The sequence below is a fragment of the Podarcis raffonei genome, chromosome 1 (genome assembly GCF_027172205.1).
Source record: "Podarcis raffonei isolate rPodRaf1 chromosome 1, rPodRaf1.pri, whole genome shotgun sequence".
NCBI classification, from domain to species: domain Eukaryota; kingdom Metazoa; phylum Chordata; class Lepidosauria; order Squamata; family Lacertidae; genus Podarcis; species Podarcis raffonei.
Genome location: NC_070602.1, coordinates 35,958,229 through 36,102,407, shown reverse-complemented (window position 1 = coordinate 36,102,407; position 144,179 = coordinate 35,958,229). Strand labels below are relative to the sequence as shown.

Below are 144,179 nucleotides of genomic sequence, written 5' to 3'. Positions count from 1 at the left end.
GCAGACAACACCAAGCTAGTTGGACCAGTGGTCTGGCTTAGGGTAGTAGGGCAGGTTCCTCTGTTCCTACGATGGCAGGGTCATGCCTCTGGGAACACAACAGCAGAAGCAGCACCAAAGATGAATGATGGGGCTATAAAAAGGTAAAGGGACCCATGACCATTAGGTCCAGTTGTGGCCGACTCTGGGGCTGCGGTGCTCATCTCGCTTTATTGGCCGAGGGAGCCGGGTCATGTGGCCAGCATGACTAAGCCGCTTCTGGCGAACCAGAGTAGCACATGGAAACGCCATTTACCTTCCCTCCAGAGCGGTACCTATTTATCTACTTGCACTTTGATGTGCTTTCGAACTGCTAGGTTGGCAGGAGCTGGGACCGAACAACAGGAGCTCACCCTGCCATGGGAATTCGAACCGCCAACCTTCTGATCGGCGAACCCTAGGCTCAGTGGTTTAACCCACAGCGCCACCAGCATCCCTAAACACTCTGTGAGGTGAGTGGGGCTGAGAGACTTCAGAGAAGTGTGACTAGCCCAAGGTCACCCAGCAGCTGTATGTGGAGGAGCAGGGACACGAACCCGGTTCACCAGATTACGAGTCTACCACTCTTAACCACTACACCACACTGGCTCTCTGTGATGGGGCTATAGTGTGCAAGTAAAAGTGGTGGGGAACCTATGGCCCTCTGAATGTTCCTGAACTCCCATCAGTCCCCGACAGCATGGTCCAATGGTCAGGGGTGATGGGTACTGTAGTTCATGAACATCTGGAGGGCTTCAGTAAAACATTCAGCATTGTATCTCTGAAAATAGGTACACAGGTAAAGGTAAAGGACCCCTGGACGGTTAAGTCCAGTCAAAGACGATTATGGGACTGCAGCGCTCATCTCGCTTTCAGGCCAAGGGAGCCAGCATTTGCCCACAGACAGCTTTCCGGGTCATGTGGCCAGCATGACTAAACTGCTTCTGGCGCAACAGGACACCGTGACGGAAGCCAGAGCGCACGGAAACGCCGTTTACCTTCCTGCCACAGTGGTACCTATTTATCTACTAGCACTGGTGTGCTTTCGAACTGCTAGGTTGGCAGGAGCTGGGACAGAGCAAAGGGAGCTCACCCTGTCACGGGGATTTGAACCACTGACCTTCCGATCGGCAAGCCCAAGAGCCTCAGTGGTTTAGACCACAGCATCACCTGCATCCCTCTCTGAAAATAGATGGTGATAGAACAGAGGAAATTACAGAGAGGAGGAAAATATGTCAGAGAAACCCCTTTTTTGCTGCACTTGAGTAACCCTCTATGCTGTTAAAATGTCTTACATTCTTCGATTCATGTTCTACGACCTACATTCCGCATAAATGTTTGATTGTTGGCTTTTTCTTTCTATCTTTTCAAATTACCTTCTCCAGGTTCCACATCCCATTCTCTTATAAATTTGTTGACACCCCCCCCGCAACCTTGGATGAATCGCTCATGTGGACATGGAGACCCAGAGCAATTAAAAGGGAGCAGGATACCAGGAAGGATAGACATGTAGCATACTTGCGAATCCTTGCAGCGGTGAACTAATTGATGTGTGCTACTTAAAGGGGAGCACAAATGGATATTTGTTTCTGCTTGCGTGCTGCCCAGTATTTTGACAGGAGGCCAAGCCTCGTCCCGAGACGGAGCATCAGAACACGATTGTGCAGTTGCATCAGCAGCAGATGAGCTAAATAGTTCAAGAGAGACGGGAGATTTGCTTTGGGAGGATGCAGTTGGTCCATGGCTCGTGTGATTGGCCGACCATTTCATTCTGGAAGCTAATGACTGGAAACGGTCCAATCACCTACCCGCCCCCCTCAACTCTATCCCCACTTCACAGAGGTTGTTATTTAAGTCAACCAGATACACATTTCAATCTCTTGCAGATACAAGTTATTGTTCCCTGCCTTTAAAACCTTGCCTTTGTAGGATTAGACAGACAAATGTATTCCCAGTAAAGAAAAGATTTAAACTGAACACAACTCCAGGCAGTAATTTTATTTGATTAAACAAATAATAGACATTCGTTTTAAGCTGCTGCTAAAATAAATCTGCATTAATTATTTTTTTATTAATGAAACAAATAGTAAATGTAATCTAAAATAAATGCTACGAAGATTCAATTTTTTTGCCAGGAATTTGCTACCTGGGAGCATTGTTTGCTTTGTTGCCACAAAATTACATATCACCTTATTCATGGAGAGATAATCTTCTTCCCCTTCATCTTTTCCCTTTTGTTGCCCAGGGGTGAAAAAAATCTTTTGATCAGAGGAACGATCTCTGTTTTGGATCTGAAGCAAAAATAATGTCATATTTAGCTTTAAAATGCACTAGAAATCAATAGAAAGAACTGGAAGGATGCAAATGGTTTATACCAATGCATCGTGTTTCTGCATTTTTCTCCAGTTTCCTTTTGTTTTAAAGGGTATAATTTTGCCTTCAGATTCAAATGTGCTGAATGATAGGGTTAAAGAAACCTAGAGTCTATTTTTAAATTCAAAGACCTGGGTGATTTTATTGGTGGTTTGGCGACATCTAGTGGTACTAGCACATATAGCAGGCTTTATCTGGTTTTTATGTGCACAATAAAGAAAGCTGAACACCATATTTCTTCTTAATTATGGCAGCAGGCCCGATCTCAGTATTTAGGCAAGACGAAGAGGATCTGTTGCACCCCCCTTCTTCTTGCTTCCTTCCTAGTCATTCAGATCCCCCCCCCATATCTCTTCACCTGGGGCTCATCCAAATTTACTTTTGTGTTGTGTTTCTAGGCACAGGGCCACGCTTTAAAGCGCCATATCTGAGTGTTTCTTTTATTATTTTATTTTATTTTATTTATTACTTTACCTGATGCTTTCCCCATAGAAACCCACTTTTTGCCGCTGAATCAGAGCAAATGGCAAGCCACAGAAAACCCAAATTGCCATTTGTTCCCATTCAGCGTTAAAAAAGTGGGTTTTCCTGGGGAAAACAAGGGAAGAGAGGACTCAGACCTTGAGCTTCAAAGTGTGCGCCTCTACCTGGAAAGTATGGGGCACATACTTAACTGCCCTAGTGCCTTCCCTTCTCTTTCATTTTTCAAAGGTGAGCCTCAGCCCTGATGTACTTGAGGAGACATTGGTTGATAGATACGGACAAAAAAAACCCCAGCTTTTGTCATGCTTCCTCCCTCCCACCATTTCCTAGTTCTTTTTTGAAAGATTTGGTCTGCCCTGCGCTCATATTTGCATGCTTACCTTCCAGCATTTCACAGGTGAAAACACATATTTGCATGTTTTTGTAACAGCCTTATTCTCACACTGACAACACAATCCTATATATATCTGCTAAAAAGTAAGGCCAAATGAGTTCAATGGAACTTATCCTCAGGTAACCGGGGATGGGATTGTGGCCTAACGACAACTGCCTGACCCAGACACATACTACTCCTTACAACAGCAAATTCAGGGGGTGAGTGCCAAGGTTGGGGGAAAGAGTCAAAATTGGGCCACTAAGAAGCAAACGAAGGCCCCATACTCCAGGATACCCCGAAGATTTCGTAAGCAAACTAAAAGAAATTTAAAAAGGGGCTATATCATGGAAGGCAATTGTTATCTCAAGGAGGAAGAAGAAGAAGAAGAAGAAGAAGAAGAAGAAGAAGAAGAAGAAGAAGAAGAAGAAGAATAGTAGTAGTAGCAGTAGTAGTTTGGATTTGATATCCCGCTTTATCACTACCCTAAGGAGTCTCAAAGCGGCTCACATTCTCCTTTCCCTTCCTCCCCCACAACAAACACTCTGTGAGGTGAGTGGGGCTGAGAGACTTCAGAGAAGTGTGACTGGCCCAAGGTCACCCAGCAGCTGCATGTGGAGGAGCGGAGACGCGAACCCGGTTCACCAGAATACGAGTCTACCGCTTTTAACCACTAAACAAGCTGCTACTGCCGGGTTATAATTTTTGCTGAAAGCTCTTACCACTTTGCAGTCACATTCTAAAGTTGAGGTAATTATGCACACTAGTCATCCATGGCAAAGAAGGAATCTCACAGTTCTTACTAGCATAAATTTATGCCATAAGCTAAGCACTGGTTGTACCACAAGTACCATAGTGTACTATTGCTTTAATGAGAGTTATTTATTTACGTTGCTTAATGTAATGGACCCAGCAACGGTAAGGAGGGGGGAGAGGAAATAGAACTGTTTTATTCATAAACCACATATATTTTCATTTCCAGTTTGGAAAACAGCAGGGGTGGGGGAAGGGAAAGGGTTAAGGAGGCCCTCTGTTTAAAAAAATGTTCTAATATTCCTAATTACATCAACTCCTTTTCAGTTTGATTGGGGGAGTTTTTAAGTCCAGTATCCCCCTATAAAATATCTAATGTTGGTTTGATTGTCTTTGCTTGAATAGCCTTTATTTTCATGGCTCAGCACAGGATTTTTATTTTAAAATTAAGTGCAGATATTTAGTCAGGTGGCAGAGGTAATATCTTGCAATTCAGTAAAATAAGGTTTATGTACTTTTCATTCAGTGCAGTGTGTGTGTGTGTGAGAGAGAGAGAGAGAGAGAGAGAGAGAGAGAGAGAGGTGGCAATGAGGTTGCTATGGCAATTACTTGTCACTAATGATAGGAGGGTAATTAATGCAGTAGATTCCCACATAGCTGTTCAGCACGCAACTTAGACATCTCCCTGCTGTATATTTCTAAGTTTACCAGATTTGGCTCATTTTTACACTGTTACATATGTAGAATAATCCTTTGATCTTAACATATTAGAAAAATCAATTATCCATGCTTCTAGTAAACATATTTAGTCAGCTGCCGAGGCCTGCTCTTTACAGGATATTGACCAAGCAAAGTATTGCTGGGTGAGCCACAAATTAAGGGCTCAATCTGCCATGGTCTGCTGATCTCAAAGAAGCTGAACCCAGAGCTGGAAGATTAAACCTAGGAACCCAGGAAGCTGGCTTCTACTGAGTCAAACCATTGGTCCATCTAACTCAGTACTGTCAACACTGACTGGTAGCTGCTCTCCAGAATTCCAGGCAGGGGGGTTTCAGGCAGCCCTACCTGCAGATGCTAAACATTGACCTTGAGACCAAATGTTTTCCCACTGATTCCCTCAGAGGGCATTGTGCTGGCTTGTGAGAAAGGGGTTGGTGAAGAAGGTTTAGTGGCTCCGCAGGCACCCGCCTTCAGCAGGGGTCAGGCATCAGGCCATTGGGTTATGGGACCCCGAGGAAACTGGCTGTGGGCTTAAAGCAGGTGAGCGGTCCAAAACAGACAAGGGTTGAGCTGTAGAGCAACAAGCAAGTCTCAGGAGGAGCTAGCAGTGGTTCCCAAACGTTTTTGGCCATCTCTAAAATCCTGCGACATATCATTCTTATTATTCAAAAAGTGAACTCCAATTCATGTGGAGGAAGCCTAAAAGGCCATTAACTGTTAATAACTCATTCTCGAAAATGCCCTCCTTAAAAATCAAATTGCCCCCCTGCGGAGCGTGTGCCCCAAGATGGGAACCACGGGGCTAGAGGGAGGTGTACAGTCAAAACCAGGCAGGGCTCAAACTCTGAAGCATCAACAGGCAGTGGTGGAGCTTCACGCACCAGAGGGTGGAGAGCAGGCAGGGCAGGGCTGGCGTGCATCCTGGGGGCGTGGCGCCCAGTGCGGGCAGGGGGGCAGCCATGATGGCACCCCACCGGGATCATGCTGCCGGGGGCGGTGCGCTCCCCCTGCACTCCTCTTCCTTCGCCAGTGTCAACAGAAGATCAGGAGCACTGAGAAATTAGCATCCTCACACCAGAGACCTGTTGATTAGACTTGAGGACCAAGCGCTGTGGCTTTGTAGAACATGGTGTCAGCTGATTAAATGCTCTGGTGGGCTGGTACTTCAAGCCTAGATGGCGCTCTCGAGCAAAGAGTTCAATCTCCCAGACCTGGCATAGAAACAGAGTGCTGGTGATGCAGGACTGGGCACTTGGTGTGGAAAAGTCACACTTGGCTCCTCCATATTTCTGATAGCATCTGCATAGCATGCTTAAGGACCGCTGAACCAACCTGGATCCTGCAATCATCAGCTGAGGCCCTTTTTCACGTGCCTCCTCCACAAGAGGTCCAGAGGGTGGAAACATGAGAGTGAGCCATTTCTGCAGTAGCTTCCCGTTTGTGGAAAGCTCTCCATAAGGAGGCTCGCTTGGCGCCTTCATTACATATCTTTAGGCACCACGTGAAAACATTCCTTTGTTTGTTTGTTTGTTTGTTTGTTTGTTTGTTTGTTTGTTTGTTTGTTTGTTATCCATCCCCACCCAACAGCCTGGTACTTGTAAAAGATTCTGATTTGTTCCTGCAATGTCCCACTTTTCCTTAGGACGTCCCTATTTTCATCGGAGATATGTTGGAGGGTATGGAGTTATGAGACCCCTGAGCCAAGGAGATAAGTAATTATACAACCTTTAGATGATGTCTGAAGGCAGCCCTGTATAGGGACATTTTTTATGTTCAGTGTTTTATTATGTTTTGACATATGTTTTAAGCTGCCCAGAGTGGCTGGGGCAACACAGTCAGATGGGTGGCATATAAATAATACAGTTATTATGCCACCATGTGTAGGGGGTGGAGGGCTATATCCAGGTGTTGATTGAACCCAAAGGGATCTTTTTGCCTGCAATGAACATGCCCCAAGGCAAGAAAAACAACCCCAAACTAATGTATTGGCCTGTCTACTAGGCACTCACGCAAAAAGCACAAATCCATTTCCTCCCCTTCCCCCTGCAACAAAAGGGAGAGCTCAAAACCATCTTGCGGTGATAGCATTTCAAGAGTGAAAAACTGAGCCAAAACAAATGCTCACAAAACACAATTATTATTTATTTAGTTGCTGCAATTCAGTTCCTCCAAGAGTGGCCCTTGACATTTTACTGAATTTAGTTATGTCATTTAGATTTCATAGCAGCTGAATACTGCGAATAAGAAGAGAGCTCTATCCATTTGTTTACTGATGACCTTCCATGCGACTTTAAAAATAAAACAAATGTGCTATAGCAACATGAATAATTGGCTCTTTTCATGAATTAAGCAGTTTCACAGTCTTATTTTTGCTTGCCTTGTTTATGCCTCGAGTGAGGCGTTCATAAATGTGGAGGATATCAGCTTTCCATGTGCAAAACTGCTGTGTTATTTGCTCCTCCCCACACACCCCTGGGAGGTCTGTGGCCACTGCCTGTTCCCTTCCGTGGGCCTGTTGAGTTTGGGTCCCACGCGGAGGCTGGAGCCACAGGATGGATGACTGCAGAGCAAAGAGAGAAGGGGCATGTGCAAACTTCGCAAAGTACACCACAAGCGCCAGCTTGTAAAGCTCACAAGCGGAGACTGCAGTCCATCCCGCTTCCACGCTGTCACATAATACGAGATGCTGGAAGTTGTGAAGCAATGTGTTTAAGTATAAATAGTCACCACTGGCTTGAAGAAGTAAAACTGTTCTCTCAGTTCAGTCAACACATTGCTTGCTGGGGAAGCTGAGAAGCCAATGGCCTCGACTCACCAGTGATTTCTCCCTGCAAAATGAAAGCAGGCAATAATTTGGTGTGTAATATTGTCTATTAGGTGGCGCATAAAGGCCTGCATTGTATGTTCATACTGTAGCTGTATAGAAAACATTACAGAATGAGCCTGCTTTTAGCCTGATGCCTCATACAGCGGTAATTAAGGAGAACAGCCTTTTGATTTGCTACTATTTGCAGTTCTGCAGGAAAAACAGAGTTTAGGCCATCTTGTGCTGTGCATTGTTGCTATGCTTAATCTCCTGATTTGCCTGCAACAATTACGAGCAGCACCTATGGAGCATTTAATTGCTTGCCTTCCTATTCGGCGACAATTGTAATTACTGTGCAGCGGTTTGGTGTTTTGCTGTGGGGTGTTCTTTGTTGTTTTTTCGCAACTAGGGTGGCTTATTTTCTTTTAGGACATGGAACTGAAGAGCACCCAAAGAACGGTTTATAAACGCTTGTCCCTCCCCCCTAAAAATATGAGGGATAGGGGTTGGCTCTTCCTCACTGGAGGTCTTAAGCAGTAAGTAGACAGTGATCTCTTGAAGATCCTCTACTTTGGATCTCCTGCACTGAGCAGGGTGTTAGATAGACCTGTGTTTCCCAAGCTTGGGCCTCCAGCTGTTTTTGAACTACAATTCCCATCATCCCTGGCCACTGGTCTGGCTAGCTAGGGATGATGGGAGTTGTAGTCCAAAAAGAGCTGGCAATCCAAGGTTGGGAAACACTGAGTTAGACTGCCGTGTCTATATGACCCCCTCTGTAGTGTCTCCTTCTCTATTGACATGGTTGTGGAGAAACACACTCAACTTCCTTCCAGCTTGCCTGCCTAGATGGCTGTAAAAGAGGATTAAATTCATAGAGAGGGCTATTAACAGCCACAATGGCTATGCTTAGCTTCCATAGTTTGAGGCAGCAATGCTTCTGAAAACCTGTTGCTGGAAAGCACAGGAGGGGAGGCTACTGATGTGCTTGAATTCTGCTTGCTGGTTTCCCACAAGCATCCGCTTGGCCACTGTGAGAGTAGGATGCTGGACTTATTTAAAGCAACAGCAGAAGTCAAGAGCCTTCTTTATTCAGGAACAATATTTACAAGAGGCAGAAATCTAGCAGCTTAGACGATATCAACTTCCCAGACCTGGTACCCTCAGATGTTTGGGACATCTGTGCTGGCTGCAGCTGGTTAGAGTTGAAGTCCAACACATCTGCAGAACACCAGTCTGGGCAAAGCTGGTTTACAGAATACCATCTCTGAACATGGAGATTCCATTTTGCCATCGTGGCAAACAGTCAATGGCAGAGCTCTCCTCCATGCATTTGTCTGTTTCCTCTCTCCTGTGTGTGGGTTGTGCAGTTTTGACTCCAGGTTTGCGAGGGGGAGAGCAAGGCTACCCCATCCCTTCAACTGCCCTACACTGCGCCCCCCCTCCACATATTGGGGAAGCCAACAGGGAAACACACTAAATGTGCATAAGCTCTCCTTACACTGATTTTATGGGGCTTATTCAACTTTGGTTGTAGTTCAGTGGTAGAACATCTGCTTTGCACACAGAAGGTCCAAGTCTCAATTCTCAGAATGTCCAGGTCGAGATGGGAAATCCTGGACAGCTGCTGCCAGTCAAGGTAGACAAGTGTGAGCTAGATGAACCAGTGGTCTGACCATTTCCAGTGTTCCTGTGGCATTAAAAAACCATCTGTTTCATTTTGGAGTGTCATTCTGAATGGATTCTGCTCCAGCCGTGCTACATCCACAGTTCCAAACAAATAGTGGGTCTCTGCATCCCAGCATTGGATTGGAGTTCTGGTAGCACCAATTGCCTCTTTTAGTAGGGTAGGGGACTGAGCTCACTCCCTCTGTCCCTCCTAAACAAGTTTTTGGCAGTGTCCCAGCTTACACCATGGAACCATCACTTGGATTAAAGGCCATTCTCAGGAGCCCATGGGCACTGGGCAGCCCACTGAAGCATGTACATATTTCTGAACTTGGATTCAAAGATGAGATGAAACAAAATAAGGTGGGGGGTGAATCTTGTTCACTAAGTTTTTAACAGGTCTTGTTTTTATCTGTAAGGTGTCTTGAAGGGAAAAGGTGGAGTACAAATAAATGAAAAAGAAGTGGTGGCTGTCTAATCCTGGAGGCATTTCATCACCCTGAAGTATTTTCATTCACCTTTAATGACATCATCACATATTTAAATAATCTCATTGGTACGTTGTGCCACAATGTCATCCTGTTTACCTCATGATGCCCAATTGGCTGGGATCACCCATGTGACTCATCCAAGAAGAAGAAAGACAGCAGCAGCCAGGGGGAAATGGCTTCAAAGCAGCAGCAGATATGGGAAACGAGAAGGATCAAAAAGGTGAATATTTGCGCTACATGTTTCCCAGGAATTGTTTTTACCCCACCAGACTCACTGCTTTCAACCTGAAAATTGCAACTGGATAATATTTAGCCAAGATTGGAGAATATGGTTTCTGGGTTCCTGAGAATCCCCTGTGAGAGTTTCTGGACATTGTTTTGCAAATTGCATTGTAAAGTGGACTCCTTATCTGAACAAACCTGGCAACGGAGCCCTGTAGAAGTAAGCCTTATGTTCATCCAAACTTCTGACCAGCCACCACTTTAGATATTAGGTATTTGAGGTTTCACTGTGTATGGATGCTTCCCCCTCCCTTGCAACACACCTTGTGATGCCAACAGCTCATATGATTTACAGTCTACCAAAACAGTAATTCACAATAACAGCAGCATGATGAGATTAAAAAATGTTCCTCGGCTGATGGTGAGAACTCACTGTTTGGCAGCACTGCCTGGAACATGAGATGAGACAATGAGCTGGAAATTGCCAAACAAGCAAGAAGAAGCTCATCTATAATCATGTCTTTGGAAGAGTCAAGCATGCTGACTAAAAAGAGGTCTTTCTTCACATGGTGGGTTCTGTCCTTTCTCAAACAGGGACTAAGTGAAAAGCAATATGACAAATGGTATGATCCAGTGGAAGGAATATTGGACTTCAATCAATCAATCAATCAATCAATCATGTTTATTGTTACAAACCAAAGATATACAGTGACAGCCAAAACAGAAACAATCACCCTGGTACACAGTTTTTATTTCGTTTTTTTTAACCACAAATTGCTGTTCTGTAGGTTACAGTTCCTGTCCAGAAGTGTTCAAGGTATTACATTCTAGTAAATAATGTGGAAGATCCTAGACAGCCTTGTTAGTGCAAATGCATAATTTGGATTCACAAGAGTTTCTTATAACAACTTGGCAATTCTGCAGTGACCGCAGATTGATGCCGGAATACAGTGGTACCTCAAGTTACATACGCTTCAGGTTACAGACTCCGCTAACCCAGAAATAGTGCTTCAGGTTAAGAACTTTGCTTCAGGACGAGAACAGAAATCGTGCTCGGGTGGCGCGGCAGCAAAAGGAGGCCCATTAGCTAAAGTGGTGCTTCAGGTTAAGAACAGTTTCAAGTTAAGTACGGACCTCCGGAACGAATTAAGTACTTAACCTGAGGTACCACTGTATAGTAAATGTTCTTACTTGAGGAAAAGTTGAGACAAAGGCGTCCTATCTTTAAACTGCAGCCATAGATTTCCTGAGTGACCTCATTCAGGTCACTATTTTCACTTTGACTGCCACACCAGTAACAAAATAAAAGAGAAAGATTTGGAGAGAACGTTGCCATGATTCTGGAGATATTATTTTTATTTACCATATTTTTCTGTCTATAAGATGACCCCATGTATAAGACGCCCCCTATTTTTGGGGACTCAGATTTAAGAAAATGGGGGGAGGTGGTCCCATGTATAAGATGTTCGGGGTCAATTTCGTCCGGGGGGTCCGGCACACTTCTCTTGCGCAGCTCTGGTCTTCCCCCCGGGACCTTTGACTCAGCAGAGCGTAAAACACAGCGGAAGTAGAAGCTTGAACGTTCTTCGTGTGGTGGCAATAACTCAGGCTGACACTTAGCAGTCTCCTTATCTTTAAAGTCTTTATTCCTTAGCAAAACACAACAGCTATAAATCTCCTGCCTGGAGACAGAGCGGACATCTCGCTTGCTCAACGGAGCAAACACGCAGACTGAAAGCACACAGAGAAACCACTCCCTTTCCGTGTTCTATGCCCGCCCTCAGAATGTGAGGCGTCATCACTCAGAACTCTTAACCCTGTAAGTTCTGAGCCTCTCCTATCACCCCCTCTCGAATCACGTTCTGAGAGGACTTCTGAGTGTTCAACACCTTCCCCATTGCCTTCCGCCCCTTCCTGGCATCGTTGTTAGGCACCTGTTGAACCTCACAAACCTCAGGTTCGCACTGTGCGAAACCAACCCATGCATTTGTGACCTGAAACCTCTCAGGTGGAATTCCCTTTGTAGCCCGCGATGACCGCCTGGGCACAAACTGGGGTTCTCCTCCTGACCCACTGGGGCCAGCGTGTGCGTCTTCCTCATCAGAAGACTCCCCCTCTGACTTGACACGTCTGTGAGCTTTCTCCATTATGCGCACAGGAGATGAGGGCTCACTCTTGGACACTCCTTTCACAACCTGTGGAGACGCCCTACTCTGTTCAGGGACCTGGTCTCCACCAGCAGGTTCAGGCTCTGGCTCTCTTTCCTCCTCAGAGTCGTACAGACAATCTGAGTGAACGTCAGAGCGCGCTTTGCGCCTTGCCCAACCATCCTGCTCAAAGAACTCAGCCTGTTTACTGACCAGAAGCTTGGTCTGATCACCTTCTGGGTATGCGAATCTCCACCCTTTTGTCGCGGGTTCATACCCACAGAAGATCATTTCCTGGTACTTTGGACCACCTTCCTGCTGCAGAAACTTTGGTACAGGCACCATGGCCCTGCAACCAAACGAACGGAAGAAATGCACCTGTGGCTTCTGTCCGTTGAGCAAGAAATATGGGGTGTCACCTACCACTGCATTGTAGCACCTGTTCATCGAGAAATTGGCCGTTTTTACCGCCTCCCCCCAAAAACTGTGAGGCAAACCAGAGTCATCCAGTAGAATTTCGGATGCTCGAACCAGAGCTTTACTCCTCAGCTCTGCCACGCCATTCTTCTGAGGCGAAGTCACCTTGTGACGTATCCCCCTCTGGCGAAAGAAACCCTTTAGAGCAGACCCAGTGACCTCTGAACCACGGTCAAACTGGAAACCTTGCACCTTGGTGGAGAACCTCTGTTCCACCTCTGCAACCCAATCTTTGATCAGTTGCGCTGCTACCTCCTTAGCTTTCAGCGTGAAAGCCCATGCGTTCCTAGTATAATCATCTGTCAGCACCATCAGCCACTTGGCCTTGCCCAGACTTGGCTGAGGCATAGGCCCAAACAGGTCTGCATGCACAAGCTCAAAAGGCCTTGTGGTCACTCTCTCCACCCTGGGATGGCTAAATCCCTTGTTTCTGGCTTTTCTGCAAGCCTTGCAATTCAAAGGTTTACCACATTCTTTTACCTTGCAACCTTTGGTGCACTCTGATAACATCTGAACGTCCTCACAGGACCCATGTGACATCCTCTTGTGCCACACGCAAGCACACGACACATGAGTGTGATCAGTGGCTTTCCCAGCATTCCCCTCACCCTCGAGAGGTGATTCCAGAACAAAGAGGTTGTTCTGATTTTTTTCAACACATACCAGTTGCTTTCCACCTCTGGAAATTGTGCAAACATTGTTTTCAAAACTCACAGAATATCCCTCCTGTAAAAGGCATGGTACAGATAGCAGGCAATGTTTTATCTCAGGGAGAACATAAACCTTCAATTCAGCCTGTAAAAAAGAGACAAACATGTTAGAAACATGGGTTACACGTCCCTGTGAACCTGTAGCAAATCTAACTGTTTTCTCAGTTGAAACAGCCTTGCAGTTCCACATTTGTCCATCAGGTGGCGCTGTTACCAAATGGGCATTCGCAGCCGAGTCAACAACCCAACGTAGCACTCTCCCCCCTCCGGAGTTGTCCTTCTTTGTTGCCTTTGCAACTGACTTCCTGCCGCCCCCGACCTTGGAGCTTTCGCTGCAGGTGTTGTTGCTGTCCAAAACCGCCATCGAAGCAGTCAGCTGATAAGCCTTCTCACGCCTGCTCCCTCTGTTGCCATGGAAACCCGGCTGGTTCCCATGGGAAGTGACCTTGGAAACATCCTGCCCTAGCTCTCTCGCTCTCTGTGGGCAGCTCCATCGCAGGTGTTCAGCCGAGGCACAAACAAAACATCGACGAACGGAAAACTTTTCAAACGTGCCTTTGGTCTTCTCTGCCCCCCCAACCTCTCCAGCAGCCCTCCTCCTCGAGGCTTTTCTGCTGTTGGGAAAATGGCTTTTGGCTTCTGCTGTGGTTTCTCTGCAAACCCCCTCCAGCTCATGCCAAACAGCCTGGGCACTCTCAAGACCCTTGGACTGGCCTCTCTGGCCTGCACCCCCAAACTTGGGTGCACAGCCTCCAGAGGAACAGCTAGCCACTGCTTTCCTCTTCCCAGCTTCCAGCAGCTTTCCAGCACACGGCTGCCTGTCTCTCTGGCGTGTCAAAGCATCGCAGCAGCTTTTAGACACGGCTCCAGCCCACTTTGGGCTTCCAGGGCGTCCCACAGCCCCTCCTTGACTCTCTGGGCGTTCCCCAGCTTCTGTGCAGCTCTTGGCCCCCTCTGGGCGTCCCTCAGGCTGGCGTCTAGCCCCCTCTGGTGTGGCTCCCACTCTCTTCAGTGCCTGCCAACCGACCCAGGGCTCCTTCCCGTCTGCCTCTTCAAAAGGGACTGCACGCGATTCATGGCTGTCTGCCATCTCTCCCCCGGGGGCCCAGCCTACTCACGAGTACCTCCCGGTCCAGCAGACCTCAGCTCCTCCCGGCTGACTCCAGCTACTCCTTAGCTGGCCTTTGGCTGCTCCTCAGCTGATTCTGCCTGCAGATTCACTTCCCAGCGTCTCATCAGCTGGCCTCTGGCTGCAGCCTCCTCACACGCACGAACGTTGCTTATCTTTATTGCTGATCCCCATAACCTGTTCTGGGTCAATTTCGTCCGGGGGGTCCGGCACACTTCTCTTGCGCAGCTCTGGTCTTCCCCCCGGGACCTTTGACTCAGCAGAGCGTAAAACACAGCGGAAGTAGAAGCTTGAACGTTCTTCGTGTGGTGGCAATAACTCAGGCTGACACTTAGCAGTCTCCTTATCTTTAAAGTCTTTATTCCTTAGCAAAACACAACAGCTATAAATCTCCTGCCTGGAGACAGAGCGGACATCTCGCTTGCTCAACGGAGCAAACACGCAGACTGAAAGCACACAGAGAAACCACTCCCTTTCCGTGTTCTATGCCCGCCCTCAGAATGTGAGGCGTCATCACTCAGAACTCTTAACCCTGTAAGTTCTGAGCCTCTCCTATCATAAGACGCCCCTTAATTTTTGAACATTATTTTTTAGGGAAAAAACCTAGTCGTACACACTGAAAAATATGGTAATTTCTATCCAAACTTAATTATTCGCATTTTTAAGCAGTGTACATAAAAAAAATCTGCAGAAAATGGACAATAAAACAAAACCCTACCTTAAAATGCCTGCTGGAACAAAACAAAAAAAGAGTTATGCACCTGAGGCAAGGAGGGTGCCTTTCTAATCTCATGGAGGGGGGGGAGTTCCACAGGATTAGGCCCACTACAAAGAACGCATGTTTTCTAGTAGTTATGACCCATGCATCAGAGCCTTGAAGGTTCTCCAACATGGAGATTCAACTAAACCGTTCTGCTAGCAGAATCCTATAAAAGGATTTCTGCTGGTACATTGGGGCTTACCTCTCCTCCTCCAGTAAATCCCTGTGACACCCAAATTGGCTTGGACTGAAAGTTAGCCACCTCTGATATGTGGATTTGAATGAACATAGGGGGGAAGCATGCACAAGTGCGTTTATTCTGCCACACTGTGTCCATACCCACTGCCCTCCACAAGTTTAAAGATGACTGCAGCAGAAGAGCCTGCTGTACTCATGGAAGCTCCCATACATTTTGGAACCTTGATTTTTCCAGGGTTCCAGAACACACCGAAAGCTCCCCAAATCCAGGGATCTTCCTGCTTCAGGGAAGCCTGATTTCCCAAGGCCAGCTGGTGCTGATGAGAGTTGTAGTCTGGAGGGCTCCGAAGGCTAACCTAGAGAATCATCAGAGGATGCACCTGAATATGTTCTAGAATTAAGGAGGCAATGTGAGTAGTGATATTGTACTTTACTAGCCACAATATTTTAGAAAAATTTGATTACAGCATTATGGGAAACCCTACACTCTGGACATAGAATAGGCTACTCCTTCTAAAGAAAACAAAGAAAACCATCAAAGCTTAAATATGGTGCTTCAGGCTGATTTAGCCCCATTGACTAATAGCAGTAAATCCAGATTAACATTGTCTTGTCTGGGCTGTGGATTATGATTGCAAATGGAAATGGAGTTAATGAGTGTGTATCATGAGCTAGCTGCATCCTTTCTTAGTCAGCTGACACAAGGATAAACCATTGACCATTGCGTTGTGGAAAATAAGCACATAATTAATGCACAGTGTAAAATTGAACCGCTAACAGATGGATTAATTACAGACTGATTGTATGTCTGTATATGTGTGTGTGTGTGTGTCACTGCTAACAAGAGACTATGACAAAGTTATTTTGAGATACGGATTTGATTTTGCAAAGAACTCAGGATATTTGCGAGGTTACTGAAAACTGTGCTTCCCCAATGAAAGTGTTAGCAAGCAGTGAATGATTTAGAGTGTGCCTAATTAAAAACAGATACCCATACATAAAGACACAATGAGGGTAAACAAGTAGCAGAGACCAGATTTGTTTCTAATAAATGTGGAGGCAATCACAACACAATGCAAAGACTCCCAGCACAAGGGGCAAAGTATCAGACATGCAATAAAAGCAAACTCTTTGAGAGAAATGTGTTTTCCTCAGCACAAATTGAGAATAGAGACAAAAGCAAAATACATTAATGAACATGCAGCTGTAAGATAAAGGCCTGATGATGGTGATGGTGGTGGTGGCGATGGTGGTGATGATGATCACGCAGAAACAAACTTCTTGCTTGATTCTTCCCCGTGAATGTACAAAACAGGACTTGACAACAGATTGCTTTGTGACACTGGGAATAAATGAACAAAAATTGAATTTCAAAACAGATCTCAACGCTGAATGCAGCATAATCACACAGCCAGCAGAGACAAAAAGATTAGTGATTGCCCACTGTTAGCACTGCAAATTAGGCTTGTTTCACAAAACAAGTCCGTGCTACAAAGCTATGCTGGCATGACAGGGTAAGGACAGATGCCACTCATAGTCTGAAAAGCAGCAAGGCAGGGAATTTCATGTGCAGTTGGGTTAAAGAGGAGTTTGCAAACACAGATAATCCAATCGGTCTGAAACCTTTCTAGCAGTAAGAACAGAAGAGACACTCTTCTTGATAGCACACTATACGGAACAATAACTCATTGGCTTCTTCATGATCCCCCACATTGCATGGATGTATCTGCATTCAGAGTGTCGCATTATGGTTTATAGTTCTGTACTTACGCCATAGTCATTAGGACCCATGCAAAGCATTAGTTTTCAGATGCAATAAGTAGTAGATAGAAGAGAGCTTCAAGGATTTAATGGTTCACAATGACCTAAAAACACAAATGTCATTGTACATAAATATATTCACGCACACGCCCCCCCCCACCCTTATTTTCTAACCCATTAACTAAATTTGGTATCCTTCTCAAAGTTATGGCAAAAACAACAGCCTAAACTCAGGTAATGCAAGTTCTCTTCTTAAAATGATGTTTGTATTTTGATCGCATTTACACTGATGAAAAACTCAAGCAGCAGGAATCTCAAATTCCAAATCTTGGACCTACATTTGTTGTTGATTATACCATAAAACAGTGAAGCATTATAGGATACAAGTTGATTTGAAAGTTTGCTTGCTAACAAGATCCAGGGATATTATACACATATGTTCTATAGGACAGACGTCTTTAAAGTTTTTAGACCTGAACTCTCCTTTAACCCCAACCTGTGACAAGGGACCCACTTTTAATATTATGTATATCAGTTTCTCTGTCTGTCTGTCTATCTGTATGTCTCTTTTTCCTTCTTTCTGTCTCTCTCCATCATTCTCCTTGTATTAAACAGCACAATCATAGACATCTACTTGGAAGTCTTACTGAAGTAGTACATACAGGAATGCTATTGGTGTAGCCCACCTTTATATCCACCTTTATATTACAGTGGTACCTCGGGTTAAGTACTTAATTCGTTCCAGAGGTCCGTTCTTAACCTGAAACTGTTCTTAACCTGAAGCACCACTTTAGCTAATGGGGCCTCCCGCTGCCGCCGTGCCGCCAGAGCACAATTTCTGTTCTCATCCTGAAGCAAAGTTCTTAACCCGAGGTACTATTTCTGGGTTAGTGGAGTCTGTAAGCTGAAGCGTATGTAACCTGAAGCATATGTAACCTGAGGTACCACTGTATTTATTGGTCATTATTACATCCCACCCTTTCTCCCAAAAAGGAACACAGAGAAGCTAGCAATCTAAAACAATGCATTAATCATAATCATAATCGCACCCAAAAGGGCTGGGCAAACAGGTGAGTTTTCAAAATGTGCCTGAACACAGCTGAAGTATAACCTGATTTAACTTGGGGCAGATTTCCACAGACATGGTGCTACCACTAAGAATGCCCTGCCTTGTGTGACAATCCTCATGCGACCTTAGATCAGGATGCTAGCACCTTCTGCAACTTCACTCACCACTTGAAAACTAACGTTGTAAATCAGAATCTTTCTTTTGTGTTCATATGTTTCATTCAGCTGCATCATGGCTAGTAATGTCTCCAGCATTCAGGGCAGGAGCACTAGGCTGTTATCAAATGAAAAATTACACTGGCTATCCTGGCTGGAAATCAGACTAGATAGATGAGAGAGAGAGAGAGAGAGAGAGAGAGAGAGAGAGAGAGAGAGGTGATAAAAATTAATAACCCACATTTCTCACTTGAAGTGAGGTCATTCAAAGCAGCTAGTAAAGCAAAGAAAACAATTATAAAATCATGAAAAATGCAGAAAATAAATAAATAAAAATAGCATCACATCAAGACCAAAAAAAGTTGCTATAAGACCAAAGAGAGCTAGAACAGAACTAAAGAACATAGTTGTCAAAGTAAAATTAAAAACTGGTCGGGAAGAAATGTCTTCAGGTGTTGGCAGAACACAGGCTGAAATGCTACGCAAACAGGAACGCAAACTCTGAATCCTTTTGGCATCATTCAGACATTGTCCTAATAGCAAAAAAAGAAAATGAGGAATGAAACTTGAGAGTAGGTTCACTTTATATGGAAGGCTGGTGTATTTGAAGGCTTGCATATTTGTAAATAAGTTAAATATTATCAAGGGTGGTCCACAGCGCAGTGAAGAGCATCTGTTGGACATGCAGAAGGTCCCAGGATTAATTCTGGGTAGGACTCTGGGAGATCCTTGACTAAAATCCTGGAGACACATTGCCAGCCATGGACCAATTCTCTGATTCAGTATAAGGCAGCAGCTTCTTTTGCTACTACAAAATGCCAGAAGCTTACAGTGATCTCTCCTCCCAAAGGAAATCAAACACAGAAGAGTGCTGTCCCAGAAACATCCCATCACTTAGGGTGCTGGGAACAAGGAACAAGTTTTTAAACATTCTGGGAAATGTCATGTGAACAGAAATTTCTTATGCAGTTGAATTTCTTCTGCCTGCAGCCCACTGTGACATCAGATCTATTCAGCAGGGTCCTCCAACCCCCCAGAGCAAATTTTGGGTGCATGGGATAGGGCAGGATCAGGAAAGGAAGAGGAATTTCTGTGTGTAGAAGTCCAGTTTGCTCACTGACATACAAAACCAGATGTCACCCTGTTATTTTACAGTTCCAGTAAAAATCACCAATAGTGGCTTCAATTGACTGTACAGTGGTACCTCTGCTTACGAACTTAATTTGTTCCGGAGGTCCGTTCTTAACCTGAAACCATTCTTGACCTGAGGTACCACTTTAGCTAATGGGGCCTCCCACTGCCACTGCACCACCGCTGTACGATTTCTGTTCTTATCCTGAGGTAAAGTTCTTAACCTGAGGTACTACTTCCGGGTTAGTGGAGTCTGTAACCCAAAGTGTTTGTAACCCGAGGTACCACTGTTTTTATTCATAAGCCTCCCTACAATCTCTGGTGTGTGTGTGTGTGTGTGTGTGTGTGTGTGTGTGTGTGTGTGTACTCATAAATAAATTGATAAGTAGAATGGTGAATAGATAGCACTCAAGTCAGTGAAAACTGACCCAGGATTTATGTCAGTGGAATTAATTTTTGCCAACCTTTGACCTGAATGAAGTTTTTAAAAGAGGGGATTTAGGAGAGAATCCATTATCCTTATTGCCCATTCTCTAGTCCTGTGTATCAGTAACTCTACAATGTGCATATATTTCAAGAAAGAAAATGGTAAAAAAGAAACCTTCCCTTTTCCATTTTATTTTTGTTCCACTAACCCTGCAAGCTAAACATGTTCCATTTATTTTTAAATTAAGTGAAAATTAGCCAGGTGTGTTAGATAAGCTTTCTATACACAGGTCTAAATATTGACAAAGGGAGATGTGTCACTGGAAAAATCATCAGTCTAGCAATTATCACGTTAGCATGTTAAGTAGGATAAGATGTGAAACTTCCAAATGTGTCAATACAGATTATTTCATTTCCACCAGTTATCAGCTATACTGTGAACATCAGTGCCTTGATGTATACTCAGCGGCAGGTCACCTCCTGCAAGCAAATGCTCTCCACGCAGGAGGTGGAATTGCTGGGGTCAGACTGAAAAATGTTCTGCAGCCCCAAACACAATGTCAAGCAGAGAATTATTGCAGAACATACCATCAAGCAGGAATGAAGTAATCTTCATCCAATCAGCCTGCCTACCACTGTTTTCTTTAATGAATTCTCACCATTTCCGTATTGTGTTTTAAAATGTACATCCTCATTGCCCAGTTGTCAGTCACGTCATGTTTGTTAGTTATATCATCCTTTGTGTTTTTTCTTTCCCTAGAGTCGCTCGTAAGTCTGTGTAGAGCAGATAAACAGTGAAGAAATGAAATGGTGTGAACAGTTTGCTGTAGTTTTCTCCCTACTTCTCGGGAGAGGACATTCCACAACACTGCTTCTTTTTGGGAGAACGGGCTGCCCTGCCCTGCTATAAGTGAGGGACTCCTTTTGCACTGGCATGATTCACCAGCTGCGTACACCACATGCATTTAAAGCACATTACTTCCTACAAAGAATCCTGGGAACAATAGGCACCAACTCTATGGTGCCAAAGTATGCAGGGATGGGGCTGAGCCCCCAAAAACTTGAGGGGCCGGGCTTCCCCACGGCAGTTGAGGGCCTCACCGAGCCTCACAGTCTCAAACCGATGAGCATGAAGCAGGCCCAAGAGGGATCCCTCAGACCTGGAGGCAGTCCTACCAGAGGCAGCTTATAGCTACCATTTAGCCTGTATAGTGGTACCTCAGTTTTCAAATGTCTCAGAAGTCAAACGTTTTGGTTTTCGAACGCCAAAAACCTGGAAGTAACTGCTTCGGCTTTCAAACGCTTTTCGGAAGTTGAACATGCCACACTGCTTCCGTATTGAGTTTTCCGTAAGTAAATGATTCCGTAAGTAAATGCTTCAGTTTTCGAATGTTTCAGAAGTCGAACAGTCTTCCGGAATGGATTACATTCAAAAACCAAGGTACCACTGTAGCATGTAGCCAGCTTCAAAGACAAGATGGATACTTGCTGATTAAATGCCCCCAAATGCCACATCTAAAATGTGTTTATTGGGATGAGGACATGTGCAGAATTCCCAATGCTTCTCTCATTTAAACACACACACACACCAGGGCATGGAGAATAATGAAAGCACACAGCCAAGTTTGGGAATAAATGATCGTTAAATTAAATCCTGCAACGATAACATTTGAGCTCTCCATGCACAAGTTCCAAAAAAACACAGGCAACTCTGTTCTTTTATAATTACTAATTGTGTGGCCCATTACTTTTTCACACATCCTTTGAAAGAATATAATTGAGCCAAAAACGAGAGGATGGTTTAGTTGTTCAGATTCCCTAATATTGCGAAATCAAACTGATGTGCTTTCAGAACTCCCCAGAGTTTTTGCCCATCTATTTTCCATCCCAAAAAGCAAATTTGGGAGCAGGTAATGCACCTGTCCAGAATCAGGGGTAGGCAGATGTGGCCACATTCTGAGGCTTGGTGTGTATTTGGCCCATCCTCAGCCACAGACCCTCACAAATGCACCAACATTTAGGAGATTAAAATCCCGTTTGGATGGTTGGATAGAAATCTTTAATATATAGAAAAAGCACCTGCAGTGTACAGTGGTACCTCGGGTTACATACGCTTCAGGGTACATGCGCTTCAGGTTACAGACTCCACTAACCCAGAAATAGTACCTCGGGTTAAGAACTTTGCTTCAGGATGAGAACAGAAATCGTGCTCCAGCAGCACGGTGGCATCAGGAGGCTCCATTAGCTAAAGTGGTGCTTCAGGTTAAGAACAGTTTCAGGTTAAGAACGGACCTCCAGAACGAATTAAGTACTTAACCTGAGGTACCACTGTAGTATTGTCCACTGTGGAGGCTACTACTTATTACCAGGTTTTTAACATCCCTGTGGAAAGGAAGAAGAGAACAAGAGAGGCAGGCAAAGACAACATCAGGGCCTGCTCCTGTCAGACTGTCCCCTCACAGGGAGAACGGATACCAACTGCCATGTGCGAAGGAAGAAGAGTGTGCATGCAAACTCAGCAGCCACATTTACACCAAACATTTTAAAAACAGTCGTACCTCGGAAGTCAAACGGAATCCGTTCCCGAAGTCTGTTCGACTTCCAAAATATTCAAGGCGCGGCTTCCGATTGGCTCAATCAGAAGCCGCGGAACCCGCATCGGACGTTCAGGTTCCAAATAACGTTTGCAAACCAGAACACTCACTTCCAGGGTTGCGACGTTCGGGAACCAAAACGTTTGACTTACAAGGTGTTCGACTTCCGAGGTATGACTGTACTATGAAATCACTCAGGGAATTGTGGCTCTGGGAAGGGAATAAGGGTCTCCTAGCAACTCTCAGCAGCCTCTACAAACCACAGCTCCCAGGATCCTTTGGGGGAAGCCATGATCATTTAATGTAGTATCATAGTTTTTTAAATTTATGGTGTGAATACGGCCAACATCAGGGCCCACTCAAGTCAAACTGTTCCTCCCCAACCCCCAGGGCCAACTTTATATTTTGCACCATCTATTTGTTTTGGCTTTTGAAAATTGCAAACCACCTTAGGTGACTTCACAGAAAGATGGCATATAAATGCAATCAGTCAGTCAGTCAGTCATTCAGTCAGTCCATGATCTGGTAACTGCTTACTCAAATATTGATAATTTCTTGTGGTGATTCTTGTGGCACATGTGACCATCTGGGTTAATTGTTATTTTTACCACAACTAACTCAAATTCAGAGGCACACTTGAGGGGAATAAGGGTCTCCTAAAAACTCTCATCGGCCTTAATAAATTGCAGTTCCCCGGGTTCTTTGTAGGAAGCCATGACTGTTTAAAGTGGTATGATGATGCTTCAGACGTGTATTGCAGATGGAGCCACTGCTTGATATTTTAAAGTGATGTTGCAGTGAAGATTATACATGGGCAATTGACTACATCAACATAGCATTTAGAATGGAGGAGATCATGTTCGCATTTTAATATGAATGTCTTTTCATACTTCGCAAAACAGTATGTGAAGCGAAACACAGGTCTCCTTTGCCATTTGTGCTTCTCCAGATTTTGTGGTGCTGTTCTCCAACCAAAGGATGCGTACAAAACTGCCTAGATTAGTGGAAAGTGTATGCAAAACTTGGTGCATGAATGAAAATAAAAAATGCATTCTGTTATTCATATACTAGACAAAATTGTGTATTATACTGTGCATATTAGCAGCAATGCAGATGAAAATATATGCGAATTTTCGTGTGGCTGTTTAATGAAAAATTCAGGAAAGTATGGGGAAATGAGGTGAACCAAACATAAAACCTGAAAAGGGAGAAATAGAGAGAAACCAAAACTGACAGATTCATCCATCCCTACACAGTATAACCCTTGTGTGTTTCTGTGACCCTATGAATGCCATTATATGTATCTTGTATCACTGTTTAAAAATATAGGTGTTTTTGCAGCTAACTCTATCAACACTTGCCTGCTGTTAGTCCCCCAGGGTATTCAGAGGCATGCTGACTCTGATCCTGGAGCTAGCAGCACTACTAGAAGCAGCAATTAATAGTCTTATCCTCCTTGACTTAGTCTAATGCCCCCTTTTAAAGCCATCTAAGTTGGCTTTACACTTCACCTTGTGGTAGTGAGTAGCCATACTTCATCCTGTGGTGGTGATTTCCATTGTCTGCTTTTTGGGAAGAAGCCCTTCTTTTTCTCTATCCTGAGAATAGCTTTGGCAGATGACCTCAGGTTCTAGTACAGGAGAGAGAGAGAGAGAGAGAGAGAGAGAGAGAGAGAGAGATTATCTATGTACAGTGGTACCTCGGGTTAAGTACTTAATTCGTTCCAGAGGTCCGTTCTTAACCTGAAACTGTTCTTAACCTGAAGCACCACTTTAGCTAATGGGGCCTCCTGCTGCCGCTGCACCACCGGAGCACGATTTCTGTTCTTATCCTGAAGCAAAGTTCTTAACCTGAAGCACTATTTCTGGGTTAGCGGAGTGTGTAACCTGAAGCGTATGTAACCTGAAGCGTAATTATGTAACCATGCATAATTTTACAAATGTCTAGAATTCCCTCCTTTCATTACTTGTCCCCCCCCCAAAAAAAAACTAAAATTCCACAAACATTTTAAGCTTTCCTCACAGAGGAGGTATTTTGACCCCTTGGCCCCTTTGGTTTTGGCCTTGTTCTGCACACCCTTTTTCCTTCTGTGAAAACTACCGGTATTTTTTATTCTCCTAAAACTGGGTACTCCTGTTTTGTGAGGAAAGAAAGCAGCCATCAAATTCTGAGTTAGGGAACGTTTTTAGGGAGCTCATTTTAGAGAATATATTATAAAGATAACCCTACTCTTTCCCTTTGGAAAACCCCAATATTCCAAAACAGCCACTTCACCCCTCCACCAGCTAATTTAGCTAAGGGCCTGCTCTTGCTTCTCATAATGTTTTTTTTCAAGGTGTTATTGAGAAAATGTAGATAGGACTGGCATTAATGTTGTATACTGAACTCGTCTACTTGTATATAAAAAATGCTGTGAATTTTTTTAAAAAAAACATTTTAAAATAGATGTAGAATTTGCCATCAGCTCACTGGCCCCATCTAGTGTCTCATTCGCATAATGCACTTAAAACACACTTAAAACCTTATATTTGCAGCTGTACAGCTGAGTCTATTGTGGTTTGTTTCGCTCCCGTGGGAAAATGTGTGCTGTGCAATAGCCAGGTGAAGACCACTTGAAACAGCCTCTGCATAATAATAAAATGGTGGTGATAAGAGTGACTTGCAATATTGGCCAAGCCCATCTCACTACTATAGCTTCCTGGATGTAGTGTGCCACTTTTAGAATAGCTGGGTGATGACACAGAGACTGTCCATGACTGGGGCAATCAATACATGCGTATAAGATACACTGCGCTGCACACCTCAGATCCCATATTAAGGAGCCACAACACAAATAAGGTTTCAGGCAGGTTTAGTATCACAACTGTAATGTGTGAACCTACCTAAAACCAGAAGTATCAAATACTACCATATCCCACAATTATGATGCAATTTAAATACATTTTTTTAAAATGGAACTCTAAATCTGCATTAAGATTCTTAATGAAACTCAGGGCATTAACCATCAAGCAGAATATGGCCTCCCAAGCGATGGAGATTTTAGGCAACCGTTTCTCCTGTGTTAAAATTTTAAGAGTAGTTACCATAGCAACTGCTAGACACGGCATATGGTATGTCTGCTACCTCTGAGATAACAGAGCAATTTCTAAAGAATTTACTTTACAATATGGTGTGAACACTTGTACTTTTTACCATTTTTCCAGAGTGTTGTATAAGGTACTGTTGTTCCTTGACATACTCCTCATGCTGAATGCTCATTTTGTGGCTTTCTTTCATACTAAGCAAAACAGTTTCTTCCTTCTCTTTGTCTTTCTTAAACTTACTATAAATACAAAGTGATATATGAAAAGATTATGGGCACAATCCACTGGAATCTTCTCTTGTGCCAAATCAGTAATATTCTTGCATATCTTCCATGCATTTCAGTGGGGGTAGATTGTGGTCTATGTTGTGGGGGGGGAGTTACTGGGCAAAATAGATATCTGTTTCAGTGTAGGAGAGGAACTGAGAAGGACAAGCAAACAGTCTTTCTTGTATTGTGGATTTTGAGGGGGTATTGACTGAGACCTTTCATGAGCTACATGGGAGATACTGGCTGGGATGTTTACTGCTATAAGGTTTAAGTGCTCTTTTAGCAGGCTTTCCACCTATATCCCTTTGAAACATAGCTAGAAAGGGGCAGGGAACAGTTGCTTTCAATATTCAAAGTTCAATTATAATATATTATATGTGTCGACTCAGCAACATGACAGCACAGCATACAGTGGTACCTTAGGTTACAGACGCTTCAGGACGCTTCAGGTTACAGATTCCGCTAACCCAGAAATAGTACCTTGGGTTAAGAACTTTGCTTCAGGATGAGAACAGAAATCGCGGGGCAGCAGTGGGAGGCCCCATTAGCTAAAGTGGTACCTCAGGTTAAGAACAGTTTCAGGTTAAGAACGGACCTCCGGAACGAGGTAAGTCCTTAACTCAAGGTGCCACTGAATTTTCATTGCAAAGGTAGGGAAGACAAAGGGCATTTTATCTTGGGCATTTCTTTTTCAAGCCCCACCCACTCCACCCCCTTTAAAAAAAAAAAAGACTATCACAACTTTCTATGATATGTTCCATCCAGTATGTTGATGCATCCTTTTCATTGTCCCAGATTTGCTGCTTCCCAGCTTCACTGAATGATCCTCTTGATGTTTGGGGAGATTTAGTCCTTATCTTGATCCACTTTCCCTGTATCCATCCCACCATCATATGTTCCTGTCATGCCCCTTGTTCTCCCCCTTCCTCAGGTAAAGAAGAAAAAGGAAATAGCCCCAATTTCTCCATAAGAGGATGATTCATGACACTGATCATTTCAACTGATCGTCTTCCTACACTCTCCAGTTCTATCCGTCAGAAACCCATGCAAAATTCTCAATGTGGAAACCCCACTGAGGAGCTAAATTATTTTTCATTTCTTTCGTAGTAAAACCCAGCATTGCTGCACACCTAGACTTAATTTTGAAATAGCTAACTCTTCGGTTCCTATCTTTAATACAGATATGGTATCTGAATCTAACAATGCACACCTGAATTGTGATGTTTTATATAAGTAAACCCAGCCTGCGACAAAGGGAAGAGATGTTTATTTATGTATGCCACTACCATGTCCTGTGTTTTGTTAGCCCAAAAATGGAAAACAAGCTAAGTCCCAACTAAACAAGATGGGCAACTTAAATTGATTGAATATGTGCAGCTTGCAATCTTAAAATATAGAAAAAGAGAACAAGAAGAACATATGTTTAAAGAAGATTTGAAAATATTTATTGAATATATGGAGGAAATTTGTGTTTATTTGAAAATGTGGGCCACATTAAGATAAATTCAACAGTGTAAATAAGTTTTGATGGATGTAATAATGGGGTACTGAATGGTTTAGTTTATATGCAGGGATTTATGTTGTGCAAAATGAACCATGGAAAGAGAGGAGGGGAAGTCATTGACAATTTAAGGTTGTTTAAGTGGATATTCTAAAATGTAAAACAGAAATTGAATTTTAAAAATTACACTCAAAGGGAAGAGATACAGGTTTTCAAAAACACTGAGGCTACTGCCAAAAATGGCAATCCCATGTTGAATACCCTCTACTGGTCCATAATATGTAATACAACTTAAACATTCCTTTGCATTTTCCTTCACCGGTTCCACTGTCAGTTCTTGAGAGGTGGAAACATCGGGAACTCAGTGTGGTACAGACATAACAGGAGTGTTGGATTGGCTCCACCTCAGCAGCCACACCGCACTGAGTTTCTCATGCCTCACCCCGATATCTCACAGGAGCTAGCAGTCAGGTCATACTTTGGTAATATGGCCCTGAGCAAGGACAAAATTTGGCACCCCCTCAATATTTCTTACTCGCATGCCCTCCTCCCTCTCACCTTCTGTTTATCATCATCATCATTCATCATCATTATTATTTTGATCAGTGGCCTGTGGCTCAGCCCCCTGTGGGGGGATTGTAAAGGTAAAGGACCCCTGACCATTAGGTCCAGTCATGACCGACTCTGGGGTTGGGGCGCTCATCTCACTTTCTTGGCCGAGGGAGCCGGCATTTGTCCGCAGACAGCTTCCAGGTCATGTGGCCAGCATGACTAAGCTGCTTCTGGCGAACCAGAGCAGCGCATAGAAACGCCGTTTACCTTCCCGCCAGAGCAGTACCTATTTATCTACTTGCACTTTGATGTGCTTTCGAACTGCTAGGTTGGCAAGAGCAGGGACCGAGCAACGGGAGCTCACCCCGTGGCGGGGATTTGAACTGCTGACCTTCTGATCAGCAAGTCCTAGGCTTTGTGGTTTAACCCACAGCGCCACCCGCATCCCTTTGGGGGGATTGTCCTCGCCACCATAAATCCGGTTCTGCCGTAGTTATGCTGAAGACTGTGAAGGCAGGTGAGTGATGACCTCCTGCCTGTGCTACACTGCCATCCATTGATATAGGCTTTCAGAATAATGATGTTAAGACTCAAGACACAGGTTAAGCGGCATTGGACGTTCCAGAGAGGAAGGAGAAACTCAATATAGGCCTTATTTTATGGCAGCCGACATATGTTTCTTATGTGGTACCGCTCTAAGTCAGTTTAAACTAAATCATTTGCCTTGGACCTGTGCCTCACAGCCTTCATGCAATGCATTAATTTAAAACCCTCTTCCAGTTTTGAATTGTGTTCATACTCTGCAGCTGACAGCACATGAGTGAAGGATGCGCACGCAAAAAGTAGCAAAATGCAAGCCCAATTGCTGTAACTTGTCTTAAAATATGAGCTGAGCACGTCATGTTTGCTCTCAGTGTCAATGTTCCTTCCCAAGGGAATCCGAGGAAGCTTGAAGCCGATGATCTGCAGCCGGTATTTTTTTTTATTTTTTATTTTTTAGAAAAGAAAATAGGTAATCTGAAAGAATCGAGACTCTAATGACTTTGAACTATGACACATCTAAAAAACCGAAAGTCTTATCCAAACACTTCCATTTCCCCCGAATGCTTTTAACGCCTACATACATCATTTGGACAACTCTGAAGCGAGGCACTGAGCATTAGAATAAATGCAAATACAGCTACATTTACCGTAGAAACGCAAAGGCTGTGACAAGCTAAAAATGCAATAAAATGTGACGTTGTGTCTATTCGCTTTTTTCAGCTCTGATTCCTCTAATACTGTGAGTCACCATACCTACCACAATCTTCGTTCTTGGTGCACTGCAGAGCTATAAATTGTTTCCCATTTTTTATTATGAAAGCAGCCTAGACACTAAATTCTGCACCCAAATAATCACTTGACTGAAAGATGTAGTTCTTAATAACAACAATAAATGTGGTGCTGGTCAGGGATCGGAAACCTACAGCCCTCCAGAAGTTGTTTTATTATTATTTAATAAATTTCTATTCTATCCTTCCTCCCAATAGAGCTCAGGTATCAGGATGCTGTCAGCGGCTCCCAGCTGGTTGCCCAGGATAATATAAAGACAAGGAAAAGATTCTTACCATCCTTTTTTATTTCAAACGTTACAGAGAGAAGCTCTAGAACCCAGCCTCTTGGATAATGGCATCCTGAGTGAATCTCCACCCCCTTCTCTCCCACTTTCTCATTCGTCATTCACATTGTCTCCCCTATGGGTGCTGCTATGTGCCCTCTGTCTTTGAGCTTTTTGCTCTCCTACTTTTAAGGCTTGCCAGGTTCTGGGAGAAGGTGGGTCTGGAATGCTTTCTAATGACAACCAGCCAGCTGCTGCTCCGGCTCTGCCTGCTCCTCCTCTTCCATTATTTCCCAACTTTTCCCCTCATCTGCCTCTGAGCTGTGACCTCCCGCAAACCACTGTTGTAATTCTAAACTGTCATCCTCTTCCTCCTCCCTGGAAGGGTTAGGATGCGGAGGCAGTCTCCACCATTCCTCCTCCTCTGCCCAGTCCTTGACACCAGGGCAACAAACAACAATGCAGTAAAACAATCTGCTTTAAAATAACATAAAATAATATTTCAAAACATTTTAGGGAAGTTTTTAATGTTTGGTGCTTTATCACTTTATTATTATTATTATTATTATTATTATTATTATTATTATTATATGTTGGAAGCTGCCCAGATGGGTGGGGTATAAATAAATTAACAACAACAACAACAGGATGATGATGACAGTAATAATAATAATAATAATAATAATAATAATAATAATAATAATAATGTGATTTGTTGTTGTTGTTGTCATGTGCAGGTTAGTAGAACATAAAATACAGCCAATGAACTTTCATTCAAGCTGATAGGATGACAGCAAAGCGAGTATGTTTAAAGCTGCAGTCCTAAAAACACACATTGGGAGTCAGTTCCTTTGAATAAAGCAGGGGTTTGCTTCTGAAGAAACATGCATAAAATTGCACTTTAAGGGAAGTTTATAACAAGCTCTTTTTTCCTCACCGCATAATGAAATCTGCAGTTCAAAGGGACATTGTAAGCTGCATCACTCCAAGTCAGACCATTGATCCAACTAACACACTACTGCCAACACAGACTGGCAATGGGTTTCTGAGGTTCCAGATTAAGGCTTTTCCCCTGGAGACGATGGGGAGCTTTTTGCACGGCAAGTAAGTGCTCTACCACTGATAAGCAGCCCCTTAGTACACTCATAGTCACCAGAGATTTTTGCTACACAGTTTGTCTTAACGTTTGTAAGCCGCCTTGATTATATTCTAGAAAGTCCAGCTAGAAATTCCAGAATTGATTACCAAACAAATACATCTGAAGGATTCTTTTAATGATCACATCTGAATGCTGTGATAAGAGGACACGAGAGCTACAGAGTCCATTTGCAATTTGCCCTTTGCACATTGACAAACAGCACAATTCCACTTCTTCCCTGTGGTTGTATGTATCACCAAAAAGTGGCAATAAAAAAATAAAAATACCCTGGTCAAGTGACTAATATTCAGCATTCTGGTTTCCTGCAACCAGAAGAGCTACTTCACACATTGCCCAGAAGTGGCAAGAGAGAATACAAAAATGACAAGCATGCATTTTATTTTGCCATGCTTCTGGGGCTAGATCTATACTGATTGTAAAAATGCTTTTTTAAAAAAGTCAATGCAATTTTACACTGACGATTTTCCATTGCTCTACAGCGCCCTCTGGTGTCACTCATTTATAACGCATTTATAACATTTTAACTGGTCGGTATAGATTAGTCCTGGGTCTCATATAATTCCTGTGTGCAGCTGTAGCCACCTAAGGGGCACACAAATCCAGCTGTGGAAAAGTGACTTCATCCCAGATCAGCAATGCATGGAAATGTTATTTCCACTGAATAGTGTGGTGGCACTATGGGTGCTTCAAGTAAAGCGTCTTCTGTGTGACATGTGCATGCAAGTTTTTTTGCAACGACCACAGTAAGTTGTTGACATCCAAATACCAGTCCATAATTCTACCCCACCCCACCCCTTTTTTTTGGATCAAGGATCAACTTTCCAGGAAAGATATAGATAGATAGATAGATGATAGATAGATAGATAGATGATAGAATAATATCAATATTTTATTATTATTATTATTATTATTATTATTATTATTATTATTATTATTTATTTGTACCCCGCTCATCTGGCTGGGTTTCCCCAGCCACTCTGTGCGGCTTCCAACAAAGACCCAAAATACACTAAAATGTCACACATTAAAAACTTCCCTGAACAGGGCTGCCTTCAGATGTCTTCTGAATGTCAGTTAGTCGTTTATCTCTTTGACATCTGATGGGAGGGCGTTCCACAGGGTGGGCACCACTACCAAGAAGGCCCTTTGCCTGGTTCCCTGTAGCTTTGCTTCTCGCAATGAGGGAACCGCCAGAAGGCCCTCGGCGCCGGACCTCATGATAGATGACAGATAGATAGGTTGCCGATGAGCATTTACAAATCTAAAATCTTAAAAGAACAGAAGCCCTTTTCCCTTTGAAATACAGTCACACTGTATAAGTATTCTGACTATAGAACAAAACCATAGTTTAGATATAGGATATGTGGTGGTAGTTTTAACTAGTCAGCTAGTTTACAGATTATGCTACTTTATCAGAATGCTATCCACAACTGCCTAGGAAAAAGCTCCACTGTACACACCCTGGGCCTTTCATCCGAGTAAACTCTCACACGACTGTGCTACAAGAGAACGAAGAGAAACTTCTAAAACATTGTGTGTTTTCAAAGGTAGACTAGAACAGAATACTAATAACACTACATACTTGTATATGCATGAATTAATCTCATTTCTATCCCTTTCCGTATTCTTTTCTTCCCAAACCTGTAATATGTCACTACCCTTCGAACAGGTTAATCCCAGGAGGTCCCGTAACTGCAATTACTGCATTTAAATATTCCACATATCTGTCAAGATTCAAAAGTATTCTGTGGTGTCAGTTTAAATATAAATATCTATAATTCTAGTTAATCACCATCACTTTTAGTCAGTTTTGAAAACTCGTTTGATGTCTATTTTGTGCTTGTGGCCGCCTGCCGCTTAAGGTTGCAGCTCCTGCCATTGATTTATTGGTTAAGAAGTTACCCAAAGCAATTCGGCAAAACAACAGTGTTCCTGTACAGACAGTCCAGAGCTTTTCACAGAAGTAAAACTTGTCAATGTAATTTGTCCGCCTAATCGTTGGAGAAATTGCTCTGCTTTTTAGATATATATAAAAAGCTGTAAGTGAGGCTGGAGTTGTTATACAAATACCGTATACCAGACTCTCCTTACAGAAACACAAGCTTTCCATTCAGCTTGCCTTTTTGCTTCTAAAGGACCCCCTTTATATTTACCAGCAACGCAGAGCCTGTCGATACCTCTCCGTCGCCTTTGGCTTTTGAAGCAAGTGCCGATTTTATACAGCTTGTAATGACACCTTGTAAATGGCCTGAACGGCCGTGCAACAGAAAACAAGCATTTGAGTGGTTTGTGGGAGCTGCAGCCACATCATTTTGACCAGAGACGTGTCACAAGGGCACCGTGTTTACCTTTAAACTTAGATGTGTTCATGTGTCTACATTTATTTATCCTACTTCAATAGCCCTTGCAGCGCAGATGAAAGTGCAATTATTTTTGCAACAATGAAAGATTCAGGGTGCCAGAACTAATATCCTTGTGCCCAGCAACCATAACTAGCACCAATGAAAAGCACTTCAAAGCTTTTAATCTCCATGACAACCTACATCACATTCTTCAATAAAATACCACTTTACACAAACATACTCTTTATGCACACCTACTATGTGTTCATAAATATCACTTGCATTGCACACCGAACAACCTGTTCTTTAGTGCCCTTGACTTCTTTTTCCTCGCAAAATTAATCAATCAGTTGCACAGTTCAAATGGAGCTTAATTTTATGCTCTTATGTCTGTGGTTCACCTCAGAATAAATCAAAGAAACAGATAGTGAAATTGGACAGGCCTATAGGTTTCCAATGCAAGACAGGGGCAAATCAGGCCTAGGATGTGGGCTCAGCTAAGAAACCGGACAGCGATGTGACCTTCCCCTCTCATTCGAGTGACAAGGCAGCATAACTAGTAGCAAATTGTTATTTAACAGAACATCCAGCATATGGCGGCACAAATCCATTGAGATTAACTTTTGATTTAAGAATAATGAGACTCAATCTAATTTCTATCATTAAGTAGTAAAAGAACCTCCCTGTCTGTAAGTCTGCCTGCCATATCTAAATCAAGTTTTTTCCCCTGGTTCTAGTTCTAGAGTCAATTCCCCCATCTCTCCTTCCACTGCTTTATTCCTGCCCTAAATTCAATTCCTACCCAGGTATTCTGGAAACCTACACAACCTATTCTAGAATTGCTACAACAATTCCTTTTTCTACATACTGTACCTGTTAAAAGATACGGGGGCTCTCTCTTCTTTTGCATATGTTCAATTTATCACTTACCTTGGCTACTTTTTTAGTTTCTCATAGTTTATTAGGGGAACTGGGAATTTTAGTGAAACTACAATTGCCATGAATCTTTAGGGGACGTTATGTGCTTTAAATGTGTGCTGAATGTGCTTTAAATGTATGGTGTGGTCAAAATCTCTTCAGCAAGGAAGATCCAGGAAGTGCATCACATTCCTTCCAATTGCTCAGCAGTGATTAAGTGACTAAGTGAGCAGCTTTAGCAACAGCAGTGTCTCTGTATCTGCCTAATAAACCTTAGGATGGTGCCTCCACATTTTGCTTTCTAACTTTTGTTTGTGTGACTCTTTTTAAATGAAAGCTATGAGGCTGGGATGAACCAAGAGGATGAATTATAAAAGTTGTACCCGAAAATGTACTTAATTCACTTTTAGTTCACCTAGGAATTACAGAAACCACTTTCAGAGATTTTTGAACTAGTTCAGTGAACTTTGTCTAGGAGAAGCAGTCTAAAAGTATAGACCATCAAAAAAATCCTAGATCAGTGATGGTGACCTTTTAAAGACTGAGTGCCAAAACTGCAACCCAAAACCCACTTATTTATCGCAAAGTGCCAACATGGCAATTTAACTTGAATATCTCATTTTTTTCTGTGTGTTTCACGTTTCTTCTTTATGACTGCTGTTGTATTAATAATCCTTCATAAAATTTATTGCATTACATTCTTCATTAAATTATCTTTCCAATGATATATAATTTTATGGTATAACTCAGTGCTTTTTTTCTAAAAAAAAATGTTTAGAGGGTACTCTCATTTTGACTCAAGAAAATCACCACCAGGGAAAAATAAATACAGTTCAAATCAGGAAAAATAAATACTTCTCCCGTTAAATTCACAAAATTTTAAGGGGTATGCGTCCCCCTGCGTCCCCACAAAGAAAACACACTGGTATTACTCCAAAACAAAGTGATGTTATGAGCCATCAAACATTGGAAATACATTTTTTCCAGAAGGTTCCACAATTTTGGCCACTAGTGTACATTGGAGGGCTGTACTAAGAGCCACCCTCTCCCAATTTTTAATATGAAATAATAATGATTATCCGCGTGCGCACATACAAATAAATATAAATAAATAAACCCAGCCCAGATGGGCAAGGTATAAATAATTTGTTGTTGCTGCTGTTATTTGCCGTTTCTTCGGCTGCCATTTGATCACAGCCTCCACGGAATTAATTTCTCTGTAGGCTTCCGCGGGAAAGTGCAACGAACATGTAAACCCAGCAGCCCCTTCTTAGGCTGCAGGCTTTATATGCTTAGTGACCTAGGAGTTAAGCCCTGCTAAACTCAAGGCGGCTTACTCTCGAGTAGGAAAAACAGACTGGCGGGAGGCCCTGGTGCATCAAAAGTCAATGTCTGCTCAGTCTCTCGCTCGCCCAGCAGGCCCTGGTGCCGCAGGCTTTGGATGGCGCACGCAAGCTCTCCTCTCCTCCTCCTCCCCCAACCCCGGCACGGAAGCTACAGCCCTGCTGGGGCAATGGCGTGCATGCCCACAGAGAGGGCTCTGAGTGCCCTCTCTGGCACACGTGCCATAGGTTCGCCACCACTGTCCTAGACCATAAGAGAGGGACCTTGTAAAAGAAGTCTAGAAATCTACCATCTGCAATTCAAGCAAAGACTTGACTTTGCTCTGGATATAGCAGTTCCAGCATGGGAGTTTTGCTTAAGCATGAGTCTCTCCTAGCCATATATCAGGCCAAATCAAGCATCCCTCTATTATCTGCCAGGAGTTAGGAACATCAGGTGTAAACCTGAGTGAATGCATTCCTGCAATTTGCTCCCAGCCTATAATAGGAAAGAAACTCAAGGCCTACAGAGAGTCACTCAGAACCCCTCCAGACTGGCATTTTGTTGTGGATGTATTCTGCAACATTTTCTTAGGACTTGACACAATAATAGTGCATTAGTAGTGGATTTATTCTGCTTTATTACAGTATATGTTCTGCAATGTTTCCCTAGTGTTACCACATTATTGCTGCAACAAAATAGTGCAGTCTGGAGTGTTCCCTTTTCAGGATTTGAACTATTCCATTTCGTTATCCTACTCCCTGCCCTACCCCACCCCCAATCCATTTCACATACACACAAAACAGCCAATCAGCATTCTGCATCTACTGGGCATACTCTCTTCTTCTCACTGGTCTCCACCCCTTTTGTTTTGTCCCCCCCCCCCTCAATAGGTTTCTACCCTTGTCAAATGCAGGGTTCCCCCAAGCCTTCTGATAACTGCCTCTTGTGAGTTGATAAGAGATTTCTCTACACAAGTCATGGCAGTCACAGCCTGAATGTTCGAAACAGAGGAAATGGTGACAGCATCCATTTATGCTCAAGGTATGCAAAAGAATGATCTTGACACATGTGACTGGTTCTAGCAGAATGGGAATGACCATTAAAGAACTCCTCTGCTGAAAACTATAAAACCTTTTGATAGGCAACATGCATACTTGCTTGCATGTCCGAATGCGCACACACAGTTCCTTATCCATCAAGTAATCAAAGTCTGCTTCCATATTTGCATCTCTTCTGGATTGAAGCATCTAAATCATTTGCCTAAGTCTGATTTTTAGAACATTTAAAAAAAAATATTTACAGGGAAGGATTGTACAAAGCTCAGTGGTCAAGCATTTGCTTTATATGCAGGAGATGCTAGGTTCAGTCCTCAGCAGCTCTTGGTAACACTGAGAGAGACCCCATCTGAAACCTTCAGAAACTGCTCCTCTACAGTGTAGACAATAATGAGCTGAATGGACCATTGATCTGATTCAGTATAAGGCAGCTTCCTATGTTCCTGTCTTAAAACTTTTTAAAAGCCAGCATAATGTACAGATACATTCAACACATTGCATTGACCTTCTAGCCTAATTTTAATTACCATACTGCACTGTAATTTAGAAAACAGTAATAATGACATGAAACCCACGGTTGGGGGGGAAACTCCTAACAAATGAGGGGGGGTGAAAGGCAGAACTTCAAACTCCCACATTCTGCAACAGAGGCACCCTATTCACTGAGGACAAAGCCTCCAGCAACCTCTTCAGCAACTGCCTCTCAAACACTAGCAAGGACTCATGGGATAGAATTCTTCAAAGTCCCTAATGGGAAAAGAAGCCCTGTGACAGCACCACCGCAGAACTGGGTTGTTGTTGTTTTTTCAAAGTACCACACAACATAGCCAAACATCTACAACTGACTGTAAAAGGCAAACAATCAACACTATCCAAAATCACTTTCCAAACTAACGCTTGGTAAAGTGTAACATCTAGATCAGACCCCAACGATAAGCATTTTTTGTGGAATATTTTTACAGGAACCTGACCCTTTGCTTGGGGAAAAGTCATATATAGGAGAGAGGTTTTATACACACACAAACACACTTAATGTTTAACTATGGCTTGCATTGCGGAAGTGGCCCCTAAATCAAAAGATCCAGTTTTCAGGAACCCACTGCTGACATTTACAGGACCTTCAATTAACTAATCAAGCCCTTTCTTACCTCCTTTTTTCCTGCCTTATTATAGTGCCATGGGGGGGAAAATTATATACTTTGCCTCTTCAGAAATGGGCTCATTCTTTTTTCAGCACTACCTATGGAGAACAAAAAGTTTTAGGTATGGGGTGAAGATAATGCTTGAAACTATAGTTTCTAGCTATATATAATTACTTTCAATGGAGCAAAATCATAATGAGAATAGCTTTATTGTCATATTTTTCACTAGTGGGTGTGAAGAGTGATTTAACTTACAGGTACTGATTATGTAATTGTATTGATATAGGGCACACAGCCTACTCTGCCTCATGAATCATCTAGACTGACAAGAGGAGGTGTAGGAAACCCCACATGCTTTTGGCTTCACAAAGGGAGAGAACAGCTTTCACAGCGAGCGATTAAAGTTCTTGGTCACAGATAGGCATGGAAGAAAGAGAACATGTCGGTTGCGATTGGTGCAATTTTAGAATTTAACCAGAGGAAGCAAACCAGCACATGTACAGTGTGGCTATCAGAAGTTGCCAATGGTCTGAACAGAAAGATACACATTCAGCTAAATTGAACTGACAGGTACACCTCAGTCAAGTGCATGGATTGAAGGCTCATAATGCCTTGCTCCAGAAAAGGACTGTTTGTGGTCAGTGCCTGGATGGGAGGTGATAGCTGTGTGTATATTACTGCTTACTCTGACTCCAGTTCACTCCCACCACTGGTGTTTGAAGCCAAGAACTACAAGATGTTAACCACTCTCCATAGGTATCTTCTCGAGAAATAATCCTGTTTGATGTGCCTTACTAGTTTCCATCTGATTTGAAAATGGATGCTGCGCTTAAATGCTGTGCGCATTTCATGCAGCCATTGCACATGCACAGATTATCACACGTGCGCAGGTGACAGTTTCAGTGAACTGGCGTTTGGCACAGGAAAACAAATTAGGTTATGAGCATAAGGTCAAAACTTTCCGGTGTAGTGGTTAAGAGCGGTGGACTCATAATCTGGGGAACTGGGTTCGCTTCCCCGCTCCTCCACATGCAGCTGCTGGGTGACCTTGGGCTAGTCACACTTCTTTGAAGTCTCTCAGCCTCACTCACCTCACAGAGTGTTTGTTGTAGGGGAGGAAGGGAAAGGAGAATGTTAGCAGCTTTGAGACTCCTTTGGGTAGTAAAAAAGCGAGATATCAAATCCAAAGTCTTCTTCTTCTTCTTTGGTCTGTACAGCAGCACAAGACTGCAACTTAAAACACAGCTGAAGAGAAAAGCCTCACCATATTTTGAGCTGCCAATGTGTACGTAGCTTACTTGGGATCTGTATGTAAACCACTTCATGGAAAAAAGAGGACTATAAATGCACTTTATAATTTTTTCATACTTTACATATGCCATGTCATAAACCGAAAAGGAAAGTCCAGCACATGAGTGAAAAATGGTACAAGAATTTCAGCCGGCTGAATGTGAAAAGGGAAACAGAACCAAATACGCTCAGGTTGTCCATTGGTGCCCATCGCCAAAAATAGAATAATATACAAGACTCAAAAAGAGGTCAGACAGCTTCCACACAATCTGGATATTTTGCAATCAAATTTTCAGCTTCATTACAAAATACTATATGAAAATGGAAGCCCTGAGGCCATTAACCTAAACTGAGAACCTAAAGACCGAAATGAGAAGAGGTGAAAAAGTTCTGATCTAAAAAAAACCCCTATTTTATTAACTGTAACTTTTGGCTCCATGGGAACACTTATGAAAGTATGGGAATCAGACATTGGTAAAAACAATTCAGGTTAATGACTTGAACAAATTTTAGGAAACTTGCCCACTGAAATCAGTATCCAGCTTTTTTCAAGAAAACGCACTCAAATTACTCCACAGGTGGTATTGCATGCCAAGGCAACTATCTCAAATGTTCTCATCAATACCACCATTATGTTGGAGAGGCTTCAGGTAACGTGGCACAATGGCACATGCCACTACCGATGGTGATTGTACCATTGTTAAAAAGTTCTGGAAGTTGGTTCACGCAGAAATGACTAATATTTCTAAGGAACAGATTATATGTTGGCCTAAACAGATGCTGTTAAATATTTTTGATGGGGGGAAAGCTAACATATTATCAAAGGAAATAATGGTTCATATGATTGTAGCAGCCCGTCTTGTTCTTACAACTCAACTGATAACAGCTCAAGATCTCATGCTGGACAGGTGGCATCATTCTTTATGGAACATGGCAGTAACAGAAAAAATCATACATCAATTAAAATTTAGACAAGGACAAGAATCACTTTTAAATTATATAACATTCCTTTATTTATTTTACAGAAAACAATATATTGTTACACACTATCCCAATCTCCCAATGATGCGCGATTCCAGGGGTCCAGGATTTGTGTTTCTTTTGGAAATGAGGCACAATGGAGACTGTGGTATCTTTATGACATATGGTTTATTTACACATATATACAACCTGAACTTATGACGGAGGGGTTCAAAGCATTGCACTCCCATTGTTTCTCCCATTGCTCCAGTGTCCAATTAAAATTGTCAGCCCACATTATTCTCTGACCACCTACTCTCCAACTTGCCGCAGCTTGCAAGCTGCAGCTGTTCCCCTCCAGTTTGCATCATCCTCAACTGCAATCCTGAATCTCCCTCCTCAGTACTCTAGTATTGTGTTCTGCTAAATACCCAGAGCTCAGAGAAGGGCTGCAGCCATTTGCTGGCACAGAGTCTTTGCTCTGCTGGTAACCCATCTGCCTGCCCTTGTTCCCTGCTAATGGCCCATCTTTAGCAGCACAATACAAAGCTGGCTCCTGGCTTGCATTTTAACATGCTAAATCCAGAGTTTGGCAGCCAGGAATGAGAAGGGGAGCCCGGGCACTCTATAAGCTGATAACACTATTTTCTAGACAACTGTCATCACAAGCTTGGCATATGTGGAAATATACTTGACTGGATCATGCAATGTTTTGGTGCTGTCTTTTTCTTGAGTTTAATCCTGATGATCTTCTTTTGTAAGCGAACTTTTACATTTGTCCATTATGACTTTTGTATGCCATACATGCCTAGAACTATGTTTGCTTTCTCATGCCTTTTTATGTTCCCTTTCTTGTTTGTAACTGAGATGTTGCTTTTCCTGTTCTATACCTATTAAAAATACAATGATGATGATGATGATGATAATAATAATAATAATAATAATAATAATAATAATAATAATAATAATAATGTCAATTCCAGAAGGGCAACCCAGGCAATTGAGGCAGATGCAGGAAGTGGTGGAGGAAGGGGGGTGCAGAGGGTGTGGTCCACCTCAGGTATCATCACTGGGGGGGGGGTGTGACAAAATGAATTTAAAATAAATAATAAATAAAAAATTGGGCTCATGAAACTTTTTAGGAGTGATGTGGTGGCTTAGGCACCTACAGGTTCCGCACTGCCTGAAAAAGCAGCGTGAGACTTGCGTCTGCGTACTGCCTCCCCCTCAGCCGCCCTACAGCTGAGGGGGAGGCAGCGGAGAGGCTCCAAGCGTCAGAGAGGTTTGCCCCGCCCCCATGGGCGGATCACCCCACCCCCACGGGCAGTTCGCTTCCCCCACGGATGGATCGTCCCACCCCCATGGGTGGATCACCCCATCCCCGGCTGCAGGGCACGGTCCCGCACCAGGCACCAGAGCGGCTAGCTAAGCCACTGGATGGAGGGAGAGAAGCAAGTAGTGGGATTGATAAGAACAGCGCTTGCAGAGCCAGGGATCAAAGTAGGAGCAGGCTTGAGCAAGCAAGGCAAGGAATGCTTTTTCAAAACACAAAGGTTTATAATCCTATGCACACCGACCTGCAAGTAAGTCTAATTGAGCATAATAGGGACTGCTTCTGAGACAGTTGTGTTCTACATTTGTTAGCAGAAAGGGAGGTTTACCTAGCAACTAAAGAAAAAGTAGAAATTAAGCCCAGCTCTCAAAAAGCCTGAAGTCTGAGCCTGACTGTGGGCCAAAAAAGTAGTCTCTCTCTCTTTTTTCCTTCTTCTTCTTCTTCTTCTTCTTCTTCTTCTTCTTCTTCTTCTTTTTGCATGGAAGGTATTTACTGTCTTTTAAGGCTCAGTGCAAGAGGAACATCACATCAGCAGGCTATCTGCTCTCCATACTTTCATCTTTAAATCATGCCTTCAAGAATAAGAGCGTAAGTTGAGTCCTGGCTCATCTAGTCCAGCATTTAATTCTCACTCTAGCCAACCAGGCAACTATGAGAAGCCCACGAGCAGAGTGTGTGCACAACAGCATTCTACCCTCTTCTGATTCCCAGCAACTGGTACTCAGGGGCAAACTGCCTCTGACAGTGGATGTAAAGCAAAACCATTATGGCAAGTAGACACTTATGGCCTTCCCCTCCATTGATTTGTCAATCTAATTCTCTTTTATAATTGTTCAAGTTGGTGGCATCTGTATTCCAGAGTTTAATGGAATTCGGCAGATGAATCCTTATACCTTCACTTAAATTATCACATTTCACTTATCAGCAGTGCTTTTTTTTTAAAAAAAAAAAGTTTAGGGGTACTTTCATTTTCCTACTCATATTGAAATACCGCCCCTCAATGAAGCCAAACTTAGATTCACAAAATGTTTAGGGGTATGCATACCCCTGCGTACCCCCCATAAAAAGCACTGCTTATTAGTATAGATCACTTATTTTACTGAAACAAATCATTTTGTAATTCATGATTTTCTTGGTCTCTTCTGCTATGGATAACTAAGAAATTCTTTGATGCCATCTAGTGGTGACTCGTTATTCTACAAAGATGCTTTATGGAGGGGTAAAACAACCATCAGTATCACTTCTTCCGAGTAGAAAATCATATGTGTCCATATGTACACTGTCAACTGTAATGAACACACACGTCTATTTTCACTCATGCTGCAACATATTCATGCATCTGTCACAAATGGCATTAAGATGGAGGTAGGGATATTATGTGTGAATAAGTGCTCTGAGAAAACAGTTTCCTATTATAGTATACCCTGGTCCATATGCAGATATAAGGATCTATGTGTTATATAAAATAAAAGGATGGTAGAATAGACTTTCCTACAAAGGTGAAGTTTCAATACTGTTGTAAACAAGGATGGACTACTCGTATGAAATGGCTTTTGTGTAATCAAGCAGTCACAAGCTAATGATCCATGCACACAGAACATTGTGGAAGAACTTCAGGGCAGAGAAGAAGAAGAGGAGGAGGAGGAGGAAGAAGAAGGTGAACTCCCTGCATCAAACCATATGTGCCATCAGAGTGGTCTCATTACCAAAGTCTCTGTGAAACTCTGTGCTGGCAAAAATACAGAAATAAGGGGAGTGTTCTATAATGTACCATATTTTTCAATGTATAGCATGACCCCATGTATGATATGTCCCCTATTATGGGGGAATTGGGGAAAAAAACCTCACCACACCCTGTTGTTGAAGTTTGCTGAGCTGTTGAGCTGTTTTCCAACGATCCCCCGCTCTGACACCGTATTAGCCTGTGTTTAAGACGACCCCCAATTTATCACTAAAAAAAATCATTAGAAAAGGGCTTCCTATACATGCGGTAACTAGGCCAGGCCTGAGTGGGAAATAATAGCATGACAATTGTGAGAACGGACAGAGAGTGAAACAACAGAGTTGCAGGAAACTACTACTCAAGTAGACTCACTGAAATTAATGGGAATGAACTTGGGTCAATTTATGTCAAAGTGTGCACTATAAGTAAAAATTAGCTGAATACAACTCATAATGTAAAGCCTCCAGATGAATGTGTATCCTCTGACACTGTGAAATCACAAGCCCTTCTTATCTATACTGCAAGTCCCAAGGCAATGACAAGAGGAAGCAAAGCTATCACAGATACTTTGCTCTTTCTTGTTCACAGATAAGATCTCATCTTTACCGAAACACATGCAATGGACAAATTTTATGAATCTTTCTCCTGTAAGTTTTGATTGGAGGAGAAAAGCAGGTACATGAGGTTGAAACTGGAAGTTGACAGGGTTGGGGCAATTTAACCTGTTGGTAGCAGGGACTATTTGTCAATGGCAATCATCAAAGACTTGTGATAGCTCTTACCAATGCACTGGAACTAAGTATCCACACCTCTGACTGCCATGTATTATTTAATACTTAAAATGAGAATCCTAAGTGGGAGAAAGGAAAAACGGGATAAAGAAAATACACAAACGCTTCCCAGCTACTAGGCTACTACTTCCAGATAAGTGACTGCTAGGGCTACCAAATCATGACCCATCAAGTGGAATTGCAATTGACTAGTGCGGGTTCTATCCTTTTTCTGAATGTACATCCAGTTACATCCAATATACTAAAACCAGTAGGGATAACGTAGTTGCCATAGTGGGGGAGGTTCAATTTACCTGAATGGCTGTTTAAAACTAAGCACACATTCACTATAACTTTGCAATGGGAGCAGTTTAGTCATCCCATGCCTTTCTAACGTTTTAATCTTTTAATTAGTACAGGAATGCTTTTTCAGCTACATTTTCAAAATATGAAAATAGTGAAATACAACGTAAAAACAAAAGTCTTATAGTGCTATAACACTGTAAAGCTGATTTTAGAAAAGTGGTTAATGAGACTGGAAAGGATATCCAAAAGGATCTGTAGTAAGACAAACTGTGCTTGCTGTCTCTCAAAATGAAATCTGGCAATTACTGGTCTCATCTTAGCAATCACGGCCAACATCGCCTAGGTGAGATGCAGTGCTGCAGATGCCAAGGAAGTCTGGCAGCCATATTTTTAAGCTGAGTCTCATGGTTGGTTGGCTGAAAGTTGAGGAGATATGGGACATTTGCTAGCATTCATCTCTACACTGTAGTTACCAATGGGAATCTTGTGACTCATCTGATGGATGAATTAATGAAACTGGAAATTATATTAATCATTATCACAATTTTGCATACCTAAAATTAGACTGTCCCCTCAGCCCAAATATCTTTTAGTTTGCAGCTAAACCTGAATGACTAGTTTCAAAGCACAAGTGCAAGAAACAAAAATTGTATCAGTTGGATGCCGCACCAAGCCAAATCCTACCTGTGTTCAGTTGACTCACATTTAATTGGGCTTCTGCTCAATCTGAAATTCACATTCAAATGCATCTGAAAAGACAAACCATTAAAAGTGTGAAACAAGGAAGAGGGAAATGAAGAGCAATTGAGCCTGTGCCGTGCTTCAAAGACCAAGGAATGTGGCAGAATGATCTTGCATTCGTATAAACACATTATACTTGTGACCCACATTAGAGCAAAGTAACGCAAACGTACAGGCAACATCTGAGCTCTCCCCAGTGAAGCCGCACGGTCACACAGCAGGGGAAATATCATTCCCAGGCACTGCTGCTCACGTAGCTACTTATTATCCGAGCAACCCTGTAACAAGAGACCTGAAATTGCTGTTTTGTGAAAAAATTCCTGCTGCTAAGAAGGTGGCATGTTTGAATTTAAAAGGCACCCAGCACAGCCAGAGGTTATTTCTGGATCAAAACACTCACACAAGGATGTAAGAATATAATAGAAGAGGGCTGTATTTTTAAAAAGTTATATTTTATGGCAAACATCAAAGTGATACACCTAAGAAGTGGTAAGTTGGAAGTTTGAATATGTGACACTTAATTACCACAGAACTATTAGGTGAGCCAGTTTAATATTGATCTCCGGTCTAAAGCATTACATACCAGGAATTATCTTTTAATTTTGTAATTAAGGCTACAAGGCTTTCCTTGCCCACTTATTTGAAAGTAAGCCCCATTAGATTCACTGGAAAACAATCTACAGTGGTACCTCGGGTTGAGAACTTAATTCATTCTGGAGGTCTGTTCTTAACCTGAAACTGTTCTTAACCTGAGGTACCACTTTAGCTAATGGTGCCTGCTGCTGCTGCCGTGCCGCCTCTGCACGATTTCTGTTCTCATCCTGAAGCAAAGTTCTTAACCCGAGGTACTATTTCTGGGTTAGAAGAGTATGTAACCTGAAGCGTCTTTAACCTGAAGCGTCTGTAACCCGAGGTAGCACTGTATGGTTCTCTGTACAAACATATATTTAAATGTTTTGGGCAAAGCTGCACAGGTAGCATTTTATCTGAACGTTGTGCTTGCTATTTTGGAGACGAATTAGATTATCTTGTAGTATCTGTTGTGTCAAGAAGGAACTCTTGAAAACACAGTGTGCAGCTGTTATGAATATATCAAACAACTATGTGGTAGCACATTTCCTGAATGTCTAGTTATGCATCATGTTTCCAGTCAACCTAACAAGGCTCAGTGCAGCTGTAACACTAGTGATCAGCTAACCATGGCCAGATTGGAAGCGCACCAATAGCTGCATGGGCCTAATGCTCTTAGATGCAGAAGAAAAAATGGAAGAGATGCGGGAGGTGAGGGGTCACAACTGCTATAGGGGCCGGAAAAACAAAAAAAACACACAAAGTAAACTATGAGGAGTTTATATGTGGTAGAGAAATAGAGGCAGAGTATTTACAGTTCATTAGAAAGACAAAAAGAAAACCCTTTTATTGCCTCAGTAGGGGTGCTAACAAATTGCTTTGCAAATGAAGATATCTCATCATTAAAGGAGCAGATCTCTGGAAAATAGTATCCCTGGAGCAAACAGCTGCAGGATGCTTTAGCTGCCCAGAGTGACTGGGGCAACTCAGTCAAATGGGTAGGGTACAAATAAAAAATTATTAAGCTGAGATTCCTGCATTGCACAGTCTCTTCCAGTTCTATAATTCTATAACGCTATCAAGTTAAATTACTGTGCACTGAATTTTCACCCTACCTCTCACAATCAGTTTCCGAGATTTTAAAATGAAACAGTAGTGTTCTCACAAATCACATCCCATTTTTAGAAAACAGCACATGGGAACAGCACACTTCAGGGAATCAATATTTAATTTACGACATATACAACTTTTAATATAACGGGGAAAGAGCCTGCTGCTGGGTCAGGTCAATGACGCGTCTAGCCCAGCATCCTGTTCACACAGTAGCCAACATGAAGGTTTGGAAGCGTTACCCTTTTGAGTTAAGACTTCATAATTCAGCTTGCCTTATAGGAAGCCAACACACTGGAGTTTATTTGTCAGTAAAGGGGTGCGCGCGTGTGTGTCAGCTCTTGTTTATGCTGCAAAGCTTGGGGCGCAAACTGACAAGCTGTAAAATGCGTGCACCCTGCCCCTCTGTTGCGATCCTCCCCTGGGCTTGCAAGCAGTTAGGACTGCGATCCTGCACCCATCTTCTTAGGGAAAAGCAATGGGGTTTTACTAGCAGGAACGCAAGTATAGCGGAGCGAGGCGCCTCCCGTTTCGGTGGCTGATATTTCGCTCCCCCCCCCCAGCCCCGCGCAACCTTCCCCGGCTGTGCTTCGGTAACTTGGGGCGAAAATGCACGTCCCCCGGTGAACAAGCCAGGCTCAAACTGAAGCCAGTCCCCGGCGAGCGAGAGGTTTCGCCGCTACGACCCCGCGTCGCCCCGATGGCTTCGGACCGCGGGAGGTGAAGGGGAGCGAAGGCGCTGCAACCGCCTCCCTCCTACGGCTAAGAGACTGAATGAGTGAGAAGAGGAGCACCAAGACAGCAGCAGCCGAGCGTCCGATTAAGAGATGTCCCTCGGAGATCCGGGAATTCTGCTTAATTAAGGCAAGAGCAGCCGAGCGTCCGACCAAGCGATCGGAAGGACCAGGGGCGGGGCGGAGCTTCCTCCTCGCGTCCTTGGCCGCCTTTGTGACGCAAGCGGATGCTGGAGTTTGAATGCTCGGGCGGTTATTTTGGAGTGGACGTGCGAGCGGGAGGGTGCGGGTCCGCCCGCTTTACGGATCGCGCAGGTGAGCCTGACGTGCGCGGGGCAGGAATGGTGGCCGCGGGGGTTGGGAGAAGGGCGCGCGCAGGGAGGGCGTTTTTCCCACCTTTCACGCGGCGCTCCGGGAGATGCCGAAGCATCGGCCCGTCCAGCTCAGTATTGCCTGCACGGGCTGGTAGCTGCTCTCCGGGATTTCAGGCAGGGAGCTGCCAACCCTGAGAACGTGGGACATTTTGCATGCAAGGCAGCTGCTTTGGCATTTAACTGCGGTTCTGCAGCATCCTTACACGAGAGTAAACTGCTGTGGGGTTTACTTTGGAATGCCAGTTGCTCTTGTGCTCGGGTCCCGTTTGCGGGTTTCCCACAGGCATCTGGTTGGCCACTGTGAGAATAGGATGCTGGACTAGGTGAGCCATTGGCCTCATCCCGAGGGCCCTTGTTTTCTTTCTCCCCGTGGGTTTCCTTCGGAGTAAATATTCACTAGGATCCGGGTGCAAATCATGGTTGATATAGGAGGGTGATGCTGATGTTCCTGGGCGCATCCTACGGTCTGAGTGGTGAGAAGCACTTACCTGACTTCAGTTTCCTTTGGTATTATTATTATTACAGTGGTACCTCGGGTTACATACGCTTCAGGTTACATACCCTTCAGGTTACAGGCTCCGCCAACCCAGAAATATTACCTTGGGTTAAGAACTTTGCTTCAGGATGAGAACAGAAATTGCGCTCCGGCAGCGGGAGGCCCCATTAGCTAAAGTGGTGCTTCAGGTTAAGAAGAGTTTCAGGTTAAGAGCAGACCTCCAGAACGAATTAAGTACTTAACCCAAGGTACCACTGTATTGCTGTCAATTAATTTTGTATACAACCCTGAGATCTACAGATGAAGGGTGGTACAACATAAAAATACAATATAAAAAAGACAACATGCACAATAAATATAGGAACAAAGGCAAACCAAAATATCTCCCCTCCTACTACAAATTTAATTGAATGTGAATCAGCAAAGGCTGGTTGAAGAGGAATGTTCTGTGCCTGCTGCCTAAAGGTATATACTGTAATTAAAGTGCCAGACACTGGATGTTTTACTGCTGTTCTGTAATATTGGAGTATATAAGTATTCCACATCCTATATGTAGAGAGAGAAACCACACACTAATGCCCACAGAGCCCAAAATTCAGTACTCAGTTCTCTGTGTACTTCAAAACTGGAGTCTTTTCTTTCCAGAGCAATACCTTATTCCATCTTCCTGGCTGGATGGGGGAAGAGAAGAAAGATATACTGTACAGCCCCCTCCCAGCTTTTCTTTCAGATGGCAACATACTGTTGTCTAGTAACAGTTTTTCGAGTGGTTGACAGAGTTACTTTTGCTCAAAGAAATACAGTAGGAGAATCTGTAATATGCTTAAAAGAATAATTTTTTTTTGAGGGACAGCCATGCTACAGAAAATTCCATTAAGACTGATTAATTACAGTGTAATCCTCTGCATATCAGACTTGCTGTGTTTTGTGTAAGACTTACTCCCTAGTCATGCACTCTTACTTGAAAGTAAGTCCCATTGAATTCAGTTGGGCGTGCTTTTAAGTAAACATGCATAGTATTGTGAAGTTGGTTCTAAGTAGATTATGCTAAAGTAAGTTTATTAGCTTTAAGGTAGGATAAAACTCTTATTTGTTTGCTTTAAAGGGCTGTTTACTGAGGATTTTATTTTATACAGCCCCTCTTTCTTCCCACTGATGCCTGTTTTCTATATGTTTGAAATCTCCAGGAATATGATTTTCCACATACATTTTTTTATTGTGACAGAGCTCCTCTTTCTACATTTAACAGCTAGCATTTTATATTCAAAAACATTCGTAAATTCAATACTTGACGTTACAATTAAAACAAAATAAATTTGAGGGGAAAACAAGGAAACAATAGGGTTTTCATTCAGAGCTCTAAATAATAAAATTTTCACCTGTCAAAAAGTTAAAATCATTAATTTAATCATTTTATACTGTGGCGTATGAAGGTAAAATTGTAAATTAAAACAATTTAAAGCAGAAAAACAAAATCACAGATAATGGGGAAAAAGAATGCCTACCATCAACTACAATTGTGCTACACTATGTCCTTTCCCGGATGGGGATAGCTTGATCACTAATTCACACACACTGGGAACCTCCCCTATGCATTAGTGTAATGCACTAAAGTGGGGCTATTTCACAACTGGGACATCATCACTGAAGAGTCCCTAAATCCCAGTTACCCACCTCAGCTTTGAAAATGACATCTAGGAGTAGAGCCTGAAATGCAGAACTTAAAGAGCAGGCAGGTTCATAGTCTGGAAACATGTCATACAGGAATTCAGCTGGTGCAAACAAACCATTTCCCATCATTTCCTTTATGTTAGGAAAAGCTTTACCTGTTGAATTTCTGTATGCCACACAGTTGTCGATGCCAGAAATAAAAAAACAACTCAACCCAGGGAAGCACTTACAAAAAGAGAATATCATTTGTTCCCCTTTGTGCCATTATTTTGCAAGGCTGGAAGGTGACAAGGAGCCATTTTTCAGTTCATTTCTCATTTGTCTCTTCCTTCCCAACCACTGTGGTGATGCTCTCAGTCATTCACTGCCCTAAGCAGATAACATCCCGTTACTGACTCTTCCCCACTGGGCCTTTAAAGCCCTAAACAGCCTCAGCCCAGTATACCTGAAGGAATGTCTCCACCCCCATTGTTTAGCCCGGACACTGAGGTCCTCCTCCAAGGGTCTTCCGCTGGTTCCCTCACTGCAAGAAGTGAAGTTACAGCGAACCAGGCAAAGGGCCTTCTTGGTAGTGGCACCCTCCCTGTGGAACACCTCCCCCCCCCCTTTCAGATGTCAAGGAGATAGAGAATACATAACTTTTAGAAGACATCTGAAGGTAGCCCTGTATTGGGAAGTTTTGTTTGATGTTTTATTATGCTTTGATATATGCTGTGGGCTGCCTAGAGTGGCTAGGGAAACCCAGCCAAATGGGCGGTGTATAAATAATATTATTATTACTCTCAAGTTGATCACTGTGACTTAGTGGTTGGAGCACTCTTTTCTATAAGTAGTGAAAGGGCTGAAGCAGTTGACATATTTCAGCATCCATATATTACACATGTGCTTCTGTTTCATAGGGTTATCTTCCCTGTTTCCACTGAACACCCTAGAACTTTAGGCTAAAATATCTTCCTTTTTCTAGTGAGATTTCTTAAGTTACTGTTTGGGTTCCAGTCTAAGTAGGTTTGTAAGTTGTAAGTCCAAAGTACTAGGAAGCAAGTCCTATTGAATTCAGTGGACAGTTCTGAGTAAACTGAGCTAAAAGACTCTAAGATACTTCCTAAGTTCAGGAATGTTAAGTCATTTCAGATTTGCAGTGTATAATACATGCAGGCTGGTTATTATTGCTTGGAGCTGTCCTTCAATTTAGAGAGCATTTCCGCTAAAAACGGAATATGATTTGCTAAACAAATAGCCCAGTGGTTTCCTTTCAAGTGGTAGCATTAGGCTGTCACAAACCACAATGTGAACTTAAGACCATTTCATATTTAAATTCAGGACACATACAGTGAACTGAAATGGCATCTGTGAAAGCTCCTGAAGTGCAAAGCTTGTCTTTGTTGCCTGTTAACAGAAGGGAAAACATGCATTTGAAATTCTGTCTCCTTTCCTTGTTTTGTTTGTTTAGAACATTTTATTTAAAACTGACTGTGGCAGTATAGATTTGACTTTGAAATCAGAGGCTGCTCCAAAATAAGTTTGGTGTTTTTTTAATACACACAACATTTTTTCCATAGTTCTCAAAAGTGACTTTTAGCTGCAGGTGTTCTATTGTTTTATCTCAGCAGTGGGGAACCTTTGGCCCAGCAGGGGTCCAAATTTTACCCACAAAGCCGTTTTCTCCAAGCCATGCCCCAAGTCATTTTTCTATTTATTTTTTATTTCATAAAATTTTTGTACCACTTGATTTGGGAAAATCTTCAGAGTGGTTTATATGACATCAGGTGTGGGGCAGGTAAAAACATGGCTGCAAATGAACAATTGGGAGCTGTAAAGCAGGCTTCTTCAAACTCAGCACTCCAGATGTTTTGAGACTACAATTCCCATCATCCCTGACCACTAGTCCTACTAGCTAGGGATCATGGGAGTTGTAGGCCAAAAACACCTGAGGGCCAAGTTTGAGGAAGCCTGCTGTAAAGTGTACCGTTGCCTGTTTCTTGGTAAGCAGGGCTTCCAAGACCTGCTAGGGTTGGAAGGAGTACTCAATCAGAGCTCCCAAGTGGAGTGCATCCCTGACAAAATTGGGATTTGAAGTCAGCACCAATCAGCTGTTTAGTGTGACTTCAAGCTCCAGTGAGAACAGGGAACTCCAGAATGTAGCTTGTCCCTGCTTGAAAGCAGGGTGTGAAGAAAATGGTGTTCGGCAATGACTTCAAGCGCAACTTGGACTTGAAGAGGGGCAGCAAAAGGGGCAGATAGGTTCTCTGAAATCATGGTGACATCAGGTGATTGACAGGTGGACAAAGTGGCTTGCCAGACGTGAGGAAGCTCAGGATACAGCCCCCCAGCTGGATCCTTTTCTTTGCCATTGTTTTATCTGAAGTCATGACACCATCTCAAGTTTGAAATAAAACCGGCCTTGTTACGTTTATTCATTTTTTATAAAAAGTATCAGCCTTGACTTATGAAATGTATTTTTGTAGCCCATATTGTACTTGTCTGGAAATAGAAAAATAAAGCTTTTAAAACAGAGTTTTGATTACTTAGCATGATCCAGATAACCCAAGTTCCACCCCACAAAAAAGCCTGCAGAGGAAATAAAAGTTTGCAAAAGATCATTAAGACTCTATGCACATGCATACCTTTCTGTATCCATCTGCTGAATTTAGGAACCTTCTGCTGTGATCCTCAAGATGCTTACTCAGGAGTATTTTGTTTATTTCTGGGTAGACAAATGTTTAGGACAATAGAATATTCCCAGTTTCTTTTTCTGTAAGAGGAATGATCGAAGATAGTGAAGGTTGTAACTTTTCCCATCTCCTTCTGTCCATGTTACACAGGAAACCCTACCTGTACAGATGATATCACTGTTGAAATACTTAGAGCTTGTGGATCTTGAATGCATTTGGACATTACTGAGAAAAGAATATTTTTTCATGAGAGGTAATCTAAAAACAATTATCAACAAAAACAAAAAAGATTTGGTTTTTTTGTATAGTCAGCTAAATACTGTTGCCAAAGCACAGGCCTTTTGCCAATTTCAAACCAATGTCCCTCTTGGAAGCCATCCTCTGAAATGGTTGTGGGCAGAGAGTTATCGCTTGTTGGAGCTCTGTTTGTGGAATAAAATCCCTGCAAGCTGTCTTTTGAGCAGCAGGCAAAAGCCTTATTTTTGCAGACCTGTTTTCTCCCAAATGGATGATCCTGCATGGAGCTTATAACTAGGATTTCTATGTAGTATCTGTTTCAGAACTTTTTATTGGTGCATACTGTATTCCTAAAACAAATAAAATTAGCTTTTCATTCAAAACTTAACATATGGTCAGTGTAATGCAGCGATAGTGGTGCAAATTCATTAGTCTCCTTTCCAGCTAGCCAAGCTAAACTGTTGTGATATCTTTGCTTGTTGGAGAAGTGGGACGTTGGAGGCTAACCTAAACTGACATATTGTGTTTGGGAAGATTTTAAGCAAAGTATTAACCTTACACTAGGCATGGAAGATACTTGCATCTTGGGGTTTGCTGTATTGCAAAGTGGCTTATTTTGCAGGCTTAGAAATTCAACTTACCACAGAGATTTTTATTGGGTATCTACTAGATTGGTACCCAAGGGAACATTCCAAGTCATTCCAAGGGAGCAAGAGGCATTTATAATGGCAAAATACCCTTTTGTATAAGCTTACTGGCTCATGAGGTACCTTTCTGGAGTGTTGGATAACAACTATACTGTCCCAGAGCAAGAGCCTTTATGACCTAATTGCTCCAAAGTAATACCTTTGTGACCTGTTATCTCATCTCACTGCTTGCCTCTTCAGTTGACACAAAAACTCAACTCCCCTCTCATCCCCTCCCCTACCCCTCCTTCCCTCTTTTTTTCTTTTTCTTCACTTGTTCCTTATCATCTTATTTTTCTGGATGAAGACTGAAGGCAGGACTCTCAGCTGACTCACAGAGACAAAATAGCTAACTGCAAGGACGCTAGGAGCTTATTTTCTTCCAGATAATTTTGTACCACCGAAAAGATAATGTATTTGCTTTTCTGAATTTCAAGTTTATTCTAAAAATGTTGTTGTAGCTACTTTTAAAAACAATGGCAAATGTCAATGAACTACTGATTAATACAAAACTGAAGCCAGATTTGTCATGACAGCAGAAAAGTATACTGAGTAGTTAAACCAATAATTCTGTTTCCTGTACTTTGTTTTTAATTTGAAACAGAGAATACTGGGTATGGTACTAGACTAAAAAGACTAAAATCAGGTATGCTGCAACTGATTTTTCCCCCCTTCCATATTTAACAGTTGGAAGGAGAACGCTAGGATGAGTGATAACATTGTTGGCTGCCTTCAGAAATTGAGTAAGTACCGTGCATGTTTACTTAAATAATGCAGGCTTCCTCAATCTTGGCCCTCCAGGTGTTTTGAGACTACAATTCCCATCATCCCTGACCACTGGTCCTGCTAGCTAGGGATCATGGGAGTCTTAGACCAAAAGCATCTGGAGGGCCAAGGTTGAGGAAGCCTGAATTAATGTAACCAAATGCCAATCATGGATTTGTACAAAAAAACCCCTCTGTTTTTAATGCTAGTGCAATTTGCCACTTCAAATTCATGTAACAGTTGTTTCAGGGACTGGATATTTAACTATTCTTGGACATTGTCACTCTGCCCCATTCTTGATAAGCCTAGCTGTACCAAGGAGCTAAAGGTTCCATACATTGTTCTCCTCCCAATTTTATCCTCCCAAAGGTACTCTGAAGTAGGTTAGGCTGAGAGAGGGTCAAGGTCAACCAGTAAGCTTTCTAGCTGATGGAATTTGAACCTTGTTCTCCCAGGTCCTAATCTAACCTCTGTACCACACTAACCTGCTACAAACAAAAACTGCAGTAATTACTGGCAGACGGAATTTGAAAGATTTACTTAAACTGATACCTAACCTTGCAGTTAGATTTGTCCTTCCCTTGCAGTCCCTTCCCCAAATCTTCAGACATAGAACGCTTCATCCTCTATGTATCATGTTCTTGGCTTTGTTATCCGTACTGGATAGTCACTAAAACCCCCATGTTGGACAATCTACAGTGTTCTAGCAATTTTGTTTTAGTTCTGATTTTTCCTATTGAACTCAACAACTGGATGCAATGTTTCCGTATTTTTCAAGAGGGAGTGTATGTGGTTGTGAATTGCCTCTGTTCCAGAAATATGGGTGACCTCTGTGCCAAAACATAGTTCAGCACAGAGAAATGCACCACAGGGAGCTTCAGGGTCATGCTCCCCTCATTCAGTGCTTCCAAACACCCTCCCCAGCTGTGCAAGGGAGGGGCACTCACTGCAGCTCATTCCTGTATCTGAACATCATGCCACACAATGCCTTCCCCCTTCCCCACTTTCCTCTAGCAGGAGCATCTGCTAGATCTCAGTCCCTTCTTTGAATGGAAGGGATACTGGATGCAACCCATTGTGTCCAGATATTGTTGCTTTGTGTCGGAAGGGTATATCTTACAACTTGAAACATCTGTTAAACATCTAAAGTGCCATTTCAGAGAACTAACACGCTATATAAAATTGCTTCTTAATATTTTAGCCTGTGAATTTTGTCAACGGGCTGATGACCGTCCTGAAAAGTATGGGGAAAGGAGGACTTACGAGGACTACAATCTCACTGTTCATTATTACTGTGTGGTAAGTATTTTCTTTTGAACCTGCAAAGTTCTAAGTACTTTGCTATAGTGAAAACCAACACCTTCTTGGGTGGTATTATGATCAGCTGGAGCAGAGCATGTGTACGTGGGTGTCTGCAGTAATGTTTTTTCTCAATAACTTACCAGTAATCCATTCCTTTATTGTAGTTAATGTCAAGTGGGATTTGGCAGAGAGGTGAAGACGAAGAAGGTTTTTATGGGTTTTTACCTGAGGACATCCAAAAAGAAATTAATCGAGCTGCAAGACTGGTAAGAATATATCTTGAATGTTGAGTCTGTTCCAAAGACTTGTCTGACCAGAAGGACATAGCATCATGTATACCAGTACAATATGCTAAAATATGATATAGTTGAGTTTCACTAAGGCGACAGTCTTCCTTTGGCATTATAGGCAGATATTGATGCAACTGCTTTGGTTAAAAAAATCTGTATAGCATTAAGCAGTCATTTCTAGTTAATGGTTAGGATAGCTGTAGATAAAACCCAGGGAATTAAAAAAAATAGTTGTAGTAAACGATGCTGCTTTTTTTTCTTTTTTTGAAGATGAGAAAGCCAAATCACTTCTCAGATAACCTGTAGAATTAACTGTATAAAAACAGTTAACTTCTATGATTGGTGTTAAGCAAAATTAATCAAATCTCTAAACTAAAGGTTCTAGAAATTCCAAAAGCATGTTGGAAATTTCTGCCACAAATAGAAGTACTGAAGATGTAGAGTGGCAGTTGGGAGTAAGATACTTACATATATTTTTAAGACAGAGTTATTAATGCTGTTCTGTTGTTATATAAAGTTATTTGCAAATATGAAAGATCGAAAACCAGCATTTTAAATGTTCACATTAGCTGGAGTTCTGTATACAAAATACTAGTGATAGTGGACAATTCTGAATGAGTGGCTATGCAGATGACAGGATTATTGCTTGGTTTTGTAGTAAACCAAAAGAGAAAAGAAAGCTAGTTACATTTTCATTTACATAATAGAAAAATGAACTACAGTGGAACCTCTACTTATAACCATAATCTATTCTGGAGGTCCGGTCATAACTAGAAATGTACATAAGTAGGCACTTTTCCATAGAAAGTAGTGGAAAAGTGAATTCATCCGTCCTAGACGATGAAAAACATCCCCTAAAACAGCAACTTAACATGGATTTTACTGTCTAACAAGACTATAGATCCATAAAATGAAGGCAATAATCAATGTACTGTACTGTAAAATAAATAAGACAGTATTGTAGATGAAAAAAAATAACATTTTTTTTCCTTACGTGCACTGAGGGTGGGTGGGCTTACCTGGCTACAAGCTGGGGATGGGGCAAGGGTCAGTAAAGAGCTGGTTCCCATCAGCCAGGGTCACTTTTTTTCTTGCCAGGCCAGGTTCTTTTCTGGACTTCCTCAGGTTAGTTCCTCGGCGGGGTTTGGGGCTACAGTGCGCCCTGCTGTGCCTCTTGCAGGCGGCACCTCTTCCACAGCTTTGGGGGTGGGATGGGGGCCCTCTCCCCAGCAGCAGAGACCTCAGCGCTGCTCTGCAGCCGGCCGGGCAAGCTCCAGGCTGCTGGCAAGGTCTCTGTTCATATCTAGAGAAAAGTTCATAAGTAGAAGCACCTACTGAAGGTCATAACTGGAATGGTACATAAGTAGAGCCGTACGTAAGTCGAGGTTCCACTGTATAGTAAATCATGGACATTTGATAAAAGGCTCATTATTGTTTTGACTAGTAGTGATGACTTATTCAACAGCGCATTTCTCTTAATATACATTTTATACAGTTATATGTTGCTTCTTATTTTTAAACAGAGGTTAAAATAAGTTTTAGAATAACTACTAAAACAAAAAAATTAAACAACTGGTGGTATTTGTTTTTAGAAATGTGCTATCTGTAAGAAAAGAGGTGCTTCAATTGGTTGTGTGGCATCCAGATGCAAACGAAGTTACCACTTTCCTTGTGGGGTAGAGAGAGGATGCATTTTCCAATTCAGGGAAAATTTTCCGTAAGTTATGTTCATTAACTTTTAGTAAAATTAACTAGAGTCAAAAAGCTGCAAGTTCCAAAGTTCTTGTTAATGTGGAGTTATTTAAATACAATACATAAATTGGATGATATCTAGTTGTGGTGTCCCACTTGCATGACAGATTTCCTCTCACATAAAAATAGGAATCCCTCTTGCTCTTCTCTCATCTTGCAACCACATATACACCTCGCAAATCCTGAGAGACCAGATATCACCATTGGCTAGAGCTTTTGTGCTGTGCATAGTAATGCAACACCTCTACTGCTGTTTCATTCATTGCTTGCTTATTTGGCTTACTTTGGTTCTTAAAAACACCATTCTCTCTGTACACATTGTTTATATATGCATATCCACCTAGGTGACCACTTTACATATCTGATGTTGATTCCAGCCCACAAAAGCTTATACCAAGAGAAATTTGTTGGTCTTAAGTTGCCCCATGTTTCTTTGTTGCTTGGAATGTCAGTAAGCGTTTACAGGTAATAACCTTGCAGTGGCTCTGTATTTTTCAGGTCATACTGTTGGAAACACCGACCCACACAAAAACGTTCCCCAACCTCTAAAGGATCATCACAGTGTACCATATGTTTAGAGTTGGTTGAACATGCACCATCGTATAACATTTTGGCAAGTCCGTGCTGCAAAAACGCTTGGTTTCATAGAGACTGTTTGCAGGTATGTCCAGAACACCGCAATAATAGTACTTCCTTTTACTACTAAAAAGAAGTATGCTGTACAATGATGGAAAGCACTTGTATAATTTAATTCAAGTAGGACCTGCAATAACAATGTTGCAGAATTGAATGTTCCTGTTCAGGGAGCCAACCAGCTTTGCCCTCTTCCAAGAGACTTCATTACAGGTTGGGGACCAATTCAGCTTCAAACAAAGAACTTTAAAGTGAGTTCCTTACTATTCCTTTGCTGAAGCAAGATGAACACCTACCCACCCATCAGTTGATCCTGATCAGCTGATGAGCAGTGGGAGTGTACCTTGCTTCAGAATCAAGAAGGGGTTTGCATTGAAACCCCTGCTAAAACTGAAGAAAGACCTTCGTATTTAGCAACATTTTCCATGCAAACTGCTTCATGAACCTGAGAAGCCTCTATAAAGCAGGCATGGCCAAACTTGGCCCTCCAGCAGTTTTGGGACTACAACTCCCATCATCCCTAGCTAACAGGACCAGTGGTCAGGAATGATGGGAATTGTAGTCCTAAAACAGTTGGAGAGCCAAGTTTGGCCATGCGTGCTATAGAGGCACACTCAGAACATTCCTAGAGAGGCTTGTTACCTGATATCGCTGCTACATCAGATGATTGGTAGGTGATGGCTCCACCCACCTGGCAAATCTTACCCATGGTGGTAGGGCAAAGACAGATGTGGCCTACCAGGGAGAAATGGTTTCCCACCCCTGCACTAAAAGCTAACTGGAATAAGAGTCACAAATTCTATAATAACAGGCATGGGAGCAAACTATAAGGTTTTATAATGCATCGGTGGTGTTTCCTAGAGTAGCATAAGCATGCATGCACACAAACAAATTTCCATATCCCTACTTCAAAGAAGTTTACAATCTCAATGTCATCAGTAAGATTGGGGAGGACGATAAAAGGAATGAATATGAGCAAATGCAGTAACATGTACTTGGGAAAATCAGTTTTCTGTTGGAAAGCAGGATAGAACTGCCAAACTCATCCTGTACTCTTTAGCCATAACTACTGATAATGTGGAGTAAATGTGCTTTTTGCATTGGAAGCTTTACAAGCTCAGAACTAGTAAGCACTTGCAAAAGTAACAGGATATAGCAGGCAATGTTACAACTGCTCCACTGGCTACCAGTCTGTTTCCGAGCACAAGTCAACGTGCTGGTTATGACCTATAAAGTCCTACACAGCTTAGGTCCAGGCTATCTGAAAGTTTTTCTTTCTCATATGAACCTGCGTGGGCTCTGGGATCTTCACTTGCACAGGCATCCTGGGGTGGGGGGGATCCAGAATATAAATAAATATAGCAATGGTAATAAGCATTAAAGAAATTGTCATTAGTATAGCCTACTACAGATACTGTGTTGTACCCTCATCTTCAAAAGCATCCAGAATCTTGTCTGATTTCCTGATCATTTTTCTCTCTTTTGGATCCAGTGTCAAGCGCTAAGTGCAGGGGTATTTTTCTTTAGATGCCCAGTATGTAATAATAAAGAAAAATTTCAGAATGAAATGTTGAGAATGGGCTTACATATTCCAGAAAAGTAAGTACCTCCCAAAATATTGTTTTATTTTTAAGAATATATTGTACAGGTTTATAGTTAAAGCTGTATACCACTAGGTATATTTAACAGGAGAGTGAGATATACATGGTTAATTCTCTTGAAATTTATGGTGTATTATTTTGTATCATTTTTCTATTTAGCTGCTTTTTTCATGGGTTTATATTAAGAGCATGAGGCATGTTTTTCATTAGTTTTAATAGTAAAGGTTGAAATTAAGATGCAAGATGGAAAGAACTGAACATTTTAGCTACTGCAAAGTATTTTTACAACTCATTTCTTAAGAGACGAAGGCACAGAGACTTAGATTAGGAGACAAATGATTTTCGTCAAGACACACACAATGCAAAGCCACATTTAACCCTAGAAAGGGATGTGGGAAATCTTTTTTTGAAGTTTTCCAAATTTTGTAAATGCTGGTTGTTCAGGAACCCAGGGGTTAATCAGCTTGCTCTGATAGATGAGAGATCTGAATTACAAAAACATAGTCTATCCAACAGCTACTGATTTTCTGTAGATTCCATCTTCTCTTGATAATAGTAAAATCATATATTACTATTTAAACAAGGAAAGCTGCAGTGTTGGCCTGAAATGTTCAAATAAGTTTTAATGTTTCCAGAGATGCCTCCTGGGAACTGGAAGAGAATGCATACCAGGACCTTCTTCAGTGCTACCAACACTGTGACATCAATATCTGCCTCTGTGAAAATGGAAGAAACTACAATGAGCCTGATAGGTATTAATAAAGATGCTCATAGTTTATAGGAATGTCATCTTGTCCTGCTTCTATCCATAATTAAATTAATTTAATTCAAAGTTAGTTGGACATGATGATGACCACATAAGTGCCTGGTGGATCAGGCCCATCTAGTCCACCATCCTGTTCTTGCAATGACCTTCCCCAGATGTCTGTAGGAAGCCCCACTATAGGGCCAGCTGTGGAGGTAGAACATAACTGTTATAGTTAGTAGCTGTTGATCACCTTATTCTATATACGGAATTATACTAAGACAACAAAACTAGTGATCCTTATCTTAAATTGCCTGGTGAGTTTTTGTTTCCTTGTAATAAGAAGATATTGGCATGTTGATATTATGCTGCCAGTCATTAGGTCTTCATGTTTAGAAATCTGAAACTCTGAAGAAACAGGAAAGCATGCACCCTATGTGTGTGTCAACATTAGAGGACCTGGTCCATGTCCCATGCCATCACTAGGAAGGTTTTATCATTATTTTTATTCCTTCAGTGAAGTGGTGGCTTTTCTAGAAGGCATTGGGGGATGGCATACTTTGACTGTCTGTAGAGCTGAGTTACCATTAGGTTGAACTGAATGGCTAGTTCTGTGAGCAGAATAGAACATTTGAGTCCTGCCCAGTGTGCTTTTGCAGCTGTGGAGTTATGTTTGATTCTTTTTAAAAGTGTATTATTTATTATTGCTAGGTATCTTGTATCCGTTGCTAAAGAGAGCCAGGGTAAATATATTAAATATAAAATAATATTGGTAATCTTTGACCTGCACCTCCCATTTTACCACATATATGTTGCAACTGAAATTTATGTCCCATCTTGGGAAATATACTGATGCAAAGTGAAGCCATAACTAGTTACATTGAGTTAACTCTTCTCTTTTTTAAGTTTAACGGTCTTAATTTTTAAAATGCATTTTTGTTTTATTTTAGCAAATGGGAAATAAAGCGCTGTCAATATTGTGGTTCGAGTGGAACTCACTTGGCATGTTCCTCACTAACAAGTTGGGAGCAAAATTGGGAATGCATAGAATGTAGAACTATCCTTGCCAAATCAACTGGTATGAAACTGTTCACCATTATACTTGAATTAATTTAATTTTTAAAAAAGATTTTGGATGAGAAATTGTGTTAATTTCATTACACAGGGAACTGTCAGAAATGGCGAAAGCGTTCTCGGAGTATGCCAGAAAAAACAGATATTGGCGATAGCTTGCTGGAAGAGCCATCACCCAAATGTCCCAGACAGTCTCCTGGATCCCATCTTGGCTTCCTTGTCAGGCATGTGATGTTCTTTCATTTGCAGCCGCGTGGAAACAAACAGGCGGTGTTCACACATCATGCTAAACCACGGTTGAGCGCAATGTGAATGAACAGGAATGAGCTGCAGTGAACCTCATGTTTATGCTCGCTCTTCCCACATGGCTGGGAGATGTTGAGAGTTCTCACTTTTGGTTGTTCAGTCTGTAACATTGGTCAGTTGTCTGTCCTAGATGAGGTCCACCCCCATGCCCAAAGGAGCAGATGCGCAGTCTGGGGGTTCTTGTGGATCCAGCTTTGCCGCTGGAGGCCCAGGTAGCCCCAGTAGCTAAAAGTGTCTTTTACCAGCTGCATTTGGTATGACGGTTTCAGCTGTTCCTGGGCTGGGAAAGCACTGGTGACTTCAAGATTAGATTAACTCAGTATACTCTATGTGGGGCTTCCCTTGCACTTTGCCTGGAAACTGCAGTTAATGCAGAATGCTGCAGCATAGTTGCTGACAGGAGTAAGCACCTGTCGGCACATAATGCCTCTGCCCAGAGATCTGTACTAGTTGCCGATTTGTTCAAGCCAAGTTTAAGGTTTAACTTATATAAAGCCCATAATGGCTTGGGAATGTCTTCCTTGCAGCATCACCTTACTCCATATATGTCACTTGACCGAAACTGGCACTGTTAAAGGTGCCACGTAATATTCATTCCACAGTTGTGAGAAATTGATATTTTAGTGTGGCAGCACCTATACTATGGAACTCCTTGACTTTTAGCACCAAGCAGCCACCTTCCCTGTACTTTCTTTCAGTGCCAGCTTCAAACCATAGCTACTGAAGCTGACATGTTTAACTGTGGTTAAGACTAACCCCAATTCCAGATCCAGAGGATGTGGCAAATGGTGGGTAATCAAAAGCAAAAACTTCCGCTCCTGAACTCCAGCCTGCACTGGGATTGGACAGTGGGGATGTGCTATCAAATTTAAGGCTTGCTGCAGCTCATTCTTGTTCATTCATGTGGCAAAGCTTGGGTGAACATCGGCACTATCAAATTATAGTTAGAGCCTAAAAATAACTGATCAAAGGGCTAAATCATGAATTCAACCTAATGTTCCAGAGTTTTTTTGTAGCAGCTCTTCATTCCATCCAACAAGCTGTTCTGAAACTTGGGGATTTCAGAAGCAGCCTGCAATGTATTCTTTGAATGGGGAGTAGCATAAAGCATGTAATTTGTTTAAGGACATGGTGCAAATCTTATTTTGTTTGCATCTAGAAGCAATCCTTCATGCCTGAAGTACTCATTTACAAAAAAACAAATGTAATTTACTGACTGTACACTTGTCATGGACAATATTGTATCCTGGAGATACCTGTATCCTGACTCAGCTGTTTCTGAGTCAGGGTGTGGCCAACTCAACTAACAAGGTGGTTGGGCTTCTTCCCTTCTAGGTCCCCAAAGATATGCCCCAATGCCTTTACTCAGTGTTCACAACTAGATCTCCCCTCTTCGAATAATAGACTGATATCCCCTTCCTCCGTGATTAGTCCTTCCGTGAGGAATCTGACACTAAGAAAAACGTAAGTAAATGTTGAACTGTCAGCCAATTTTTTTTATTTTATACTGGATGATTGAATTTGGGGGCAGGGATTGACCTTGAGCTTGCAACCCAGTGGAATTTTTACCTCCCACTGGGGACTGCTATGGGCAGGAGTACAAGTATAAAACAACTTTGAGCAAGACCCAGTGTCATGTCAGCATACACAATGCGGCTTTCCCTTCTACTCCTGCCCACACACCTTCTGACTTGGCCTCCAAATCGGCTCCAAATGTTTCTTTGACCTTCCAGAGCAGACTCTTTGGCTGGAGGCAGGAAGAAAGGACAGAAAAATAACATTTGCACAAATAGTAGTTCATTGCAGTATCAAGATATCACAATTAGATATTGCCCATTAGGCTCGTGGAAATAGTTTAATGATTCTTTTGATCCAGACCATTGTTTTAAGGTTAGATAGAGACTGGGGGTTATATGCAACTGCTCCTTCCTCTCCTGCATCTGAAGCCCCCATAAACCTTCAAAAATATGCTCCAGGTTGGGACACCTTTTGGAGCATATTTTTGAGATGCACAGGGGGCTGCAGAGGAGGAGGAGAAGTCCCATCACACTAGTAGAAGTCTGCTTGTATAGTATTAGATACAATCCACTACACTGATTTTATTGAGATACATAACTGAGTGGGGAACATAGTATTTAAAGAGATGGTGCACAGCTGTTTATCAGCATTTTGTCTGACCCTGTTCTCAACTAGAAACTTTGTGCTTCCTTATTTAAATGTTATTGAATTGTTTTGAGTAGTAAGTATGCTGATTCTAAAGAGAGAGCGAGAGAGATATCATGCTGTTAGCAGTTTCAGCGAGCTACTTATTAGGATGCCATTAGTAATTTATTCTGGAAAAAAATAGAGCAACTTGAGGTTACATGGTTATATATACCCAGAACTATTGCTGTACATACCTAAGTAGATGCTGTGCTAATAAAACAGTCCTTTTATTTTGTGCAGGCAACTTGTAGTGCAGCAAAGAAAAGTTTCCAATATTCTGAGGGAATTAAGATCACAAATTAATACCAAACGAACAAGACTGAATATCAATAGACGAAACATCTGGGATAGCGCCTTAAAGGGATTTCAAAAGCGGAGCTTCAATCCTGCCAATACTATTGAAGTAAAGTACATAAACTGCAGGACAAAAACACATATGGATTCATCAAAGGGAGATTTTTTTCTATTACTGATTCGTCACCTTCAGAACTCCTCGCTCTTTGAAGGCGATTCCTCAAAAATATTGTCTTTTGATTCTCAAGGTAAGCCTAAATTATAAACATTTGAAATGTTTTTGGAGGAAAGTGGGTACAGTCGTACCTTGGAAGTTGAACGGAATCTGTTCCGGAAGTTTGTTCAACTTCCAAAATGTCCAGGAAGCTCCTGCAGCCAATCGGAAGCCGCAGAAGCTCTGTTGGACATTCGGCTTCCAAAAGAACATTTGAAAACCAGAACACTCACTTCCAAGTTTCGACCATTTAGGAGCTGATTTGTTCAGGAGCCAAGGCTTTTGAAATCCAAGGTACAACTGTATGCTTCTTTCTCCCTTCTCCATTGGGTTCTGAGCACTCTTGATGTGGTTGGTGTGCAGCAAGCCTGTGAGGTGCATTAGGTGATCTTAAGCAAGTGTCTTCCTACCTAACAAACTGCATGGGTTGAGCAGAAATTTCAACCTAAATCTTACCACAATCTAAATTCAAAAACTCTGCACCACACTGGCTGTGTACTGCAAGTTCAGTAATATGAATACTCCTATTTAATATTAATAGAAATATTCACTTAGTTATATAGGAGTCTCCTTACTGTCTTTGCTGTTTAGGCTGCTCAGAAATAGCAAAACTGGTAGTAGTGGATGGAGCAACTCCAATTAGAGGGGTGCTGGTAATTGTATTTTTGAGTTTTTATTGACTGTCCAGGTAACAAAAACCAATACAAGTAGAGGAGACACCTTCTGCTCTAGTCTTTTACTATGTATCAAGGGACAGGAGAACTATTAAATAGTTCTAAGTCATGGTTTTTGGGGTAATGAAAATTGTCTTTGTTAAGCTCTGGTGAGCATATTTGCTGGCATACAAAAAAAAACCCTGAGCATTTGCCCCAGTTGTTTCTTGAAGTAGAGTTGATGGCTCAGTTTCCTTTCTGACTAAAACTCCAGGGCAGCTTTTTGTGACCACAGGGGTTGGGTATGCAGTGGGGAAAGGAAACAGACAAGTCCTAGTAGTTTAGCATAAATGTCCAGCCCATTTCTTTTGTATCCCATAAGTACAGTTGGCTTACATAGTTTTAGATAAATTCATGGAAGATGGGCACTTGTTCAGATGCATGGTGCCTCTGAACACTAAGTGCTGGCAACAAATGGGGGAAGAGAGCTGTGGCCTCTGTGCACTTTTTCTGGGCTTCCAGGGGCATTTTATTGGATGGGAAACAGAATATTGAAGAAGGTGTGCAGTTGGTTAGATTGATTGGGGCTCATCCCAGCTGCATTTAGTAAGCACATTAGTTATTTTACATATGTTGTACTTTCAGCTCTTAAAGATAATTTATACTATGAAGCTGGAAAAATGATAGCAGTTTCTCTGGTTCATGGAGGGCCATCTCCTAGCTTCTTTTCCAAGACCTTGTTTGACTGCCTTGTTTATGGCACAGAGAATGTGAAACCAACTATTGAAGATGTTGCTGATGTGACTGTTCTGCAGACAATAGAGAAGGTAGGTTGTTCTATAACTGCATAGCACTATAGGGATGGGTCTTGGTATTTTTTTTCTCTTTTAACAACTTAATTTTAAATCAATTTGGTATTGAGGGCATTTCTTTTCTCAGCAATAGTTGGCATAATATATGTACCACTTATTTGTCAGCCAAAAGTGATCAGACATAAGATCTGAAACAAAGAGGAAGTTGCATCCATCCATTTGAATTTATTCATCAAATTAACTAGTTGATGTTTGATTTCTTACTGTAGATAAAATCTGCAAGAACTCTGAACAGCTTAGAATCAGCAATAAGTGATTGCTCTGAATATCTCGCCATTGCTGGATGTTTGAAACCTGTAACAGCTCTACATGATAAGAATGTGTTGGTGAATGAGATATTGAATTACCATGTCATAAAGAGAACACTTTTACCTTTTGAAAGGTTTGTTTTGCACATAGAACCCATTACTATACTTTTGCAGTTTATACTCCAGGGTTCTGTAGCCACACTCTTTCCATGTGAATTAACTCATGTTTTGCATTTATAAATTAAAATTTTACAAGTCAAGTTTCACGTGTTATGAAGAATTTATTGTTCTAGTGGTGGCTTCCCCTCTCATTTACTAGTACTGAAAATATAAAATTTTATTATGACACCAAGTGAAAGATGTATTGCTGGTAATTGCAGGTAGGCAGAGTGCTGTTGCGCTCATGTCCAGTTTGCAGGCTTCTCTCACACATTTGGTCGGCCACTGTGAGAATATGATCCTAGGTGAGCCACGGGCCTGTTCTTAATGTTGTTCATCTTATGTTGTTACTCAAAAATGCTTAAAGATATTTGGTATTTCAACTTTGAAAAACTGAGTTGTTGGATGAATACTTAAATATACTTAATAGTGTCCCAAGGGAGGAAGCTCTGCAGCTTTCTTTCACTGGGGCGAGATCCATCATTTTACCTGTGGATGTGACAGGATTTCCCTTTTTGGCTGCCTCTATAGCCTCCCTGCCCCCTCATCTGTCCTTCAGGATCCCCCAACTTTCCAGAACAGTTTCAGGGAGTGTACTGGGGCTGCCTGGGAGAAGGGAAAAGAGGGAAATTCCTGTAAGCTGGATGCCACACTTGGACACCATCCATTGTTGTGAGTAGCTTTCAGAAAAATTTAGAAGCTCTAAAATAAATTACTGATTAGAATCTGTAGCTGGTACCAGCTCCAGCAAGGGTATTCTGACTAGTACATGTACAGAAATATATCAGTAAATTGGTTTTGTTTTGTTTTTAATAATTCCAGCAAAGCCCTAAGGAATTACTGCTTCTAGAAATTTAAAGTGGTGTTTGTAATATGCAAATGAATTTGGCAGTTTTTTTCCTATCTTTTTAAAAACAAAAAAACCTCATAGTACTTTCTTGGTTCAATGCATTGTCTCTTTCCCCCTTAGCTTTAGACAAGGTTTGAAAACACTTGGTGTTTTGGAAAAAATGCAGATGAATCCTGATGCATTCTGTAGCATATTATGTCACAAGCCTGAGAAACTTACAGCAAAACTTCTTGGTGATCTCTTTGCTATCCACTGTGTACCAGGAGCAGACAAAGCCAGAAGTCTAGATTTCTGGATGGGTTACTTACAGGAAACAGAAGGTAAGAAAAAATGGACCCACCTAAATGAATCTGAACTAGGAATCTGGAATGTGTTGGGGGCTTTAAAAAAGACTTCAGTTCCTATTTATCAAACTCTTAAGACAAGCCTTGCCTATGAATTTTAGTTTCACTTTACATTTGCAGTAATGATTAACTATGGTCAATTTATCATTAGCTTGAGTCACTCTTACCTTCTAATGTGAAAATCTTGTAAAAGCTGTTTTCAGCTAATCAAATTCCTCGTTCTTGGTCTAGGTGGTGAGTCAGCAGTAACTCTAGAGGACATCTTAGTGTTTGCAACTGGCATTCGTGATATCCCACCCATTGGCTTTGATCCTGAGCCTGCAGTTAAGTTTCTGCATATAAAATACCCTGTTGGAAAGAGACACCTTAATTGTTTAGAGCTTCCAATAACAAAGTCTTACGAGAAGTTTAAAAGAATTATGGATTGCACCATCAGAAGTACTCTAAGGTTAGAATCAGAAGTGCATTAGTCACTACCATGGATGCTGAAAATTGAATGATGAAGCATTTAAGAAGCTTGCTAGCTGCTACTGGATAACACACACGTTCATCCTCACAGACTTGCAACTTGATCGTGGAAATGGCTTAATCTCAGTCTTTACATTTTGAACATTGATTCAAAATGATGAACAAACAAAGCTTTCCAAACCATTTTGCATTATTTGGTTTCTTTTTAACACTGTGCCCCAATCTCATCCTTAGCACAGCCCCACTTCATACCATAAGGCAACTGGTGACATAATTGTCTGCTGATGTACTGTACCATCCATCCATTTATATTATAATCAAATATACACTAGCAGACAACTAGATTCACAAATCCCTTTTACATTGGTTTGTAATATAGCCAGAAAATCATGTTTTTGTGTAAGTTTTGACTTGTTGGTTTGTTGAGATGAGAAAATATTTTACATTCTAAGTGAATTTCAAGTATCCTAGCTATTACTTATGAACTATAATAAGGAATCTAAACATAATACCTCATTTTAACTTTTGTCAGATATATATTAAAAGAATAACAGAGCTTTATGACACTGAATACAGCTGTGGTGCAGTATCCCAGCTGCTTTAAAATTAAATTTCCGTTCTACAGTCATTCCAAATATTTTCCTTGGTATTAGAAAAATGTGCTGGTGTGTAAAGGTGTTGCAATTCATAGAAGTGTAAGCATATTCTTATGTGCTAGTTATAAGTGACTTAAGACAGAACATGGACACTTAGATGTCAATCATTTGAGAGAAAAGGTGAGGTTGACTTCAAGAGAAGGGCCATGTCAAAAGGACATGCAGAAGAAGAATAAGAAGAAGAGTTTGGATTTGATATCCCGCTTTATCACTACCCTAAGGCATCTCAAAGCGGCTAACGTTCTCCTTTCCCTTCCTCCCCCACAATAAACACTCCGTGGGGTGAGTGAGGCTGAGAGACTTCAGAAAAGTGTGACTAGCCCAAGGTCACCCAGCAGCTGCATGTGGAGGAGCAGGGAAGCGAACCCGGTTCCCCAGATTACAAGTCCACCGCTCTTAACCACTACACCATGCAGGAGTATCTCCAAACTCATATCAAAGTTCAAATGAAAGCAAGCAGAAATTCACACACATTGAAGGCCCTATATGTGCCTGTTATGAGAATGGCAACAAACTATATGTAGAAATACATCTTGAATTGCAGTGTTGCAGGAATTATTATTCTCTGTGTAGCATAGATCCTTACATTTAAACATTCCATACTACACTGTGAGTCCTGTAGAACCTTAGTATAGAACCTTAGAATAGACTCATAGAGTTGGAAGGGATCCAGAGGATCATCTAGTTCAACCCCCTGGCAATGCAGGAATATGCAACTGTATCTTATGGGGATTGAACCTGTAACCTTAGTGTTATCAGCACCACGCTCTAACCAACTGAGCTATCCACCTTATTGTAAAGTATTTCACTTACTCAAAAAGATAATTTTCCAGTGTTTTCTGTTGGATTGTATATGGCTTTTCTTTATGTCCTGCTCCCTCCCCATTTTTTGCAGGCCTAAATATTTGCAGTTGCACTGTGCTTTGAAAATCCTCCAGGTACATCATGAGCATCATATAAACATGCTTCAGTCTTTTCCTTGAGCTTAAGAACAGGGAGGAGAATTGCTTAGAAGACCTCTCAGACATGCTGAGCATTAAAAGACCTCCCGTGTCATGCTAATCATTGGAAATGAGCTCCCTCCCGTACTGGGGAATGCAGAGATTTTGCTGGCTACCCAATCTAGCAAAAAATTGTAGGCTACAAGAAGAAAGGATTTTGGGCTGCTATGGGTTGTATTCAATTAAGCTTTTCCATTTGCACAATGGAATTTCCTCCCTCTTCTTCCCTGCATTCTCCCCCCTCCCTCAAAATCTGCTTCAGAAGGTTGGGAAACCCTCTGGAGATGTTTGGGGGCAGACAAACTCTATTCATACAGCATGGAATAGAACCCTCTAAGTTTATAAACATGTTGGTCTACTGCAGGCATGTCCAAAGTCCGCTTCAGGGCCCTAATCTGGCCCTAAAAAAAGCTCAACAACTTCAGTCTTAAAAAACAAGGTCAACAACTTTGGTCAGCCCTCAAATCTGGCCCTCTCTGAAAAAAGTTTGGACACCACTGGTGTACTGTATAAACTGTGTTCTCTACACAAGTCTTGATCGTTCTATTTTATATTGCAGTATCTGTGGATTTAATTTACTTCCCATGATTGGTGCATCCTGGCAATCTATTCTTTGCACTTTGTGATTTTATGACCTTGTTAGCTTAGCCGTTTGTTGGGTTAAAGTACTAGAAGTAAAGAAAATGCTCTGTTGTGCTATTTCTGCCTTAAAACCTCTGTGCACAGGATGTGAACCTCTTAGGAACGCGGATGGTGCTTTAAGTTCTCCTAATTGTGATTATTTGAATATGTACTACTTTGTTAGATTCATAATGCTACATCTATACTAGCATAAGCAGGATAAACTGCAAATGAATGGAATCCGCAAATAGATGTCAATTCAGGGCAACAGTATTCCTTATGGCAGCTCAGGTACCTTTAACACTTCACTGAATGCTTTTATCACAGCATTCTTAAATTCATTGATTTTTTTGTTCTATAATTTGGATTAAAGGAAGGCACAATTTCTGTATGATTGAACTCTTTCATGGGTGGGGGGGGATTAAACCATTAGCATTATGTAGAAATAGTGTAGAATACAAATTTGCATGTACAATTATAAGTTTGTAAATATTAGTTTTTGTTAAAAACTGTAATATCTATTTCCTGGGGCTTTCTATGGCTTCCAGTGTCTGTTTGCTCTTCTATTACTTGCAGCAATGTATTATGGGAGAACCGTCATTTACATGTACTGTATATAAAGTGCAATAAATCAACGATATGTCAGTTAACAGTATTAAATATATATGCATTCAAATGTAGTTGGACTTGATTCTTTTGAGGATGTTCATGTGCAACAATGGTGTTGCTTCATCTGGGATTCATGATAACCCTGTTACCATACAATGTTAATAGTGCAAACAGGAATATATTGTATCATAGTCCAGTGTTACTTACCTAGCTTCATTTTACAAATAAAATTGGTATACTATAGCTCTGAAGATTCACAAATGACACTGCTTTATTTCTTCCTAAAGTGTGATAGGTGAATCCCATTCTTATATATTTTATATGACTCCTGTTCAGGTACTTATGGAAAAGATTATAAACTAAACTTAGTGTTTCCACTGAGGGGTTGAAGGATGAGACAGAAAAATTCCCAAATTTAGACTACCCCCTTCCACCAAAAACATGCCTCTGAAAATGCTTCTATACACTTCACAAAGGCTACACTATTGATGTAGTGGATAAACCTGGAAGACCAGGGTTGAAATCCCTACCCTGCAAATGGGGAGGAGCAAAACTCTTTGTCCCTTTGAGCTCCTTGCAAGGTAGGACATAATTGCAATGTTTGGCCTGCTGGTCCTTGAGAATGGGCAGCAGCATGAAGAAGCAAATGTGCTGAATCCTAACACCCTGAAATCCCAGTGACACAAACATGCTGGAAATTATGCCACATAATGAGCCGGAACATGCCATCCCCATGCCATTTGCTCCAATGGGAAGAAGACTATTCCTTCTGGCACACTTTTCCTCCTCCCCTGCCATGAAGATGGTTTGGAAGCTGTAGGGCTCTGGACCTACACATTTCTGGTGGTAATATTGCTCAGTAAGAATAATTATCCCATAAAGCAACCTTTAAATTATATTTTTTTTAAATACTGTTATTTGACTTGACAGTCATTTGTTACCCAAAGGTCTTCAAGTGACTTAAAGGTAAAAGGTAAAGGGACCCCTGACCATTAGGTCCAGTCATGACCGACTCTGGGGTTGCGGTGCTCATCTCGCTTTATTGGCCGGGGGAGCCAGTGTACAGCTTCCAGGTCATGTGGCCAGCATGACTAAGCCACTTCTGGCGAACCAGAGCAGCGCACGGAACCGCCATTTACCTTCCCGCCAGAGCGGTACCTAATTATCTACTTGAACTTTGACGTGCTTTTGAACTGCTAGGTTGGCAGGAGCAGGGACAGAGCAACGGCAGCTCACCCCGTCGCGGGGATTCGAACCGCCAACCTTCTGATCAGCAAGTCCGAGGCTCTGTGGTTTAACCCACAGTGCCACCCACATCCAGTCAAGTGACTTATCACACATTAAAAACAAATAGTAATACTTTATGCCACAAAAATGTAACAATCCCTATAACAGCTACAGGAAATCGCCGGCACAGCAGTAGCAAAACATCCATTTGTAATCCATCAAAAGCTGGGTGGAGGAGATAAGTCTGGTGCTGAAACAAAGATGCCAGGTCGACTTCACTGCAAAAGGCATTAAACCAATGAAACCACAACTGAAAAGCTCCTCTTCCTTGTTACCACCCTCCAAGCATCCCCAAAGAGGGGGATGGGCTCTGGAGAAGGATGCAGGTATGTTTGGGATAGACATGCCAGAATATACTGGGGTTCTGAGCCATAGAGTTTTATAGGTCAAAAGCAGCACATTGAATTGGATCTAGAACCACACTGGCTGCCTGTATGCTTCCAACACAATTGGTATTCTAGGATACCATGGTGGATGGTACTGAAAGCTGCTGAGAGATCAAGAAGAATCAACAGAGTCACATTCCTCCATCTGTCTCCCAACAGTGGCCAATTAATGGGGCGGGGGACACACCAAAGCAGTTCTTTTTGTGGGTTTGTGTATGAATTGCTGTGGTAGACTAAATTATTATTATTATTACTTTATTTTGTACCCTGACCATCTGACTGGGCTGCCCCAGCAACTCTGGGTGGCTTCCATCATATATAAAAAACAGTAAAACATTCAACATTAAAAAGCTTCCCTAAATAACAACAGTGCTTGTGTACAGGACCAAATGTCAACTTCTAGCACTTTGTAAACCTCTCTGACTAGCTAACCTGGAGAACTGTGACTTTAGGCCAAACTTGGACTATCCAGTTAGGAATACAAGCCCTGAATAAGATAAAGAGTATATGGCAAAATAATATAAATACAATGCCATATCCAATTAAGCCATACTCAAACCCACTGAAATCATGTTTCCATTCATTTCAGTGGGTCTACTCTGCATATGGCTTAATGTCAGCCAGATTCTTACTCCTACAATGGCTTTCTTCTCTTTCCGCTAATATTTGGTACTTCTGAAGACAGAGGTTCTGTGTGACTATTGGGTTTAGCAACAACAAAAGCCATCACAAAAGAATAATAAAACCAGTGGTAGCTGGAGGTAAATCATAATTTAGGAAGCAAGGCTACCCACGTCTACTGAGAAGTAAATCCAGCAGAATCTAAGGAGGTTTTACTAGCAGGTAAGTGGGGCTAGGATTGCAGCCTTGAGAATATTATTATGATCTTATGCGAGTCTTTTACTAGAGAGACAGAAAAGGGGGTTTTTGGGGGGGGTACATGGTGGTCAGATCTAGGATGCTGCCCAGCCCTTCCCCATGAAACCCTGTATATTTTCTAACAGCTGTTTCAAGCGTAGGAAGCTACCGGCCCCTAGGCAGCAACTTTTGTGCGTGGCGTTTTCTCCCTCTTCCCTATATTTTGGCTCCTCACTGCCAATTCACCTCAGAACCGCCCCATCCGGCACCGCCAACCCCGTCCCGCGCGAGGGCCGCGAGCGCCTCAGTGGGAGAAGAGCCGGCGGTGGGAAGAAGCAGAAGGGGGAAACCGCCGCCCTCTCCTCTTCCAACCATCCCCGAAGATAACCGAGAAGCCCCAGTTGCGGCGCCGGCGGCTGGGATATACGAGGAGCCAGAGGAGACGCCGGGCAAGGAGGCTCCGCCCGCCGCGCCTCAGGTCGCTCGCAGCAGCAGCAGTAGGGGCCGCCTCGCCGGGGCGCCACGTCTGCCGGCTGCTGTAGCGGCGACGGGGGCGGAGCCGGCCTGAGTGGCAGAAAAGATGGCGGCCAGCATCCGGGAGAAGCAGACGGGTGAGTTCCCCGCTTTTCTCTCGGGGACAGGCTCGAAGGGGCGCCGGCCCTCTGCTGCACGGGAGCCCGCGGGGTGCGGCAGGGCCGCCGCTGCCTCGGCGGGAGGGTTTCGCGGCGTCTTTGTTACCTCACGGAGGATACGCGCGGCCTGCTCCTTCCTGCATCCTCTGCGGGGCCTCTTCCTTTAAAACCCACGCGAAGAGGGCTCTCTTTGGCTGGCCGACCCGCTTCTGGAGGAGCGGAGCCCTGCCCTACTTTGGGGGGGAGGGTTGCCCTGTGGCGGCCAAGGCGCCGAGAGGGTTCCCTGTATTGACCCCGCATCCTGCTCTTAGTTTCCTGGCGCGGCTGTGTTTCTTCTTTCGCTGCCTCCAACCCTCGGGTTTTATAAGAACAGCAACAACACTTTGGGATTCTAGGGCAGTAGGTACTTCATAGACCACTACGGAGTTTTAAGTTGGTACAAAAAGGGGGGGGGGGAATCTACCCCACCCCGTCATGTCCACAAAGAGACTGCTGTCACAGTTTCATAGACATTACAGTTATTCCAAAGGAGCCCTTAAACTTAAAGTGGAGTCATGCTATTAGTTGTTAAAAGCAGCCTTTGCATCATCCGCCTACCCGCGTTAAGCAATTTGCAAGGCATTGTTAGAAGATACAAGAACAAATGATCCCCAAGAAATGCCCCTTTAGTACCTTACACGCATCATCCTCAAAGGAAAATACAAGGTTTATCAGAGTCAGCATTGTTTTCATCTTTTCAAGCTGTGCTCCGAGGAGTTCTGAACATGTCATCTATGCGATCGTGATGGTTTTAGGCTGGGTGTTTTTCTGTGTATGTAATGTAATGTAAGGGACGCGGGTGGCGCTGTGGGTAAAACCTCAGTGCCTAGAACTTGCTGATCGCATGGTCGGCGGTTCAAATCCACGCGGCGGGGTGCGCTCCCGTTGTTCGGTCCCAGCGCCTGCCAACCTAGCAGTTCGAAAGCACCCCCGGGTGCAAGTAGATAAATAGGGACCGCTTACCAGCGGGAAGGTAAACGGCGTTCCGTGTGCTGCGCTGGCTCGCCAGATGCAGCTTTGTCACGCTAGCCACGTGACCCAGAAGTGTCTGCGGACAGCGCTGGCTCCCGGCCTATAGGGTGAGATGAGCGCACAACCCTAGAATCTGGCAAGACTGGCCCGTACGGGCAGGGGTACCTTTACCTTTAATGTAATGTAATGGCTGTGTATGTAATGGCTGGTGTTACTACTCCAAACTGAAGCACAGCCCTTCAAGTCAGAGTTTCTCCACCTGGTGTCCTCCAGTTGTTTTTGGACTAGTTCCCATTAGCCGCAATCAGCACTGGTTGAACTTGTGGTCCAGAACATCTTCTTATGTCGGAGATATTGAGAAGTCACTACCAGTTTGGACTTGACAGCATATATGTAAATTCAGTGCCCTTGTGTGCAACACTTTACACTTTCTGCTGAATCTCCTTTGCCATTTTGTTCCCATTCATGCGTTTGTTCATGGATCATTTTAAAAGTTTTAGTCTCAGGGCAGAGCCTTGGGAATATCTAATATGACTTTCACATCAATTTTCATCATACTTATGTCTCTGAGTATAAGAAGGCTTTGGTACATAGGAAGTACAATAGAAACACACTGTTATTTTACAATACCAGGTTTCTGCTCTTAGGTTCTTGTCTCTTCAGTTGCTACAATATCCACACATCTTGACAAATGTTGTTATTAATTTAAATAAGACAGTAGCCATGGCCTCTTTATTTATTTTATTTTAACAATTTATATACTGCTTGACTACAATAATCTCAAATAAATAAACTCTAACATTGTTTATTTCTAAATAACATATAGTCAGATTGCAATATTTTGAAAAGGTTCTCAATAGATTTTATGTGGTTAGTCATACGTTTTCAAAACTATTCAAAATCCTCTTTTCTCTCATTTTCAGTGGCTCTAAAACGTATGTTGAATTTCAATGTGCCACCTGTTAAAAACAGTACGGGTGAACCAGTATGGAAAGTAAGTCAAACTATATGCCAATTTTACATCCATGGTAATCATTTCTAGTTTCAAATTAACTTATTTGCCTTGTTCTTGAAAATGACATTTTATAGCTTTACGAAATAGGTTGTTGACTTGGACCAATTGCTGATAATGAAAATGAAAGTGTTTTAATTATATTGTTGTTTAGTCGTGTCCGACTCTTCAGCTGCATAAAGAAGAGCTCTGAAAGTAAACATAGCTGAGTAGATAGAAGTAATTACTTTGGTAGTGTATTTGACACTGGTGATGGATTTTATTGAGGAAACTGTACTAATGGTTTAAGAAACATTGTTTGTGACTGTGTTTTAATGTTGCATGATAGAACCATTTCAGCCTTTATTGTGCATGTTACCTTTTCCAGTTGGTTTTTAAGTCCAGATGTTATCATAAAACACTTTTTTAATTCTGACAGGAACTAGCTAGGTGAGCATCAGATGCACACTGCCCCATTCCCTCCTTCTCTGGCATGGCTGCAATGAGGAGCTCTGAAGCTTTTCCTTTCTTTCATTTGTTTGAGGCTTGCTGTGTTGTGTGACCCTGAGAAACTCCAGTTAATCTTAACTCTGATTAGCTTGAAACAAGCCATATATTATGAAGCTGCCTGGTTTTGACAAACAACATTAAATACAGTGGTACCTCCTGTTACAAACGCTTCAGGTTACAAACTCCGCTAACATGGAAGAGTTACCTCGAGTTGAGAACTTTGCCCCAGGATAACAATGGAAATTGGGTGCCCGGCAGTGCAGCGGCAGCAAGAGGCCCCATTAGTGAAAGCACTCCTCTAGTTAAGAACAGTTTCAGGTTAAGAATGGACCTCCGGAATGAATTAAGTTTGTATCTAGAGGTACCACTGTACAGTTGAAGCTTGAGACATAACATTGAGATTGATTGATTGATTTAGAAACTAAACTGTGTTTAATAAAAAACATGGAAAAACCTTAATTCAACTGCACTGGAGGGAGCAGGAAAAGTATTTTAGCCAATGGTTCATCTACAATTATTCCCTTCGCAATAAATCATGGTTAGTTATTATGTCCAAATATTCTCTCTTGGTTTTGTATGACAGGCTGCCCTTATTTTTTTTTAAAAAAATTGCAATGTCAAACAAAATTGTTTAATGCTTTCCTGTTGTTTTCATATTTTTTAAATAATAATTTGTTTTAAAGGAAATTACAGTGGTACCTCTGGTTACATACCTAATTCGTTCCGGAGGTCCGTTCTTAACCTGAAACTGTTCTTAACCTGAAGCACCACTTTAGCTAATGGGGGCTCCCGCTGCCACTGCGCCGCCGGAGCACGATTTCTGTTCTCATCCTGAATCAAAGATCTTAACCCGAGGTACTATTTCTGGGTTAGCGGAACCTGAAGCGTATGTAACCTGAAGCGTATTTAACCCGAGGTACCACTGTATTTACTTCAAAGCATATGAGAATGTGACTGACTCCTTCAAATATGAAATGTTGCTTAAGACCCCTTTATCTGTTAAATAATTACAAGCTCATGGACATAAAGCTGCTGCACAACCTCTGCTCAGGCCCCACTGAAGTGAATGGTGATCCATGCACTGACATTGCTTTCTAGTTTGCTTAGTGTGTATGCAACTAATAAAACCTGACCATAGCATTCTTCTTCCTCTCTGATTGGTTGACCTCAAAAGAGTCCTATCCTCTCCCCTAAATATGTCAAGTTCCTTACTGGAATTATGCTAATAGGTATTTTTGTGTTGCAGGTTCTCATTTATGACAGATTTGGCCAAGATATAATATCTCCATTATTGTCAGTGAAAGAATTAAGAGACATGGGCATTACTTTACATCTGTATGTATCTATATGTATACGTTTTGCGGTTGTGTTACTTTATACGTTGTTTGAAAAAACGTGGTTTTTTTATGGTGAGGAGGATAAGGTTGCATGTTAAACCACCAGCTGGGTAACTGGTCAATAATGGGAAGCTGAAGGATGCTAGTTATGCTTACAGTGATGTATTCTCTCTTGTAAAGAGCAGACTGAAGCTCTGGCATGTCTAAGTATGCCAGTCTTTACCTAAAACAGTACATAAATCCATTACATTGATTACAAAATTAAGAGAAGGCTGAAAGCAGTTTTAATTTTGCAAGTTACTGGGCATACAGTAAGAGCATATCTGAAAAACATATTTTCATTATACTTAAGTCTATGCAATCTACCTTTTCAGCTCCTTTTCCTTTTTTCAGACTAATCATATAAGCTATGAATGGGTACACTGAGATGCCGTGGTTAACCTTGATTGCAATTCATGATGTGTGGTCAACAAACTGTTTAACTATAGTTAAGGGAACAGGAGAGAAAGGAATACACCTTCCTTGGGCAGGCTTTCAGTTAAACTGCAATTAAAGAAAAACTAGCATTACTTCTGCATCAGCAAATTATGTAGAAAGTGCCGTGTGCCCAATCCAATAGATGATTACTTGGAAGAAGGCTGATTGCACGGTCAAGCTCTGCCTTAAGCAAGTGTGCATAGGATTGAAGCTGTTGAAGCCTTTTTTGTTTCTAGGGCTTTTTGTTGTTGTTCCATTTGTTTCAAGAAAGAGTAGAACAGTTCACAAATGAAGCTTGTTCTTTTATTTCCAGTCTTCTGCACTCCGATCGAGATTCTATTCCAGACGTTCCAGCAATATATTTTGTAATGCCAACAGAGGAAAATATTGACAGGCTGTGCCAGGTAGTGTGACGTGCTTAATGTCCCTTGTAAGAGTTTAAAAATTCATGTTGTAACACAAGAAACTGGACTTTGTTTTACTGCCAGATAAAAGGTAGTGTTTATGCTTCAGCTGCATAGATGTTAGGGCTGTGACTTCATTGTTTGCAGCATGTACTCCACATCAGCAAATCCAGTGATGAGCCAACTGCTTAGAAAATACTCTTACTACTTACAGTGGTTATGCTATGGATCTGAGAGGTTCTTAAGTGTCGTTGGCAGTTAGGAGAGACAGCTTGCTACTGCTGTAGCCCCTGCAAACATGTTGTATGATTATTCACTACTTTCCTTGCAGTTTTAAAGTCTATCTACTACCTGTGCTAGTGTCTACGAATATATCAGGTGTCAAGTGTTCGAAGCTCCTATTGTTCTAGGCGCATTTTGCAACAGGGAATTTCATTAGCATGAGCAGCTTCTGAGCTCTGGGCGCAGTACTGTGCCTAAGATTTCAAACTGCAGAGTGGAAGGAAAGGAAGACCTTTTTCTGCCTCCCCACTTCCAGCTACTCTCTGAAGACTGGACAAGAGACCCTCTTAAGAATATTAGGGGGGTGGGCAGGGGAAGGACCAGATCATGTGAAAAATGAGCATAATATTTTAGCTGCAGTTCATTCATTTTCAGCTTTGTATTCTTGTTATAAAAAAGTGTGCCTAGACATTCCGTTATTGCACCCATAACCTAGGTTTAAGGTGCATTTAGCTCCTAGCTTTCAGATCTCAGTTTGTAACACTGGCTGGTTTGCTTAACTTTTTCTTAAAATCCAGAAATTGATATAGCAGTGAATATCAGGTGTAACTCAAATCTCCTTTTCACATGGGGAAAAATCTTTCATTCTCTTTTACCCCAACCTCTGAGCATTATGACAATATGATTTTCACCTTTTGTAAAGACCGTGAGCCAAAATTGTTGCAACATTCTTAATTTGATTAAGGTTTTCAGGTGATTTGAATGTAACATTTCATAATCTGAGATATCTCTTGGAGTGATTTCTGGAACCATGCCCATGAAAATGATTCATTATGCCCCATTCCTGTAGATTTAATGTATATTATACAAGCTGAGGCAACAGATGGCATTAGTGGAATTATATATAATCAGGTTGCATACATTAATTTTTTCTCCCATCAAAGCCCATACAGGGCAGGCCACAACCTTTGTATTGGTGCAATTTAGGATTGCAGTTTTTAGTGAATGAATGTCCGGCATATCAATTTAACACTGCTGACACCTGCAGGACACATGCAGACACTGCAGAGGCTTTTAAACTCAAATCTCAGACTTTGTTCTTCTCAATAGATCTAATCCAGGACAGATGCAATAACACAATGTGCAGAAAAATGAACTAATCAATATATTCAAAATTTACCCAAATGAGCTCAGCAGAAAAGCTTCTTACTGGGGTCAAAACAGGCTAAATAAAGAAATGGCATATTCTGTTCATTTTTGGTTTGAAGTGTGGATACTTGGATAATATTAAATGGGTCTATTGTCTGTTATTGGCATGGGTTATGCTGCCTTATAGGAGATTAAATTTTAGAAGCACTACTGTATAGTAAAGGATTTCATGTTTAAAGTATACTTTTTATCAAAAAATTCTGGTGTTTTTAACATTCATTTTTTCTTTCAGGATCTTAGAAACCAGCTTTACGAATATTATTATTTAAATTTTATTTCTGCCATTTCAAGAAGTAAACTGGAAGATATTGCAAATGCTGCTCTGGGTGCCAGTGCAGTAGCACAAGTAGCTAAGGTAAAGTACATTACTCCAAGCATTCATATTGGAGTACCTGTTACTTTCAAAACTGATTCAACAAGTTTTTTGAAGTGTGGGGTTCTTAAGTTGGGAGTTCGCACAATTGGGTATTTCAATTTGTGCAGGTTGGAACTATTTTGCAAAGATAATACTGCTATTGCATATAAGCCCTTGTTATTCCTTAAATAAAAATAATGTTTTGATATATTACTGATTTAATATAAACTAATCATTTACATGTTATTCTTACTAACGATCCCTTTGTTTTGATGTATAGGTTTTTGACCAATATCTCAACTTCATTACTTTGGAAGATGATATGTTTTTATTATGCAATCAAAACAAGGAGCTTGTTTCGTATCGTGGTAGGTGGATTATTCTAAAACAGTTATTTTGTTAAGTGTCTAGCATTTTAAGAGAACATAATGGTGTATAATGTAATTTTGTATGTGCATGCAGACATTCTAATGCTGGTGACGGTGTGGAGTTTTGCTACTGATTTCATTTTCCATTATTCGCCTTGATTACTTGCCTACATTTATTATTGAGCTGTAATGGATTATTGAAGTTTATGAAAGTAAGCACATAAAGTGCTTTCTGCTGTTTAGACCGAGTAACTTATTTTTGTGTCATAGACCCAGGATGTATATCTTTACTATCAGGCAAGAAACATAAATGGAGGGTAGAATCCAACATGCAATCAGACTGCTGCTCATGCGACAAGGTTGCTGCTTCCTCTCATCACCCCTGCAGCCTCCTACGTGCCCCCCAAATTTGCTTCCTCTCCTTCATCCCTTTGGGGCAAATTTTGAGGGTGCACGCAAGGTTGCAGGGGGAAGAGATTAAGGTGATAACCTCTCACACAACAGACAGCATTGGATACACCCTGGAATTTTAAGATTGTTTTGGTCTGCTAGAATTTTCAGCTTTTAATCTAGAGTGAATGACACATAGGCTTAATTTATACAGTACAGTGGTATACCTTGGGTTACATACGCTTCAGGTTACAGTTCTAACCCAGAAATAGTGCTTCAGGTTAAGAACTTTGCCTCAGGATAAGAACAGAAAACAGGCTCCAGCAGCGCGGCAGCAGCAGGAGGCCCCATTAGCTAAAGTGGTGCTTCAGGTTAAGAACAGTTTCGGGTTAAGAACAGACCTCCGGAACAAATTAAGTACTTAACCCGAGGTACCACTGTAATCTGATTTTTTCACTCCTCTCCCTTTTGGTATTGCAGCCATCAACAGACCAGATATAACAGACACGGAAATGGAGACTGTAATGGATACAATTGTAGACAGCCTTTTCTGTTTTTTTGTTACACTTGGTAAGTGTGTTGGTTTCTTGAATATCATACCTCTGTAAGGAATGCTGTGAAACTCCCTCTACATTAGGTCATATGTAATTCGAAGGAGGTGGTTAGGATAAAGCGAGCCACCTCTTCCTCAAAAATGCCCAGTGCCCTGAATTGTTTTACTGAATTGAGCTCTATTCATGGTTACCAATTCCTAGAGTTTGCAAACCAGCTTCAAATGCTTTTATAAAGCAGAGTTTCAAAAAAGAATTTGAAGCTGGTTCATCATGCTTGGAATTAACATTGGCACACATACTATTTTGCACCATGAATAGTGGTGAAACATGAAGTGAGGGTGAATTCAGCTGGAAGAGAGGAGAAGAAAGCATAGGAATTGTACAGATCAATCGTTAAGTGAATTTGCTCATGCAGAAATTTTCACATTTTCAGGGACCTCCCCTTTGCCCTCAGCTTCCTGCCGCATTCAGCAGTATCCTCCAGACCTCTGGAGAGGCTTTTGGGAGCTGCTATGGAGAAATCATATTCTGCCCACCCACTTCCACTTGGATTTTGTGGATCCAACCCTATGGGTGTTGTATAGCAAAGTAATTGAGAAAAGGTTCTTCCTGTCCCACTGCTCCTCTCCCTGCACACCTCCCTGAATCTGCTACAGAGACTTGGGAGAACAGATTTGAGAGGGTTTGTGAGAAGTGGAAGTCCATGCGTTGGTGGAACAGTTCATTGGATACAACCCCATTTCTGCACTGGCTTGGACTTTGTAAAATAAGGACTTCTTCTGTAAATGTTGTCAGAAAAGAGAGTCCTAGACCGAGGACAGCAACAGTATGATATGATTTCATGTTATTCTCTTTGAACATTTAATAATTTGTAGGAATTAAAGATATTGATAGATATTAGATGTTCTTGATATATGAATTGTTTGAACTCAGAGCTTACAATTTACCCATCTGTATCTGGCTAAAGATTAAAAATTAAGAATTATTCAGGAAAAGCTTCCCTATTTAAGTTTGCATGTGCTGTTATGACAGTGATAATCTGTCACTCAAGCTGTGATGTTTCAGAATGTGGTTTCAAACAATTCAATTACTTAAATCTCCTGGAAGATATAACGTAGATATAAAGATATAAAGAAGATATAAAGTAAAAATTCCCTCTGAATAAGGGAATTTCTGAGCACTTTAAAAAGTTTTCATAAGCTTTGTTTAAATATTATTAACCCATATTTATTTAATAAAACTAACTTGGTAGCAGGCAATATAAAAGCCATTTATCCTAAAAGAAACGTGGTAGACTTTATAACAGCATTTTCCCCAAAATAAATTTTTATTTTTTAATAGGAGCTATTCCAATAATCCGATGTTCAAGAGGAACAGCAGCAGAAATGGTGGCAGTGGTGAGTTGTGAAATATTCCAACTGAATTATTTTTTGAAATATGTATGACAGGCATTATGAAGGGAGAATCACTGTTTAACTGAAAGCCGAACAGCAGACAGACAATTGTTTTTACCGAGCTATATCACAGAGGAGACAGAACGGTCAGTGTAACTTTACATTGTCATGGTAACTCCACTTGTGTGTACCAAGCTAAACAGACACAATCTAAGAATGTTTTTATCCACTGCAATTCTTAGGAAGACATGTGCAGTAGAATTTCTGGGTTTGGACATAGCATCAAGCTATGGTTTAGTGCTACATAAACCAGCCTTAGGCTTGTGCACTCTGTGCCCAATTTAAGAAGTATGCAAACTCTGGGCGTAATTATTTTCCCTCCCATTGGTTCCAGTGGGAGGGAATAGTTTTAAAAGGCCATATCAGGAAAATCTGCTCAACCAGCTCCTGCTAATGGTAAGCAAGCAGAGGTTAGGTTGATGTGGTGGTTTCTCTATCATTGAGTCTTCCACCACCTTTGACTATTTTCCGTGTCTTGGATTGTATGTTGTTCTTGGCTAGCTGCCTCTTAACTGGCCTGGGTATGCAGTGCCCCCTTGCTTCTAGGTGCATGTGTCTTATGTGTCTTTGATTACATCCTGACATGCACTCCTGTAGTCTAGGAAGGAAAGCTAGTGGTATATGAAAGTGTTGTCTAAATTGTATTGAGTTCTTTGTAAAATAGAGCTTCTTTATTGGTCCAGCATAACCCTATTCATGTGTACTTAGACACAAGGCCTATTCAGTTCAGCGGGACTTGCTTCCAGTTAAGTGTGCATAAGTTTGTGGGGTTAGTACTGAGCTTATGCTAGCTTGCAACAATAGTGGAATATTTTTAGAACAGTAATGCTTGGGAGGGGAGGAGATAGCTGTGATGTAAAGTGGAAAGGCCTGTTTGTCCCCTTTTAAAAAATGGCCCATATGTAATCTGGTGCCTCTCAAGGGCATGAACTGAGAACACAGTATATTTGTACATGAACTAGGGGTAGTGTACTTAAAAGATCACCTTATTCCTTATACCTGGTCTAATCTTTGCAATATACCACTCAGGCATGTCAGACTGTCCTCAACAGAAAGTAGTGTGGCACTCTTTATATAGAAAAAGCAATCTGGCACAGTCTGTACTGAGTTTCGGTGCCAACTTAAGACTTTGTTATTTCATCAAGCTTTCTTATGAAAAGATTTGGATCGCCTTAGTATTTGGATGGGAGATAATATCAGAATCCTGTGTACACTTCCAAGAGTTCCATGAAAGAATAAAGGCAGAATGTTGTTGTTGTTTAGTCGTTTAGTCGTGTCCGACTCTTCGTGACCCCATGGACCAGAGCACGCCAGGCACTTCTGTCTTCCACTGCCTCCAGATGAACCTAAATTGTTTTGGAGGGAGTGTATGAACACTCAGCCTTCAAACACAGTAACACATGAAAAAGAAAAGATTGCAGAATGGTGTAGCATTGCTGTGCAATAAAAGGGTAGTCTTCAGTGGAGGGGATTGATGTCTGTCATCAGTGACACCATAGGTGTCTATGCTGTTCACATAGTCATCACAATAAGTGATGTTAGCTAAGTGGTGTTAGCTAAGAAGTGTTAGCTAAGTGGGTCATCTAATGTAACCAATATCACAAAATTTTGATGGTTCATAGGAAAATGACATTTCTCTATGAGCATGCAGGAGCCCTTCAGTAAACATTGGGTTCAGTCCCATCCAAAGACAGGCAGGAATAATAAAATGAAAGAGTTTAGCAGCCACCCCTCATATTGGCTCCAGTTCCTTTCCCTGCCTTGCTTGGAATAGGTTAGTTTATCTCAGCCTGGGCATTCAAGATGCCTTCTGGGGGGAAAACAAGAAGAAATAAGATTAGCTGTGCAAAAGAAACAGTACAGGAAATCTTATGTCTGATTTTACCATAGTGACACATGCATTTATTATATCCTGTTTGTCTTGCTCCACCTTAGCAAAGCTTTCAACATCTATTGTAGTGGCTTATGAGATCCAACATATTCCTCACCTTTAAACATCACAGCTCAGCTCATTCCACCAGGACTTCAGCAGCATTTGCTGCTCACGCTGCTAATGGTTCTGTCTTGGAGATTTATAGCACAGTTACCTGGTTTATGATGAGTAGCTTGAGCACATCCCATTGTTTACTGAAGGGCTCTCATAGAGCACAAACCATTGAATAATGTGAATGCTGCTTTTGGGGGGACACATGAGACCTTCTGACCAATCCTTGTGGTTGAGTGGCATCCAGTTTTCTGTTTGACCTTGCCTTTTCAGTTGGCTCCTTTTTATATCGGCAATTTCTCCAACGTTTTAACCTGTCAGACATCCTCTTTGTGTCATGCCTTTTCATAGTTTTTTCTTCTTCTCCTGATTACGATTCTTCTTGAATTTCCTTTTAGTTTTGTCTGCCGGTTTTCACTTCCATAAGGTCTGCAACAATTTGGCAACAGGGCAGGAACTGGAGGCAGGATGTGAGGGCTGGCTGCTAAGCTTTTACTTTCATTACCTCACCCCTGTTTATGTCTGGGTAGTGGATCTTTAGTTAGTGTTTACTGAGCCCATTGTCTCCCTCACATTCCCAAAAGGAGCATTCACAGTAAGTTTAAAATGCTCCATTCTCAAGTTTTGGATCTTTCAGCTTTCCTTGATTATTGAGATATTTATACTCCACCTTTTCAATTCCAGAAGGTCATCTCAAGGTGGTTATCTCTCTACCATTATTTCATCATGGACCATTTTCTCATTATTTTCATCTTCGTCCTCATATAGGCTGTGGGGAAATCGACAGGTTCATTCTGTTATATTTAGCTATCTTTATGGATATATGAAAGCTCTGATAAATCTTTTTCAGAAACTAGATAAGAAACTCCGGGAGAACCTCAGAGATGCCAGAAACAGCCTTTTCACAGGTGACACACTTGGGGCTGGACAATTCAGGTATCAGCATCTACTTGTATTTTTCAGCAGCCTTTTTTAAACCCCTATATGTATTCGTGCTTTGCAGACTTGCAGCATGTCATTGCTTTTCATCTGATTAGCTTGAAGATTTAGCAATATTGGGATTTAAAATCCTAAGGCGAGAAAAACATTCTACATGATTTTAAAATGGGGGAACCCAGCCAGATGGGCAGGGTATAAATATATTATTATTATTATTATTATTTATTATTATTATCATCATCATCATCATCATCATCATCATCATCATCATTATTATATAGCATCAGATGGCAAAATGCTTCATATTTCGTAACTAGTCTGCAGAGTTTGGCTATGAATTTGGCCACGGAAATATTCCAAATATGTGATGGTTTGTTTCAGGTTATTAACTTAATGTTTTTATTTAGTTTCCAGAGACCTCTCTTAGTACTTGTTGACAGAAACATCGATTTGGCAACTCCTCTACACCATACTTGGACCTACCAAGCCTTAGTGCACGATGTACTGGTAAGAAACTTGTTTTTTGTGACTATATATTCTTCGTTTATTATTATTACCAGCTTAATAATGTAAAACTTTGGTTCAGTGCTTGCCTTAAGACAGGAATGGGGAAATTGTTTTTCTCCAGATTGCATTGGATGACAACTCCCATCATCCCTGACCATCAGTTATGCTAGCTAGTACTGATGGGAGTTTGAGAAACAACATCCATAGAGCCACAGATTCCCCATCCATGCCTTAAGAACATGGCTGCTAAAACTGCCTAAAACCCATTTCTTTCCACATAAAGGAAAACAGAAATCCTTACATGTGCAAAACAGCTATTAGTTTGAACCATAATTTCCCTCCCATTATAACTGTTGATGAATGTAATTTGAGGCTGTGGTCTGCTGTAGTACAAATTTGGTTACTACCTAACTGTCACATAATGACAGTTGTGCTGTCAAATTCCTCAAATTTTGGCTGGACTTCGTAACCATTCATTATTTCTAGTAGTCAGTGAGATTGGTTTTTCACTTGCTGCTCTACAAGTACATTGCTTTTGTACTTGCTTTCTGGTGAGGTGGATTTTATATGCGTTGGTTACCATATTTGTAGACTACTGAACTTGTGTGATGTGCATAGTGGATGCAGTAATAACAGTGAGATGAGATGAGAGCTAATAAACTGGATGAGAGCTAATAAACTGAAGCTCAATCTGGATAAGACTGAGGCACTGTTAATGGGTGGTTCCTTTAGGCCAGACAGGAAGGTGGCCTGTACTCGATGAGGTTACAGTATCTCTGAAGAAGAGGGAATGTGCCTTGTGGATACGTCTCAATCCATTGCTGTTGCTTGAGGCTCAGGTGGCCTAGGTGGTCCAGAGTGCATTCCAACAGCTTTGGCTGGTAGCCTAGCTGTGCCCCTGTTTGGACAGAGATAGCTTAACTTCTGTTGGCTATGCTCTGGTAACCTCTAGGTTAGATTTTTGCAACGCATATGTCGGGCTACTTCTGAAGATGGTTCGGAAACTTCAGCTGCTGCAGAATTCAGCGGCCAGGGCGAGACAGTTTGAGCATAAAACACCAATCCTGGCCTGACTTCAGTGGCTGCCAATTAATTTTCCGGGCCCAACTCAAAGTGCTGGTTTTGACCTGTAAAGCCTTAAACGGCTTGGGACCACAATAACTTAATAATTCCTCTCCCCATATGGACCTACCCGAACCTGCAATCATCATCTTAGGCCTTTCTTAGTGTGCCTCCTCTGCAAGAGGTCTGGAGGGGAGGTAACACAAGAATTGGCCTTTTCAGTGGTGGCTTCCCATTTGTGGAATGCTCTCCTAGAAGGCTCGCCTGGTGCCTTTGTTACATATCTATAGGAACCATTCCTCATTTTCCAGGCCTTTGGCTAATTAAAAAATCTATGGTCTTTTAAACTGTTTTTTCTATGTTATGTGTTTTTGAGTTTTTATATTGTAAACAGCCCTGTGATCCTTAGAGGAAGGGAGGTATAGAAATTTAAATAAAATATAGCCAATAAATAAAATATAGCCAATACTTAGGATCATTTTTACCTGTTGTAACAAAAGCTTTTAGTTTACTGTTTGAATGTTTCATGAAGTTTGCACATATCTTCAGAATAATATTTAGTACTGTTTTATAATTCCTATTCAGTTCATAACACAACTATCAACATTAAACATTAAAATATTATTCATCACCACAAGATGGTGTAGATGTTCCATATTAAGAAACTCAAAGAATAACAAGACAGTCTTGTGGTTATAAGTTGCTGTTTTTTAACTAGGAAAAGAAAACTAAAGAATTATGGATAGCTGTTAACCAGAGCTGATATAGCCCCGTTAGACTATTTTAGGCCTCTACATCTACATGTAACTTTATGCATCTGAAGGAGACTAGAGTCCACTTACATAAATTATGCCATAATAAATTTATCAGTCTTTTAAGACTTGACAACTCCCCATGCTACCAATCTGGGCATATTAACTTTCTTTTTGAAAAATCCTTCATTTTTGTTTATGAACCCAAACCAGAGATTCCCAAACTGTGGTCCATGGACCACTAGTGGTCTGCGAGCTTTATTCAGGTGGTCCATGGTATGTTTGTGCATTTGTGATTGAAGACAGCCATATGCATCACATTAAACATTCATATTGATTTTTAATTGTATATTTGCTGCTACTTTTAATTTATAATATTTTGATTTGTATGGTATTCAAATTGTAATACAATAAAATATGGGTGGAATTCAACAGCATGTTATTACAACGCTCCATCTGCACAGACACTCATTATAGTCTTGCCTATGGAGAATACTGATCACATATCTTAATAAAAATAAACTCTTTCAAGAAAGTGTATATTATGTCTTAAAGCAGGTGGGGGTTCTGAAATATGAAATTGTTTTTAGGATACAGTTACCTTTGAAATTCAAATAATAACCACTTCTTAAAAGCATATTTCTGGGAAACATTTTAAATAGAGTTTATAGATGTTTTTCTAACATTTCTGACATACAAGTTGAATTTCAGAATTAATACTTCATAAAGCTAGTATAATTTATTTAGGGGCATTTTATCCCTTTTATAGAATTTTTATTTTTGTAATGGGAAAAAGTTACATAAGTTTTTTCTTCTTTATGTAAATCAATGTTCATTTTTCTCTTGGCTGATGCACTCAAGGGAGATTGTGGCATGCTGAACCAAATGCCATTCCAGCTACATATTTATAGCAATTCATCTGTTTAGGTAATAACTGTACCATTGCTGCTTATAAACAGGTTGATCTGTGGAGAATTGCATTGCTCTTTTCATTGGGAGTCAGAAAGTTGTGTTCTGTGAAAGTACAGAAAATATTTTTCTTCTCCTGAGTGGGGTAGACATTTCCCCATAATTCATATTAATATCTTTCAGTTCTTTACTAGAGGAGTCAAGCAAAGCAAAGACTAGGCTTGGTGCTCTCCTACCCAACTCTTTTCTCTCTTTTTCTCCCCACCCCTCCCATGGCAGTATCGGTCTGTTAGATCCTCTTTCTGTTCTTATGAACTGAGTAGTCCATGGGACATCTTCATCTCTCCCATTTCATCCGTACCACCTGAAGCGTTGGAGTCTGTTCTTCCTACACCAATGCAAAAGTTTTACCATATTTTTGGTTGGGAAAATAGATATGAATGGAGCTGAAGTATAATAATGCCAGTCAGTATAAGGAGAAAATGCTTGGAAAATTGCAGTATCCTTCCATTTGCTGTTGAATTAAAGCCATTGAAGAGCCAAATTTGGTTTCTAGGTTGCTCACTGGGGCAAGACTATTTGAGCATATAATGCCAGTCCTGGTTTGGCTGCCACTTAGTTTCCAGAGCCAATTCAAAGTGCTGGTTTTGACCTATAACGAGTTAAATGACTCAGGACCACATTACCTGAAGCTATGGCAACATGAGAATGGACCTTCTCTGTAGTGGCATGTTTTCTCCTGCTCTGGAGAGTAAGATTCAAACCAATGGCTTCAAGTTAGGAGCCATTCCGACTAAACAACAGATAAAACTTTCTGACAGTAAGAGCTGTTTGAAAGTGGAACGGTCTCCCTCAGGAGGTTGTGGACTCTCCTTTCTTGGAGGTTTTTAAGCAAAGGTTGGATGGCCATAGATGCTTTAGTTGTGATTTATGCATTGCATGGAGTTAAACTAGATGACCCTTGGTGTTCCTTCCAGCTCTACAATTCTATGCTATTATTTGAACACAATCATATGCCAGTGTGAAATACTTATTATAGTTGTGTGTAGTGCTTAATATAATGTGTGACTCTTCCATTTTGACTTTTTGCTAGGCAGAGAAAAAGAACAGTAAGGACAGTTACTAACTTTTAGCCATCTTTTTTAAAGTAAGAAACAATTACAGAGAGTTGCACTGGTAGCTGCAGCTTCTAGGCGGGAGATGCCATTTTTAATTCTCCAAACACCAACTGTGTGAGGAAATGTGGGGTGTAAATGCATTGAATAATAATAATAATCCAGAGGTGCCTTTCATTTGTGTTGCCTGAAATGGTTCCAGGAATGAGAGGAGATAGATATGGGCAAAATTAAAGAACTCCCTTTGTCTCTGTTTTCTCTATCCCATCTCCAAGCTGTTCTTCATACAATGCAGACTCCAGTTCAGAGGATGAGAGGGTAATCCACAGCAAGGAAAAAAGAGAACCTTATTTTATCTCACTTTCAATGTATATTTTCTTCCATCCCCACCCTTCCCATTTCCCAGGTTGTCTTGGATTGCCTGGGCATTCTCAGAACAAAAGAGGAAGGAGGCAAATTAAAAAGCGTCTGAATGTTTTGCAGAAACATAGCCAAATAATGTTTTGTAATATTCAGAAGTTGCAACAGTTGCCCAATGGAAAAAGCCAATATTAATAATAATATCTATTCTTAAGCTTTTGTACAAAGAGTAGACTACAAGTAAACTAGCACAATTTGAGGCAGCGTTCAAAATGTCATATTTAATAGAAAGAATATGAGATTTCATTTGCTCTGCATATTCAGAATCACATTCAACAGTTGCCCTTTTTAAAATCCCATTTAGAATTAGGAATATTCTGCTTTCCATTGTGGGGCAGCAGGCAAAAATGTTTAATCCATATAATTTTCTTTAAAGGATTTTCATTTGAACAGAGTTGTTTTGGAAGAGTCCTCAGGAATGGAAAATTCCCCAGCAGGTGCTAGACCAAAGAAAAAAAATAAAAAGTCATATGATTTAACTGCAGCTGATAAATTTTGGCAGAAGCATAAAGGAAGGTAAGCTGGATATTTTAAATTAACTACTTCTGCTTCAAGGTCTATTACTAACTAGGGGCTTTGCCCCTGCTCACTCCACTTACCAATCTCTCCGCCATTCCCCACCACATCAAACCCCTTCCCACCTCATGCCACTACGGAGGTCACTGTTCACCTTCCTAACCCCATTTCCAAAGCCACATCTCTCTTCTTCAGGCTTGCTTTGCACTCATTTTCACCTTCACCCCAACTTCCTTTCGTTCAACTCTCCTTGAATACAAATAATAGATTGGTATTTGCTTGTTAATAAAATATCTTCTAAATTACTACATTGAATCTAGAACGTCATGTCGAAGACAACACAGGGTACGAGAAGTGAAATACATAATTGTGGGAAGTTACTATGAAATGTTTGAAGGCTTCATATTGTTTATCTCTCTCACATGAAGCAGCTGAGGAATAGAAGAATAAGAGGTTTAAAACAGCCAATTTTCAGTGTCCTTCTTGCTGGACTCCTCAAACAATGGTAGATGTTAGGCAGAGGGACACTGAGAAGAAAATTGAGGTTTGAGTAAAGCAGGGATGGAGAGACAGTGAGGGTTAGTTTAAAAAAAACAGTTTTAACAAGGAGAAAAGAGAAGGGTACTGAGTTACTGTGTGCAGCCCCAGGTGTGTTTGCGATGAAGGGTTGGTGGGCTGAATGAAAGTGAATAAAGGCCTATGGAAGCAAGGTTTTTTACAGACTGTGTTAATTTAAAGTGTTAATTTAAACAGTGCCTACATAATCTCTTTAGCCCTTTCCCAGAGGTAGCCGAGTCGGTTCAGCAAGAGCTAGAAACTTACAGAGCTCAGGAAGATGAAGTCAAGAGGCTTAAAAGTATAATGGTAAGATTTGCTCATATCTAACTTAAAATATTATTCTTGGAATTTATACAGTGCTTTAAAATGTTGACATTCAAGAAATGTACTGGGTGTTTCCAGGAAGTAAATGCACAGGAAGGGGGAGTTGGGAGGATTTGAGAGGCAATGCAACACAGCCCTATTAGGACTGGAGTTTAAACCTCTAACAAGGTTGCACTTTTAAGAGATGCATGGAAAACAACTCCTGCAACCAAGCTTGTGCCAGATGTATTGCTCTGCTTTCATTTGGACCACATCAGCGGGGCTGGGGGGGGGGTCATCTCATCTGGGCAGCCCAGGACCTCCATACACACTGTCCAGGCTTGTACCCCAAAGAAATCCCTTCGGTGCTGGAGGAGACAGGAGGCAGCAGTTACATGTTACTGGTCTCTGCAGCCCCCCAGCAGGTGCTGGTATTCTCCAGTGGTTTGACTTCATCCCTGGAGGCACACTGTATCTTTTGATGCAGACAGCTGCCAACAACACTAGGAAAGCAGTGAACAATATCTCTATATTTTGAGGTAATTTTAAGGTCTGGCAGAGGGCTTGTTGGAAGTCTGCATTCACCCATTGTGTTGGTAATCATATTTTAGGGAGCCATTCACAGAAGAGACTTGAAAATGTTTCAGTATTTTCAATCCTTTTTTGTGATTTTTGTGAACTGCTTTGAAATTATTTTTCCAGTTAAGTGATATATAAATTCTATGAAACAAATATATAAACCAGTAGACCTAGATTTATCTTTCTTCAAAACCTGTGTAAAATTGAATTGTGGTTCTTCTGTTATAAAGTTCAATATTTCAACTGGATTTTCACCATATTTTTGTTCTTCAAGTATATATGGTGGTTGTTTTTTTTGAAATTATTTTTCTTCCCAGGGACTAGAAGGTGAAGATGAAGGAGCAATAAGTATGCTTTCTGATAACACAGCTAAGCTAACTTCAGCTGTTAGGTAAGCAATATTACTGAAGCATTCTTAAGTGCTTGCAAAAGACTTGTCATTTAATTGGTTTTCTTTCTTATTCAGTTTTAAGGATACTTGACTGACTCTCCAGAGTATGTTCCATAGTAGAAGCATAACACTGTGACACACTAGTGTAGCCCAATGATATAAGATAACATGGGTGCCAAATTATAGGCTGGGAAGATTAGGAAGTCTGATTATTGAAATCATACCACTGCAGATTACATCTTGTAACATTTGCTGAGGGGCAGAGAAATAGGATTTACATATCCAGTATCCTGATCCTGTGCTAGAGCTGGGTGATATTTCGATTCTTTGTCTGAAACTGGTACGAAGTTCAGATTGTGATATCGGTTTCAGACTTTTTGAGGCTGCCATGCATCGCAGCTCCCTGGCCACTGCCAGCACAGCGCATTTCACTCCCATCTGTCTGCCTGCCTGCCTGCGCTGTGCTGGCAGTGGCCAGGGAGCCTCAATGTATGGCCCGCTGAAATTGCCTGTTCTGCCTGCCTGCCTGCCTGCCTGCCTGTGTGTTTGCCTTCACCCAAGCAAGCTTCCATATCTCTTCTCTGGTGGTACTGTTATTGTTGGCTTGCTTCCCAAGTGACCAAAGGCCTCAGATATCACAGGTGCGTGTTTATAGGTGGAGACTCCTAGAGGCATTTAAAACTTTTCAGTGGCTGGTGATTCCAGTCAAGTTCCTCCCCACCCACTGTCCCCAAGTCACATACTTGGGAACTCTTATCACAGAGCCAGTGAGTAGAGCAAGTTAGGGCCTAAGGCAGCCTTTCCCAGCCTGGTTCCCCCTGACATTTTGGACTACAATTCTGCCCTTCGTGATGTCATGTCGGCTGAGGTTGATGGGAGTTCTCATCCAAAACATCTGTAGAATACCAGGCTGGAAAAGGCTGGTGGTCTAAAGTGTGTCTTGGCACAGAGAACCTAAACTTGTTTTGGATATCCATTTCCTGTATCTCAGAAGCTGCTGATTTGAGCGTACTACTGTCTCTCAAAAGTATTATCTTGTTCCCTCATATGTATATCGTATTTTGGGTTGCTAAATATGGAGTTGAATTGGACTACATAGTGCGGACAGTTAGTTTGTATGTAATTTCTTCAGCTCTCTTCCAGAGCTTCTAGAAAAGAAGAGGCTCATAGATCTTCATACAAATGTGGCAACAGCTGTTCTGGAACACATAAAGGTATGGAAAATAGAGTTATTTGAAGCTCATTAATCATGAAGCTTTCTAACATACTAAATATTCTGAAATCAGTGTTCTTCTGTAAAACATTTGCAATAACTTCATTTTTAGAAGAAGGAACAAGTAAGTTAACAGCAAAAAGAACAAGAAAGATACTATCTATCACAATCAAATTAAAATCCCAGACAAAAATTAACATTTTTGCAGAGCGCTTAAGTGAACCACTGAAATGATCTGCTATGCTTCCTTTGGGGAAGGGGCTATCCCTATAGTTGTGGTTCTGCCACTGATGAAGCCTTATTATGAGCAAGGGAAGGAAACTGGGAGAGCAGAGATTTTTGATGGGAAGAGAGACAGTAGATAAGAGCTGTTATAGTGAACAATTGCTTGAGCTGGATTCATCCTAAGTGCCTTGAGTGAGGAGTGTAATTCTGCTTGTATGTACTTGTCAGTATCAAGTATTGCAGTCTACATGGATAGGCAATGATGTTCCACTTCCTCGCTGTGCAAACTTAACCATAGTTGTCTGTGTCATGGAGGGAGTCGGCTCCCCAATTCCTCCCTCCAGGCTACTCATCAATTACACGCAGGCACTGAGCGGGTTACCAGGCTTTATTGGCTTCTTCCTTGGCAAAAGTTACAGGGCATCAAACAACAAATCTAATAAACAGCATGTTCTCTCCTGCCCCCGGCAGGTTAACTTAATGATTTATAGGGGCTGGGGGATGCAGGCAACCAGCCAGCCCCATCACATGCTCCCACTTTGGGCGACTAATTGTTACCACCTGCCTAAGGGGCCCCACCCAGCAGTACTTGCTCGTAGGATCACCACTTCATGACATTCTGAATCATTAGCAGCTACTACCACCACCTTCAACATTTTTGAGAACTGGTGCAGTTTGGCAGCCAATAGCATAAGTCGTAGACTAATGCAAATTTCCTATCAGCCACAAACACTCTACATGACCTTAGGCAAAGTACTATCGCTCATCTTCAATCTAGAGCTAAAAATATGAGTACAGTCATACCTTGGGTTACAGATGCTTCAGGTTGTGCGTTTTCGGATTGCGAACTGCACCGAACCCGGAAGTACTGGAACAGGTTACTTCCGGTTTTCGGTGCATACGCAGAAGCGCCGAATTGCAACCCGTGCATGCACAGACACAGCGCCGCAGGTTGCGGATGTTGGGAGTTGCGAACGTGCCTCCTGCACAGATCACGTTCGCAACCCGAGCGTCCACTGTACTGTTTTCTCAGGACTCTGAAGGGATACATTAGTTCCATTTTGGAATCCTGGTTCTATTATTTAAAGCAGGGGTCATTCTTCAGGTGGAAAAACATAGCCAGTTTTAAAGTTCTAGCTTTCATTTTTTAATAGAGAATATCATTGTGTTGTCAATTTATAGGCTACATTTTTGGAATGTACAGTGTTAACAAAAATTGAAACAGCTACAGCATCTCATGTTTGATAAAAATGAATAAGAAACTTATTTTTATCTTATTCAGAAATGATCTTAGACACAAGCTGGTATTCTGCCAGATCATATTCTCATCTTACGAACAAAAAAAGAGAGGAAAAGGTTTAAGCAGAAGGCCATGCCTGTATATCATGCTGCTATTAAGAGAACAACTACAGTATCAGAAATAGCTAACCCAAGCAATTTTTATCCACTGCTTTCCTTTTAAAAAGCTTATTGGTTCCTGAGAATAACTTCACAAAGAATAATTTACGTCGGTTGAATTTTGAAAATTTGTGATCACCAGCTGCCCAATCTATGTAACCCAAAACAATACCATGGATTAATACCCACCTTCAGCAATGCACCTAATTAGTGTAATTTTATTTGAAAGATATTTTTATTATTTACACACTATTTCTCCTCCTCTGGATTTGACAGCAATATCATCTTTTTTCCTGCGGTGTTTGACATGGAACGTTTCATGACAGCTTTATGAGATCTGAATAATAGTGCAGTATTTCCATAGAATTTGATTGAAGTCAAATGTGCAGTGGGTGACGTTCAGTCCTTATTTGATGCCTTATTTGTCACCTCTTTTTTCTGGGAAAGTGGTGGCAGGTCATTGACAGCAGCACTTTACATTGGACTTCGATCAAATTCCAAGGCAGGATGTGGTTTGGAAATAATTGCATGGTTGACTATCTCCCACTTCCAAGGCACAGAAATCTGATGTCCTTTGTGAAGTGGATGCTTTTGACACTGCAGAGGTAGAATAAATTATTAGTGTGTCCCCTTTCTGTCTCAAGATGGGAGATTATTAAAGAAAAATAAAAGACAGATCTGTCATCGAACTCAGGGCAGTCCAACTTTTCATACCAAGTGGGCCACAAGAGCACTTCAGCATGGAACCTGCGGGCCTTGTCATGCCAAGGGGGAGGAGAAGGCCAAAATTTGACCTCCCCTCCCCCAGCCCTCATGCTGCCTTCCCAAAGCTGGAGGCACTGGGCGTTGGGAAGGAGGCACAAGGCTCTGATGGTAAAAACCCTTTAGTATAAAGTATTTGGATTAGACTGTGTCTTAAGACTGTACATATATGTGCACGCATGCACACACACACACATACCTTTTGTCTTCAGTGTAGTTTAGAGAAGAGTAATTGGGCACAGTGGGATGCGGGTGGCACTGTGGGTTAAACCACAGAGCCTAGGACTTGCCGATCAGAAGGTCGGCGGTTTGAATCCCCGCGACGGGGTGAGCTCCCGTTGCTCAGTCCCTGCTCCTGCCAACCTAGTAGTTCAAAAGCCATCAAAGTGAAAGTAGATAAATAGGTACCGCTCCGGCGGGAAGGTAAACAGCGTTTCCGTACGCTGCTCTGGTTCGCCAGAAGCGGCTTAGTCATGCTGGCCACATGACCTGGAAGCTGTACGCCGGCTCCCTCGGCCAATAAAGCGAGATGAGCGCTGCAAGCCCAGAGTCGGTCACGACTGGACCTAATGGTCAGGGGTCCCTTTACCTTTACCTTTTTAATTGGGCACAGAGTTGCAGTTAAAGATTTACAAAGACTTATTTAAAGGGTGTTACTTCGTACAGTGTAGTATTACCTGATCTGATCATTTGTACTTTATCTGAGAAGTAATTTTAAAATCATACTATGTGTAATAGTGGTATTTTTAGATTCAGTTTGCAGCTGCTTTCCACATTGCGTTAGATCATTTTCGAAGGCACAGCAAGAGGAACTGTGAGATTAATCACCAGCTCATGGAACCTGGCAGTTTTTTGGCATATTTCAGTGTTGAGCAAAAATTTTGGAAAGAACACATCAGTATTTCCCAGGATGGATTAGCAAATATTTATTGGTAAAGCTTAGAATAAAAGAAACCTTGTTTTAGGTTAATTGTTTAAGCTGTTAGGAGTTTGGCAACTAATAATCATAGCCAAAATAGGGTTTGTTTTTTGTTTTGTTTTGTTTTTAAAAAAGGCTGTCATTTTATTGGAAACATTCTTATACTGCTGTTCTGGGCACCTTTATGCATTTTTCTTTCCCACTAGTTTCAGTGAGAGCTAAGCATTAGCAGTGGGTACATGGTTGAAGTCTTGGTGTATAGTATTTCCTTATTTTAATCTAATTGTGGTTCTGATTTCTGTTGAATTTTTTCATAGATTTATAGTATTTCCAAAAACAATAATGTAGATATGTGACTTTTTCTACAAGTTTATTTTAAGATATAATAGAACAAATAGTTTGACAGAAGGATTGTGTCTATTGGACAAATACTACTCTAGCATCATAGAATATGTGAATGTAGTTAAAGACCTGAAATATTTGCAGAACAATTAGCACCTTCCCCTGTACAGTGGCCATCAAGTACTTTTTTGCTTTACAGGGGCCTAAGGCCCTTCTAGAAAGTCATGTTGTTTGTCTGCCTCTTGCATAGCACTAAGCTCTGGGCTACCTTTTTCACAACTGCCACACACTCAACCAACATCTTCATCAAGCTATCCACTCTGACCCCAAGATCTCGTTTTGGTCAGTCACTGCCAATTCAGGCTTCATAAGAGTATATATAAAATGAAGATTTTCTACCTCAAAATGCATCATTTTGCACTTGTTTACACCATGGGTAGGCAAACTAAGGCCCAGGGGCCGGATCCAGCCCAATCGCCTTCTAAATCCGGCCCGCGGATGGTACGGGAATCAGCATGTTTTTACATGAGTAGAATGTGTCCTTTTATTTAAAATGTATCTCTGGGTTATTTGTGGGGTCTACTTGGTGTTTTTACATGAGTAGAATGTGTGCTTTTATTTAAAATGCATCTCTGGATTTTTGTGTGTGGCGTGCCTGGTGTTTTTACATGAGTAGAATGTGTGTACTACTATAGCAAAGACCCCAGAGCACAGTTTAAAGGCACATAGTATAGCAACCATGCTGAAGATGAGCACATTTGAATCTGATAAGTGCTTGGTTTTGAGACTACCTGGGCACTTCATGTATGCTGCTTTGAGTTTCATGGAAGAAAGGTGGCATATAAATGTTATATAAATACAGGTCTTAAGACAGGTTTGAATGCTACTTTCTCACTTCTGATCATGGGAAGAAGAGAATGACCAAACTAACATATTGTGTGGTTATTGAGAGCCAGTGTGGTGTAGTGGTTAAGAGCGGTAGTCTTGTAATCTGGGGAACCGTGTTCCCGTCTCCGCTCCTCCACATGCAGCTGCTGGGTGACCTTGGGCCAGTCACACTCCTTTGAAGTCTCTCAGCCCCACTCACCTCACAGAGTGTGGTGGGAAGGGAAAGGAGAATGTTAGCCGCTTTGAGACTCCTGAAGGGGAGTGAAAGGCGGGATATCAAATCCAAACTCTTCTTATTTGAATGTTGGCTCCCCTTATTCAGACTTTTTTCTCCCATGGTGGGAAGGAGTGTACAAATATGATTCTGAGACCTGCTTCCAATCTCTAATCATAGGTTATCCCAGGTTGAGGAAAATCACCATATGAACAATTTCATATATTAAAAGTAGCTAATCAAATCTACTGTAGTAATGATATTCTAACAACAAATTTGTTTTTATTTAATTTAAAGACACGGAAACTAGATTTGTATTTTGAATATGAAGAAAAAATCATGAGCAAGTCCACCTTGGATAAATCACTTTTGGACATGATTTCTGATCCTGATGGTAAGTAAAAAATTAATAATTTACTATAAAGTTTCTTTCTGTTCATAACATTCTGAGAATTGTTGCCATATAAGCAAGCTCATGCTATTAAAGACTTTCTCTCTGGGAACTCAAAATCCCACTGCCTGTTGGATATCATATCATACACAATATATCACTGCATGATATTGTTTGGTATGTTTATTCTTTAAATGTCTTACCTTTTAAAATTTGGCCAGTCTTCTAAAGTTTGCATGTTCAGCTTACAAACTAAAGTCAAAGGGTAGGCCTCAGGAACTCCTGGTCCAATTGCTTCAGCAAGTAGAGGATGCTAGCCAGGGCTATAAAGAACCCCAGCTAGCTCAGCATCTTAACCCCAGTAACAAAGCATCAAGCCAAGGTAACAGGCGAGTTCGGCTGCAGGGTGAGAAGGCTAGGGCAGACTACTTTGCCCTTCTCCTTTGTGAACTAACAAATTCTAAGCTCCCTAGAAAACTAATTTAATAGGCTACAAAAACAGATAGGTTGAAAGACAACAGGGATGAGCGATATCCAGTGTATTGTACAGAATGTCACACGTATTACTATCTGCCTGCTGGACAGAAGTGGTGGGTGTATCCTCGATTGATGGATACACTGACCTCCTGGCCCTCAGGCAACAAGTACCTTTCCTTGAGGCCAAGTAGGCTGACTTGGAACAACTGATGGAAAAGTCCTTCAGAGATGTGATAGCTGTGTCACACTCCCAGAGTGATAGCTTTGTCTTGACAAATCCTCCTCCTCTGATGGCAACTTCCCATACTTCAGGCTTAATATCATGCTTCATGAGTACTCTTTTTATTTTTTATTATAATTTTTTATTGGTTTTTAAAATAATTTTATACACATTTAATATAACCATTTCAAGCATTCTTTTGAGCCTTCGGACCTTCTTCTCTCTCTCCATGTATTCCATGTTTAAGATTAAATTTGCAACATCTTTTACCATTATCCATCTGTTATACTACCATAATTATCCTAAATCGTTCCACATTACAAGTGTCATTGCATCCCTGCCAAAGATTTTAACTGTTTACAGTACTCGTTTTTTTTTAAGGGCTGCTTATTTAGTTGTATATAAAACTTTAGTTGTATGTTACTAAACTTAGTTCACTTCATTAAAACAATTCAGAGTTTTACTTCCTGCCTATGAATTGTATACCAATTTGCTTTTAATTACACAGATGACAATTAAGAGAGAGAAAATTAATTCAGAACTTTTCTTTCCTCAGCGGGAACTGCAGAGGACAAGATGCGACTGTTTCTTATATATTACATAAGTTGTGTACAGTGTCCTTCTGAGGTATGGATTTTTTTATGAAACAGTCATGCAATTTCATTAGGAATGCTTCCCAGTTGAATGTTTTGCTCTTACATGGTAGTATGCTGTGGCACTGGCTGTAGACAGAGCATAGAAAATGCAGGCGTGAGTCTTAAAAGTAGGAGATTTACAAGCAATCTGCTATTTTCACTCCAGTGCTATGTGCAGGCATTGTTTCACCACTTGCCTCTGTGGGCATAAAGAAACAGAGCAACTTCAGTGCTTTAAGTGTAAAATTCTTGTCCATAGATGCCCTGTGCTGAAAAGTAAAGGTAGGCAACGTTGAGGATCTCAAGAAAGCGTTTTATACCACTAAGAAAGAACGCTATAAAAGTTAACTGCTTGGCAATGCAGTCCTAAACATGTTTACTCATATGGTCTTTCTAGCTTCCCCAGCCGCCACACTTGAAGCTAAATTCTGAAATGTTGCCAAATATTTGGTCACAACTAACCAAATTTGTGAGGAGCTTTGGTGTGTTTTCTTGAAATAAAGAAATACGTATTTGGCATTGACAGGAAATTGGAAGCATTTATTGTATTTTTTAATAATTCTAGATCCCTTCCTTATAAATATATTATCAAGACAGCTTAAATAGCTTAAAATGCAATAAGTCAATTAGGATAATTATTATTTGAGGTGACTAAAGATAATCTGTATTAAAAATACACATTATTTTTCTATTTCCACATGGCCAAGGAGTCTCTGGATTTGCATTCGTCATGAAACATACCCTGTAATACAGCAAGGGAAGAGTGTAGCTTTTTTAATGCTAGCCTTTCTAAAGTGTATTTCATAGGAGCTGACTGACACACGCAGTGAGATCAGGTGCTTCAGCCTGCAGGTGGAGAATCCTTACTTGAATGCTTGCTCGTGTTAAAAAAAATATTCTGCCCAAAGAAGAGTAACATGTAGGACTCCTCTTTTATGCTAACTTGGATCTTATTTAATATGCCTTTTTTATTTTAAATTTGAAAATGCAGTCAGTTTGCATACAAGTCATTGAAGCATGAGACTCCTCAAACAGCTGATTGCTTGATTAGCCTGGGACAAGGTCTGAGGGGGCAAGTAAAATAGATGAAATTTTGCTGCTTCCTGCCAGGTATGGGGAACTTTTTACTGGAAATGCAAACTAGTCTCGCTTCTTACCTGTTATATGAACATTGGACTACATTGCAGGTCTGCTGTATGCTGTGCTATCTCAGCACAGTTCTCCAGTCTGCAGTAGGGGTCTAATGCCACTAGACAACGCTGCAGAAATGTTGTAAACCACTCAGAACCTGACCTGTAGTATTCAGTCTGAGCTACATTGCAGAACTTTAATAAACCATTCTCTCTGAACTCCTTAGGATTTTTTCCCTACAGTCTGTAGATATCTCCCATCTATATGGGTGCTGCTGCTTTGGCTACATAATGGCAGGGAGTTACCCCTGAAATTTGAAAGCAGAATATAATCTATAGTACAGAGAGTACCATGCATTGATTTTTCATGTAATGAGTTGTGGAATATATTTTTAAAAACTTACATTGGCTTACGTTTCTCAAAGATTGTAAGGTGACAATATGATAGTGGCCCAGTTCATATGTCACTTTTAAACCATAGTTAAGAAGCTTAACCATAGGTTCAAGTGATGCGTAAAAGAAGGCAATGATTGCTTTTGTTCATTTATTTCAACACCCTTCTTAATTTGCACTTTCATAGCAATCATGCATGATTTGTTCTGAATGAAATGTTAATATGTCTGCATATATCCAGTGCTTTTTGTATTCATGATTGTTTAGAAGATAATGAGGATTTTCTATGCCCTGAAGTAAAAGTGTTAGATTTATTATTAGCAAATAATGGTGGCAGTTTACTGCTAAATTTAGAAGACATGTAACACATCTCAAATCTCCTGTTTGATTCTAGGCAGATCTGGAACAATACAAAAAAGCGTTGACAGATGCAGGGTGTAATCTTAGCCCCTTAAACTACATTAAACAATGGAAGTAAGTTATTTTTGTTTTCATAAAGCAATGAAATTATATATTGCAAAAACTTAGAGAGACCTGGAGTTGCAAGAAAATGTCTACTGTCTGGCTACTGGGCACTTCATCCTGTCCCTCTTTCCCCTCAAACAATTCAACAAAAAGTGCATTAGATACTACCATGCACACTAAAAACTTATTCTGCTTCAAAATATAGTGCCTCAGATTCTCACGATTGTGGAGCAGCAGTCCGATTCAGCATCTGCAGTCATACATTGTTCAGTACCATAGTCACATCTCTAGGGGAGAAGGGTCTTCATAGTGATTACAGAAATTTTAAAGTATTAGAATATAACATTTCCAAACCAAACTGGCCTAAGACTTTTATAGGTTCAGGATGATAGCCAGTGTAATAGATAAGATTATTACAATTCTTTCTGAAAAATACCTTTTTTTCTTTTCTTTTTAAGCTATTCCCTCCTGTCCCCTTTGACCCCTTTGACTTTGAACATGTATTGCAATTATTTGTTCTGCTTTGAACACAGAATTTTCTCTATAATACTTTCAAAACGGTTTATTTTTGTGAATTGTGAAGCTGAAGTATTTGGGAGGTAGTAAAGTAGGAGACAGGTGTTATTTGTAGTATGTGCTTATTAGTCATGTTGCCTTTCTAATGTGAAGTAAAGAGCAGTTTCATCCTCAAATCCCTAGAAAGGCTAGATTTTCAAACTTAATGCTTCTTTCATGGTATAATTGGTAGATTTAGTAGTGTTCTGATGAAAATAAATTAAGTGTGCAGATATTAACTTACTTATTTCACAGAGCTTTTGCCAAGATGGCTTCAGCTCCAACTACGTATGGAAACAGTGCAGCCAAGTCTCTGGGGTAAGTTTCAAAGTACATTTTGTTACTGCTACTTGAAAAGCCTTGCCTTTTTACTGGGAACAAGTTGAGTGCTGCCTCTGATCGCTTCTGCCTGTGAGGTTTAACTTCTCTTAGGCTATTTATTTATTCATTTATTTAATTTACTGCCCTGTGCTTTCGGTTCCAAAGGACTCCCAAAGTGGTTTACTATTAGCACAACAAAGAGTGAAACAAAATTCAATGAATATTATGTAGCAATGAAATTGTATAATATATGTAAAAGCAACAGAAAAAAATAAATTCAAAAGCAGATTCATAGTAGCAGTAATAGTAATATTGGTATGCAGTATTGCAGTATTGGTATGAATTGGTATGCAGAAGCTTTGCTGAAGATTCAGGATTTCACTGCTTGGCAGTTTCCCACCAGCAACCCTCGCTCTACTCTCTAGAGGCTGTTTCAATACAGAGCTTCCCAAGCATTACATTGGTTAAAGTAGATGCAAAATTTATTTTCCATACAAAAAACAAAACAAAAAACAACAACTAATAGTCTGATTGTGTATATCCTAAGGGAATAGAAGAAAAGTGTGGTAAAATATTTCACACGCAGGTTTTTTCCTATTAATTTTAATTTTTGTTTTAAAAATTCAGTTAAATAAAATAAAAAAATGAACAAAGAAACAAAAGGTGCATTAAAAAATAAACGATATTCAGATAAATCGGAAACAGAACAAAAGGGAGTGGTGGCAGTTCTTCATATCTTTGATGCTTAATTTCTGTTTCTTTCCTTCATATGGTATAGTTCACCATAATAATTTTTTTAACACCTGAAAGTACACAAAATCATGCTCGATGTGCTCTTTATGTTTTAGCCTTTTCTCACGTGTCATGAATACAGGATCCCAGTTTGTGATGGAAGGAGTCAAGAATTTCGTGCTAAAGCAACAGGTGTGTTTAACAATGTAGATTCTATGTTGATGAACATTAAGCATGTTCATATTCTAGTATTTGAAACCAATGATATTTCACAGTATAACTAGAAAGCATGGGTTAGATTTCTTGGACTGCCAACAAGAAACTTTAAAGAAAAGGGCAAACTGTTTCTTAAGTTGCATGCAACTCTTTGGCATTCAGTAGTTCATATGGGATACCTAGAATTTTAAAGAAATTGAAAAGCGATACAAGAATAATCTACTACAGTTCCAGAATATCTCTGAAGACTTGTCTGTTCCCATCAGTCTCCATGCTACTACCTATTATTATATCTCCTCTTTCTTGACTGTTTCTCAAGGAAAGGAGGGTGGCAGATGAGTTGGGACCCAGTGAGAGCTTTGAAAGGGGGGGGAAACAGGTGCTTTAAGACAAGCTGCAGGCTAACTGATTGAAGCTGCTTTTCCCAGTATTGAGGCTCAAAGTTCAGTGGCTACTAACTTGGGCGCAGTTCCGTCAGTCTTAATATCCAGACTGCCTGTGTGCTGTTCCACCTGGTATGTCCATTGCTATTCCATCAGGGTGAAGGATGGGTAATGACCAAATAAATAAATAAATGCAATATCTGAATCACCTCTCTTTTTTTCTTTTTTACCCTGGGAACAAACACTCAGATAGTGTGTGCTTATTTTACTATGGCAGAGGCATATATAGCAGGCCAACTGTATTCATTTTAAAATGAGGAAGGGCTCCAATAGCAATGTGAAAAGTGATCCAATTGTGTCTGTGCCTGTTTCTTTCCTAAGCTACATTGAACAACAATTTCTGCAATTTACTTGAATTAAGTACTCTCTTCTATAGAATCTTCCTGTCACCCGCATTTTAGACAACCTTATGGAGATGAAGTCCAATCCTGTAAGTACAGCAAACAAACTTGCACATTAGATTTTATTTATAAAGTCCCTTCACCCTGGCCTTTGAAACCTGAGGTGTGTTTTCCAGATCCACCCTATACCTGTGACTAATTTGTTAACTGCTTTTAATACTGAATTGTAAATTGCTGTAAACCCACTCTGGGTTCTGCTAGTGAAGGGTGTGCATTAAATTTAATAATTTTTTTAAAATACTGATATACACAATTTTGGTGCCATGAACTACTACTAATTTTAACATTATAGGAAGAAATTGTGTTTCATATCGTATCTGTAAATCTGCATGTACCACTTTACAGTTTAACAGAATGATGAAGCTGACCAAAACATAAAACTTCAACAAGTATTTCAGTATCATCTCATTACCTTTCCTTATTTGTGTGGGTGTAGATATACACACAAATATGCCACCAAGGTGGTAAATACTACATCTGTACCACCAAGGTGGTAAATACTACATCTGTGAGGTTGTATCATGAAAAACAGCTCCCAAACACAACTGAGGGCACATATTTTGGTGGCCTACGAGATGAATCTCTATGAGATAATTCCATTCAGAAGTTTTTGTACATTGGTATGCACAAGAATAAACTAAATTTCTGAGAATTCTTGTGGATTCATTTGGGAGGAGGTTTTTTTAATTCTACAGAAATAATCTGGAAAATATAGCCTAGTGAGAGTTATTTCTTCTTCAACCTCCTTGATAAAAGTAACTGCAAAAGTAGAGACAGAAAAACAGGTGCTATTTGCCAATAAAAATATTGAGTGTCTTTGAGGGAGGAAAAAATCCTTCATATCATAATGATGTCAACAGTAAAAAAAAAAATGTCATGCCTCACGTTTCTAAAAACAAACTTATTTTGCTTTAATGGTACTAGTAAATCATGGGCTGAAATAAATTTGACTGGTGCATCATTTCAACATTCATTGCCATTTTTGAAAAGAAAGCAGGCAATCTTGGTTACTATGTGGGGGGGAAACATACTGTTGGGGGACCTAGTGTGAGATCTAAAACTAGTGACATCTTTAGATTAATATATTGCTTCAGAGCTAGAACATATTACACAAGTAGTATATTTTGTAAAGTTTGGGAGTTGTGAATTTCCCATGAGCCACCTCTTCTCCTCACCCATCAGCTGGTAGCAGCTAACATAGGTATTTTACCAATGTGACTGAATGAATATTGGTGGCTGCTAGCATATGTGTTTGTTTTTATGTATGAATACTTCTAGATTTGTAAGTTGGGAAATGGATTAATAGAAGCCACAGTAGTCAAACTTGTGGGACTGAACATAGCAATAAATTGTTACCAAGATTTCTCTTGTTAAATAGGAAACAGATGACTACAGGTATTTTGACCCTAAGATGTTGCGTGGCAGTGACAGGTGAGTTTACCATGCAATTTTAGTAAGTGTGATGCCTGCCGTTTGAAATATAGTTAATGTGCAGTCTGTGTGACATTAAATAAAAGAGTAAAGAAACCATTCTCTTATCTGGATCCTCCTGTACACATGCCAAAATCTGCACTTGGCCCAAGATTTTGAGGGTTCACAAAGAGGAGAAAAAGATGAAGTTCTCTTGTCTGAACAGAACTCTACTACAACTCATGTTTTCTGGGATGTGCTTTTCTAATGTTTAAGTTAAATGTTTAGGTGACCGAGTGCCATTCTCATTATCAACCATCTTGGGCCCTATGATCAGCAGAGGAGGCCCTGTTAGTGGACCCACTACTAAGGGTTCCCTGGTTGGCAGTGACCAATGACAGGGCCTTTGACATTCCCTCATTTGTGGAATGCCCTCCCTAATAAGATGTGTCTGTCTTCCTGACTATGAACTTTTAGGAGAAATTTTGAAACATTCCTGTTAATCCAAGCATTTGATGGCTGAAAGTTCTGTTCCTGACAACCCTGAAATGGTTAGTTTGAGAATATGCGATTGATTTTAGGAGCTTTAAACTTTTTTTAGAAGCTTGAACAGTGGCAGTTTCTGCCTTGTGAACCACTGAAGTCCTCTAGAGCAGCAGGTTCTCTAATTGCATTGTCACCAAAGAGTTAGCCCTTACACAAATGCCCCGAGCCTGGCAAGCAGGAGAAGGAACACAGTCCCACTTAGAGGAATATTAATACCCAGTCACAAACACATTTTAGGTAAGACCAACGCTCCTGTTTTATAGTTCAAGGTGTTTATGAATATTGAATGCTTGATGTTTAAAAGATAACTGAGCTTTCAATAAAGTTTTTATTTATTTATTTCAGCTCAGTTCCAAGAAACAAAAATCCATTTCAGGAGGTAAGAACAGATCGTACTTCTCCAAATCAGTGGTATGAACATTTGCTTTAAATATAATAGATGTTGGTCACTCCTTACAGAAAATTGGATCCCATTATATGAAATCATTAGTGTGATTACAGTTTTGTTAAATGATATTCAGCCGCGATTGTAAGCTCCTTTCATCTTCAAAGAGTCAAGTAAGCATAAGCTAATCTTTTCCAACATTCTTAACACCCTGGCCTTAAACACATTTACTTAAGATATTAGGAGAAATTAATTGTAAAGAAATGTGTTTAGGTTCTTGGTTGATGAGCAATTTAAAATGTAAAATGTCACTTTTAAGGAGCAATGTAAAATGTAACTTCAAAAAAAAATTCACCATTTTGCTGAAAGTGGATACACACTAAAAACACACATCCTGCACCTTTTTTCTGTCTCCTAACTTTGACCCAGTCCCAGCATAATAGCCCTGTGCAGACAATATTGCACAAGGGAGATATCAGTATTTGGTTTTAATGTTGGGAGTATCAGTTAAAGGTCCTGGTCTGGTCATTCACTTCTCTGTGTTGGGGAAAAGAGCTGTGAGCAAGCTCAGAGTCTCTTCCCAGTCTTTCCCAGGTACAATATTGGAGTTGATGGTCTTGTTTGAAAAGTAACTGGTTTTCCTCTATAGAGAATTACACATGAAGGAAAGCACATGAAAAACACTATTGGGATGCACAATTCAGAAGCAGTTCTCAAACAGAAGACTGGGTTTCTGACTCCTACTGCTTATATATCTTTCCTACAAAATCCCTATTTTTACAGGGAAATGTTGCTAAGAACAAAAACCAGTTTTGACTTCTCTGATCATATTTTGTAATAGAATGTAGAAATGGTTAAGCTTAAATATGTTGATATACAGCTCCAATATTATGGTCAAACAGAATGAAGTTAATTGAATATTACATCAGCTGTGCGCCTTCACTTCCAGAAGTGTGGGCATGAGGACAAGGCCTTCTGTGTTGTGGTGCCAAGGTTATGGAATGCCCTTTCCAGGGGAGCCCTGCCGGGCTTCCTCTCTGCTCTTCTTCCAGCAGGCAGTAAAACTGCAGTGTTTTAAAATGTTGTCTAATGTAAATTTTGATTTATTGGGGAGTTTTTTTAATTGGTTATGGTGGTTATCATTTTTTAGATGAAGTTTACTATTTTGATGTTGATTGATGTCGAGTATTTCCCTGAAATAGAAAAGCAGACTGCAAATATTTAAGAAATAAATATGATTCAATACTTTCCCGCTAAATGACTATTTTGTCATGAAACTGCTATTTTAAATTAGAATTGGATCAAATATAAATAGTTCAATGCTCTTAACTGCAAAAATAAAATATCTAAACCCTACGGCAAAATAAATTGTGTGGATAATTAGCTGCCTTTGGCAAAATACATGAGGCACAATCTGTCGTTGTGTGAGGACCCTTAGAAACTTACCCTGCCAAATAAAATCCACTCTAGAGGGTCCTCCAGCCCTTCAGAGCAGAATTGATGGTATGAAAGAGACTACAAGAAAGGAAGAGAGTTAGGTGAAGTCCCGTTGTGCAAGTGGAAGTCTGTTGTCTTCAAGGGTGGACAGCATCAGATGAAGCCCATGATTTATATGTTTGTATATTTATCTATTTTTAATGTGATGCTGCATTTCCACTATAAAAAGTCCCATAAGGCATAAATCAAAACACATTCTGTCCTGAGATAAATATTATGAAGGGAAATATATTAATACCTTAAATAAATAAAAAAGTAATTAAAATCACAATAATAAATAGCATCTGTGGTAGTAACTTAACTCAATAAAAATAAGTGAGTGTTTAAACTGACGTTTTGTTACTAGATGGACATTTTTTGCTTTGGAGAATTAAAAGAAAATTTGACTGTTTATCCACAGTAATCATACATTTTCTAGAACAGGAGTGGCTAATCTTACATTGTAATAAGGGTGACATTGACCTCAAAATTTTGAAGAGGCCAGGGATTCTTCTGTCTTTATAAACACACACACACACACACACACACGAGAGAGAGAGAGAGTTCCCGCCGGGCTCTGCAGGCTTGTGGATAGGTGCTTGCAGCCCGGGGAGCGCAGTGCTGCGCACCCCGGGCTTAGGGCAGCTATCCGCAAGCCTGCGGAGCCCGGCGGGAGCTCCTCGCCTTCGCTCCCCGACCCGTTCTGGGGGCTGGGGTCAGGGGAAGCTTGGGCTTCCCCCGCCCCCAGCCCGTCAAGCTCCGGGAGTGATGGCGAGGTTGAGCGGGATCCATGGCTTCTTTGCTCCTTGGGGCTCGGGGGGGAAATAAAAAAAATTCCTTATTTCCCCCCTCCAAAAAAAAAACTAGGTGCGCCCTATGGTCCGGTGCGCCCTATAGAGCGAAAAATATGGTAACTGCACTGCTTCAGGCTGGCATAGTTAATGGTCCAAATCCAGGTCCACAGGAGCAAAGCAACTTTGGATTTAACAGATTCAAGAGCAATCCCAGGATTGAACTCTACATCCACAGAGCTTTTCCATGGGCATACCAAGGTCTCCATGGCAGGTAGATCATTGAGTTAGTGGATTCACATTTGTGCCCCATCTTACCTTCCCCAAAAGGATTTGGCAGGATTATAGGATTGCTGTGCCCAGATTTTGAGATGCAGTCTAAAGGTTTAAACAGCTGAAAAGTTCTGTTTCTACCATCACAAACCGAGTACTTTCTTGGTACTCGGCTTTTTGATGCCCTGAAATTCATCCAAATAACACAAATTCAACTGTTTTAAAAATATGACGAATTTGTATCTTCTTTCTGTAGCGAGCTTAGAATGCAGCAGTAGCTACAGAATATTATTTGTTTCATTTGTTTTTGCATTGTAGGCAATTGTGTTTGTAGTTGGAGGAGGCAATTACATTGAATACCAAAACCTTATTGATTACGTAAAGGTATGTTACCACTTTATGAGTTTCTTTTATTATTATATCTCTTGCATTTTTTTGCATGCCTCTCTGGGGTACACAAATGGACTTCCTTTTTCATTTTAATCACAAGTATAGACGTGTACACAGATATATGTGCACCATGCTTCCTCCTCCATTGAAGTAAATGGGAAGGCAGCAGCACACACATGAAATTAATACATCGGGTCATTTATATAATGGTAAAGTCAGTGATTTATTTCTTCAGTTTCTTTAACTTTCCACCGCAAACAATTACGTTTCTTTGTGGTATGTTTGAAACACAAGTGAGGGTTGAAATGCAGATTCACAAATTTATGGTTTTATTTATATTGTTTGTTTTTAAAATGCTTTGAAAATGTTTTTAACAGAAAGATAGGCTAAATAGGGAAGCCCCGTATAGGGAAGTTTTTAATGTTTGATGTCTTACTGTGTTTTAATTTGTTGGAAGCCACCCAAAGTGGCTGCGGCTACCCAGTCAGATGGGCGGCATATAAATAAATTGTTGTTCTGGTTGTCAATTGCTTATATACAACAATGGGGGAAAACTGAGCTCTCTTCCTGCTACACTGCAGTTCTTTAAAAAAAAAAAACACCTCCATTCTCTGAAGTTGTAGAATGGCCTTCCTAATATAAAATTGAGCAATGTTTTGATTAAATCTGTGTTGTCTCACATAGGGCAAGCAAGGTAAACATGTCTTATATGGCTGCAGTGAACTCTTTAATGCTGCACAGTTTTTAAAACAGGTAAGAATTTAAATGATAATGCAGTTATCATTTTAAAAGATAATGCACAAGTCAACTAAAAGTTTTTTTCAACAAGTCTTTTTATTTGTGGTATTCATCGTAAACCCAAGAAAAGCCCATCAAGTTTGTGGGTTCATTGCGCTTGGCAAGATGTTCACTGCTCATAGAAGTGCTATAGAGGAAACGAGCTGGCAGGGAGGGAGAGAATACACACTTTGCATGCATACTTCACAGCTATCTGAGGTATGTTTTTTTTTAAATGTGGGATGATTCGTCAGCTAGATTGAAAACAGCATGCAAGTTTCTCAGATGTTGCTTTGGGCGGGCCAGCACCAACTCCATTAAATTTGCAAAGTCTTTTCCAACCTATTGGAAAAGTGAACCAGAAACCTGGTGTAAAACAAGCCTCTCAAATTTGCTTCTACTTACCCTGCTGCTACTTGTTTCCCCAACAGCAGCCTGTTCATCCCGTGTGAAGGGAGGGCTGTGTGAAGCAGAAAAAACCAGGAACGAGTAAAAGTGGTGTCCCTATTAAAGTGATCTTCCCTCCACTATGTAGCAGTGCTAAAATAACTTCCTCTCCTGATGGTCAGAAGGTTTAACAGCTTGGCTTAGTTAGCTTTGCTCGTCATACTTCCCCTTCCAGATGTTTTGTGCATATTAAATCTTTTTCTAGTAGTATTAGAGCAAAGTAATATCTGAGTATTAAGTTTTTATGTTTTAAACCACGCTGTGATCTTTGGAAGAAGTGTGGTATATAAATTTAATTGATTATTATTATTATTATTATTATTATTATTATTACATAACAAGTACCCATAATGGAGTTCTTCTGCAAAGACATGAAAGCATGATTCACACCTATACTGTACTAGGTGTTTATTTGGGGGGTTTTCCCCCTGTGAGCCTTTTGTCAGTGGGCACACAGTACCCTACATGCAGATGAATCCCTGAAGGACTTAAAATAAATTGGTTTGCCTTCATCCCATGGAAATCTTGGAAATGGAAGATCTGACCCAGGCAACTTGTCTAAGTGGAGAGATGGAGTATGATGTGGAGATGACACACATCCAGGTCTCCCATTCAGACAGTTGTGCTGTCTCTTGTCATGCTCAAGAGAGAAGGGCTGTGTACCCACAGGGAAGAATCATTCCTTAACTAAAAATATTGCTTTGTTTCAGGAGTGGGGAATCTATGGTCCTCCAAATATTGCTATATAACTCCTATCACCCCTGACTATTGGACATCCTGTCTAAGGATGAGAGTCCAGCAACATCTGCAGAGCCACAGATTCCTCAACCCTGCTCTATTTTATGAAACATTATTGAGAAAATAAATTATTTTGAGTCTGAAAATATTGCCTACTTTGTTTCTCTTTAGTAATACATTAGTACACAATATTTGGATGAAGTCAGTTTTCTCCTTATAAACTGGAGTATAATGGGTAATCTAACGTTTTTCTTATCTTTTTATATTTAGCTTTCCCAGCTTGGACAGAAATAGGAAAAGAATATCTGGCCTTTTGACAAAATGTGAAGAAAAGATCATGGCAACATGTAACATCTTAACCTGTGCATAGTATTTAAACCTCAAATGATCCCTTAAACTGATAATTTTTATTAAAGGATATTCTGTACTTCTATATATATAAGACATACTACATGCAGAATGATATCAAATAAACCACAACACTTGGATTCTGCCTGCTGTGATATTTCTTCAATTTGTTTATATGTTGTTAGATTCAAGTGATAATTTATCAGTAGGCTATTGCATCTGGAATGTAATTTGTACTAATATTTCTCATTTAATTTGTTGGAATAAATTAAGCTCAGATCCCTCCTAAGGAACACGTTCCATTTTAGCTGTGTAATTTTATCTAGCTGTGAAGGCATTCAATTGTGTGTGCATAGATTATTAATCATTCATTCATCTTTCATCTTTCTTGTACAAGGTGGCTTTTCAGTTCTTCTTACCTTAGAAAGCCTTTGATATGGAAACACTTCATTTTGCCTGGGGGCAGAGCGGGGCGAGACTTTTGTACCAGCCTAATGAGTCTTGAGAGATCTGTGATCCTCGCTGTACTATGTGAACATTTACCAGTCCTATATTCTATAACCTGTGAATTATTGCCGATGCCCCACACACATAGTTCCACAGGTGCAATGGGACTGCCATTTCTTCTACAGCCCCCAAAATCTGCTCCAAACAGGCCTCCAGCACTCTGAAGCTGATTTTGAAGGTGTGCAGGGGCTGGAGGGAACAGTAGAGGAAGTTCATTTGCAAGCACAGAAGTCCATTATGCCATTGGAGTGTTAGTTGCAGACCCTTCTTCTTCTTCCTCTTTGGCGATCACTCGTAGCCGAGTAAGATTGTCTTCCATAAACACGGTTTTAACAATGAGTCCGTAAGTGACTGTGGAGGCCAATTCTGGATCCACACGTCCTTCCACAGTGGGGACATTGGTTTCCGGGGGGGAGAGAGTTGATCACAGTGTGGATTTGCCAAGCGTGCCTTCCTCTTAGCACGTTTCTCCCTTGTGTCCTGAGTTTGGGTATCTTCAAAGCCCATGACACCTTTAGTCTCAGAGTTCCCCCCCCCCGTCAGTGTCTACATGTAATATATGGTTAATAACAACTCAGACAGACAACAATCTGGATTAAAAATGACCACAACTTTATTGATTACAGATGTAGGTGGAATTTATCCAAGTGCTTGGGTTTCAACACAGATTTAAGGACTCTGCAGCCTTGAAAATGGCAAGCTGGGAAGGGGGGGGGGGGGCGCAAATAGCAACCTACCACTAAAAACTCTTGGGACAAGAAATAATTACTCTTTGCGTCCCCACCTGCCATTTTGCTGATGGGTGGGAAATAAACTGGGATTTTAATCCAAGCCCCAGATTCAGTAGAATTCTAATCCCAAATTACCAAACTGATTTCCAGACCAGAACACCACAACCTGCAGCATCACTAATTGCAATGTACACATCTCTTACTCCAATATAAACGTGAATGAAAATCCATTCAGACACTCTTTCTAAAATTGGGAAGGAAAGAAGGAAGGGAGTGAGCTGTGTGTCTCACTGATAATGAGTTACTTTGCTCTATGGATTGACATTATCTAAAGTAAACTCAAATACATATCAAGCATTTTACCAAGGCTATAAAATAACCCTTATAGTGTGTATATCCCTGTGCCATTTTCTTCAAATCCTTTACTGCTCCCTCCCCCTCCCCCTCCCTCCAAATGCTCCTACCATCACAGGCAGTGATAATCCAGATTTCAAACAATGGTACATCCAGATTTCATAGGCCATTCATCACCCTGGGGAAATTAGGTATCACAATTAGCATTTTGAAAATGAAGCTGCACATGGGAGTTATTTATTTGCAAGATTTTCTGTACCAGCATCAAGAAAGCTATCAGAGCCAGCATAAAATCACTAACAAGGTTACATTCATAAAAGAAATGAAAAATACATCACAAAGCAGTCAATTAAATTAATACAACATAGCTGAAACTGCCTAGTGAGACAGCAATAACAATTTTTTAAAAAACAGCACATTTGCAAAGTTAAGCAGAGTCCAGTATGGTTTCACATTGGATAGGGGACTCTCTGTTGAGATTTCTGCATTGCAGGGTGTTGGACTAGGTGACCCTAGGGATCCCTTCCATCTCCACAGTTCTATGATTCTGTGAATCCTTCAGGGAAAGCCTGGGCGAACAGGTGAGTTTTATGCCAGTAAATAAATGCCAATACAGTAATTACCTGCCTCATGTTAATTGGAAGTGCACACCAAAAGGCAGATACTGCCACACTACAGGTTCTGGTCTTAGTGGGCATAAAATAAACCTCAGAAGTATAGAGCCCAATAGTGTCTCTCCCAAGGATCAAATTAACCAGGCAGGGCTATACAAAACAAGCTTGAACGTAACCTGGTTCCAAGTTATCAAAAGTAGGTTAGATGGACTATTGCCAAAATTTTGAGACAATGTTGCTTCAAGATAAGTATGTAGTCCAGGGATGGTGAACCTCAGGTCCTAGGGTCAAATGTAGTCTTCCGGGGCTCTCTACCCAGCCTTTGGAACTTTCCAATGCCATGCCTCTCACCAGCGGTGCTCTGCAAATAAATCCTGGATTTATTTTGCGTGACTAGAATGGATCCTTGAACCATTGTATCACAATGCCTTTTGCTTCTCTAGAAAGAGGGTGAGGAGTGGAAGGGTAGAAACCTCTGACTATGGCTAGAATGTAGCTCATTGCAAAAAGGTAAGAATCATCCATTTTGCCCCCCACTTTTGCCTCTGGAAACTTTTGCCCAATGCTGGCATGCAGGCCCCTGAAGGCTGCCCATAAGGGAATTGCAGCTCTTGGGCTGGAAAAGCAATCCTCACCCCAATCAAGTTGATTCCCCAGCTTGTCAGTCTATTTGTATTCTTTTGCCAAGGGGGGATTTCCCATGTATGAAATTGCACAATGCACTGAGCTATCTAAAGCTGTTTTAGCATTTGAGCAGGCCTCCCTCAAGCACTGGGAATATTCTTCACTAATGTTCTCTGGCTGCTGCATGGTAAAATTTGGAAGATTTGGTACCGTATTTTTCGCACCATAGGACGCACTTTTTCCCCTCCAAAAATGAAGGGGAAATGTGTGTGCGTCCTATGGTGCGAATGCAGGCTTTCGCTGAAGCCTGGAGAGCGAGAGGCATCGGTGCACACCGACCCCTCTCGCTCTCCAGGCTTCAGGAAGCTATCTGCAAGCCTTGCAAGCCCGGCGGGAGTTCCCGCGGGCTCACAAGGCTTGCGGGCAGCAGCCTGCAGCCCCGGCAAGTGTCCGCAAGCCTTGCGTGCCGGCGGGAGGTCCCGCCGAGTGCGCGAGGCTTGGGGCGGCAGCCTGTCACCCGAAGCACGGGGAGCCCCCCGAGGGCTCTCCGTGCTTCGGGCGAGTGTCTGCAAGCCTTGCGCGCCCGGGGGGACCTCCCGCCGGGCGCGCAAGGCTTGCAGCCTGTCGCCCCAAGCACGGAGAGCCCTCCGGAGGCCTCCCCGTGCTTCGGGCGACAGGCTGCCGCCCCAAGCCTCGCGCGCCCGTCGGGACCTCCCCCCGGGCGCGCAAGGCTTGCAGACACTCGCCCGAAGCACGGAGAGCCCTCCGGAGGCCTCCCCGTGCTTCGGGCGACAGGCTGCCGCCCCAAGCCTCGCCCAAGCCCCGGCAAGTGTCCGCAAGCCTTGCGTGCCGGCGGGAGGTCCCGCCGAGTGCGCGAGGCTTGGGGCGGCAGCCTGTCGCCCGAAGCACCGGGAGGCCTCCGGAGGGCTCTCCGTGCTTCGGGCGAGTGTCTGCAAGCCTTGCGCGCCCGGCAGGAGGTCCCGACGGGCGCGCGAGGCTTGGGGCGGCAGCCTGTCACCCGAAGCACGGGGAGCCCCCCGAGGGCTCTCCGTGCTTCGGGCGAGTGTCTGCAAGCCTTGCGCGCCCGGCGGGAGGTCCCGACGGGCGCGCGAGGCTTGGGGCGGCAGCCTGTCGCCCGAAGCACGGGGAGGCCTCCGGAGGGCTCTCCGTGCTTGGGGCGACAGGCTGCAAGCCTTGCGCGCCCGGCGGGAGGTCCCGACGGGCGCGCGAGGCTTGGGGCGGCAGCCTGTCGCCCGAAGCACGGGGAGGCCTCCGGAGGGCTCTCCGTGCTTGGGGCGACAGGCTGCAAGCCTTGCGCGCCCGGCGGGAGGTCCCGACGGGCGCGCGAGGCTTGGGGCGGCAGCCTGTCGCCCGAAGCACGGGGAGGCCTCCGGAGGGCTCTCCGTGCTTGGGGCGACAGGCTGCAAGCCTTGCGCGCCCGGCGGGAGGTCCCGACGGGCGCGCGAGGCTTGGGGCGGCAGCCTGTCGCCCGAAGCACGGGGAGGCCTCCGGAGGGCTCTCCGTGCTTCGGGCGAGTGTCTGCAAGCCTTGCGCGCCCGGCAGGAGGTCCCGACGGGCGCGCGAGGCTTGGGGCGGCAGCCTGTCACCCGAAGCACAGGGAGCCCCCCCGAGGGCTCTCCGTGCTTCGGGCGAGTGTCTGCAAGCCTTGCGCGCCCGGCGGGAGCTCCCGCCGGGCGCAAGACTTGGGGCGGCAGCCTGCACCCCGAAGCATGCGGAGCCCTCCGGAGGGCGCCCCGTGCTTCGGGCAGGTGTCCGCAAGGCTTGGGGCGGCAGCCGCGGCTGGGGGGGGGGAATAAATTTTTTTTATTCATTTCCCCCCCCAAAAAAACGAGGTGCGTCCTATGGGCCGGTGCGCCCTATAGAACGAAAAATACGGTATATTGAGGAGGAAGAAGCAAAATGCTGGCTGGTGAGGAAGGTCGCTCAAGGCATTAGATTATCTTTGCCCCTTCCAGCTTAGCTCTTAGTCCAGAGGAATTTGGCCACCCTCCAGGTGCCCGGCTTGAATCCTTATGACCTCCCGTCTGCGACTCCCGGCAAGATAAAAGGAGGTCTCCAATCGGCGATTCTCCTCAACGTGAAGGAGAACACACCACTCCTCCCCCAGGGAGGGGGAATGAGACAGACAGAAATATATCTACATGTCTTTATTTCTGTCTTTCAGCAGTACAGAGAAAACATGTCTGTACCCTTTGCTTCCCCACTGCAGAGAGAGAATAAACTCCACCCATGTACTTCCAGCACAGGGTCATGTGCTGCTCTGAGGTAACATCCGGCTCTCAGAGCACTTTACAGACAGTCCCAGTTTCCCACGGTACAATCCAATAGCATCCACATCCCGTTTACCATTCCAGCCACCTGGTGCTTGCCTCTGCATTGCTCCTTTTTCGTAACATCCTCCCCCAAAAGAATCAATGCGTGTTGCAGCAAGCAAAGCATGATCCAGAGAAGAAAACAAACAGTTGTTATACACATAACACTCCCCTGTTGTTTCAGTTCGACCCTTGGAACTCCCCGCCACTGGTTTCCCCAGTGTACCTCTCTGGTTGTCTGGTTTCCAAGGAATGAGTGCATCTGCATTACCTTGGCTAGCAACTCTCTGTTGTGTCTTTGTCTCTGACTTAGACACAGCTCCAACCTGTCCTCGGTTGTTTACAACAGCAACACATGCAACAGCTAAGTTAGCAAACTCTTTTGAGTACCTCTTGGGTGGTTGACCCTTTGTAACTCTCTCAGACCTACGTATGAGGTGCTGATCCTCTCTGCTCACTGGTCCAGTCTTAGGACTCTTTGGAGAACTAGTTCCAATGGTAAACAGTGGTTCATCCTTCAGTTGTGAAGGCCTATCCATTGTGTGAGACTTCCTCTCAATGACTGTGACAACTGAGCTCTCCGAGCTATCAGTGTCATCACTTTCTGTACAGCTGAAATCAGTGAAATCATCATCATCTGAATCGTCCTTAGTGGGAAATATGTGTACTATCACTCTCTCCTGTTCAGGAGCGCACTCTAGAAATTTTGTGAGAATCACCTGACCAGATTCAGACAAAATTACTCTGTAGAGACCCTTTTCATACCCCACAAAAATGCCTCTGGCATTCTTTACTCCACCTGGAGCTTCTGTTCTCACATGAGACCCAAAAACCTTGAAATGGGCAACAGAAGGTTTTCTGTGGAACAGTTTCTCAAAAGGAGAACTTCCCAACTCTTTTGAAACCTTTCTCACTTTCGTATAACAGTACGACATCAGAGACTCGGCCCAGTACTCATGTGGCAGATGTGAACTTAGCAATTGCGCTTTCATCCCCTTTTGCAATTCTCTGTTCACCCGTACACAGACACCCCTGTTCCACGCTTCCGCTGAAACAGAAACCTTGTGTCTTATTCCCTTCTTCTGCAGGAACCTTTGGAAATCCTGTAAAAGAAAAATCTGCTTCTCATCTGTGAATAGACAATCAATGTTAGCATCATGCATACTCTTAACTTTGTCACAAAACTCCTGAAACCTCTCCAAGGCTTCCTGTGGCTTTCTCAACACATAAACCCAGACATAGTTAGAGAAATGATCCACACACACAAGATAATATCTTGCATTGCCTCTAGATGGTTCTAGAGGACCAATCACATCAGCATACACCCGCTGAAATGCTCTGTTGACTCCGGTCTTCTTCTTGCTCACACCTGCAAGAGAAACTAGGTTAGACACAGATGAATTACATTCCATGTAATCACTTTGTGCAAAAGTCAACAAATATAGTCCATCCTTCTCCCTGGCTGAAAGAAATAACTCTCCATCTTTGTAGATCTTGCAGCTCTCAGCATCGTAGGACAGTTTCAGTCCTCTCTTTGCAATCTGCGAAACACTCAGCAGATTGAACTTCAATTCAGGAACCAAGTAAACATTGTTTATTGTCAAGTCCAGACTCTTAAGATAGACAGTCCCTTTTCCGGTCGCTTCCAGCTCCTGACCGTTGGCCTGTGTCACAGTGAAGCTTTGCTTCTTAAACGTTGAAAAGAGTTCTCTGTGTGGGGACATATGAACCGTCGCTGCAGTGTCGATAATAAACGCGTTCCCAACATCTGGCGTGGCTCCTTTCGCCATCAAAGCCTTTGCAGGTTCCACCATAGGCATGGTATGACCTTTGCCTGACGCCTCAGGCTTTGCTGAGCGGCCTTTCGCTCCTTTTGGCTGACGTGGCTTCTTACAGCTCCGCTGAAGATGCCCAGCCTGTCTACAAGTGTAACACTGCACAGCATTCAAAGCTACAGCATCTTTTCCAGTAGCCTCATCGGTGGGGGAATTAGAACTCCGTTCCTCCCTCCCCCTGTCCTTTACTTCCAGTGCAGCACGCCGGCTGTGTTCATCTAGAACCACGGCACTCAGGGGCACTCCCCCCTTCTTGGCATCCATGCTGAATCCAAGGGTCAGCTTTACTCAAGCCAGCTTTCACTTTTCAAGCCAGTAATCTCCAAAAGTCTCTCGGCTTGTTTACTGCTTTCACTGGCAGGCAAACTGTTGGGCTGTTTTCAAAACCTTTGCACAGCTGCGCAGATACACTTTCGATTTCCCAGGCTCTTTTTAGCCATTCTTTAACTGGCAGACGTTGCCTAGCAACCTGCTCAGGACGGAACTCCTTATCTCACCACAGGAATTCCTGGTATGCCAGCTTGCTCTTTCAGAGCTGTTGTTTTTCAAACGCAGCTATTGTGAACCAGAAATTAAACCTTTCTGCGTTCACTTTTCTCTCTTGCCCAAAATGCAGCATACCTTTTCTGGGGCTCCGTTGCCTTGAAACACACTCCTCTCGGTGTCCAGCTGTCTGTTCTGTTGAGCTTCTGGCTGCAGGCAGACGCTTTTCTTTATCTCCTTAGGTGCAGAGGATGGCAACGATTCATCGACCTCTCACCTCTCATGCAGATTCTCATAGATCAGATAACCATCGGTCTGCTACCAGTTGTCGGTATTCAAGCCAAAAGTCAGAGCCTCCAGCTTAGCTCTTAGTCCAGAGGAATTTGGCCACCCTCCAGGTGCCCGGCTTGAATCCTTATGACCTCCCGTCTGCGACTCCCGGCAAGATAAAAGGAGGTCTCCAATCGGCGATTCTCCTCAACGTGAAGGAGAACACACCACTCCTCCCCCAGGGAGGGGGAATGAGACAGACAGAAATATATCTACATGTCTTTATTTCTGTCTTTCAGCAGTACAGAGAAAACATGTCTGTACCCTTTGCTTCCCCACTGCAGAGAGAGAATAAACTCCACCCATGTACTTCCAGCACAGGGTCACGTGCTGCTCTGAGGTAACATCCGGCTCTCAGAGCACTTTACAGACAGTCCCAGTTTCCCACGGTACAATCCAATAGCATCCACATCCCGTTTACCATTCCAGCCACCTGGTGCTTGCCTCTGCATTGCTCCTTTTTCGTAACACTTTGATTATGTTAGTCTAAATACAAACTGAGGCTGGGGGCAAGTGCAAGTTCTTTTGGAATGCCTGCTTCACTTTCACCTAATCACCTTGTTCTGCTTGCCCTGCGAGACAGATCTGGGTCGCAGAGACAGTTGTGAACGTCAAGACCTCGAAACTTCGAATGCCTCCAGCATTTATGGTGCTACAAATTACTCTAAGTCATGTAGAGCAACTGACAGAGTGTGCCATTGCATCATCCATCCCCTCAGATAGGCACTTACAGCATGGTTGCAATAGGTATTGTCTTTATTCTGTTGTGGGTGCTTCATTCATTGACTTGTAGGTGTGCTGCTACGGACAGTAGGTAGTGCTGATGGACAGCTCCAGCCTGTTGCAGAGTAACAGGTCTCATTTTCAAGTCTTAGAAGACTTTAGGTAAGTAAACATTCCTGTTATGTTTTCCTGAGTGGTCATACAAGGCATATTTGACTTTGCTTAAAAGAAAGGGGGTTCTAGAAAATCTGGACCATGGTTTTCCAGGTTATGAATTCAATGGGGTTTTGTTTTTTTCAAAAAATACAGAAATCAAGATCTAAATGCTCCGATTTGTTACTCAGTTTCATTTTTCCCTATGTATGGGGCTAGGGGAGAATAAGGACGGAAATGGGAATTATGTCTCAGAATAGGTTTGAGGGAAAGTTTAGGGTTACGAAGGAAACTTTCTGTGCCAAGGTCCCTGAGGTGTGCCTAATATGACTTTCAAACAAATTGCCCTGAAGTGATTTATGGGATCAGAAACAATAGCAGGAGGGAATTTGATTCTGTGTAGAGAAGGACTCTCTGGTGAAAGTTATAAGGACGTAACATACACACCTTGCTATTTAAATTCCCATGACCTTTGTCTAAATAGATTAAGAACCTCTAGCACAGAGAAGTCTCCTTTGCAATGTTGTTTGCTAGAGGCGCATAGGAAGTGACCTTACCCAGGTGTGGATTATTGGCCTACTCCATGAGGAAACTGCCTTGTGAGACCATTTCCAAGTGGCTTCCAGACTGCAGCCGTTTTGAGAAAAGGACCCCCCAAAACAGTCTGAATGGAATGTCCAAAACTAAAACAGAGTTTCCCCAAAACATAGGAGTACATAGAAGTTGATCTTTTTTTTATCAAAACAGGCATGGTTTAGCTGTGGCCTTCTAGTTGCTATCGAACTGCAGCTCCCATCATCCATGATCAAATGCCAAAAACAAAATTACAGAGAATTCAAGGAAGCCTTCGTCTCAAAAAAGAGTTGAATTCAATTCATTTCATCCAGTTTATGAAAACTTCACACTCTGTTTTTGTTTTTTTAGGCTTAGAAATAGAATTATCATTACAGATATTTCAGAAACATGGAATAATATATTCATCGTGTTTCCAGCTGCTGTGCAGATTTCATCAAGTGTTTTGGGAAATATTTAGGCTGACTTTGAACAGAATTAGTAGGCTTTGTACAAACAGCTGAGATTCAGGGCGAACATTCACCTAAGCATATTTTACACTAAGGATTTTATCTGTGGAGTGTTTCATTCAAAAATAAAAGGATGACCTTTTGGGGGTACAGTTCTGAATACAGTTCTGAACTTAAGATAGGTGGTTTTTTTCATGTCCTAAAAGTGGCATATTGTTCACATCCATTTTGTCTGACATGATTGAACTAGATGAAATTATTCTATTTTTTCATTTACCTGTATGCATCGCTTGCATTCTGCTCATCTACTTAGGTTGAATCCCATTCAGATTTGTAGAATACCGGGGGGGCCACCAGGTGGCGCATTGGAAGATGGCCAACAATAACATCTCTCTGACCCATATGAGGTAATTAAGAGGCTGCTATGGGAAGTATGCAGTCTTCCTACCCCCCCAAGGAGATGGGGGGCTGCCTTGCCAGCGGTGTCCACAATGCACCCCCAGATCTGAGGTCTGGGGGTGCTGGTCACTTGGCACGAGCCCTCGATGCGGTCAGCTCTTCCTGATGCCGATTCCAATCAGCGCGTGCTGGTTAGCTTCAGCTCGGAATTATATTTGGAAACATACAATTGAAATGAAGCTGAAGCACATACATCAAGTAACGCTTGAGAGATAAGACTGCTGATTAATGGATCTCTGTGACCGGGAGTGACGGACGGATAAGTAAATCTTCTGATGAATCACCATTAAGAGACTGTATGTTTGGAATGAAGGGGGGTGGAGGAAAAAACCTTTTTTCTTTGTACTATGTGATATTAATAACCCTTCACCCCAGAAAGAAACAAGATCGTTGCGTTTTACTAATCACAAGCAGGAAGTTAAAAACTGTGTGGGATGGATTATAGCTAAAGAAAGGATTAGTAAACAATGAGAACGGAGGAAAATTCTATGACGCAGTCAAAAAATGGCGTCTCGCCAAGACAGGCTTGCCGGAGAAAGAAGGACAGGGGGAAGAGAATCAGGACCATTGGAATGAGAAGGATTGCTGGAATGTAATTTTGACCTGACAGAGCCTGCTGATATACTGGGCAAGTCTGAGAAAAGTAAAGGACAGACCGAAGATTTTTTTTTTTATGGAAGCGAGGAACAGCGGCTGTCCCTGAGCGATATGATCTTTGGAGAGTACAAAACCCGCACAGAGCATGTCTGTTTCCAATCTGCTTGTGAAAATTATCAGAGATCGCAAAGAAAGGAATATATGATAACAACAAGAAGATGAAGAAAGTAATAAAGGACTATCTGGATTGAACTGAATGTTGTTTAGTCGTTTAGTCGTGTCCGACTCTTCATGACCCCATGGACCAGAGAACGCCAGGCACCTCTGTCCTCCACTGCCTCCCGCAGTTTGGTCAAACTCATGCTGGTAACCTCGAAAACACTATCCAACCATCTCGTCCTCTGTCGCCCCCTTCTCCTTGTGCCCTCCATCTTTCCCAACATCAGGGTCTTCTCCAGGGAGTCTTCTCTTCTCATGAGGTGGCCAAAGTACTGGAGCCTCAGCTTCACAATCTGTCCTTCCAGTGAGCACTCAGGGCTGATTTCCTTCAGAATGGAGAGGTTTGATCTTCTTGCAGTCCATGGGACTCTCAAGAGTCTCCTCCAGCACCATAATTCAAAAGCATCAATTCTTCGGCGATCAGCCTTCTTTATGGTCCAGCTCTCACTTCCATACATCACTACTGGGAAAACCATAGCTTTAACTATACGAACCTTTGTTGGCAAGGTGATGTCTCTACTTCTCAAGATGCTGTCTAGGCCTGTCATTGCCCTTCTCCCAAGAAGCAGGCGTCTTTTAATTTTGTGACTGCTGTCACCATCTGCAGTGATCATGGAGCCCAAGAAAGTAAAATCTCTCACTGCCTCCATTTCTTCCCCTTCTATTTGCCAGGAGGTGATGGGACCAGTGGCCATGATCTTCGTTTTTTTGATGTTGAGCTTCAGACCATATTTTGCGCTCTCCTCTTTCACCCTCATTAAAAGGTTCTTTAATTCCTCCTCACTTTCCGCCATCAAGGTTGTGTCATCTGCATATCTGAATAGAACTGAATAGAACTGCTTAATTAATGCAGCAATATAAGTGATGTTTGGACTCGTCCGGAGCTTGATGTATGGGTACCCCCAACAAAAATTTAAAATTCGGCTGTATAATTTGGAACTAATGTGATTTGGATAATGTGATGTGATTGGCCTGTTAATAAAAATTATTTTTAAAAAAACAACAGATTTGTAGAATACCAGTTTGTATGCTGCAAAGCCAACTACTGAATTCTCTCTCTCTCTCTCTCTCTCTCTCTCTCTCTCTCTCTCTCTCTCACACACACACACACACACACACACACACACACACAAACATAAACATTCTATACCTAGTAGGACTGGACTACATCTGAGCTGGCTGAAATGGCATCAGAGACAGGAGGACATGATTTTGTGTTGTTGCCCACCACTTTAGAAGATCCATATGTTTCGCATCAGCCCAACATTTCCCCTTCAATCCTTGCACCGCAGCCACCTCTGGTTGTACCTAGTGAAGAGCATCACATGATCCTAAGCAATCAGAGTGATGAATAATTTTGGCAGTGGTGCTTTGGATAGAAGGAAAAGAGTTCATAGGGGATGGCCAGGGAAGAAGATTGCAACAGGTATGGCCAGAGCATAAACCAACGTTTTAGCCAAGAGTACAGAAGAAAGGCTGGAGTTCTTTAAGTGTTGTACAAGGAGAAGGGAGAGGGGCCGCAACTAGGGAAAGGATTTGATGTATTGAGCAGAAGGGTCAAAGATAAAGCCTAGATTGTGTGTCTGGAGTAGGCCATCCTGGGACAAAAATTAGTCAAGACTTGGACTGTTGAATTTGAGATAGCAATGAGACACCCCCAGTGAATATATCAGGCAGACTGGCAGAGATACTGGACTGGACTGAGAGGAAGTGGTCTGCAGAAGAGAAACAGCTGGATATCATCAGTATTGAAATCCATGGTTGTGAAATGGGATTCCATCCCGTCCACCTGAGAAAGTAAAGTGAGAATGTAGCAATAGACCAATATAGTTATTAGCAGTTTGCTAAGATTGATGGTTCCACAGCTTAGCTGGTCCCAGCTTAACAAAAAGCATAGAAATAGAGCACAAAGGATTATCATGGCACTGCTGTTGATCAGAACTGTGTCCTTTAATGCAAAAAATCAAGCACAGTTCTTGCTCCCAAACTGCTCCTCAGCAGACCTATGAGATCAGTCACTGTTTGGCTAAACAAAACGGAGACAAAAAGCCATTTGGCATTATGCTTTAAATTTTTGTCAGATAATTCTCTAGGCACATCATATTAAGAGAAGACCCAACTGGCACGACTGGTTTAAGCCCATTGATTTCAATGGGTCTGGACCTGTATGATTTAGTCGGATACAACTCAACAAATATTGAGATATGGTCACAAGACTTAGGACACACATTCTTTGTTCGAAGTTTGAGAACTATCTGAAACCCCATACCTATTTTCAAAGAAGACAAACGGTGCAAAGTATAATAAACCACATTTTCCTTGAAGGCTGAGAGCCTAAAAATTAAAATAATTCAGGCATTTTATTCCTCCCTAAATATTTATACTCAAGGTCCATTTCCATTTTCATGGCATCTAGGAATTAATGTGGTCTCTCAAACTCTTTATTTCTTTGTAGCCCTATTTTACAAGATATGCTTTATTTGTATCCCTATTTTACGGAGAGTGGTCTGAGGTGAAAAGATACTGCCTTGCCCAAGCACATAAGCAGAAAATGTATTCTTATTCAAGTACAATATTTTATCTAGGCTTGCCATACGTCAGGAAAACTCCTGACATGTCCTGGGTTTCAGGTGTAAAAATGGCTTTGGGGGATATTTTGCTGAATTGGCAAAATGTTAGGGAAAATGCCATGGAAAACCACTCAAAAAGCTTAAAATCACTATGGGGGATAGGTTCCCCCCAAAAGTTCAACAATTTGGGTTTGATCCCAAAAAATGCTCAACAACTTTGTGGGTGTCAGGAATTTTACTATTTGAAATATGTCAACCCTAATTTTATCTTCCGTCCATGACATTAAGCTGGTCTTGCAAGTACCTAGAGGGAAGGCTTTCTGGAAATCCCAGCCATATCACTCTGAAGTCCTTGATGAAGGGTTTGATACATGGGTTGCAAATAAATAACTCTTATTGCCACACTTAGTTAACAAAGATCAAGTAAGGAGCACTTTCCCCATCTGGTGGGGTGTGGGTGGAAGAGAAGAAAAATCTCACCTAACCATCCTTCACTTTGTTGACCTCTATCCCTTAAATAGTGGATAGAGGATCAGTACAACATACGTATGCAATGAAATAAATTTAAAAACACAATTTTTTCTTGATACAGGTAGGTAGCAGTGTTGGTCTGACACAGACGGGAGGGAAAATAAAATTATCCAGTAGCACTTTAGAGACCAACTAAGTTTGTTCTTGGTATAAGCTTTCGTGTGCATGCACACTTCTTCAGATACACTGAAACAGAAGTCACCAGACCCTTATATATAGTGGGAGGGTGGGGTTTTTCTCAGGAGGGTAGTAGGAGATGGGTGATTGACTCAACGGGTATGATAAACCTGTTGACGACTGCTGGCATACACAATGTTAGAAGATGACCAATTGAATAGACCTGAGATGGTATGTTTGATGTTGTTGGGTCCAGTGATGGTGTTGTCTGGGTGTATGTGGCAGCAAAGTTGGCATCAAGCTGTGGGAGGAAGACCTTTCATTGCCTACAGACAGCCACCCAATCTTAAACAAATCCTCACCCACAATAATACAGCAACCAGACTTAACATGGACACTGGTACCAGAGCCTGCAATAAACCCAGAGGCCAACTTTGCTGCCACATACACCATTTTTTCTTATTTTTCATAAGATTTTTTTGAACAGAGAGAGGGAGAACAAATCTGCCTTTCATTTAGTTAGTTAATGCATGGAGGTTTTTGAAAAGCTTTCCTTTCTTTAGAGTGGATATTTCCGTAGTTATAAAACTAAAATGTTCTTCCAAAAACTGCAGTAATTCTAGAATCGCCGTATTATGTGAAATGAAATGTGGTATTTACAGATTTGGTGCCCTCAACCTCTTTTCTATTCCTCTAGGTGTCATTTGTAATTTGTTCAGCCTTTCTCTTGGCCTAGTCTCCTTATGCGGTCATCTCCATGTGGTCAGCATGTGGGTTTCAGGTGCCTGCACTCACCAGTGGCCTAGCCAGCCTTTTTGCCAAATCTGCCAGTTTTTACAACCCATTCATCTATATTGGCATGAGTTCTAAATTCCGTAAGGACATAGTAACTTTGTTTCGTTGCCTCAAAAGAGACAAGGAGTCAGCCATGCAAATGCCTATGTTGGTGCTGGATCAAAGGCATGAGCCAGCAGTCTGTCCAAACTGACAGAAGTATTTGGTGTCCAAAGTTCCTGAGGATAAAATGCCAGACGTAGAAATTAATTGAGTGTCCAGAGACACCATCCTTTGGCTTCAGAAGGACCTACATTTGTTCTCTTGTTTCTAATAAACTTATTGTTGTAGTCGCTAAAACAATTCCAAGGTATAAAAGACAGTCTGACTCTGACCTTGGGCTGAAGAAACAAATATCCTGGCAATTAAGTTTCCCAGCAACAGTTTTTGTCCTTAATTTATTAATAAATTTAATATTTTTAAAAAAGTATAATTTTACTACGCCTTAAAATTCATTGGTGGAAACCGTCTTTCTAAGAAGGAAACAGGCTTTTTCCCTAGAAGCTTTTTGTTAAGAGCATGTTACATTTACTAATAATGAAATATATTTGTCCAGTTAAAATATATGCTTCCTGTTTATGCTGTTATGTATAGTATTTGTTTTGTTTTCCATTTCCTGCCTAGACCAATTCTTTTTCCTTTATTTGCAAAACCCTGCACCAATCATGACTACCATTTTCAAATACAATACAGTCAAACCTTGGTTGTCAAACGTAATCCATTCCGGAAGTCCATTCAGCTTCCAAAACGTTCGACAACCAAAGCGTGGCTTCCAATTGGTTGCAAGAGCTTCCTGTACTCAAGTGGAAGCTGAAACAGACGTTCAGCTTTCAAAAACCATTCAAAAACCAGAGCATTTACTTCCAGGTTTTCGGCATTCGGGAACCAAGGTTTGACTGTATCTCACAAATACTCAGGACAGTCTATCACCTTGAACATCCATTAGAGTACAAAGAAACACTTTGAAAGTTCAAGCAGATATACTGTTTACCCATTCTGTTTACAGGGGATTCTCATTTACTGTTGTTAAAAAATCAACTGAGTCTGAATATTCATCTTATCTTTCTACATTAGCATTAATTTTCACATTTACAATCCATCTTACTAGAGTTGCCAGTGCCTTACCATCACAGTTTTGAAAGCGTCAGATGGAGGCCAGTGAGGAATTACCAGATGGTTGGTGACAACTCCAATCCTTCCATGGCCTCTCTTAGCCTGGGTTTTGTGTCACTTTGGCAATGACACAGAGATGTTGGACACAGAGGATTAAGATGGTAAGATTTGGGACATTTGGGTTTTGTTTTGGGCTCAGCTTGAAATACTGGTGAAGCAGACTCATGAAACACAGCAGTTGAGGAAAGGTCAGATGCAGAATAGTAACCTAGAAGGGTGTGGCTAACACAATGGAAAGGGAAGCGAGTGGTGCTGTGGGTTAAACCACAGAGCCTAGGACTTGCCAATCAGAAGGTTGGCGGTTCGAATCCCCGCGACAGGGTGAGCTCCCATTGCTCGGTCCCTGGTCCTGCCAACCTAGCAGTTTGAAAGCACGTCAAAGTGCAAGTAGATAAATAGGTACTGCTCCAGCAGGAAGGTAAACGGCATTTCCCTGCGCTGCTCTGGTTCGCCAGAAGCGGCTTAGTCATGCTGGCCACATGACCCAGAAGCTGTACGCTGGCTCCCTCGGCCAATAAAGTGAGATGAGTGCCGCAACCCCAGAGTCAGCCACGACTGGACCTAATGGTCAGGGGTCCCTTTACCCTTTACCTTTAACACAATGGAAAGTCCAATGGAAAGAATATACAGCCAATAGGAAGGGTGATAACTCAGCAGCAGAGCATCTGCTGTGCATGCAGAAAGTCCCAGGTTCAGACCTCAACATCTCCAGGTAGAGTTAGGAAGGACTCCTGCCTGAAACTCTGGAGGCCACTACAGTCAGTGTAGACAAGACAGAGCTGGATGGACCAATGGTCTGACTTAGTATAGGCAGCTTCCTATGAGAAAGATAAGGGACTAAGAATGGCACCCAGAGTGGCCAATATGGGGTGCAGAAGATACAGAAGAAAGGAGACAGAGGAAGAAATAGCTGGAGGCAACCAATGGGGGGGGGAGTTAAAGGGGAAGGTGGGTTGAATAGTTGCTAGAGATATCAAAAATAACACGGGCTCCTTGGGCTCCTTGAGCGAAAAGTTGCTGGGAAGCTTGGTAATCAGCGTTTCAGTGGGGTAAAAAGAAGTAACAGCTAAAATGGACTGATGGCCAAGAAGAACCTTATTTGTCCATAGTGTAGTAATAGGCTATTTAACAACAACAAAAGTGCAAGAACAATGTACCCATTATAGCTTTATTTTTAGCAGATGTCTTGAGGTGACGCTGAGCATCGAAGCAGCAGTGAGTTCCATATTACAGTTCCTGCTGAGAGCTTTTCCGGAACATTGGCTACCCTGAGCACTTAGATTATCATTTTTTAAAAATACAGGCACATGGCAGCATTTTTCTAAAAGGTTCAAGTTTTGCATCTGAAATACATAGTTTAATCTACGCGTCTCCCCGCCCCCTAATACCTGGCTCTGGGGCCTTGCGATCGGATACATTCCTTTTGAACTCCAAAACAACATTTCTGGGACAATGAATAGAGAAGCCTTTGGTTTACAAAAATATTTTTGCAACAATCAGGTGCCTGAATGGGCTTCCTGTAGGCCTGGCGCTCATGAAGGCGAATTATGATGCTATGAACTATCACTGACCTCAGGCTTTCTGGGATCTATTGAATCATGCCAGCACTGAAGCAATAGGACTCTTTGTCGTTAAAAGTTACCTAACATTTGCCATGGGAACATTTGGGGAGACTGGACTCCCTCTCTTTGGCAGCAAGCACCAGGACCAGTTGCAAAAAGTGCCCAGGAACACAACTACGAAACAATGGTCTGGGGGGGGGGGGACTGTGCTGTTCTATGAAGCTCTTTCTTCCATGGTTTTCTCCAGCTGCATTTCTGTTTGGATTCCTCCTAGGATGTATGGACAGAGCTGGTAGTATGTTTTTGCATTTGCACTAAAAATAAAAGACCCAAGTTAGTTGCCAACACACTGTGGCTTCTTTAGCAATCTTTCGTTTTTGTGCTTAAAATGGATTTCATAAGCAGTCCTGGCCCAACACAGAGCCCAAATCTACCCATTCCTCAGTGGGGATTTTTTTGTATTATTTTAGAATTTTATAATGTTTTAATGATGTTATTGTATACTACCATGATGCTTTTTATGAGTTTGCTTATGCTTCTCAAATAAAATACATTGTGGTGCAGAAGTCCTACCAGCGTTTCTCCCTATGAATAAATATTAATTACCATATTGGCCTGAATATAAGCCTCACTTTCCCCCCATATTCTGTGAAAAGTTAAGGTGTGGCTTAAATTCACGACCTTACAAAAATTGGCTTTTATGATATCACTGCTGAAACAGACATATGGTGAAACAGAACGGGGGTGAGTGCCTGCGGAATTTTAAGGGAGTGGCTAATATTCAGGTATTGTCTTTTTTTCTTTCCCCCCCTTTAATTTTAAAGGTGTGGCTTATATTCGGGTGCAGCTTATATTCGGGCCAAAACGGTACTTTTTAAGTGTTTAAGTAGGTATTAGGCTTGTTCTGCTGATGTTCCTTTGACATAAATCATTTTAGGAGGTATATACCCATCAAGCTGATTTATTACAGAACGGGATGTTTTTTAAAAGAAAGTCTCTTTTTTCCCTACCAGTGTTATTTTTTAATATAAAAAAAATGTGTTCAAAAGCACAAGCCTTGCCATAACCAACGGAATTAAAATCCATGCTTCCATCTGAAGGCTGTAACTAAACAATTCTACAGTGCCACCCTGATGAGCCAAAAATGACCACACAACTAGAATATTTCCTTTGTTTCTTTATTCTGAAAATTTATGCGTTGTCTATTCTAATTTGCTTTAAATTTCCAGGAGAAATGTACATGGGTATAAATCATGCCTTTCAAATATCCCAGATTAATGCTTCGTTTTGGTGTAACTAGATTGACAATCTCCAGAATCATTAAGAAAATAACATCAGACAATTATAAAAGCAATTTACTCTCTCAAGCGTTTTGCATTCTTAAGAGAAGTATAATATTAAATTGGATCAATTTGTCTTACCTACATAAGGAAAACAAAAGATTTGCCAAGCCTAATTATTTGTATGAATTTATAGCACTTGCCTTTGTATTTTCCTGCTCTGAATACACTGCTGTGGCTTACAGCCTTCTAATCACAATGTACACCTAACGTTTTCCATATCTAAGACAATACATTGGTGACATCTTTTTTTTTTTAAGAAAGCATTTATTTTTTTAAAAAAGAACAACAATTTACTTTTATTCAAACAGAACATAACAACTTCTAAACTGTACATCCTAGGTTCATAGCTATGTATTTGAGAGCTTAAGTTTAATAATGGCCTTTTTGCCAGTTGCCATGATAGGGACACAGGTGGCGCTGTGGGTTAAACCACAGAGCCTAGGGCTTGCCGATCAGAAGGTCAGTGGTTTGAATCCCCACAACGGGTTTGAATCCCCATCCAACGGCGATTGGATGCTGGTGGAGTGAATGCATGCAAACGCAAGTACGTTCTCAGCCCCTACATTCATTCCACTTCACTTTTAATTTGTATACTGCCTTTCTATGCACAAGGCCACTTACAAGCTGTGGAAGCAACAAAATACACAACAAGGATCACACGTCCTCTAACAATCTGACCCAATACAAAAAAGTCACAATAAAACATATTGGTGGTCCGATTTTACCACCAGAAGGGCGGCAAACACCTTCCAGCAGCAATTCAAATATTTAATGCCAAAGTTGTTCCTAAATTATTATATGGCTGTGAAGTATGGACTACAGCAATATCAGGTAACTTGGATTGCCCACTTCATGTGTTTCTGAGATCTCTTTCCGGTGTCCCGAGATGCGTCTCAGGTGCAGCCCTACGACTTGAGTTCGCTCAGCCCTCAATTGTAAAACGAGCATGGTGTCGAGCCATTTCCTATAGCTCCCACCTACTAGCATCGGATGCTCGAATTAGAGGTGGTTTTTCCAATCTGATCCTAAGAGATATTCATAATTCCCCTTGGAAAACTACAATTAACCTCAAACTCCGCTCTCTTTTCAATCTGAATTGCAAAACTGTTCTTAAATTAGAGTGTATCAGTCCGGCGGCCCTACCTTCAATTAAAAAGAAGCTACAGCAACTTGACTTCTCTAACACAGCTGCCGATGCAAGAGGGCCGTGTTCAGGCCTAGCCCTAGCTATTCCTCCCCCTGAAGGAATCCCTCTATACTGCTTCACAATTTCTTCAGAGGCTAAGCGAAGGGCCTTTACCTGTGCCCGTCTCAACTGTTTTCCTACAGCAGTTCTGTCGGGTCGTTATTCCAGAGTCCCCATTGCAAACAGAACATGCACCTGTAATGACACGGCTCTGGAGACTTTGGAACATGTAATGCTCTTCTGTCCCAACTGGACAGATGAAAGATCTCGGTTTTTAACTCCTCTCATGAACAAGCTTCATCTCCCAATCCAGCCCTGGATAGTGTCCCTTTTTTTGCAGGATTCTGACTGTTGGATTACCGAGATGACAGCTAACTTCCTGCTCAGTGTGATGAAGAGGAAAGCGGCACTAACTTCTTTTTTAACACCACAGCTGCAGTCGATACGCTGCACAATCGAACGAAGTTCCAAGTAGCTTTATTGTACAAGGACAATGGAGCTAGGACAAATCTGAGGAGCTGAAGGACCCCTTTAACGATCCTCCTCCAGCCTCAGCAGTTTTTTGTCTTTTTGTTTTTGTAATATCGGTCACTCGATGTTTTAAATCCCCTGTTGCTTCTGTTATCTTTTTTTTTTCTTTTTCTTCTTCTTTTTTCCCCCCTTTAAGTATTTGCCCAGGACGATATCTACCTTTACCTCCCCACCCCCATTTTATGTTGTTATTTCTATGTATATCATGCTATGGCCACACGGCTAATGCAATAAAATCTATAACAATAAAACATATTACATTAAAAGAAGCAACTTATATGAAATAAGGTAATCGTTGATAATCCACTTTGAATATATTGCGCAATAAAATTAACTCTCAAAATATCAGGAAATAATTTAAAATAATTTACTCTCAACAATTGCAATAAATCATTACTAAACTAAAATCAATAAAAAGCAACAAGATCATAATACGTAAAACACCACAGTACATATAAAGACCCTGCCATGAGATTGAACAGAGCAACAAAGTCAGGAAGTTTATAAGATTCATTATATTGTATGTGTAATTGTGTAGAGCAATTAGGAACGGGGAGGGCTATTGGTTTTGGCTTCTCTCCATTTCTCATTTTTCCATTATTGAGATGAGTTCACATCTACACATCGGTTTGTGGGGGTTTTTTAAATGATCCAGTTATGTTTTTTTAAATGATCCAGCAGTAATAATAATAATAATATAGCCATCATAACTAGTAGCCATTGATAGCCTTGTTCACCATGAATTTATGTGATCCTTTACATTTTGTGGAAGTGAATTTCATAGTTCGGCTCAGGGTCGGATTTAGGTTTGATGAGGCCCTAAGCTACTGAAGATAATGGGGCCCTTTATATGTCCAGCTGTCCTTTGTCAACAACAAATTGTCCCTGTTTTTTGTGTTGAATATATGCTATATGGTAATTTATGGACCTAATAGGTATCTAAAGCCATTTGCACATGCAGAATGTAGGCACCCTATATATAGAAATGAGCAAACCAGTGATATTTTAGGGAGCAGGCGGGGCCCATTACTTACACCATAGGAGCCTACACAACACAAAACACTGTTGCTGTATGTAAGTTTGATTTTATTTGTTTTTTATCTTATATTTTGGAAATGTACATCCAGGTGTTGTTTTTTCCTTAAATTTTTTGGGGTCCCCAAGAGAGTGGGGCCCTAAGCTACAGCTTGTTTAGCTTATACGTAAATCCAGCACTGGTTTGGCTATGCGCTTGTGTGAAGAATGCTCACGTGTGCCGCTGTACCTCCTCTCCTTTACAACTACTGACAGTGTGTCAAGCCACTTCCACTTCTCTTTCCAAAACAGTGGCAAACAGTTCATGTGGCTTGAGGAGGAACAATGTGGTGATGGCAAACTGGAAAGGGGAGAGAGGGAAACTGCATGGCATGGCACCCATTTACCAGCTTCCCCCACCCCTCAGTCTTCCAGGACAGGCCCTACAGTCTTCACATTTGAGTTACAGTGGTACCTCATGTTAAGTACTTAATTTGTTCCATACTTAACCTGAAACTGTTCTTAACCTGAAGCACCACTTTAGCTAATGGGGCCTCCTGCTGCTGCCGCACCGCTGGAGCCCGATTTCTGTTCTCATCCTGAAGCAAAGTTCTTAACTTGAAGCACTATTTCAGGGTTAGCGGAGTCTGTAACCTGAAGCATATGTAACCTGAAGCGTATGTAACTTGAGGTACCACTGTACAGCCTTGATGGCCCAAATATTGGGCCCCAGGTCTAGATGCACTGGGCCAAAGCAGGAGACCTGGGAACCCTTCCAAGGAGGGAGGATAAAGTGAGTGGATTGTAGAGGTTCTGCATGTGAGAAGAAGGTCAGAGAACAACAGGGGATTTTGCAGTGAGCCATCTCTCTTTAAAATAAATTTTCAATGCAAACATCTCAGCTTTTACCTCCTCACTCTAGATTCTACCAGCAGATTCTGTTCAGGTCTGTTAGTTTGTAAGCCTGCAGGGAGAGCCTGCCTTGGATTTAAATGTGTTTTAGAAATCATAATAATTTGATGGCATTTTCCTGGACTGCTTTTCACTGGTGGTCTGAACTGTATTTATTAGAATGATTTGTGGGAAGATGCTAATAGCTTTTTAAAACAAAAATAAAAGTTAAATGTATTCTTAGTAGAAGAAGGTAGCAGCATATTAGGCTGGCCGGAGATATGTTTATGTTGACTCGCTGGATATTTTGGTAAGCAACAGTGCTTTTCTTGGCAAGCCATAAGAGCACACAGCAGCCTAGGATATTATTTAACAGTACAGCAGGCCATCTTATCAGCTTGGTAGAGGCATCGAGCCCTGAAGCCTTCAAAAGATGATCCAGAGAGTTTAGAACAACAACAACAGAGCCCAGAAACTGGTGGACAAACTTTAGGATATTTTCTAAGGAGCTGTGAATTATATAATTGGGGCAGGAGAGTCTTGTGAGCTTTAAATAAAAAAAGATGATAGTGTACTTAAGCTACTGAATACTCAGAACTAAGTACCTGAATATAACTGAGATATTACATAGGAAACTGAGTTAAACCATTGGTCCATCTAACTCAGTATACTAACTGGCAGTGGCTCTCTGTGAAATTAGCCAATTTACTCTCCCAGCTATACCTGGGAGATTCCAGGGACTGAACTTCAGACCTTCAGCAGACATTGCAGATGCTGTCACTGACCTATTTATTTTGAAGGTGACATATACCCTGAGGCATCTGGTTTCTGTTAAACTTCTAGCAAATGGTCAGGGATTGTGGGAGTTTTAATCATCAACATCTGGAGGCCCGCAGGCTCCCCGTCCCTAATCAACACCCTCCTACCCATTCTAGGTCTGTCTTTGTTTCCAACCCCTTTATTTCTGTGCTTCCTACCCTCAATTTTACCCTTAAGAGCAATATCTTAATACAAAGGCCCTTCATTTCCCTTCCATTTTAAAGCACACATCTGCAGCTGCAGCCCACAAATTAGGATTTTCCTAATCCACAGAAAATTAGATATATGGGAAGAAGATCTGATATAAAACTTCCTGTTGCCCAACATGGTCATTTGCTGCTTTAGTTCTTTTCTTACTACCGCCATTATCTTTGGATATATGTTAGGTGAAGGGCCTTAGCTCCGCATCAGAGCGCATGCTTGCGCACTCTAAAGGTCTGAGCTTCAATCCTGAGCCTCTTCAGGTGGGAGAGAAACCTGCATGGAAACCTGGACAGCTGCTACTTTGGAGAGCTCATTAGCCTTTAATATGCTGGTGTGGGAAGCGACAGCACCGACAATGACCAGCCATCACCGCACAACACCATGTTGCACTTTCCTGGGTCTGCATCTAGTCAAGGCAAACTTTGTGCCGTGTAGAGACAGGTGCAAGCTGCCGCCACAGCCTTAAAGGAGATAATACTGGGAGTGATGGACCACTGAATCGGTATAAAGCAGTTTCCTATATATAGCCAAAAGGGGTAGGGGGCCTCCTCAAGAAATGAAGATTGCGTGCTAGGTAGTTTCTAGAATTGTCCCCATTCTAATAAAATCTGTTAAGCCTTTAAGCCTGTAATCTTCCAAATGGCATAAGAATGTTTCCTGTAAGCTTGCCAAAATATCTATCCATAAGCAAACCATACTATCTCCTCCCTGCCCATCACTTTTAGCCCTTATTATTTGTGGTGCTTGATAGGAATTCTCTGGAGCCATTTTCTTTGTTTATTGAATAAAACACTTTGTCCACCTACCCAAAGAAAGTTAGCCTAATATTGAAGAGGAATGCTAAAATCTTGCTAGCAAGAATTTAATCCAGCAGAATAACTACATCCACAAAGCCACTTTTCTGCAGGCAGAAGAAGACTTCCCTTTATATCGTGATGAATTAATCATTTGCACAAGGGTGCTGGGAAGTCTGTGGCCCTCCAGATCTTGTTGAACTCCAGCTAGCCAGCCTGGCAAATGATCAAAGATTGTGAGAATTGTAATCCCAAAATAGCTGGAGATCCACAGGTTCCCCATCCCTGATCAACACCTTCCTACGCATTCTAGTTTTATCTATATTTCAAAGCCCTTTATTGCTCTGCTTTCCACCCTCAATTTTATCTCTAAGGGCAATAACTTAAAGGCCCTTTGTTTCCCTTCCATTTTAAAACTCCCTTAAGCAGAGTGTCTGTTTTTTTAATCTTCTGGAGTGTAGATGAAGAAAGGACACACTCTCATTATACATTTCAAGCACATGTGTACCACTTAAACCGTCATGGCATCCCCACCAAAATCATCTGAACTCTAGTTTACCCCTCACGGAGCTACAGCCATTTGAGAAGGGGAATTGAGGGCAAGGGGGAATCAGGTGTCCAAGGCAAGAGCTCGTGTCAAGGGTCTGTATTGTACGACACCCGCTAAGACCCACATCCCAGCAGCGGCCCCATTGGAGGTTCTTGGCCAATTGCTGCTTGATATTCACTGCATCTTCAGCTGTCTCTCCTAAACAAGTGGGCAGTGACCAGAGCAAAGAGAAGGAGCACTCTCCTGCTGTGTGAACTGGATCCAAAGAGAAAGGCAAGCAAATGGACGACAGTGAAAAAGTGGTGGGCCTACTGAAGGCACCTTTCCCAGCCCCCCCTAAATAAAAACCCTGAAGCTTTGACCTCAAAGAAAAGGTGAGTTCTGCTCAGCCAGTAGAATTGGAGCACTTTCGAAAAAGCTTATAGTCTTTGGGGTCCCAGCCAGTATACTAAGAAAATTTTCGTTTTAATCACATACCGTTTCAATGACCTAATAGTGCAGTGTTTGCATATGCATAGCAAATGAAACAGGAGCATCAGACAGCTAGGGAAACTTTAGATGGAACTTTTCACCTTAAAATCTTTACAGAGATCCAACTGATTAGAAGCAAAGAATCTTCGGATTTCATCACTTTGGCTGTAAAAGAGAAACAAAAATTATTGCCATAGGAAACATATAAAAACATATCAAGCGGCCAAAACATGTGTTGTTGCCGTACTCTGCTTGTTTCCCAAACACCCACAGTCATTTTGCTCACCTCCCAAGGAATATCTTGTTGGAACAGACCAGAACAGTGTGTATCAAGATCCACAGTGGTCAATGAATGGCTTATTGGAAGACTATACACAAGTTAGAATGGTGACAGCCAGTCCCTGGTTGCCTTGATCATCTGATAAATGTTGTGTTACTGTAGGCAGTCAGTTTCTTATGTTATTTTGTATTTACATAGCAACCCATAAACCATTGGATCTGGGGTAAAATCATACAAGTGTCACTGTATTTTGCCAATTTACTAAGTAAACACTCCTCGTTACTGAGACTGCCTCAAGAGATAGCATAGGATCAAGGAGTACCCCAAGCTGCATACCTGTTCTCTCAGGTGGATTGATGCCCCATCTCATTTCCAAGACCTGAGCACTGTTGACCCACAAGACCACCATCATGTCAGGATTTAGCGTTAGTTTATCAGATGTCACCCAACCCATCACTGCTCCAAGACATTGGTTCAGCACCTGAACAGCCTCTCTTAATTCACATGGAGAGCTAGAGCTGGGTGCCATCCCAACAGCTTCATATAGATGTTAAGCAGCATAAATGTATTACTTCTGGGTAGGAGCTCCCCAGAGCGGCCCTGCAAGTCAGAGTGGAATCACGGCAATACAATGGCTCCAACCCCCACTGAGTGGCAAAGAAGGGAGCTATCGTTTTATGGCACAATTCAACAAGCTCTTCAGGCCAGGGCTTTCTGAGAAAGACAAAATGGCAGCTGCTTTGATTCTCATCACCAACAAAATAATCTAGCTTCCTGCCAGAAATGCAACCAAAACAAAATAGGCAATTTTAAGCTGGCTGAGAAGGAATCCTTGCCAATTCAGCGCAACTCAATGCAGACCATGAAACCAGCCACTTAAATATATATTTTTAATTGTCTTCATTCACATGTGTATGTCCTACTTTAAAGACGTGAGAACTGGGGGAATTAAGTGATTTATTTGGCATGGGATGGGAAGCTACACCCATCGCCATATGGGTCTCATTCTTGAACTTTAAGCACAACAGCATATTTACCACGTGAGTATGAATCATAGCGCATTCTCGTTGAGATGAAAACCAGATTTATTCTTTTTACTCCATCACTAAGGCCCTAGATATGTGGCAACTGGCACAGCACGGTGTGCTGTTTGCAAATTGTGTCTAATTTGAGTAATAAGGTACATCCACACTTGGATGCAAGAAGATCTAAGCAACCTACTATAAACATTTAAGCACTGCTTCTTTCCAGACCACAGAGCGCCACAGAGGCCAACATAATGGCAAACCTTCACATTGACCTGTCACTTTGGGTCTGCCATGTTTGTTCTTTCCTGCTGTAGCTCTTGGTGGGAAAAATGTCCAAAGAAACCCTACCTCCACTTGGTACGCTTCAATAAAAAATTCCTGGCTTTTTATATCAAGTGCTGCATGACAAGCACAATATGAACTAAGATTTTTCGTTACTTAACTTTAGATGTATATAAAACAATCGAAAAATAAATGTTTAGTTGATGCAGCTATGCCTAAGACTCATTAAAGAAGGACTTGACAAAAAAAGAGAAAGAAGACTGCTTGGCAGTCTTAAAGAGTAAAGCAGGGATTAATCCAAATAAATGTGTGGTATACAGCTACTCTGCACAATATAGGCACCAGAAACAACCAAAGAAAAAGACATAAGGTCCTTGTGCCTCAATCTAGAAATTTGTTCAGGAAATGGGACCTTTAGGCTCCACAGACAGGTCCCCCAAGCCACACTGATTTCAATGGAGAAAGTAGCTCCAAAAGGAGAATCCCATATATGGCAGTGTTGCATAGTGGTTAGGTATCAGCATAGGACTAGGGAAAACCAGGTTCAAATTCCCACCCAGTCTTGAAAGTCGCTGGGTAATCTTTGGCTAATTATTATCTATCAGCCTAGCCTTCCTCACAGGGTGGTTGTGAGGATAACATTCAGGGGCCAGGAGAGAGAAATTATTCATGCTATTTTGAACTCCTTAGAGGAATAGAGAAGATTAAAAAAATGTAATAAAAACATTAGAACATGCAAATATTGCACATGTTAATTTAAGGGATCTTGACCTGGGCATTTGATTTTTAACAGAATTCTTAGTTTGCACTAGAGTGGGTGTCCCTGACCCTTCTGAGCCCCGCGTAACATTCGGAAATCTAAAAAATAGTTGTGGGCACCACAAAAGAACCCATTTCACAGAAGAAAAAGTGGTGATACTCAGTACTCCAATCTAAAACAGGAAGAACACTGATATCTACCCTCAGCAAATTAAACATGAACAAAAAAAAACAGGCAATACTCCCACCTCACCTCCAGAAAGCTGAAACCCACCAACCAAACAGCCAACAGAACCATTTTGAATTTTTTATTTTAAAAATATAAATTGGGAAGGGCAGGAGGTTTGGCTGGGTGGCAAGGGGTGTGTGCCATGGTTGTCCAAGGACACCACGTTGGAAGATTCTATCACCAGAGGATGTGGGAATAAAAAAAATTAGATGAAAATGCAAATTCCCCATGCCAGCAGCAATCAATAATAAGAGAAAGGAGGGAGATGAAGTTGACTCTTTCAAAGGTTGGCCGTGGGTCTGTGCAATATTTTGATTAATAACATGGGTACAGGGGACAGAAAGTGAGCTCATTAAATCTTCAGTTGGCAAAAAAATAATGTGACTGCAAACACTTGAGAACAGTTAATAGCCAATATCCACATGAGGTGGCCAGCTGGATATGTTAGAGCAGAGTGAGCGTAGTGGAATTCAAATAATACCTCAGAACTCGTTTTAAATGTTTTCTCAGGGATCCAGTGGTGTTTCCATAAAACATTTTTCTTTTCTAAGGTTGATACTTTACAAGCCAATATCAACAACAACAGGAAGAGAGAAATAGGTCTTTGGAGTAAATAAGAACAGGTATTATTTCAACCATATTATGATCTAGTTTTAAAAAGTCTATATTACCGGGGGCAGGGGGGGGAAATAATTCATCAACAATCTAAAGAAAGACTTCAACTGCCTGCTTGGTCTTCTGACTGTTCACTTTCATTTAATTACTTGAGCAAACATGGCAAATCTTTGCAGGAGCTTTATATTAGCATTTAAAATAAACTAGTGTGTTTTCAAAATACAAGTCACATTCCGGTTCCTTCTGTGTTGCGCAAGCAGAAATTCTACACCTAGTTAACGATTCCTATATTCAAGCAGAGCTTTCTTCTTAGTGTTTTACAGCAGCCAAGAACCCCATGTATTATGCAAAGCCACATATTCTAAATGGAAATTAAAAAAATAAACTCAGGTTTCCAAAACTGGCCTTCCCTCGTTAAAATGAACCTGGACAAAAATGAAACAAAACCATTTTCTAGGTTAGACTTTACCACATTCCTGTGATACGCAACAAATTTATCTGTAACTATTCTGATGCTCTGAAACCATTGGAATTTTTCCTAAGAATGTTCTCTATCTCTCACCTGATTTCTTTGCCTTCCTGGAGAATTAGAGCATTTGAAACAATACTTTCATCTCCCAGTTCCTCTCTTTTTCAGCCACTTTGCTTTTGAGTATGAATAAGCTTTTAGACTGAATTTGGATACAGGTCCAATCCTAGAATCACCAAACCAGCAATAAATGCTTAGGATGGGACACAATGAGCCTGATGCTATTAATCATATAATCAGTGGCAGTATACTGAGATCTCGAGCAAAATAGAGAACCTGGGTGAATAAACTGCTGGGCATAGTTTGGGGAAACTTTGGGGATCAAATCCCTGTTAAAACTTGAAGTTCGCTGGGTCAGTTGAACAAGTCACTAGTAGCTACCTCACAGAGTTATTCCGAGTATGAAATCAGGAGGATGGGACACGTGAAGCACCATGGAGGGAAGGAGGGATACAAAATAATAAACAGGATGGGGTGTTGCAGGAATAGCTCGTGCCAGTAAACTAGGAAACACTGTCAGCACCAGGTAGGCAAATATTTCAGTTTCTCATTTTCCCCATTTTAAGTTTGGTTCTCTACATTTTCACTGCAGTTTGTGATTTTTTTTTTAAGTCCTCGTGAAAATTTGGTAGCATTTGATCGTGAATTTCTCCTAATAAAACTTGTTTTTTTAATGCAATTTCCCCTAATGTACACATTTTTTGCAAAGCAATTTTCCTTAGTACAATGTGGTTTTGGTATGCTGTTTGCACTAATATATGTATTTCTATGCAAACTTTACCTCAGTGTATGCATTTTTTTGTACACATTACTTGGATGGAGGCTGCATTGCAAAATTGAGAGAAGTGTCAGTTTTTAAGGACTGCTGTTCTTTTGGTCCTCATATGGTTTCAGGAAGTGCAAATTAGGTAAGTTCACCTTTAAAAAATGGAATTGAATTCCCCCTCCCCCTCCCTATCACCAGGTTCCTCCTGCTCAAGCATTGTGCTTTGAAGGGCTATGATCAGTTACAGACTGCAAGTGCAGACATGAAGTCGCTAAGGCCCTCTTTGGTTGCCATACAGCAACACCAGTCTGCAAATTAATAGGTTGGTTTTAATGGGTTCTCAGTGGAGTCTGTTATCACTGAAGATCTCCTGTTATTAAGTTAATGTTTCTTCCAGTTCCACAGGAACCAGAAATAACACTAATCTTATTATTCTAAGCCAACCTTACGTTTTGAATGCAAAGCACAGTATAAATTTAATAATAAATATATAAAACATTTAGGGTGCAATAACCTGGCCAGGCTGAGAAAGGGGGGAGACCCAAGAAGCTCTGATGTTGTAGCCCCACTCTCTGCTGCCACAGAAACATTCAACAACCTGGACCAAGCAATCCTAGAGCTAAAACATTGGTAGGGCCCAAAGGGGAACATGCTAAGGGAGGAATGGGAAACAGCTTGGACCCAAAGGATCCAAAGCTACTGCAGTCCAGCCAGTGGCAGAGCTTCATGCTCCGACACCGGGGGGCGGAGGGCAGGCGGGGCCAGCAACAGGCCCTGAAACTCAGGAGGGATTTAAATCCATCCATTATTTAAGAAAAGGGGGGAGATATAAAAGGATGTAGGAGTCTGAGCAGGGTCGGCCCACCCATGCACCTAGGTGAGGTGACTGCCTCAGGTGAAAGGATTGCCAGCGGCTGCAGTTCCTGATGTCAAACTTTCTGCCCCGCCACTTGTTCCAGATGTAGATCTTCACTGA

General features: G+C 41.7%; 2 protein-coding genes and 3 long non-coding RNA genes across 12 annotated transcripts; 3 read left to right on the top strand and 2 right to left on the bottom strand.

Moving 5' to 3' along the window:
* Window positions 1–47,152: 47,152 nt before the first annotated feature.
* G2E3 (G2/M-phase specific E3 ubiquitin protein ligase) lies at window positions 47,153–68,036 on the top strand. Of its 6 annotated transcripts, none has more exons than XM_053381023.1 (17): window positions 47,154–47,257; window positions 52,306–52,408; window positions 53,766–53,821; window positions 55,045–55,142; window positions 55,310–55,411; window positions 57,028–57,152; window positions 57,686–57,848; window positions 59,313–59,419; window positions 60,057–60,173; window positions 61,117–61,244; window positions 61,332–61,464; window positions 62,882–63,010; window positions 63,992–64,293; window positions 65,558–65,739; window positions 65,994–66,166; window positions 67,162–67,361; window positions 67,617–68,036. In XM_053381023.1, exons 2-17 carry the CDS (start codon window positions 52,365–52,367, stop codon window positions 67,853–67,855), a joined length of 2,298 nt encoding a protein of 765 aa, XP_053236998.1. In that variant the 5' UTR covers window positions 47,154–47,257; window positions 52,306–52,364; the 3' UTR covers window positions 67,856–68,036. The 6 variants fall into 6 exon arrangements, with proteins under 6 accessions (XP_053236990.1, XP_053236998.1, XP_053237006.1 ...); XM_053381031.1 differs by having other exon boundaries at window positions 47,247–47,268; XM_053381050.1 differs by lacking the exon at window positions 47,154–47,257 and adding an exon at window positions 53,386–53,491 and having other exon boundaries at window positions 52,332–52,408.
* LOC128410222 (uncharacterized) lies at window positions 61,274–67,659 on the bottom strand. Its single transcript, XR_008329419.1, has 2 exons — window positions 67,553–67,659; window positions 61,274–63,293 (listed from the first exon to the last, which is right to left on the bottom strand). It is a non-coding gene; the product is annotated as an uncharacterized LOC128410222 (long non-coding RNA).
* A 4,044-nt stretch (window positions 68,037–72,080) lies between the features above and the next one.
* Window positions 72,081–74,350, bottom strand: LOC128410225 (uncharacterized). The gene is made up of 2 exons (XR_008329423.1): window positions 74,010–74,350; window positions 72,081–72,245 (listed from the first exon to the last, which is right to left on the bottom strand). It is a non-coding gene; the product is annotated as an uncharacterized LOC128410225 (long non-coding RNA).
* Window positions 73,596–113,286, top strand: SCFD1 (sec1 family domain containing 1). 2 transcript variants are annotated; one of them, XM_053381074.1, is made up of 25 exons: window positions 73,598–73,882; window positions 75,838–75,908; window positions 77,662–77,750; window positions 78,543–78,633; window positions 80,297–80,419; window positions 80,700–80,787; window positions 81,658–81,747; window positions 83,073–83,128; window positions 86,020–86,105; window positions 86,516–86,615; window positions 91,250–91,389; window positions 92,163–92,253; window positions 93,147–93,220; window positions 94,353–94,434; window positions 99,479–99,575; window positions 100,826–100,896; window positions 102,822–102,901; window positions 103,703–103,765; window positions 104,617–104,692; window positions 105,536–105,589; window positions 106,939–106,991; window positions 107,862–107,895; window positions 110,760–110,825; window positions 111,516–111,584; window positions 113,064–113,286. In XM_053381074.1, exons 1-25 carry the CDS (start codon window positions 73,852–73,854, stop codon window positions 113,085–113,087), a joined length of 1,899 nt encoding a protein of 632 aa, XP_053237049.1. In that variant the 5' UTR covers window positions 73,598–73,851; the 3' UTR covers window positions 113,088–113,286. The 2 variants fall into 2 exon arrangements, with proteins under 2 accessions (XP_053237059.1, XP_053237049.1); XM_053381084.1 differs by lacking the exon at window positions 77,662–77,750 and having other exon boundaries at window positions 73,596–73,882.
* Window positions 113,287–128,601: 15,315 nt separating this feature from the next.
* On the top strand, window positions 128,602–131,261 carry LOC128410230 (uncharacterized). Of its 2 annotated transcripts, none has more exons than XR_008329424.1 (2): window positions 128,602–129,451; window positions 130,532–131,261. It is a non-coding gene; the product is annotated as an uncharacterized LOC128410230 (long non-coding RNA). The 2 variants fall into 2 exon arrangements; XR_008329425.1 differs by having other exon boundaries at window positions 130,529–131,261.
* Window positions 131,262–144,179: the final 12,918 nt, after the last annotated feature.

Coding starts and splice junctions, on each gene's coding strand:
- G2E3 (XM_053381015.1), top strand. CDS start 47,184: ATGCTCGGGCGGTTATTTTGGAGTGGACGTGCGAGCGGGAGGGTGCGG. Junction 47,258..53,765: donor CCGCTTTACGGATCGCGCAG/GTGAGCCTGACG, acceptor CATATTTAACAG/TTGGAAGGAGAACGCTAGGA. Junction 66,167..67,161: donor ACACTTTTACCTTTTGAAAG/GTTTGTTTTGCA, acceptor TTTCCCCCTTAG/CTTTAGACAAGGTTTGAAAA.
- SCFD1 (XM_053381074.1), top strand. CDS start 73,852: ATGGCGGCCAGCATCCGGGAGAAGCAGACGG. Junction 80,420..80,699: donor CAGTAGCACAAGTAGCTAAG/GTAAAGTACATT, acceptor TTTGATGTATAG/GTTTTTGACCAATATCTCAA. Junction 103,766..104,616: donor AGTGCAGCCAAGTCTCTGGG/GTAAGTTTCAAA, acceptor TTTATGTTTTAG/CCTTTTCTCACGTGTCATGA.